At 43.7% G+C, this 121,896-nt stretch overlaps 3 protein-coding genes across 7 annotated transcripts in view; all 3 read right to left on the bottom strand.

Annotated features, from left to right (window-relative positions):
• ctxn3 (cortexin 3) overlaps positions 1–12,350 on the bottom strand; it is a 14,763-nt gene extending 2,413 nt beyond the window's left edge. Inside the window, exons 1-2 of one of the 2 annotated variants that reach the window (XM_079600447.1) lie at positions 12,306–12,350; positions 4,224–4,356 (exon numbers count right to left, since the gene is read on the bottom strand). In XM_079600447.1, the coding sequence (XP_079456573.1) occupies positions 4,224–4,254 (31 nt within the window). In that variant the 5' untranslated portion in view covers positions 4,255–4,356; positions 12,306–12,350. Of the gene's footprint in view, positions 1–4,223; positions 4,357–9,399; positions 9,457–12,305 lie in introns of those variants that run through there. The other variant, XM_079600448.1, reaches the window with a different exon arrangement.
• A 10,350-nt stretch (positions 12,351–22,700) lies between these two features.
• On the bottom strand, positions 22,701–40,430 carry prrc1 (proline-rich coiled-coil 1; the record flags this gene model as incomplete). 3 transcript variants are annotated; one of them, XM_079600439.1, is made up of 10 exons in its annotated part: positions 22,701–24,511; positions 25,478–25,580; positions 26,192–26,295; positions 26,386–26,549; positions 29,253–29,355; positions 29,436–29,578; positions 32,952–33,389; positions 38,376–38,478; positions 40,096–40,207; positions 40,343–40,430. In XM_079600439.1, 8 exons carry the CDS (start codon positions 38,464–38,466, stop codon positions 24,302–24,304), a joined length of 1,356 nt encoding a protein of 451 aa, XP_079456565.1. In that variant the 3' UTR covers positions 22,701–24,301. The 3 variants fall into 3 exon arrangements, with proteins under 3 accessions (XP_079456565.1, XP_079456566.1, XP_079456564.1); XM_079600440.1 differs by lacking the exon at positions 40,343–40,430 and having other exon boundaries at positions 40,096–40,220; XM_079600438.1 differs by lacking the exons at positions 40,096–40,207; positions 40,343–40,430 and having other exon boundaries at positions 23,297–24,511; positions 38,376–38,493.
• An 11,536-nt stretch (positions 40,431–51,966) lies between these two features.
• On the bottom strand, positions 51,967–120,327 carry megf10 (multiple EGF-like-domains 10). Of its 2 annotated transcripts, XM_079599472.1 has the most exons (25): positions 120,194–120,327; positions 103,620–103,738; positions 101,434–101,535; positions 101,175–101,275; positions 97,317–97,409; positions 85,693–85,939; positions 85,415–85,535; positions 84,406–84,542; positions 80,698–80,910; positions 75,996–76,170; positions 75,805–75,925; positions 69,562–69,725; positions 69,201–69,303; positions 66,240–66,386; positions 66,023–66,157; positions 65,760–65,888; positions 63,052–63,180; positions 62,848–62,976; positions 62,630–62,758; positions 61,550–61,777; positions 60,053–60,162; positions 59,091–59,205; positions 58,760–58,804; positions 58,227–58,433; positions 51,967–54,808 (listed from the first exon to the last, which is right to left on the bottom strand). In XM_079599472.1, exons 2-25 carry the CDS (start codon positions 103,724–103,726, stop codon positions 54,642–54,644), a joined length of 3,354 nt encoding a protein of 1,117 aa, XP_079455598.1. In that variant the 5' UTR covers positions 103,727–103,738; positions 120,194–120,327; the 3' UTR covers positions 51,967–54,641. The 2 variants fall into 2 exon arrangements, with proteins under 2 accessions (XP_079455598.1, XP_079455599.1); XM_079599473.1 differs by lacking the exons at positions 69,201–69,303; positions 69,562–69,725.
• Between the last annotated feature and the right edge of the window lie 1,569 nt (positions 120,328–121,896).

Consider the following 121,896-nt stretch of genomic DNA (forward strand, 5'->3'; position numbering starts at 1 on the left):
AAAAAGCCAATCGTTTATGCATGTCAAAATCCTTGGGTTGAGTGAGAGCCCAAAAGGAAGAAGTGTAAATTTCTCATTATTCAGCGCATCAAGAATTAATTCTATAGTTATGTGCGTTTGAATATATGTGCGCATGTTTGTAATTCTCTACAAACCAAGCCTTAATAAACTACTTGTCTGGCCTTCATTTTTATACAGAATTTTATCGCGAAACCGAAATGATCCCGACAACACTTTATCTGTAGAGTGGTAAAGGGATCCTCCATAGGGAGAGGCTAGTTGGCACTTCAGCACTGCGTTGTCATCGGGTCCAGGCGAAGGTCCTTCGTCAGACCTGAATACGGCCTGGATCCGGCAGGCTGCGGGAAAACCTCGGGATAAACAAAGACTCTAAAATTAGCGTAGATGCCATTCTTCTTATGATGTAACGAGTACATAAGGATATATGGGAAGTGTTCCCAGTTCCGGCTGACCTAATCTATGCAGCCTAACACTGAGTTATAGAAGTCTATAATGTGTTATGTGAATGCTAGGCCGAAGAGATGTGTCTTTAATCTAGATTTGAACTGACAGAGTGTGTCTGCTTCCCGGACAATGTTAGGAAGACTGTTCCAGAGTTTTGGAGCTAAATAGGAAAAGGATCTACCGCCAGCAGTCGATTTTGATATTCTAGGTATTATTAACTGGCCGGAATTTTGAGATCGCAGTAGACGTGAAGGACTATAATGCGTTAAGAGCTCGCTCAAGTACTGCGGAGCTAAACCATTTAGTGCTTTGTAAGTAATCAGCAATATTTTAAAATTTATACGATGTTTAATAGGCAGCCAATGCAGTGTTGACAGAACGGGGCTAATATGGTCATACTTCCTGGTTCTGGTAAGAACTCGAGCTGCTGCGTTTTGAACTAGCTGTAGTTTGTTTATTAAGCATGCAGGGCAACCACCCAGTAGAGCATTACAATAATCTAAGGTCATGAACGCATTAACTAATTGCTCCGCATTTGTCATTGAAAGCATATGGCGTAATTTATATATATATATTTTAAGATGGAAAAATGCAGTTTTACAGACACTAGACACATGACTTTCAAATGAAAGATTGGTATCAAAGAGCACACCCAGGTTCCTAACCGACGACGAAGACTTAACAGAGCAGCCATCAAGTGTTAGACAGTACTCTAGATTATTACGTGTGGAAGTTTTTTGTCCAATAATTAGAATCTCAGTATTTTCAGAATTTAGTAGTAGGAAATTACTCGTCATCCAATTTTTTATATCAACTATGCATTCCGTTAATTTTGTGAATTGGTAGGTTTCGTTAGGTTTTGAAGAAATATACAGCTGAGTATCGTCGGCATAACAGTGAAAGCTAATTCCATGTTTCCTAATGATATCTCCTAATGGTAGCATGTACAGAGTGAACAGCAGCGGTCCTAGTACTGAGCCTTGTGGTACGCCATACTGAACTTGTGATTGATAAGACATCTCTTCATTTACTGCTACAAACTGATAACGGTCAGATAAGTATGATTTAAACCATGCTAGTGCAATTCCACTAATGCCAACATAATGTTCGAGTCTATTTAAAAGGATGTTGTGGTCAATGGTGTCAAATGCAGCACTAAGATCAAGTAATACTAATAGAGAGACACAACCACGATCGGATGATAAGAGCAAATAATTTGTGACTCTAACGAGAGCTGTCTCGGTACTATGGTACGGTCTAAATCCGGACTGAAAATCCTCGCAGATATCATTTCTTTCAAGAAAGGAACACAGTTGTGAGGATACTGCTTTTTCTAATAAATTTGGCAGAAAAGGCAGATTCGAGATCGGCCTGTAATTGACTAATTTTGTAGGATCAAGTTGTGTTTTTTTTTAACAAGCGGTTTAATCATAGCTAGCTTAAAGGTTTTTGGTACGTATCCTAGAGACAAAGACGAATTAATTATATTAAGAAGAGGATCTATGACATCTGGAAGCATCTCTTTCAGCAGCTTAGTCGGTATAGGGTCTAACATGCACGTTGTCGATTTAGATGAATTAACGAGTTTAGAAAATTCTAAACGAATCGAATTTTTCCTTCAAAAGAATTATATTTTAAAGTAGACTTCTTCATTCTCCATTCCTCCGTGTGTGAAGAGAGAATGCCGTTGAAATGCGGGGTTTTTATCACAAACTGCAGTCTGTAGCCCTGCATTATTGAATGTGTCACCCACTCGGGAGCCGAAACAGTTGGCACAAACTGACTCGCGCCCAGGATGCGCCTCTTCTCACTGTCAGGGAGACCCGACAGGTTAAGCCTGGTGAACTGAGGCAGAAAAGCGATCCATTTTGTTGGGCAAGACCGGCTTCGGGGGAGCGAGCAGCCCGCCCTGGGCAGGGTAAATGTGCTTGGCAATGAAGGGCTCGATCGCGGGGGATCACCCATGATGAGAGCTGCCATGTCCTTTACCTCAAGGCCCGCAAGACCGTGTTTGAGATCGAGCGGATCGCTCCAGTTGTGCCTCATGTGCTTCGCGCACACAGGCAGGACGGGGAAGAGTTGTTTCCTCGGGCCAGGAGGGGGTCCAAGCAGTTTCCCGTCGACAATATCCCTTTCCTGGTCCGTGGGGCCAGTCACATCATTGTTGAAGCGAGCGGCCACTCGCTCACACACGTCCAGGAGAATGGACTGGGGTAAGGCCGCGGGGGCGTTAGCCTGGGGAGCGCCCGAGGGTGAGATGGCCTGCTCGTCCTCTGAGACCCCCAGAAGGCCTGCATCGTCATCGTCGCCGAAACCAGCCGGATCATCGACGAATGGGAGTTTGCCCACGAAGATGTCCTCTTCGGGGAAGGCAGGATTGGGCTGGTCAGTTGAGGGACGTGGGAGGCCCCCGGTAGAGCATCTTCATCACCGTGTCACCCATCCGAGTCAGAAAGGCCAAGCTCGACGCACTGTGTCACGGCAACTTTACGACGGCGCCACAGGAGTTTCTTAGAGGCAGCTCACAGCAAAATAACTATCCACCTCTATACTCAAATACTACACATGAACTATCCAGGCTTGCTGTCATTAAAATGCCTCCTTTTTGAAGTTTTTTATATTTATCCTGATAGATGCTCTCCCCCACCTTCTAGGATCGGGAACTGAACCTGTCAGTCATATGGTAAATATCCTATTTTACTTTAAATAGCGCAGGTCAGGACATGGATTGGTGTTGTCTGTAGAGTAACGACCTTGAGTGTACTCCTGCCCTGATGGTGGCAGTCGGTGGGAGTTTGGAGTTTGCTGATTTCTAATGTTCTAAATGTTCACAAAATTAATAGTCTACATTAATATAACATTTAGTACAAGAGAAATATGTCATACTTAATGGATATTAATTTAATGGATTAAAGTTGCCTTGGAAGGGGCAAATGAATGCAGATCTTACTGCGGTAAGAGAGAGAGAGAGAGAGAGAGAGAGAGAGAGAGAGAGAGAGAGAGAGAGAGTGAGAGAGAGAGAGAGAGAGAGAGAGAGAGAGAGAGAGAGAGAGAGAGAGAGAAATTCACTTCAGTACAGAGTAACACAGAAGTCACTGCATCTCAGAACCGCAGAGAACATGTTCATCTGTCCAGATTACTGATGTGTGTGTAGAGATATTGAGTTCAACTGCAGTTTACATGAAAACAAGTTTACAAGATAATCTGAAAGTGATCAATATAATGTAATCAACAGAAGAACACACACATTATTGTGAAAGTGTGAAGATTCATAATGATGATGTTCAGACTAATTAAATGTTATGAAATAAGATGACCTGATCAAATATCCATTAATCTAATTCCTCTCATATTTTACATATATTTAGGTGGAGTCCATTGTTCACCTAGGTTTCATTGCAAGGGCAGTCAGGTGACCATATAATGCGAGAGATGAAGTTGAATGTGTGTGAGCCGACACCCTTTTACTGCAGTCAGATGGTGTGAACATGAACTACTGTGGGTTTATACAGCACACAACAGTGTCATCTCTCCACCGACAGCGGGTTCATGAGGAAATATGAGCTTTATTGATCTGCAAGAATCACTGAATTAGCGCCGGATGTCAATGCGGAATCTGTCATGATCGATCAACAAGTGATGTCAAGAGTCCATACAAGCAATAGAATGACATGAAGAAGGGGGAAAATAAGAGGCATATGTTAAATAAATGTGCAGATGACAGCTATGTGAATGATGTTTGATAGTTTGACTCGCACCTTTGTCTCCCAGTGAGAATGTGGGATCCATTTCCACAGTTAGTCAAATCCAGCGGAATTCGCCCATTCTCGCGTCACATCCACACCAGTCCACAGCCGGCGACCAGCGACCGACACCAGAGGGTTCACCTTTCTTAGTTTACAATAATGAGAGAGAGATAATACTGTTTCCACTTTATTGCAGAAGCGTGAACGCGACGCTACTGCGCGCGCATACGGTCGCATCGCGCGCCTCGGCTCTGTGTACGCGCGTGAGTGAAAGTTGACGTATGTTGATCCGAATTGATTCATTTCAATTCAATGAATCGTTTGGATTGAATCGGACTGAACCGAACTCTTAAATCTCTTATTTAGGTTAGGGTAGCAGATAAGTCACCAAATGACCAAACCAACTATTGGCTTAATTTATTAGGCTACACTTATCAGCATCTCTCTATTTATTTTTCAGTTCAATAGAATCGATTTGTTCTAATAAAATTAAGTAATTAGGCTATTCCCAGACAAAATTTTAGCTAAAATCCAATATTAATAAAAGAACAATATAATTGTATAACTGGAATAATTTGCAACAACATCCCTGCCTATACGGCCCAATGGGAGAGACTTTGAAAATGTATATCAGAGAGTGTGTAAAGCATAATGCCATCAGCTGAAGTGTTTAAGGCAAGTCTCATTAACTGTGATTGGCTGTCTTGTCTTGGCCATTGAAAGCTTAATTGGGATTGGTTGTCGACTGTTCTAAGACAGGGGTCACTAACTCTGCTCCTGGGTCGGTTGCTCCAGCCCTTCCTAAGTTACTTAAACTGGAACGTAAAGTCCACACTAGAGGTAACTAGTAGATACTAACTTTGTTACTAACTTTATTCCGTTGCACCATTTGTTCTTAAAAGGAACACTCCACCGTTTTTTGAAATAGGGCTTATTCACCGTCTTTCCTACATTTAGATCGGTGGGCAAATGCATTTTTGTCTCAGTGCATGCATTGTTTTAGTTTGGCAGGATCGCCGCTAGCTTAGCTTAGCATAATGAATGGAATCCTTCATTGCCAGCTAGCATGTCCTGAGAAAAAGTGATTTAAAAAACAACAACAACAAAAATCAAATTACTTCTTGTGGCCTGCGTATTCACAACGAGTACAAATAGCGATGCAGATTAAGACTAGGTGATTTCCTAGGCAGATATTGACGTGGGACTATATTAGGGTGAAGCACAGGCTACTTATTTTTTTTTTTTTTATTATTTATACGTTTATTTGTATAGGGACAGTACAAAAAACATGATCCCAGTCAAAGCTGGAAAATATGTATTGCACATAGAGAGTATAGCGAAAGCTAATTTGCATCTCAGGTCCCTAGAAAGGCTTTTCTAGACAAAACAAAAACTAAAAAATAAATTTAAAATTTGTTACATTACATTACACTTTTACATACAAAAATTATTACATTTAAAAATGCGTGCAGTTCTGGTTTATTTTGAACCACCGCTTTACCTTCAATGTAAAAGACATTATTTCAAATATTGCCTTAAACTCAATTGGCAACAGGTTCCAGAGTTTGGAGCCCTGAACAGAAAAGGCTCTTTGCCCTTGTGTAGTCCTACGAAAAGTAATCCTACAATTCCCACCTGCCGAACTCCTAGTGATTCTACTTGTATCATCCTGTCTCTTTATCAATTTACATAAAACAGATGGTGCCTTATTGTGCAAACATTTAAAAATTAATTTTATATATGACAGATTTTTTAAATTTATAAAACTTAGCATATTAAATTTTTTTTAAACATTGCAGTGATGCCATCGAATTGGCCATTATTTTTATAGCTCGATTTTAGTTCAGTTTTATTTTTATCCCTTAGGAAATTAGTTTTGCACAGGTGCTACAAGTCACAAAAAACACTCACATAACATACACTCACATAACAAACTCTCGTAACAAAAAAAACACACATGATTACAGACTGTTCAACATTAAAATAGCAGTTGGTATGAATGAGTTCTTGAACCTCCTGGTTCTCCCCCCCCATTACTCTATATCTCCGGCCAGATGGAAGAATAACAAACTCTTTATGTAATGGGTGTGATGGACAATTGACTATCGAAAGAGCTTTTTTAACAACTCGTTCTTTAAAAATGTCCTGAGGCAATATCTGTTGAACTCCAATCACTTTAGAAGCAGTCTTAATCAGCTTAGTCATTCTGTTTCTATTGGACAGGCTAATACAATCAAACCATACGATGTCACAATAAGAAATTACGGATTCGATAAAACTCCTATAAAACAGTGTCATTAACACTGAACATACTTTAAAAGAGTTCATTTTTCTTAAGAAAAACATACGCTGCTGAACCTTTTTACAAATGGCATCTGTGTTGGCATTAAAATTTAATTTATTATCAATAATTGTGCCCAGATATCGATATTCGTCCACAAACTCAATATCCCTTCCATTTATGACAGTAGGAGAGACAGGGATGACCGATTTTCCGAAGTCTATAATCATGTCTTTGGTCTTCGATATATTTAAATTTAAGTTACACTTTGTACACCAAGAGACAAAATCCTCCACCACTGGGCCATGAGATGTCTCCTCATTTGCAAGGAGACTCACAATCACAGTATCATCTGCAAACTTTAACATATACCTATTGTCGATTATACAACATTTCAATTTTTTTAATTAAGGAATCACTTGTTTGAGTCCAAACTATAATACAGTATGAAATGCGGGACAAGATCATTGCATGCATAAAAAGATGTGCTGCATCAATTGAAATATATTTTCTAATAAGTCTGAAACTATTTAGATTAATCCTTACCATTTTTGTGAGCTTTTTTTATATGTTTGTCAAACTTAAGTTGAAGTAAAAAGTTAAACTCATCCACCTCCTCTATTTCTTTATTATTTACTCGAATTATTACTTTTTCTTTTTGCTTTCTATTAGAAAAACACATAAAGACAGTTTTCTTAACATTCAGAGTAAGATGATTTTCCTGGAGCCATATAGATATTCTTTCCATTTGTTCATTTAAAACTGCAGCAACCTTGGCAGATGACTTAGCCGATGTATAAATGACTGTGTCATCAGCATAAAGCTGACATTCAACATCTGGACAACAACATGGTAGGTCATTTATAAACAAACTAAAAAGTAAGGGGCCTAGATTGAGCCTTGAGGTAAGCCCATTTTGTTTCTCATAAACAATGATTTTGTATCCTCAATTTTAACACACTGATCTCTTAGATTTAAATAAGAGGTGAACCACTCAATCGAATGTTTACTAAAATTAAATGCACTTAATTTAGATAAAACAATAGTGTGGTTAACTGTATCAAAAGCCCTTTTTAGGTCAATGAATACTGCTCCCATCACATGTCCCTGATCCAAAGAATATCTAGCTTTTTCCAAGAAATAACATATAGCTGTTTCTGTGGAATGCTGGGCACTAAAACCAAACTGATGTTTATGTAGCAAGTTATTACTCTCTAGATAGTTTATTAGTTGTTCAGCTACAGCCTTCTCCAAAACCTTTGACATAACCGGCAATATTGATATTGGTCGATAATTTGAAATCAGGCTTGGATCCCCTGATTTAAAGAGCGGTGTAACTACAGCTTTTTGCCATGTGTTCGGGAAAACACAGTCTCTAATTGATACATTTGTCAAATGAGTTAACGGAGCTATCATCACGGAGCTATATTTTTTAATCAAATTAATATCTAAATTGTACACATCTTTTGCTGTTGAATTCGGTAGACGCTTTACAATTTCAGTTATTCTATTTTCTTCAATCTCCTTAATTAAAATATGAATTTGGTAGCTCATCCTCCACCTTATTATTTAATGATATTGGTTTAAAATGTTCAGCCAATTCATTTACTGAACTTATAAAATATGTATTAAACTCATATGCTAGAGAACCTTTATCATCAATTGCTTTTCCATCTATTTGTAATTCTTTGATTGTTTGCTGCTTTTGAGTTTTATTAGTTAAATTATTTAATTGTTTCCATATGGTTGCACTTTGACCTTTGGCACTCTCTATTATTTGTGTATAATGTGATACTTTTGACTTCCGTAATTCTTGTACTACTTTGTTTCTGAGACCTTTATAAATTAAGTTATCTGTATTTAATTTAGAAGATAATGCCGTTTTTAAAGCTTGGTCTCTTTTTTCCATAAGATTACGAATATCACTGTTTAACCATGGTAATGATACATTTTTCCTTGAGCATTTCAAAGGAATATAATATTTGTTTACCAGATTAGTTACAGTTTCAGTTAAGGAAGTGCAACACAAGTTCCCCTCATTTATCTGTGATATTTTATCCCAATCAGCATTGTTGATCTCTATTTCAAATTGACCTATAGATTTCGGTATCCCAAACTTAATTCTATCTGGTCTTTGGTTTTTGAATTGCTTTAATCGTTATTTAGTTAGTTTCCTTACTGTTAATACCATATTATGATCTGATAAACCTGTCAGTAGATTATAATTTTTTATAATACGCTCTTCCCTATTAGTAAAAATAAGATCTATCAAAGTCTTACTAGTTCTGGTCACTCTTGTTGGCTTTTTTATCAACTGATCATAATTAAATTTGGACATCAATATTTTGAACTTTTGTCTTCCACTTTTATCTGGCCAATTTATATTAAAATCACCATAAAATATTGTTTCAATAGAATTATCAAACATTTTCAATAGTTCCTTCATATCATCATAAAAAGAAAGAGTGTGTGATGGAGGATTATATAAAACAACAATATTAAATTGCATTCGAGGAGAAAGTATGACTTTTAAGGCTAAACATTCAATTTTTGTATTTAGATCAACTCTTAAACATTTAAACGTTTCTCTAATATAGATCAACACCCCACCACCCTTGCCAGATGATCTGTCTTTTCTAAAACAGACATAGCCCGGGACATCTACCATGTTTGTAGGGATACCTTGAAGCCAGGTTTCACTCATACAAATTTAATCTAAATTTGATTCAGTCAAAAGAATATGAACTTGGTCCATCTTTGGCATCAGACTCCGAATGTTTAAGTGTCCACCTAGAATTCCTCTTGGCTTAGATTTAGTTGTTCCATACAATTTTGGCATTATTTACAGTTTGAAAAAAACGGTGATCTTTCTGTTTCAGCGTCGATCTGCATTCATCCGTAACTGACCTCAACTCCTGGTAAGTGTCGTCAAGCAGCTGATCTCTCGTGCAGACTCCTTTCTTCCTTCGTCGAACATACGTACTTGGGCGCAGAGATATCACGCAGCACCTGAAATCCGTCAACATACCGGCGTGACCTGCACCGAGTATCTTCGCTTTTGGATTGTGTTTATTTTGAGAAGTTACAGCAAACATGGTAATTGAAAATCACTTACTCTGTGGACAGCTGTCCATTGGGTCCATTCGGCGTGGGGCGTTTTTTCCAGTTTACTTTATCGCACCGGGAAAAAAGTCGAGGACTGCAGGATGGATCAACGCCGAGAAATCCTTGGTAGCTGTGACAACTGCAGGCACGCTCATCTTGATCTGACACGTTGAGCCTGGTCATCGATGGCAGTAAGTTACCTTACTTGAGTTACCTTGTCCCACTCGCCACAACCTCCTCCTCCTGTCGTTCTATTTCCAAAGCATGCGCTCCTCTTCTGGAAACTCTGGCTCATAGAGGCATGGTTCTGGATCTTTGGATATTTGTGAATACGCAGACCACAAGAAGTAATTGGGTGTTTTTAAAAAAAAATTATTGATCCCTTTTACTCAGGACATGCTAGTTGGCAACAAAGGATTCCATTCATTATGCTAAGCTAAGCTAGCGGCGACCCTGCCAAACTAAAACAATGCATGCACTGAGACAAAAATGCATTTGCCCACCTATCTAAATGTAGGAAAGATGGTGAATAAGCCCTATTTCAAAAAACGGTGGAGTGTTCCTTTAAGGCAAAACGTAGCTAGTCGTAAGCTCTCCGTAAAGTAATGCGCAGTCGCATAATATGACATATACCCTTGATGATCTACTAGCAGCCTTCAAAAACACATAAAATACTATTTATTATGACTGATTTTATCTGACTTGCACATATGGACCAATACAGTTGTGTTGTTTAGGACAGGTGTGTCTTGATGAGCAGCTAACAAAGTAATCTACTCACATAATGTTGTCTCTCTTAACATATTAGCGAGTGTAAATGTCGTCATCATGTGTGTCTAAAGGATTGAAGTCTGTCAGGTAAAGTAAGAGTTTATTGGTCCAGGTCAGCCGGTCTGCTGTTTTAGTGCAACCGCTAGGCTACTCCTGATCGAGGCTTCCCGAAATATTTAGTTATACGTTACGCTTCATCTAAGTCTAATGGTGCAAGTCAAAGATATTTAGTAGTGCGTAAGTTGTAACTTAGTGCTCATGTACGTCACACTAGGCTAAGCTGTGAGTTACACACAGAGCAATCCTGCAGAGTTGGAGTCGCTCTCGCAGGACTCGGTCGGTCTGCACAGCTCCACTTCAAGTTGAACACACCCTAAATCTACAGTGTCCGGCGGTACAGCGTCCATAGCTCTCGGAAAATGAGGAGTTTAAACGTTGTAATTACAAGTTCTTCAAGCACGCGAAGGCTTTTTTACATTTCAGAATAGTTGCGGTAATTACGACATGGCGTGAGCGGACCAACAGCTCCAACCTCATCAAACACTGAACCAGATAAACGAGGTGTTCAGGGTTCCCGGAGAACCACAGGCTGGAGCTGGAGGTCTGGACTGGTGTCTAAAGGAAAGTGGCTAAAGTGTGCAATTAGTTTTTAAGAAATGCAGAGCTAAAGAAGCTCAGGGCACATTCCAGCTCCATTTCACTTCACCCAATCAGATCGTTTTTTAACCCTAGGGACTAATTATGAAATCACTGCTAGAAAAAATAAATGACATTATATTTGACATGTTTTTAAAATTAAAATAATTTTCCAAAATTAGTTTTCAAAATCTGCCCTTCGACCCTTGGTTTCGTCATTTATAACTGACTTTGTGTATTAGGGTTAACTATTTTTGGCAAATTGTCTGAAATATCTTCACTATCTGTAAAGCAGTGAAATGGTCTTAGTGTTTCAAAAAACATCAGAGCGCATTATTAACATTTCATCTTGTGCTACTATATTTCATTTGGAACTTGCATGTAAAATATCAAAAGCTTGACACAAGTTCAGATGCAATATTACTGCCTGGAAAGCATTGTCTCAGTGTTTCAAATTACATTAAAAATATTGTTTCTTTCTTGGAATTCCAAAGCGGTGATTGTAGCACAAGTGAAGATCAACAAGACTCTTCCTTTCAGTGTAGCTTTTTCTCCTTGATCTTCAACTTCTTCCTTTCTTACTACGACCTTATTTTCTGATACACTGCCGTCACTGGCATCACTACTTTCTGGAAAAGTTTTTTCTATATCTGTCTTCTATAAAAACTTACTAACATCAGCCTAAAACACAGGCAAGAAGGCTATTATACTGGCGGCCAGTAATGAACCATATAGTGCAGCTACATAGAAAATATGTGTCCCCTAAAAAGACTGTATATATGCATAACACACACATGTTTTGGTATTTGAGTTATTGATTTGACAAAATGTGCATTAAAAACAAAACAAAACAAAAAAAATCACCAAAAACTTTAGAAAACAAATACATTTTGATGTACAATGATATTTCTTTAAATCGAATTTGTATGTATTTCCTAGTCTAAAAGGAACTCACAATGAAGCCCTGACAGCATGTGACCTGACATGTGCTGATGTCTCCTTCACTTTCTTGTTGACAAAAATGTTAAGCATATGGCTAAATAGATTCATTGGTTGAAGGGAATGTCATATGATAATACTAAACTGTAAATTAATTTGGATGAATATTATTATTGTATTTTAAAAGTAATTTTCTCTGCGTCTTTAATAAATGCTGATTCACCATAAGCCCTATTCGGACAGGACTGGTGTAACATGGAGAGGAGGGGTAAAGTAATCATTACCAGAGCTTCTCGTGAATTTAGTCCTGTCCGAATGTGCATCTCAGTGGTCATTACAGACAATATCAGTAAAGTTTTTACCTTCTGTAAATAGGTCTGGAAAAATGACCCAAGGCCAGACTAATCCTGTGCGAATTGACCCGCTGTAAATATTCCATCATTTCCTGTTTACCGCGATTTTCAAGTATGGAGGCGTTCGAAAAAGCACTCAGTTGCGTACTAGACGCTGCAAGTCTGTGCCAAAACTCAAGAGTTTTCTGCAGACCATTCAGACCAGACAGAAGGCCGAAAGCACGTGTTAGAGCCACAAAACAGCTTTTAGCTTTAGGGAAGTGCCTATTACCAACACAATCCAATCAGAATTTAATTAATAATCCCTGATTGGAGCTAACTGTTATAGGCATATATAGGCTATAGAATGTCCGTTTCTCAATACCAAGTACGCAAACTTCGGACTTGCGTCCTTGGTAGTTCAGACTTGCCAAGTTCGACTTAGGAGAACGAACTTCCGAGGACGAGAGGACGCAAGTCCGGTTATTCTGCAAATGGGACAGCGGCGTTCTTGATCGCGTCACTCAGCGCGCTCTGGCTACTCCGGTTATCTCTTTATGTATATTTTAGGCAACAATAAAACGAAATATGGTATAAAACAACACTCTGCCTTTTTTCATTTAAAAAAATCTTAAACACATTATGGCCACACAAATGTGGTTCAGGCAACGTGTACATTGATTATCTTCACTGCATAACAACACGAAGTAAAACGCAACCTTATATAAAAAATATTATACATATTTTAAAATATATAGCCTAAAATAAAATTACACAACCCTGACTCTTTTTGTTAAATGTCCGTTTTAATGATCTGATATCCAGTATAAAAGTATAAGTAAATAAAAATAAATAAAGCAAACAATTCAGTCAAACATAAGTCAGCTTAAAATAGCCTATAGCTCAAGTTAAATAGCCTAAATATATAAAATTATGAAACTTCACTTTGCCCTCAGCCAAAACGATTTGCCATGGAACAAATTATAGATTAATGAGACCAAAGATCGCCCGTTAGATATACACAAGACGAATTATATCTCATGTTTAACCGCTAGACTAGAGACACCAGAGCCAGCGGCAAACATCAGAAGCACTAGCCGAGGAAAAGCTGTTCCAGTCGGGGTTATTGAGTGCTGAGCGCCCGGTGATCGCCTGGATCTCACAACTCCGAAAACGTCAGATAAATTTTTTAAATAGGCGCTATCTTTATAAATAAACCACAGATTTGAGCTTTAAACAACTACATTCTCGACTGAAACACTCTTAGAATTACATTTCGTGACACGATAACAGTAGTATTTTGATATTACGCGGGTTTTCTCCTCTGCCATTGACGCTTGCTGGTGGGACGAGATGCATTCTGGGATACCTGTCTGTCTCAAGTTTGCACAAGTCACCTCTACATGCATCCTCGGTAAAAGGGCGGATCAAGAACACATCCGGGGATTTGAACTGGACTTGGCTAGATGTGAACTTTTGAATTGGGACAGTACTTGGGCAGCGACTGATGACGTTTCACAAGTCCACAAGAACACAAGTACAGACAAGAACACATATTGAGAAACGGCCAATGTTTGCGGTTGCGCACAATATCAGGAATACACACATGACGACAGGAAGGTGACGGCAGAATTGCAGTGGTAACAAACAAGACTTTGCAACGAATGAGAGGAAACACAGGGCTTATAAAGGCAGAGCTAAACAAGGCAATCACCCACAGCTGACTATAATCACACATAATGAGCCAGGCAGACAGTACTGGGAAATGAAGTTCAAAGGATACATAAGGACTGGAAGGAGTGCTCTCTGGTGGCGATCATGGGCACTCCAGCTGGCGGATGGGACGCCTCCAATACTATCCAACCGCAGAACCATACGTCACAGCAGTCTGAGGACAACAGCTTCATGCTGGAAGTGGGCGGAGCAACGGTCTCAGATCAGAAGTGGGCGGAGCAACGGTCTCAGATCAGAAGTGGGCGGGGCAGCAGTCTGAGGACAACAGCTTCATGCTGGAAGTGGGCGGAGCAACGGTCTCAGATCAGAAGTGGGCGGAGCAACGGTCTCAGATCAGAAGTGGGCGGAGCAACGGTCTCAGATCAGAAGTGGGCGGGGCAGCAGTCTCAGATCAGAAGTGGGTGGGGCAGCAGTCTCAGATCAGAAGTGGGTGGGGCAGCAGTCTCAGATCAGAAGTGGGTGGGGCACCGGTCTCAGATCAGAAGTGGGTGGGGCAGCTGTCTCAGATCAGAAGTGGGCGGGGCAGCGGTCTCAGATCAGAAGTGGGCGGGGCAGCGGGCTCAGATCAGAAGTGGGCGGGGCAGCGTTCTCAGATCAGAAGTGGGTGGGGCAGCGGTCTCAGATCAGAAGTGGGTGGGGCAGCGGTCTCAGATCAGAAGTGGGCGGGGCAGCGGTCTCAGATCAGAAGTGGGCGGAGCGGCAGTCTCAGATCAGAAGTGGGCGGAGCGGCAGTCTCAGATCAGAAGTGGGCGGAGCAGCGGCCTCAGATCAGAAGGGGGCGGAGCAGCGGCCTCAGATCAGAAGGGAGCAGAGCAGCTGCCTCAGATCAGAAGGGGGCGGAGCAGCGGCCTCAGATCAGAAGTGGGCGGGGCAGCGGTCTCAGATCAGAAGTGGGTGGAGCAGTGGTCTCAGATCAGAAGGGGGTGGAGCAGTGGCCTCAGATCAGAAGTGGGCGGAGCAGCGGTCTCAGATCAGAAGTGGGCGGAGCAGCGGTCTCAGATCAGAAGTGGGCGGAGCAGCGGTCTCAGATCAGAAGTGGGCGGGGCAGCGGTCTCAGATCAGAAGTGGGCGGGGCAGCAGCCTCAGATCAGAAGTGGACGGGGCAGCAGCCTCAGATCAGAAGTGGGTGGAGCATCCTTGTCATGAGCTGTGATTGGACCATCCTTCGGACAGACGTGGTGTAATTGGTGCTTCCATAGTCTAACACGCCTGGACATTTCCCATAGTGAGAAGCCAAGCGATGTTTGAAGGAGAACCAGAGCGCCAGAGGACACTTGTTTGGTTATTGAACATATCAACTAATTTAGAGGTTTTAATAAGAGCAAACTAAAGACAGATCTCAGGATTTATTTGTGTTCATTATGTAGAACTGTGTGCAAACATGGAGCAGGATGCAAGAGGCAGGTCCAAACCATCCGTGTTGTTTGTGTGGTTAACAGAGGCTGGCAGATCACATGACCCAACCCTCAACTGTCCATTTGATTATACCAAATATAGAAATCGAATATATATATACCCAGAGAGGAACATAGTGTTGGCCCAGATACGGCCCACATCTGGATCGTGTGTCATCCATGTGTACCAGATGTGGGCCGACACTATGTTGCTCTCTGGGTAAGAACATTTGGCAAGAAAACTGGTATGTTTTCAGCACAGTAAATAGCCTTACTCTGTACTAGTGGCCGACCAATATCATTTTAACAGCAATGCATGGAAGGGTAGACAACCTTAAATTTACAAATGTAATAAACTCCATCCATCCATCCATCTTCTTCCGCTTATCCGGGGCCGGGTCGCGGGGGCAGCAGTCTAAGCAGAGACACCCAGACTTCCCTCTCCCTAGACACTTCCTCCAGCTCTTCCAGGGGGACACCGAGGCGTTCCCAGGCCAGCCGGGAGACATAGTCTCTCCAGCGTGTCCTAGGTCTTCCTCGGGGTCTCCTCCCGGTGGGACGTGCCCGGAACACCTTCCCAGCAAGGCGTTTAGGAGGCATCCGGAACAGATGCCCGAGCCACCTCAGCTGACCCCTCTCGATGTGGAGGAGCAGCGGCTCTACTCTGAGCTCCTCCCGAGTGACCGAGCTCCTCACCCTATCTCTAAGGGATCGCCCAGCCACTCTGCGGAGAAAGCTCATTTCGGCCGCCTGTATCCGGGATCTTGTTCTTTCGGTCATGACCCAAAGCTCATGACCATAGGTGAGAGTAGGAACGTAGATTGACCGGTAAATCGAGAGCTTCGCCTTGCGGCTCAGCTCTTTCTTCACCACGACAGACCGGTACAACGACCGCATTACTGCAGCAGCTGCACCGATCCGTCTGTCAATCTCCCGTTCCATCCTTCCCTCACTCGTGAACAAGACCCCAAGATACTTAAACTCCTCCACTTGAGGCAGGAACTCTCCACCAACCTGAAGTGAGCAAGCCACCCTTTTCCGACTGAGGACCATGGCCTCGGATTTGGAGGTGCTGATTCTCATCCCAGCCGCTTCACACTCGGCTGCAAACCATCCCAGTGCATGCTGAAGGTCCTGGTCTGTAGGGGCCAACACGACAACATCATCCGCAAAGAGCAGAGACGAAATCGTGTGGTCCCCGAACCTGACACCCTCCGGCCCCTGGCTGCGCCTAGAAATTCTGTCCATAAATATTATGAACAGAACCGGCGACAAAGGGCAGCCCTGCCGAAGTCCAACATGCACCGGGAACAAGTCTGACTTACTGCCGGCAATGCGAACCAAGCTCCTGCTCCGGTCGTATAGGGACCGGACAGCCCTTAGCAAAGGACCCCGGACCCCATACTCCCGGAGCACCCTCCACAGGCCGCCTCGAGGGACACAGTCGAATGCCTTCTCCAAATCCACAAAACACATGTGGATTGGTTGGGCAAACTCCCATGAACCCTCCAGCACCCTGTAGAGGGTATAGAGCTGGTCCAGTGTTCCACGGCCGGGACGAAAACCGCACTGTTCCTCCTGAATCCGAGGTTCTACTATCGGCCGTAATCTCCTCTCCAGTACCCTAGCATAGACTTTCCCGGGGAGGCTGAGAAGTGTGATCCCCCTGTAGTTGGAACACACTCTCCGGTCCCCCTTCTTAAAAAGAGGGACCACCACCCCAGTCTGCCATCCCAGAGGTACTGTCCCCGACCGCCACGCGATGCTGCAGAGGCGTGTCAGCCAAGACAGCCCCGCAACATCCAGAGACTTGAGGTACTCAGGGCGGATCTCATCCACCCCCGGTGCCTTGCCACCGAGGAGTTTCTTGACTACCTCGGTGACTTCAGCTTGGGAGATGGACGAGTCAACCTCCGAGCCCTCAGCCTCTGCTTCCTCAATGGAAGACGTGACGGCGGGATTGAGGAGATCCTCGAAGTATTCCTTCCACCGTCCGACGACATCCCCAGTTGAGGTCAACAGCTGCCCACCTCCACTGTAAACAGCGTTGGTGGGGCACTGCTTCTCTCTCCTGAGTCGCCGGACGGTTTGCCAGAATCTCTTCGAGGCCAGCCGATAGTCATTTTCCATGGCCTCTCCGAACTCCTCCCAGGCCCGAGTTTTTGCCTCCACAACCACCCGGGCTGCAGTTCGCTTGGCCTGCCGGTACCCGTCAGCTGCCTCAGGAGTCCCACAAGCCAACCAGGCCCGATAGGACTCCTTCTTCAGCTTGACGGCATCCCTTACTTCCGGTGTCCACCACCGGGTTCGGGGATTGCCGCCTCGACAGGCACCGGAGACCTTACGGCCACAGCTCCGAGTGGCCGCTTCGACAATGGAGGTGGAGAACATGGTCCACTCGGACTCAATATCTCCAGCCTCCCTCGGGATCCGGTCGAAGCTCCGCCGGAGGTGGGAGTTGAAGATCTCTCTGACAGGAGACTCGGCCAAACGTTCCCAGCAGACCCTTACAGTACGCTTGGGTCTGCCGAGTCTGTCCAGCTTCCTCTTCCGCCATCGGATCCAACTCACCACCAGGTGGTGATCAGTTGACAGCTCCGCCCCTCTCTTTACCCGAGTGTCCAAGACATACGGCCGCAGGTCAGATGAAACAACCACAAAGTCGATCATCGACCTACGGCCTAGGGTGTCCTGGTGCCACGTGTACTGATGGACACCCTTATGCTTGAACATGGTGTTCGTTATGGACAAACTGTAACTAGCACAGAAGTCCAATAACTGAACACCGCTCGGGTTCAGATCAGGGGGGCCGTTCCTCCCAATCACGCCCCTCCAGGTTACACTGTCGTTGCCCACGTGAGCATTGAAGTCCCCCAGTAGAATGACGGAGTCTCCAGTCGGAGCACTTTCTAGCACCCCTCCCAGAGACTCCAAGAAGGCCGGGTACTCTGCACTGCCGTTTGGCCCGTAGGCACACACAACAGTGAGAGACCTATCCCCGACCCGTAGGCGCAGGGAAACGACCCTCTCGTTCACCGGGGTAAACTCCAACACATGGGGGCTGAGCTGGGGGGCTATAAGCAAACCCACACCAGCCCGCCGCCTCTCACCATGGGCAACTCCAGAGTGGTGAAGAGTCCATCCTCTATCAAGGAGTGTGGTTCCAGAGCCTAAGCCGTGCGTAGAGGTGATACCAACTATCTCTAGTTGGAACCTCTCAACCTCACGCACAATCTCAGGCTCCTTCCCCGCCAGCGAGGTGACATTCCACGTCCCTAGAGCTAGTTTCCGTGTCCAGGGATCGGGTTGTCGAAGCCCCCGCCTTCGACTGCCGCCCGATCCTCTCAGCACCGGCCCCTTATGGCCCCTCCTGCAGGTGGTGAGCCCACGGGAAGGCGGCCCCACGTCGCTCCTTCGGGCTGAGCCCGGCCGGACCCCGTGGGGGGAGGCCCGGCCACCAGGCGCTCGCATACGAGCCCCAACCCCGGGCCTGGCTCCAGGGTGGGGCCCCGGCTGCGCCATACCGGGCGACGTCACGGTCCTCGATTTGTTGCTCATCATAAGGGTGCGTGTGAATAATAATAATAAACTGAACAGTGTAATTAGCTGAACTGCATAGAGCACCAAACGGTGTCGCGCACGGCATACATGTGCTCAGAGTTGAATGAATAACGTGCATGAAAGCCTTCTGTCTTCAAGCTTCTGACCCCAACCCAAACTTTAGTCCTATTTATATTACAAAACACCTCAAATTACGTAAGTGATTAATGATGACTCCGTTTGCATCTCACAGTAAACAGATCTATGATGTGCAGAAGAGTTTGTCTGGAAAGCATCTCCAGATTCGGTCCAAGAGCACAGAAATGCATTCCTTGTTTATTTATAAAGCCCATTTAAAAACAACTCAAGGTTAAATAAAGTGCTGGACAGACAGAACAATATAATCAATAAGGACAAATAGATTAATGTACATATTGAGAAATAGCATACAGACTTACAGACCTACATACCTTAGACCTACAGACTTACAGACCTTACAGACCTACAGACCTTACAGACCTTAGACCTACAGACCTTACAGACCTACAGACCTTACAGACCTTAGACCTACCGACCTTACAGACCTTAGACCTACAAACCTTACAGACCTACAGACCTTACAGACCTACAGACTTTACAGACCTACAGACTTACAGACCTTACAGACCTACAGACCTTACAGACCTACAGACCTTACAGACCTACAGACCTTACAGACCTTAGACCTACAAACCTTACAGACCTACAGACCTTACAGACCTACAGACCTTACAGACCTACAGACTTTACAGACCTACAGACTTACAGACCTTACAGACCTACAGACCTTACAGACCTACAGACCTTACAGACTCACAGACCTAAAGACCTTACAGACTTACCGACCTAAAGACCTTACAGACCTACAGACCTTACAGACCTACAGACCTACATACCTTACAGACCTACAGAGCTTACAGACTTACAGACCTTACAGACCTACAAACCTTACAGACCTTACAGACTTACAGACCTACAGACCTTACAGACTTACCGACCTAAAGACCTTACAGACCTACAGACCTACAGACCTTACAGACCTACAGACCTTACAGACCTACAGACCTTACAGACCTACAAACCTTACAGACTTACAGACCTTACAGACTTACCGACCTAAAGACCTTACAGACCTTAGACCTACAGACCTTACAGACCTTAGACCTACAGACCTTACAGACCTTACAGACCTACAGACCTTACAGACCTACAGACTTTACAGACCTTACAGACCTTACAGACCTACAGACCTTACAGACTTACAGACCTTACAGACTTACAGACCTAAAGACCTTACAGACTTACCGACCTAAAGACCTTACAGACCTACAGACCTTACAGACCTTACAGACTTACAGACCTACATACCTTACAGACCTTACATACCTTACAGACTTACAGACCTTACAGACCTACAAACCTTACAGACTTACAGACCTACAGACCTTACAGACTTACCGACCTAAAGACCTTACAGACCTACAGACTTACAGACCTACAGACCTTACAGACCTACAGACCTTACAGACCTACAGACCTTACAGACCTACAGACTTACAGACCTACAGACCTTACAGACCTACAGACCTTACAGACTTAGACTTACCGACCTAAAGACCTTACAGACTTACAGACCTACATACCTACATACCTTACAGACTTGCAGACTTACAGACCTACAGACCTTAGACCCACAGACTTTACAGACTTACAGACCTACAGACCTTACAGACCTACAGACATTACAGACCTACAAGACCTACAGACCTTACAGACTTACAGACCTACAGACTTACAGACTTACCGACCTAAAGACCTTACAGACCTTACAGACTTACAGACCTACATACCTTACAGACTTACAGACTTACAGACCTACTGACTTACAGACTTACAGACCTACTGACTTACAGACCTTACAGACTTGCAGACCTTACAGACCTTACAGACTTACAGACCTACATACCTTACAGACTTGCAGACCTTACAGACTTACAGACCTACATACCTTACAGACTTACAGACCTACAGGCTTACAGACCTACAGGCTTACAGACAAACAGACCTTACAGACCTACAGACAAACAGACCTTACAGACCTACAGACGAGAGCAATCCAAGATCCCGGACCTCCATCCATCCATCTTCTTCCGCTTATCCGGGGCCGGGTCGCGGGGGCAGCAGTCTCAGCAGAGATGCCCAGACTTCCCTCCAGCTCTTCCGGGGGGACACCGAGGCGTTCCCAGGCCAGCCGGGAGACATAGTCCCTCCAGCGTGTACTAGGTCTTCCCCGGGGTCTCCTGGTGGGACGCGCCCGGAACACCTTCCCAGGTGGCACCGGAGAGCCGATGCCCGAGCCACCTCAGCTGTGGAGGAGCAGCGGCTCTACTCTGAGCTCCTCCCGAGTGACCGAGCTCCTCACCCTTTCTCTAAGGGATCGCCCAGCCACCCTGCAGAGAAAGCTCATTTCGGCCGCCTGTATCCGGGATCTTGTCCTTTCGGTCATGACCCAAAGCTCATGACCATAGGTGAGAGTAGGAACGTAGATTGACCGGTAAATCGAGAGCTTTGCCTTGCAGCTCAGCTCTTTCTTCACCACGACAGACTGGTACATCGACCGCATTACTGCAGCAGCTGCACCGATCCGTCTGTCAATCTCCCGTTCCATCCTTCCCTCACTCGTGAACAAGACCCCAAGATACTTAAACTCCTCCACTTGAGGCAGGAACTCTCCACCAACCTGAAGTGGGTAAGCCCTTCTCCGACTGAGAACCTAATCCCGGACCTAAGCCATCTCAAAGGCCCATTTAGTGATTTAATAACAAAAAATACCATTTTAAAATCTATTCTCAATCAGCAGCCAGTGTAAGGAAGTTAAAAATGGGGGGGATATGTTTACATTTATGTCAGCATTCTAGACCATTTGAAAACGCTCTATAGATGAGTGAATTACAGTAATCTAGGCGAGATGAAATCAAGGTATGAATTACTGTTTCAAAGTTCATCAAAGAGAGGAAAGATTTCACTTTTGCAAGGCAACGTAAATGGAAAAAACATGATTTAACCACAGCACTTATTTGTTTATCAAACTTAAGTCTGGAATCAAATCAAAACGCTTATTTTTTTCGTACATGGAGTGTGGAGTTATGGAGTAACATAAGTTAGGTTGCCGAGGTCCAGGTTACAGGCCTCATACGAATCACTTGGTCCTCCTACAGTACCATTTCTGTTTATTCTCATTCAAGGCCTAAACGTCATTGTGTTAGCCATAGTTCCAGTTCCTCTAAACAAGCTAGCAATGCCCATGTGGAGTGTGTATCATTACGTTTTAATGGAAGGCACAATGGAATTTGATTAATAACTCAAATAGCACCCAATATTAATGAAAAATTAAACCTAAGGACAGCAAAACAAAGGAACTCAGAGTTGGGTTGATGATGGATGTCCGATACACACTCAAAGAGGACTGTAATCGAAGATCACAGAAGATCAGAAATTGGTCTAAAATGACCAGAGACAGTAACATCACGATCAGGTTTCTTCAGTAATGGAGTAACTGAGGCATGTTTAGGCAGTAAGGGCCGTGCCATTGCTCAAACAGAAGATCAGGCCCGAGTGTCAACAACTTCCCGAAGAAAGCGTGGAGGAATAATATGAATATGACTTGAAGTAGACCTAAAATGTTCAATATTAACTTTACAGATGAGAGGAGAAATTTGGTGCAGATATTTATTTATAACGCTTGAGCTGGTGTTTAAAGTGTTGAAGCCGGCATTGCTAAACACACACAGATGTGACACACACTTCTGCATCAGTGTCCTGGCGCCGACTCGTCCACCGCATTATAAGCAGGAGCAAATCCTCTGAGAGAAGAGAGCATGCGTGGCACTGAGGAGAGCTGAGAGTCCGGGACAGCAAATGTGTATATTAAAATCACCCAACAGTAACATTGATCACGCATTGTTACAACATTCCCCAAAATGTTCGTTCAGACAGCAGTATTTAACTGGGGGTCAGAAACAGCCCTGGACTGGCCATTACACTCACAGCTCTGGGTCTCTGGTCGGCTAGATTGCTGACCTCAGATCTGTTTGCTTGTGTCATTTAGTTACCATAACCAGTACGGTTCATATTTCTTTGGGTTATAGTTTCGACTGCATTGATCATCATGACTGATGTATTGTAAATAGCTCATTCACTCACCAGTCAGTGTTGGTAATAATCAAAAACTGAAATACAGGACAGATGCATGTGATTCTGCATATTAACCTGCAATACGATAGATAAGAAGTACACACCTCACATTAACAATTGAGCTTCACAATAAAGCAATTTATATATGCTTAAGATTTGACTTCTGGCACAGAGAAAGCAGAACATGGCTGATGGTATAGGCGGCAAAAACACAACAGAACAACATGAGGCTTTACAAAAGTGTTTACTCGTCTGCTGGTCAAAGGCACGTTTGTAAAATGGCATAAAACAGTTTTTCTGGAGAAATATTACAAAGATTTAAAGGCAGTTCTAGATTCTCCATCACCTCTTTGGGTCCATGTGCTACACGAGAGGTCACTCAGAGGTCATGCTCAGGTCAGTGTGTGTCCCTGTGTCGCTCTGAGCAAACCGTCTCGCTGACTGCACTATCACAGCAGTGTGTCGTGTAACAACATCTATAGTAACTGGTTTATTCATATGTGCAGCAGAGCTAGAGATCGCAGGAAACACCGACACGGACCGAGCTGTGGAAGAAACACACATGCAGACAAACACAATATTGTAACAAAGTTTGAAGATGATGATTAAATCGCTATACAATAAGATCCAAAACCCGTGACATCAAAATGATATATTCACAATGTTATGAATGGTTCAATTTAAAAACCTCCAAGTCAAAGTATTTGATTGCAGATGTAAACACAAGCGTTATGAGTCTGGTCGACAGAATCATCTTTTCCTTGGTGAGATTTAATCATTTTAAAAGCGACGGACCCTCTGTGGGACAACAGATGCATTCTGGTTATGATGACACGTGTTTTCATTTCCATCGCACAGACGGGTCGCCGTGATCTACTCATATCAAACTCAAGAATTATCAAGGGCACTATTGAATCAAGAATTTAGAAGTGAGGCATTAGTTTGTCTGGGCTGTGCTCTTCAGACCTATTGCAGAAGCGCAGCTGATGTTGGGCTCTCTCTCTCTCGGTGTGAGTCAGCTCAGCTGTGATGGACACCGGAGAACACGGGATACCTACAGATGGACAGGTGATCCTGCGCTGTTCCCCGAATCTGTGGTCCGTGTGCCGCGCCGGCGTCTCATGATCACGCTGTCCTGGAGGGCAAACGCAGCTTGTACATGCCGGCCAGAGCCCTGGCGGCGGAGTAGATCATCTGCCGGCGGGACATCCCGGTGAAGGCCTGGTGCCAGTCTGTGCGGCTCACGTTGGGCACGCTCCTCTCCAGAACTTCCCCCACCGTCACTAGCAGACCGGACCAGCGCAGGTTATAGTCAGGAGGAGTCAGGGACTGTGCCTGGAGGAGAACACAGACACACACACACACACACACACACACACACACACACACACACACACCTGAGTGCATGTTCATGTGACAGCACTAAATATACATCACTTAAAGGGATACTTCACTGATTAGCATTAAAGGGTAACTAAACCCTTAAACAACTGTTTTTAGTTAATGATCTGTAAGACTGGGGAGTATTAGTGCTGTTCATTGATTTGAGTAAATGTTTTGACATTTGGGTGTAAAGTGTTTTAATTCTACAATATATGGTGTAAAAGCGTCTGAGTGCTGCCCTCTTCAGGCTGAACGGTAGTACTGCAGAAAATGACAGCTCCGAAGAGACGGCGCTTTAGTTTGAGGTAGTGCTAACAATAATAAAGAAAGATGATGATCATCATCACCTTATCTGTTACCACTGAAATGTATTTGTAATGTATTTCCATATTTAAGCGCTGTATCACACAAGTTGCAACTTACATCTGTCTCATTCTTGTTAGTGAAATGGTCCCACACACTACTCTTCTCTGCACGCTTCCTCCTGTCGTCTGCCCTGGCTCTAACCTCGAGTGTGTCTGTAGTCTTTACTTTTCCAAAACCTTGTGAGCGCGCGAACCCAAACGCTGTGACCTCGCGTCGAATGTTTTTATTGGTTTATTAAGTACAAACGGGCGAGTTATGAAAAATTGAGTGTGAGGGATTTGTTCACTTCACACAAAAATATCTTGGAATGAGACGGCTAACTGTAGTAGCGTTTAGTCCACTGTCTATAATAGCCTAATTTAGAGATCACTTTTTTTTTTTTTTAACCGACTACCAACAACTTTGATTGGTTAACGTTGATACGGTCAACCATCGGTCAAACGGTCCTCGGTTAACATCCCTAGTTCATATATGGCTGAATAAACCGAAGTAAGAGAGAAAACGTGCCCAGCCTCAGCCACCAGTGACTGGCTCTGGACACAGTGGTCTTACCTGCTGTACGTGCTGCAGGGCCACCGGTGTGGCCTGAGTGAACGTCTCTATGTGAATGCCATTCCCAGGATCATCCAGGATCAGACAGCCGATGTCAAACCACCTGACGGAGACACAGACCTCAGTTTCTCTGTCATTCTCAATGTCTTTTGACATGACACATGCGATGGAGGAAGAGAAAGCCAAGCGGTCACATCTTCAGAGCTAAAGCTTTTCCAGATACTGGTCCAATCAACACTCTTCATTAGCAAAGCAAGGCATCACACAGGGCATCACACAGGCAGACCCTGACGAGGCACTCGCTGACTGAACGGTGCTTGCTTTCTCTATAAAAATATATTCCATCCATGTTTGATTCATTGTTTTGTTTTTCATGCTAGACAACCAATGTGAAGTCTTGATTTTCTAATACATAAAAATAAAAACTAATTCATGAACAGCTCTTGTTTTGTCAGTGTAGGCAGAATATGAGGTTCCCCCAAACACAACTCATCATTACTCATCATTATTACAATATCAGGATTAAACAGTGAAATAAACATGTCAGCTTCTGTTCCACCTCTGCGGTGTAAAGATGAACTTATGCTGCGGTTTATAAGATGTTATTGGTAACAGCCTATAGTATTATGCATTTAAAGTATTTGGTGAAATTCAAGTCCTCGACACAAAAGAGAACACAGATGCTGTTGTCTTCACAGGATGAACTGTTCTTACTTGTCTGGGAAGAGTTCAGCTATGAAGTTCTCCACCGAGACCACGGGCTGCTTCTCATGAATGACAGCTGCGCGACGCAGACTGTCAATGCGCTCCTGAGCTCCCTACACACACACACACACACACACACACACACGTCAGTTCAGAGGTCACGGCTGTAACTGGCTGAGGGGAACATGAGCAGGCGTGTGCACCTTGACCCCTGCGGCGTATCCCACCGGCTGCGGGGCGATGTTGGACTGACCCGCCTCTCCCGTCACCATGGCCAAACCAAACACCTCCTGGAAGGCGTCGCGCACCGCTGCCACCTTCACTTCCTTATCTGACGTCACAACGATGTCCACGTCTCCTCCAGACTCTGGACACACACCATTCAACCATGACATAATCACATGAAGAGCTTTTCCTCCATCAAGCCGAGCTTTTCTGAGGAAACCAAGTATCGGCTCCATTAGAGTGCGCTTCGGTGCACGTTTCTCAGCTAAACGTACTGCATTTAACAGTTTTAGTGATGTGACTGACATCTAGAATTACATATGAAACCTACAGGTTCATATTGTTTGAATATGACGTCAGGTGTTGTGATGATTTGTGGGTAAAAGAGGACAAAATAAAATCAATGATCTGAATAGAACTGAAATAGTCAATTATTCAGAAACAAAATAAATCCTACTTGCGCATTAAAGCGGCTGTATGTAGAATTCATAAACCCGTGTTATCAGCACCACCGGTGGCAATCGAGTGAACTGCAGCCGGTGACTAATTGCACTTGTGCACAAGTAACGCACTGATCGTGATTCAAGGCCCGATATACTCACAGAGAAGGTCTTTTCCGCTCTTCACTTATGGTGCGTTCACACCGGACGCGAATAGCGCGTCAGGCGCGAGTGATTTCAATGTTAAGTCAATGCAAAGACGCGTTACATGCGTAAAAAATTCCTGCGGCGCGGTAGAATGGCGCGAATTGAGCGTCTGGCGCGTTAAACACATTACGCGCGAATGATTTATGTAGTGCTTTTTGTGCATTCACGCATTTGACGCGAATTCGCGTCTGCCGCCCGAGTTGAAAAATCTGAACTTCTGCGTCAATTCGCGCCGCGTTAACCAATCAGGAGCCTGTTTGCTGCTGTCACGTGGTGAAGTGACGTGATAAACGGGGGAAGGCCCGCTTTTCAGTTTATAATGTCATTTTAAATGTTTGGCCTCAATAACTTATTATATGTTTGGCCTCAATAAATTATTTTGTAATGACTAAATGCCCGCGTGAAAGAAGGAATGACATTGTTCAGATGTTAACTATGAATGTGACACTGAACACTTGCATTCATAGGCTACATTTCTGAATGAGATGAAGAAAAACTCACATAATTATATGTTATAACGAGTCATTCATGTATTTTAACTTATATGTTTCATATAATAGAACCGAAGCAAAACGTCAGGAGGACTAGCCGAGGTGAGGCGGCTCCAGCGGGTTACATGAGCGCTGAGCGCCCGGTGATCTCACCGCCTGGATCTCACAACTCTGAAACGTCAGATCAAATTTTTTAAATAGGCGCTAGCTTTATAAATAAACACAGATTTGAGCTTTAAACAACTACATTCTCGACTGAACAACTCTTAAAACTACATTTCGTGACACAATAACAGTAGTATTTTTACATTTCCCGCCTAGCACTTGCCTCTCCCAGAAGAAGCGGATTTCGCCTCGGATGCGCGTCAATTTCGCTCCAAACGCTTGCTTTTTACACGTGTCCATTTTTGCTTTGGACGCTCGAATGCATTCAAAATGTTCAAGCGTCAAACTAGACATGGCAGGCGCGAATTTGACGTGCTATTCGTGTCCGGTGTGAACGCACAGTTAGAAGTAAAAAGAAGTTGGAAATACCTTTACAGTAGGGGTGGGATGCTACAGGTACCTCACGATTCAATTCTGTGGCGATATGTGGTCCACGATATGATAATATCACGATTCGCGATATCTACGATATTCAATATATTGGAAGAAATTTCATCACGATATATCACGATATATGTGACTGAAAAGAAAAAGAAGGAAATAAGGACATTTTGTGCATTTATTAATGCCAACATTTCCAACATTGTACAAAGAAATATGCATTTGCATAATAACTCACTGCCTTGACGATATCCATATGGGGCTATACCTCAGTGGTAGCCACCATACAGCGCACACACGCACGCACGCACGCACGCACGCACGCACGCACGCACGCACGCACGCACGCACGCACGCACACATTCTGTCATTTTTCTATCTGAAGCTATTGCCTGCAACATTGAAAGCTCCGGTCTCTGTGTTTAGCGCGAATGCTCACGTGATTGCCGCCGGCTCGGGATAAAATTTATGCAGGACAGTCGTGCCGTGTACCGGCTGCTTTGACGCGATTATCAGTTTAACTGACTCGTAATGTGTGCAATATCTCACGACCTCCCGAGTGTCCGAACTCGCACCGTGTACGCCCGCCTTTACTTTTGTTCTTCACCGGCCGCTGTTTGCGCCACTTTACCCCTATTTACTCGAACAGCGCCCCCCGCAAACAGAATGGTAGATATTGGGTAGTGACAGTGACACAGACAACGGGTAAATTAATCATTTTGTGTTGTAATAAAATATCGATATTGGGCGTTAGTGTATCGATTATTTATTGCGACAGGGAGCACAACAATATATTGCAATATCGATTTTTTTTCCCACCCCTACTTTACAGCGACCTTTACAGTTAACAAACATGCTGACACTGTCCACACTGCTGAGAGCGACATTTAGATGAATATGAAAATATGTGCAGTTTTCCTCAATAACAAAATAAACAACACAAACGACAGCAGAGGGAAAACAGCAGTTTGATGAGTCTCTGATGAGACCATAGGGGAAGGTCTGGTTTTTAAGTTTCATAACAAACAGTTCACACATTGGCAATACAAAAAGGCATTTATACATGAAAATTCTTACATATAGCACCTTTAATGAACTGAAGAACTAAAACTAAGCAATATACAATGTATTGCTGTGCAGTGCTGGACACACAGTACTCACTGATGTAAGGTGCCATCCCAGGGTCCAGTGTGGTTATCATGGACTCCACAGAGTGTTTGGTTTTATCCAGGACAGTCTTGACCATCTGGTTCCCAGCTACACCCTGCGATCAGGACACAACTGCATTAAGGGACCGCAGAGAAACACCAGCACGGCATTATGGCCTCGCTGTGTGCCCAGTACCTTGATGAAGCCCCATAATCCACCCGGTGCGTTGCCGTCCGGAGTCACGCGGGGATCTTCGGTGTCCTCAGGAAACGTGATGGGCGAGCTCACGTCTAACCCCCCAGACACCGGCTGCTGCATCATGGGATTGGTAACAATCCCTACAAAACACAATGACATCAGCACTGTATGATCTGCTTAGAGAATGATATGTATTCCCTGTAATGACTAAACTTAAGTGATTATAGATGTGTCCGAAGTCACCCATGATCCCCTTATATAGTGCACTGTTTTATAGTGCGGGCCGAAACCAGTGGCAATTCTCTAGTGCACTCGTTAAATCCTTAAATGCCCCGTAATAAGCAGTGCCCAAGTATTGTATTGCCCAAGTATACAATACCCAAGTATTGTTAAGGTCTGGCTCAATGAGATATCACGATGCACCAGAGTCCTACTTCAGTGTCTGAATTCGCTCACTCTATCTTGACAGTGTAAAGTGAACAAGGAGAAGGGGATCTTCCTGTGAGCCTCTCAGATGCAGCCTGACCTTCTGTCAATCCCACGGTTTTTACAGCGGTGTGTCAATCATTTGGTCTCATTCACAAATCATTTTGTGGATTATTCATATTCAGTGACTTCTTAAGAAATTCAACCTAATTCAAGCATATTGCGCACATGAATTTGTTCGTAACTCTATTCTATTGTTAATGAATTTCGAGTATTCTAAATGACTGACATCATTAGATCAGTCCATTGCATAGACTTATAAAATCTACATATAAGTGCTTTCTGCACAACCTCTCCTTTGCATCCCTTCATCAAACATATACCTCTCAGAGTTGTGCAACGATTAATCGCATCCAAAATAAAAGTTTGTGTTTAAATATATGTGTGTGAACTGTGTATAATTATTTTGTATAATTACAGGGGTGGCAGTGGCTCAGTGGTTCATGTTCCACTTGACCAAGTGCCGAGGTGTCCATGAGCAAGACACCTAACCCCAGCTGCTCCCGACACACACACACACACACCTAACCCCAGCTGCTCCCGACGAGCTGGATGGCGCCTTGCATGGCTGACATATGAATGGGTGAATGTGAGGCAAAATGTAAAGCGCTTTGGTGGCCATTGGGTCTGTGAAAGCGCTATATAAAAATGCAGTCCAAAAAATGCAGTCCATTTACACATATGCATGTATATATTTAAGAAATATGTGTTATTTGTATATAAAATATTTCTATTTATATATAATATAAATTATATAAAAATATATATGCAGTATATAAATGCAAATATTTCTCAAATATATACATGCATATGTGTGTATTTATATATACAAAATAATTATACACAGTTCACACATACATACCCCTCCTTGAACTCCCACCTTAACGTGGTGGAGCTCAGCCCGAAGGAGCGACGTGGGGCCGCCTTCCCGTGGGCTCACCACCTACAGGAGGGACCGTAAGGGGCCGGTGCTGAGAGGATCGGGCGGCAGTCGAAGGCGGGGGCCTCGACAACCCGATCCCTGGACACGGAAACTAGCTCTAGGGACGTGGAACGTCACCTCGCTGGCGGGGAAGAAGCCTGAGATTGTGCGTGAGGTTGAGAGGTTCCAACTAGAGATAGTCGGGATCACCTCTACGCACGGCTTGGGCTCTGGAACCACCCTCCTCGAGAGAGGATGGACTCTTCACCACTCTGGAGTTGCACATGGTGAGAGCCGGCGGGCTGGTGTGGGTTTGTTAATAGCCCCCCAACTCAGCCGCCATGTGTTGGAGTTTATCCCGGTGAACGAGAGGGTCGTTTCCCTGCGCCTACGGGTCGGGGATAGGTCTCTCACTGTCGTGTGTGCCTACGGGCCAAACGGCAGTGCAGAGTACCCGGCCTTCTTGGAGTCTCTGGGAGGGGTGCTGGAAAGTGCTCCGACTGGACACTCCGTCGTTCTACTGGGGGACTTCAACGCCCACGTGGGCAGCGACAGTGACACCTGGAGGGGCGTGATTGGGAGGAACGGCCCCCTTGATCTGAACCCGAGCGGTGTTCAGTTATTGGACTTCTGTGCTAGATACAGTTTGTCCATAACGAACACCATGTTCAAGAAGGGTTTGTTCCAACTACAGGGGGATAACACTTCTCAGCCTCCCTGGGAAAGTCTATGCCAGGGTACTGGAGAGGAGAATACGGCCGATAGTAGAACCTCGGATTCAGGAGGGACAGTGCGGTTTTTGTCCAGGCCGTGGAACACTGGACCCGCTCTATACCCTCTACAGGGTGCTGGAGGGTTCATGGGAGTTTGCCCAAACTTCCCGGTGCATGTTGGACTCCGGCAGGGCTGCCCTTTGTCGCCGGTTCTGTTCATAATTTTTATGGACAGAATTTCTAGGCGCAGCCAGGGGCCGGAGGGTGTCTGGTTTGGGAACAACCCTATTTCGTCTCTGCTCTTTGCAGATGATGTTGTCGTGTTGGCCCCTTCAGACCAGGAACTTCAGCATGCACTAGGACGGTGTGCAGCCGAGTGTGAAGCGGCTGGGATGAGAATCAGCACCTCCAAATCCGAGGCCACGGCCCTCAGTCGGAAAAAGGTGGCTTGCCTACTTCAGGTTGGTGGAGAGTTACTGCCTCAAGTGGACGAGTTTAAGTATCTTGGGGTCTTGTTCACGAGTGAGGGAAGGATGGAACGGGAGATTGACAGACGGATCGGTTCAGCTTCTGCAGTAATGCGGTCGATGTACCGGTCTGTCGTGGTGAAGAAAGAGCTGAGCTGCAAGGCGAAGTTCCCATCTACGTTCCTACTCTCACCTATAGTCATGAGCTGTGGGTCATGACCGAAAGGACAAGATCCCGGATACAGGCGGCCGAAATGAGCTTTCTCCGCAGGGTGGCTGGGCGATCCCTTAGAGATAGGGTGAGAAGCTCGGTCACTCGGGAGGAGCTCAGAGTAGAGCTGCTGCTCCTCCACATCGAGAGGGGTCAGCTGAGGTGGCTCGGGCATCTGTTCCGGATGCCTCCTGGACGCCTTCCCGGGAAGGAGAGACTATGTCTCCCGGCTGGCCTGGGAACGCCTCGGTTTCCCCCCGGAAGAGCTAGAGGAAATGGCTAGGGAGAGGGAAGTCTGGGCATCTCTACTTAGACTGCTACCCCCGCGACCCGGCCCCGGATAAGCGGAAGAAGATGGATGGATGGAGTTCACACACATATATTATGCAAACACAAACTTTTATTTTGGATGCGATTAATCGCGATTAATCGTTGCACAACTCTACTCTCTCTAAAAACATGCTCTAGCAGATAGCAAGATCTTCGAGCCAGCACATTTATAAGGGCACTCTTATATGTATGCGTTTTTTGTGTACTTGTGGTTCAGCTGTCCTGACATTTTCCAATAAATTTAGAATAAAGTTTGATGAATCAAGATTTCACGCACAAATTCTTGCATACGCACTGATGCCGAACAAGACTCACTGAACGCGTGATCACATGAGCCGCTTAGGCAGGTGTGAATGGGGTCAGGCAGGTTGAGATTGTTGATACCTGGCATGGGGGCGGCGCTGGAGAAACTGGGCATCAGCGGCGTCTGAGGGGTGCGGCCAGCGTGGCCCCGGGTGATGTCATATCCTGCACTCACAGAGAAGCCAGTGGTGGGCGGGCCCATGGGGGGGGCGGAGAGGACGGGGCCCAGCGGTGGGCCGGCAGACGAGGGGGTGAAGTGGGCACCGGGGCTGGCGTACGGGCTGCTCAGACCCAGAGGAGACGACACCGAGCCGAGAGAGAGAGGCGGGGGGGGCAGCGAGGAGGGAACAGGGCTGGTATACCCCCCCGGGGCAAACGCTGAGATGCTGGAGGGAACAGGGCTGGAATAACCCCCCGGGGCAAACGCTGAGATGCTGGAGGGAACAGGGCTGGTATAACCCCCCGGGGCAAACGCTGAGATGCTGGAGGGGCTTGAGATGGTCGGAGGGCCGGAAACACCTGAACACAAGAAGAGACGCTCAAATACATGCATGAACTATCAATAGATGATGAAAAGCAGTATCAGTGCATTATGGGAATATCAAATGACATAATATTACACAATGATACACCTTAGGCAGGGTAGACAGCATTTCTAATTTTTTGGGGATACATGTTCTTGGGTTGTACTGACATTGATCTCCATCTTCCTACCATTGTCCGGGAAGCAGACACTCTCTGTCAGTTCAAATCTAGACTAAAGACACATCTCTTTGGCCTAGCAAACACATAATACATTATAGACTTGTTATGTTAGGCTGCATAGATTAGATCAGCCGGAACCGGGAAAAATTCCCATAAATCCTGATGTACTTGGTACATCATAAGAAGAATGGCGTCTACGCTAATATTAGTCTCTCTTTTTATCAGTTTGTAGCAGTAAATGAAGAGATGTCTTATCGATCACAAGTTCAGTATGGCGTACCACAAGGCTCAGTACTAGGACTGCTGCTGTTCACTCTGTATGCTACCATTAGGAGATATCATTAGGAAACATGGAATTAGCTTTCACTGTTATGCCGACGATACTCAGCTGTATATTTCTTCAAAACCTAACGAAACTTACCAATTCACAAAATTAACGGAATGCATAGCTGATATAAAAAACTGGATGACCAGTAATGCCCTACTACTAAATTCAGAAAAAACAGAGATTCTAATTATTGGACAAAAAAACTTCCACACGTAATAACCTAGAGTACTGTCTAACACTTGATGGCTGCTCTGTGAAGTCTTCGTCGTCGGTTAGGAACCTGGGTGTGCTCTTTGATACCAATCTTTCATTTGAAAGTCATGTGTCTAGTATCTGTAAAACCGCATTTTTCCATCTTAAAAATATATCTAAATTACGCCATATGCTCTCATTGACAAATGCGGAACAATTAGTTCATGCATTCATGACCTCAAGGCTAGAATATTGTAATGCTCTACTGGGTGGTTGCCCTGCACGCTTAACAAACAAACTACAGCTAGTTCAAAACGCAGCAGCTCGAGTTCTTACCAGAACCAGGAAGTATGACCATATAAAGCCTTGTTTATACTCGACGCGTCCGCACGAGCGCGAAGGTGCGCGCGGCAAAAATGACGTCATTGCGGTGTGGGCTGTCGCGCGCGTTGGGTGCGCAAAGGCCCATTTCGCCGCGCGGTGTGCACAGCAGATTTTGTAACAGCGCGCGGCTCCACATCCGAAGATGAACGACTTCGAGCCGAATCTGGCTGAGCACGACCTTCTCATCACACCAGCACCCAGTTTGCGCGTCTAAATGAGTTGCTTACATTTAAAAAATGAGCATACAATAGCATAAAAAGCCTTTTTAATGAACATAAAGGTCCATGTTTAATACAAATGTACACGAAAGTTAATGAAATGTTTAGCGAAATTATAATTTTTTTAAGAGATCGTTAATTTAGTTGTATACATACATGTATTCCCATATAGGCTAGCCTACAAATATTTTGTTCTAATGGCACACGTAATAATCTCAGGGTTTACTGGGTTTTACACGATTCTTTTTGTATTGGTGGTGGTATACTAAAATAAACATTGTCACGTGCTTATCTTTCTTCTTCTCACCGATTCCTGATGTTTTAGAGGGCAATTACTCGAGTCGCCCCCTGTCGTTTCAAAGAATAGTACAACGGCGAGCGCGTCAAGTATAAACGCCTCGACCGTTTGGAGAGGTGCGCGCGCTGTCTGCGGAGACTCGCGCTGCGGAGCCAGGCGAAAGTATAAACAAGGCTTTAGCCCCGTTCTGTCAACACTGCATTGGCTGCCTATTAAACATCGTATAAATTTTTAAATATTGCTGATTACTTACAAAGCACTAAATGGTTTAGCTCCGCAGTTCTTGAGCGAGCTCTTAACGCATTATAGTCCTTCACGTCTACTGCGATCTCACAATTCCGGCCAGTTAATAATACCTAGAATATCAAAATCGACTGCTGGCGGTAGATCCTTTTCCTATTTAGCACCAAAACTCTGGAACAGTCTTCCTACCATTGTCCGGGAAGCAGACACACTCTGTCAGTTCAAATCTAGACTAAAGACACATCTCTTTGGCCTAGCATTCACATAATACATTATAGACTTCTACAACTCAATGTTAGGCTGCATAGATTAGGTCAGCCGGAACTGGGAACACTTCCCTTAAATCCTGATGTACTCGTTACATCATAAGAAGAATGGCATCTACGCAAATTTTAGAGTCTTCGTTTATCCCGAGGTTTTCCCGCAGCCTGCCGGATCCAGGCCGTATCCAGATCTGATGAAGGACCTTCGCCTGGACCCGATGACAACGCAGTGCTGAAGTGCCAACTAGCCTCTCCCTATGGAGGATCCCTTTACCACTCTACAGATAAAGCATTGTCGGGATAACTTCGGTTTCCCGTATCTCCCCGTAGTGATAAAATTCTGTATAAAAAAAATGTAAGTCCAGACAAGTAGTTTAAGGCTTGGTTTGTAGGGAATTGCAAAAATGCGCACATATATTCAAACGCACATAACTATAGAATTAATTCTTGATGCGCACGTGAGCGCCATCAGTGTTTCTCACAGGTTCACGTTTAAAGTCTGTGTAGAGAGAACGGTGTCGTCTTAGCGGCCCCTAATTTAATAACTAATGATCGTTGCGACGGAAGTCAAAACTAACTTTAGCTGGAAAATAACATTATTCAAGAACCGCTATAAAGACAAAACAATCTCTGTTACCTTAAATTATACGTGTATCTCTGTAAAGCAGCTTTGAAACAATCTACATTGTTAAAAGCGCTATATAAATGAAGATGACTTGACACACACACTCCAGATCTGATGAAAGACCAGCGCCTGGACACGACAACACCGACGACACTAGTGTCCACTAGTCTGTGAAGGCCTCCTTCCCTTTACGTCTCTACAGATAAAACGTTGTCGGGATAATTACGGTTCGCGTGGCTATGCGGAAGCGATAAAAAATTATGTATTAATTTCAGTGTGTGTAATTCTGTTAGAGCGGTGTCGTGTTAGCGGCCCCTAAGTTATTAACTTATGATCTTCGCAACGGAAGTGAATCAATCAAAACTAACTTTATCTGGACAATAACTTTATTCTAGAGCTGCTGTAAAGCCTAAACCTGGGGCTCAGGTCAGGAAGCAGACAAACTGGCTAAACCGACCGTCTGCTAGCGGCCTCGAGTCACCAAGGTCAGATAAATCCCATCACAGAGACTCTTTCACCTAGATATCATCATATAGAGTCTGTTCCCTGAGCCGTACTGCACTGACAAGCTGCACATAAAAATAATCACAGCCTTTGCCAAATCACATGCGGTTTCATTTCAATTAGGGCTGCAACAACGAATCGATAAAATCGATAAAAATCGATTATTAAAATAGTTGGCAACGAATTTCATTATCGATTCGTTGTGTCGCGCGACACGGAGATGTAAAAAAAAATTGTGCGTATATTCTGTGCTATTGTTAAGCCCCACAAAAGGGACAAAAACATTATAAAGCATCATAAAGTTGTCGTGCACTATATTATAAGTGTTCTGAAGCCATTATATAGTATAATGCGAGATAGAAATTAATATTTAAGTCATTAAATTCAAGATCACGTACACTTTTCCCTCCGCTGTGGCTGTCAGTCATTCTCCATTCAGCATCAAGCAGCGCGTCGCGTTCGGTTACGAGTCAACACGATGAAAAACTCTCCAAGATGATTTAATGTTACTATAATTATACTTGATCTATGGTTTTGCATTAAACAACTTTATCTTGCTGGACTTTATTGCTGTACCTTAACTACTTTCTACCGGGTGTCTCTCAACACTGCAGTAGAGTCAGAGCACTATAACTGTTCTTCACGCGCACAGTAACTGATATTTAAAACTGTTAAAAGAAAATGCTTAATAAACTATTGCATAGATAGATACTGTATAATACACTACGCATCAATATGTCTTTCCTTTGTGATTTGAACTTTTCAATGCGGACTTTTCAATGCGGACTCGAAGCACTGCGCTGTGACTCATGTTGCTTCAAGCGCGTCATTCTGCGCTCGCGATGCGCATAAGCGCTGTGTGCCGCACTGTATTGGGGCCTTTCATATCATAATACAGCGACGCAATGAACGATTATTAATAGCCTTTCTAGTTCTGTACTATCCATCATGTTGCTGCCTCATTAAACCGCTGTGCTATACATTTAAAACATGTCTCAATTTTATAGTAGGCTATAAAATAATTAATCTTTTTGATTTTTGTTATCTTGTTTTTCATGAATGTATTTTACAACAATACAAAGAGCAATGTGTAACGTTTTACCAGATTTAGTGTTACACTTATTCTCATATTTGTTCCTCACTAAATGTTTTTTCATGGTCAGATTTAATACAATTATTGTGCACTTGTGATTTTTCTAGACTAAATTTTACTGCTTAATTATCCACTATTCTAGTTTATAATAGCATTTTTTGTCATAGATTATGGTCATATTTTTTTTGATTTGTTGTTTTTCTTTGTAATGAAGTTGTCTGTATTAAGTAGATTGTGTTTAACTCACAAAAGAGTGATTATCAGTTCAACACACATAGTTATAGAAATTCTACTTGATTTAAAAAAAAACTGCCCTGGTATCGGATTGGTATCGGTCGATACTCAGAATTTTTGGTATCGGATCGGATCGGTTCTGAAAAAATGGTATCGGTGCATCCCTATCAAGGAGCGACCTGTTTCCACGACCACTTTCTGAAGATTTTTTTGCACTGTAAATTTGCACTGTCAGTTCTGTTTTTGAATAAAGGGTTGGGAATGAATGTTTTTTTTTTTTTTTTTTTTTATCCGATTAATCGATTAATCGAAAAAATAATCGACAGATTAATCGATTATTAAAATAATCGTTAGTTGCAGCCCTAATTTCAATTAACCAATGAGAGCGCAGTGACATCATCATGATCAGTGGGGTTACCGCTGGAGAGTGGCGGGGGGCTGGCAGCCGCTGGCGGGGGGGGTGGAGGGGTGGTCGGCGGGGTGCTCTCTATGCCGCTCTCTTCCATCATCTTCACTCTGTCCTGTACACACCACATGACAAACTGTAAACTTCTACTTATTCAGGACTTAGAGATGACAAGCAGAAAATCATAATAATCATGTGCATTAGATACTAGGGGTGTCACAATATATCGCAATACAAAAATGCAACTATATGTATCGTGGATAGTGACCATCTGTATTGTGTATAGTTCTCCCAAAATAAAAATTAGTGTGTGAGAAAAAGATTCAACTTAGAGTCACTACTAAATTAAACTACTATATATATAATGTTGAAAATAAATTATAATGTATAATAATGCAATGGGGGAATATTTCTGGGTCCTGATAATGCCAAATGTCTGATGTTACCAGTAAAAAGTGGAATACATTATAAATATATTTAGTCAGTGTCAGAGTTCAAGCATATTCGTCTAAATAATTCAATATTTTCATCTTCAGAATCATGAATATTGTTATAAAGTTCAACCTTTTATCATATGTCTTGGAGTATCGCAATAATATCATGAGTTCAGTATCGTGATATGTATCGAATCGTGACACGAGGGCATCGCTACACCGCTATAAGATACATGCTATCATTCAAAACAACCTTCATACCATCATGTGATTAACAGGAATAATCTGGGCGGATTGCACTACAAAAAAAATATTCTTGTTTAGTATTTTTGTCTGGTTTCCCAGAACAAATATCTAAATATTCTGAAATTCAGATACATTTACTTGAGAAGCCTTGTTCTTCAAAAAGAGGAGCATTTGTTTATGCATAAAATAAGAAAAAAACATCTGTCAGTGAGAAAAAAGGGGAAACTTTTCAGATTATTCTTCTGGTCAGATTATTGTTCTGACCCCACTGGCAGATATTTTTTCTTCACATCTTTCATAGCTTATGTGATTTTGCTTCTCAAGTAAATGTATCTTGATTTAAGAGTGTTTCGATATTTTACTGGAAAACATGACAAAAACAAACATTATTTGAAGTATAAGCCACATGACATCATTCACAGAGAATCACATCACAGCTGTAAGTAACAGGTCAGACAGAAGTAGTCAAACACTGTCTTCATCTATGAGGACAGGTCAGACAGAAGTAGTTACACACAGAACTGTCTTCATCTGTGTGTCCTGCTGTCCATAGACATGCTGCTGTCATCCGGATCGGGAGTTTCATCACAAATGACTGAGCATGCGCGGACAACATATTTAAATTTATAGGCTATATTATGAACATTGATGAAATGTTGACATCCATAATATTAATATAATTAATTAAATTATGAAAATAATTTAGAACGTTGTAGAACGCTTAATGTTCTTATGTGCATAAATCTATGTAACTTAATGGTACGATGGCATTGATCCTCAGGAGTATGTAATGTGATGTGATGAGAAACTCACAGCTGATCACTGATCGATTCATAGTAATATATCGATTATTACTGCGAACAGACACATTTTCACTCACACACACACACACACACACACATACGGAGAGCAAACGTTCAAGATGATACGCACTCTCTAATGTCTCTGTGAATGTTGCTTCAGGGTAACAGCATTTTCCAACAGACGGCGCCATTTAAGTGTTTTTCTGCACAACATTCACTGAAGAATGAATTAAAAATTACAATGCTTACCTGACGCGATTAAACGGAGTGTAAGTTTTGAAACAGGAGCAGAAGAAGTGCGAGAACACAACAGTGGGACACGGCCGCGCGCTGATGACGTCGTACAGTGCCACGTCTGAAGCTGCGAGACGTGCGATTCAACAAAACAGTTTAGAATGATGTCACTTTTCATTAAATCATTTGGAAGTTATTTAGACGTTGTATAAATACACAAGACAAATATTAACAAAGAAAATCAAATCCAAAATTAAGTTACTTATGTGTTTTGTGTGTCTTATTGTTCAATTGCGAAGGGTGACTCGTTATAGCGAATCGGCTCTCTTGAATCATTCGTTTCAGGAATCATCTTACTGTCTATGGGATATTGCCATGCACATAAGCAATTCCCTTTCATTTTAATATATCCGATTAATGATTCTAATGGCTACAGTAGCCTACGCTTAATTGTTTGGGTCTCACGCATGTTGTACTGCACATTGCAAATGGGATTAGGTTAGGGTGATTTAAAAACTGTAGCATATTATAGGTAGGCTACTCATGAATAAATGGTGCACAGGTTTACAATTTACATTAGGGTTTACTTTCACAGGTTATTAATGTTTCTAACTCATGAATAAATGTTTCACAGGTTTCCACTTTACATAAGGTTTACTTTCACTGGTTATTAATGTTTCTAACTCATGAATAAATGTTTCACAGGTTTCCACTTTACATAAGGTTTACTTTCACTGGTTAATGTTTCTAAATTGTGAATGGTTCACAGGTTTCCACTTTACATTACGATTAACTTTCACGTGTTATACTGTTCATAAATCATGAACGAATGGTTCACAAATGCCCACTTTACATTACGGTTCACTTTCACAGGTTATTAATGTTTATAAATCATGAATAAATGGTTCTACCAGAAAGACTCGGGAGATAGATTGATGTAACAGCGTATATTTATTAACAGCCCCAGCAAGCATAAATTTATAAAGTTCTTTGGCGTAGGCCCCGTCCTTAGAGAGCAATGCGAGGGTAGCGGAATCTGCATATCCTGCCTGAAGACGAAGGCAGGGGCGCAGCCGACCCCCCTGGAGGTTAAGGAAGGGACCATCCTGGTGGTGGTGGGGAGGATGAAGGGGAAGGTACCATCTTGGTGGTGGTTGGGGAGGATGGAGGTACTTGGCAGCGTCAGCATCTGCGAAATCAGACGAATGTAAGTACCGATCTTTTATACTGTGAGTGTTAGCACATGATTGGTTAGAAGAGAAGTAATACGTGGCACGCTGATTGAGTCTTCCTGGCAGAACCTACGCTAAAGCTGTCATTTCACATTTATCCATTCTACATTAGGTTTCACAGGAATACTGGAATTACATTTTTAATTATAAAAATGTGTCTGTCTCCACCTATAGCTGGTGTGTGGTGAGCGCACTGTCTCCACCTATAGCTGGTGTGTGGTGAGCGCACTGTCTCCACCTATAGCTGATGTGTGGTGAGGATACTGTCTCCACCTATAGCTGGTGTGTGGTGAGAGCACTGTCTCCACCTATAGCTGGTGTGTGATGAGGGCACTGTCTCCACCTATAGCTGATGTGGTGAGAGCACTGTCTCCACCTATAGCTGGTGTGGTGAGAGCACTGTCTCCACCTATAGCTGGTGTGTGGTGAGGACACTGTCTCCACCTATAGCTGGTGTGTGGTGAGAGCACTGTCTCCACCTATAGCTGGTGTGTGGTGAGAGCACTGTCTCCACCTATAGCTGGTGTGTGGTGAGCGCACTGTCTCCACCTATAGCTAGTGTGTGGTGAGAGCACTGTCTCCACCTATAGCTGGTGTGGTGAGAGCACTGTCTCCACCTATAGCTGGTGTGTGGTGAGCGCACTGTCTCCACCTATAGCTGGTGTGTGGTGAGGATACTGTCTCCACCTATAGCTGGTGTGTGGTGAGCGCACTGTCTCCACCTATAGCTGGTGTGTGGTGAGGACACTGTCACCACCTATAGCTGGTGTGTGGTGAGAGCACTGTCTCCACCTATAGCTGGTGTGGTGAGAGCACTGTCTCCACCTATAGCTGGTGTGTGGTGAGGACACTGTCTCCACCTATAGCTGGTGTGTGGTGAGAGCACTGTCTCCACCTATAGCTGGTGTGTGGTGAGGATACTGTCTCAACCTATAGCTGGTGTGTGGTGAGAGCACTGTCTCCACCTATAGCTGGTGTGTGGTGAGCACTGTCTCCACCTATAGCTGGTGTGTGGTGAGAGCACTGTCTCCACCTATAGCTGGTGTGTGGTGAGGACACTGTCTCAACCTATAGCTGGTGTGTGGTGAGAGCACTGTCTCCACCTATAGCTGGTGTGTGGTGAGGACACTGTCTCAACCTATAGCTGGTGTGTGGTGAGAGCACTGTCTCCACCTATAGCTGGTGTGTGATGAGGGCACTGTCTCCACCTATAGCTGGTGTGTGGTGAGAGCACTGTCTCCACCTATAGCTGGTGTGTGGTGAGCGCACTGTTTCCACCTATAGCTGGTGTGTGGTGAGAGCACTGTCTCCACCAATAGCTGGTGTGTGGTGAGCGCACTGTCTCCACCTATAGCTGGTGTGTGGTGAGAGCACTGTCTCCACCTATAGCTGGTGTGTGGTGAGAGCACTGTCTCCACCAATAGCTGGTGTGTGGTGAGAGCACTGTCTCCACCAATAGCTGGTGTGTGGTGAGAGCACTGTCTCCACCTATTGCTGGTGTGTGGTGAGCACTGTGTAACCGATGTTAGGGCAGAGGGTCAATAACCACACTCCGGAGGAGCAGACACCAGAGGACACCAAAAGGCGGACAACAAGAAGTGAATTTTAAAAGGTAAGTATTTTATTGATTTAAAACAATAAAAGCAGTGATGCGAATGTTCGTGGCTGGGACCCGGCGTGGGAAGAGGAACGGGGGGGTGCAGGTAAGTGGTTCTTCGGGGGTTCCTCTTCTCGCTGGGTCGCGGGTGAGACAGTGGCTTTCTTCGTCTCTTCGACTCGTCAGATGTGCTCGTGAGACAGGCAAATGACAGTGCCTAGACTCGGCTGGTGTGTGTGTTCGTAGAACAGTCGATGGGAGGACAGCAACTTCTCCTCTTCTCCGAGGGACAGACAATGACAGCGCTCAGGCTCGGCTTGTGTGTGTGTTCGTAGAACAGCCGATGGAAGGACAGCAGTTTCTCCTCTTCTCCGAGGGACAGACAGTGACAGTGCTCAGGCTCGGCTGGTGTGTGTGTTCGTAGAACAGTCGATGGAAGGACAGCAGTTTCTCCTCTTCTCCGAGGGACAGACAGTGACAGTGCTCAGGCTCGGCTGGTGTGTGTGTTCGTAGAACAGACGATGGAAGGACAGCAGTTTCTCCTCTTCTCCGAGGGACAGACAGTGACAGCGCTCAGGCTCGGCTTGTGTGTGTGTTTGTAGAACAGCCGATGGAAGGACAGCAGTTTCTCCTCTTCTCCGAGGGACAGACAGTGACAGCGCTCAGGCTCGGCTTGTGTGGCCGGATCGCGGTACTTTACCCGCCTGCGCTCTTGTTCCGGGTACAGCAGAACGGCGTCGTTGGAGAGTTCGTGAGACTGGGCTTTCGTTGACGCGAGCGATAGTGCTCGTGAATTGTGGTGCTCAGGGTGTATTGAGCTCCTCGCCACACCATGCACAAAGGGAAACCTGGACACAGCTTTAGACAGATCAATTTGAAGGGATCTTCATATTCAGACGTCAATTTTCATTCATCACAGTTTCAGAGGAAACACAGTCGTTTGATCTCACCACACTTGTGCATAAATCACTCTTATAAATCCTCACACGTGTGCATTTCACTCTTTCAGACACTGCAAACTCACTTCATCTCCACAGTGATTAATCGACCCGTTTCTCTTCTCGCTGTAGGGTGAATGACTCAAGTCAAGTCAAGTCAAGTCACCTTTATTTATATAGCGCTTTTTACAATACAGATTGTATCAAAGCAGCTTCACAGTGATAACATGAAAATAATTTCATCATCATCCACCTTTAAGGCAGATCTATAATATTGTTGAATATTAAATGTCCCCAACTAAGCAAGCCAGAAGGTAAGGCAACAGTGGCAAGGAACCAAAACTCCATCAGTTGACAGAAGGGAGAAAAAAACCTTGGGAGAACCCAGGCTCAGTCGGGGGCCAGTTCTCCTCTGGCCAACGAGCGAACAGTGTATGATTATGATTCAGGAGCATTACAGGTCAGAAGTTCAGAATGAATCAGAGTATTTGTCCAGTTCCTGTTTGTTGAAGTCGGAGTGGAGAGGAGGAGAGACTGGTTGACACTTCAGGTCAGCGTCGTCGTCGTGTCCTGGCGCTGGTCCTTCATCAGATCTGGATACGGCCTGGTTCCGGTGGACAGCGGTAAACCTCGGGATAGACGGAGAGACTAATATTAGCGTAGACGCCATCCTTCTTATGATGTACCAAGTACATCAGGATTTACGGGAAGTGTTCCCGGTCCCGGCTGTTCTAAACTATGCAGCCTAACATTGAATTATAGAAGTCTATAATGTGTTATGTGTATGCTAGGCCGAAGATATGTGTTTTTAGTCTAGATTTGAACTGACAGAGTGTGTCTGCTTCCCGGACAATGTTAGGAAGACTGTTCCAAAGTTTTGGTGCTAAATAGGAAAAGGATCTACCGCCAGCAGTCGATTTTGATATTCTAGGTATTATTAACTGGCCGGAATTTTGAGATCGCAGTAGACGTGAAGGACTATAATGCGTTAAGAGCTCGCTCAAGTACTGCGGAGCTAAACCATTTAGTGCTTTGTAAGTGATCAGCAATATTTTAAAATTTATACGATGTTTAATAGGCAGCCAATGCAGTGTTGACAGAACGGGGCTAATATGGTCATACTTCCTGGTTCTAGTAAGAACTCGAGCTGATGCGTTTTGAACTAGCTGTAGTTTGTTTATTAAGCGTGCAGGGCAACCACCCAGTAGAGCATTACAATAATCTAGCCTTGAGGTCATAAACGCATGAACTAATTGTTCTGCATTATTCATTGAGAGCATATGACGTAATTTAGATATATTTTTAAGATGGAAGAAAGCGGTTTTACAGATACTAGACACATGACTTTCAAATGAAAGATTGGTATCAAAGAGCACACCCAGGTTCCTAACCGACGACGAAGACTTAACAGAGCAGCCATCAAGTGTTAGACAGTACTCTAGGTTATTACGTGTGGCAGTTTTTTGTCCAATAATTAGAATCTCTGTTTTTTCTGAATTTAGTAGTAGGAAATTACTAGTCATCCAATTTTTTATATCAGCTATGCATTCCGTTAATTTTGTGAATTGGTAGGTTTCGTTAGGTTTTGAAGAAATATACAGCTGAGTATCGTCAGCATAACAGTGAAAACTAATTCCATGTTTCCTAATGATATCTCCTAATGGTAGCATATACAGAGTGAACAGCAGCGGTCCTCAAGGAATAGTGTTTTCAGAAGATTGACGTGAGCACATCAGCGATCCTCCCAGCTGTTCCAGTTACTACGTTTCGCTCTATCAACAGGATAACACACACTGCCCGCAACACAGGTTAGTCACGCACTGGTGATGGACAAGCTTCACATGTGGTTTTCTCAAAGGGTAATCAAATGAAGGGTGTACTTAACTTTTCCTCGGTGTGTTATTCCAATCCTGCAATGGTTTCCTCTCTCACTTTGGCCAGTCACTTCTCCTTTTTCTGCTGTATAATCTCCTCACTTACTTCGTGGTGCTGCTGTTCATGGTTGCTTCAGAAAAACTCCCTTAATGAGCACGTCTCGGGGAAACTTCACAATAGAACACGATCAGACATTCAACCTTCAGCTTTCTCTTGTTGCGCCGCTGTCAAGACACACACTGCTGTCGGGAGACACACACTTGCCCAGATACACCACCCTCTCACTGCTCAAACACTTCCCTTTTATGCTCCCTTGTCCTGAGCGCGTGCTTCAATGAAACGCAGCTGATTCACCTCAGCTGCCGCTCGTTATGGCCAGCAATCAAGCACAGCCAGAATTGGGACCAATGAGGGATTTTTTTAAATATCTGGTTCTTTCACCCGGTGACACCCTCCCCCACCGGATCCGTTCTAGTCCCGAGAACGGAGTCCAGACTCCCATTCTCCGTATCTTGCAGGGGGTACTCCTCTGGTCTCCCGTTGGGAGCGTCGAGCTGGGGCAGCGGCCTCTTCTTCCCTTGGCTCAGGAGTGGGGGCTCTTCGAATCATAGGCCAGCCCACCCAAGGTGGTGCAGGGGCCACAGGCGCTGGCGGCGCCTCGGTCTCTTGTCGCGGGTAATTGGGACAAGGACGCAGCAGGTTTCGGTGTAACCTTTCCAGTAACCTTGGTGGTCTGCATCTAGGTTTCCCTGTAGACTCAAGAGCGTCTGATTGAAGCGTTCGCACCCTCCGTTCCCCTGTGGGTGATAAGGCGTGGTGCGGGTTTTCCGGCATCCGTACAGATTGCATAGCTCCTGGATGACACGGGACTCAAAGTTCGGCCCTTGGTCAGAATGGAGCGTCTCGGGACATCCAAAGGGCTGGAAGACGTGTCTCCATAGGGCACCGGCAGTGGTGGCGGCGGTCTGGTCCAAGGTTGGTATGGCCCAGGCGTACTTAGTGAACAAGTCAGTCACTACCAAGATGTTCTGGTAGCGGCCTGTTGGGCGACTTAAGGTCAGGAAGTCCATAGCCACCATATGTAACGGGGCTCTGGGTTGCACCGGAACCATGGGGGCCCTCACTTCTCGCCGGGACTTGAACAGCGTGCAACGGGGGCATCCTTGTACATACCTCCCCACCGACTCTTCCATTCCACTCCAAAAGAAGTGCCGACGCAGTAGTGATACTGTCCGTTCTTGGCCCTGATGTCCTAACTGGTCATGATAGGCCTAGAGCAACGGCTGAATTTGGGCTTCGGGCACCACCACCTGAGATACCATCTCATGGGTCCTTGAGTCCAGAACAGACCTGCAGATCACACCATCTCGCAACTTCAGCCTCTTCCACTGCCCCAGAAGCTTCTTTACCCTCACCGGATGTTCCTGTCGTTCCTCCACCCCAGGGAATTTGTTCCGCTCCAGGTAGGTCCACAGGGTAGCCAGCCCTTCATCCTGCTCTTGCCGTTCCCTCCATCTATGGGGGTCCCATCCCCAACTTGTTGGTATGCCTTCCGCTCGTGCTCCAGGTGCTTCCACCACTCCCACCATCAGCCCTTCTTCTGGTTCTGGCCCTGGAGTTCCCCCTGCCCTAGCTGGTGGTAATCGGGACAGGACATCGGCATTTATGTGCTCTCGGCCTGGTCGATATTGTAGTCGATAGTTGAAGTTGGCGAGCTGGGCCACCCACCGCTGCTCCACCACCCCTAGCTTTGCGGTCTGGAGGTGCACCAGCGGACTGTTGTCGGTTACCACCAGCACTTCGGCTCCCCACAGGTAATCCTTAAACTTCTCACACAAAGCCCACTTCAGGGCCAGCAGCTCAATTTTGAAAGAGCTGTAATTGGCATCGTTCCGTTCAGCAGGGTGGAGGCTCCGGCTGGCGTAGACAATGACCCTTTCTGTCCCATCTTGTCGTTGGGCCAGTACGGCTCCCAACCCGCTATTGCTAGCGTCAGTGTAGAGGATGAAAGGCTGGGTGAAATCGGCGTAAGCCAGAATGGGGGCCAGTCAGTGGAAGGCGATCTCACACTCCTGACTCCAGGTGATGGTGGGGGAACTTCGGCTCCGCGAGGTACCAGTACCGGCCAGTAGCTGATTCAGGGGTTTTGCCATTTTTGAGAAGTCTTTTATGAAGCGTCTGTAGTACCCGACAAATCCCAGAAAGGACCGCACCTGCCTTACGGTCTTCGGGGGGAACCCAGCCCTGTACTGCGGACACCTTCTCCGGATCGACAGCCACTCCTGCAGCGCTCACTCGGTGCCCCAGGAACTGAACTTCTCTTCTGAGGAGCTGGCATTTCCCTGGCTGGAGCTTCAGTCCATACCGTTCCATTGCCCGGAAGACTTGCTCCAAGTGTAACAAGTGGGAATTGAAGTCAGGGGAGTAGACGATCACATTGTCTAAGTAAACCAAGGTGGATTCCATCAGCTGCCCTCCCAGGCATCGCTGCATGAGCCTCTGGAAGGTCGCAGGAGCGTTGCAGAGGCCGAAGGGCATGCAATCCCATTCAAACAGGCCGAAGGGGGTGGTAAAGGCAGTCTTCTCGCGGTCCTGTTCCTCCATCCTCACCTGCCAGTAGCCACTCGCTAAGTCCAGTGCTCTCACCACACACCAGCTATAGGTGGAGACAGTGCTCTCACCACACACCAGCTATAGGTGGAGACAGTGTCCTCACCACACACCAGCTATAGGTGGAGACAGTGCTCTCACCACACCATAGGTGGAGACAGTGCACTCACCACACACCAGCTATAGGTGGAGACAGTGCTCTCACCACACACCAGCTATAGGTACATCTTCGTCCGCCATCCTGGGTCATCTGGCCGCTCAACTCCGAGTGGTAACCCTGCCGACTTACGACAAAAGTTATGTAACCGATGTTAGGGCAGAGGGTCAATAACCACACTCCGGAGGAGCAGACACCAGAGGTCACCAAGAGGCGGACAACAAGAAGTGAATTTTAAAAAGTAAGTATTTTATTGATTTAAGGCGAGACACTACAGGTGAATAGGGTACAATTTTAAAATAATAGATATCACCATGAAACTTCCTCAGTTGATTACTTACACAAGTTCATAAAAAAAATGTATTACAAGTTTTTGAAATTCGTATGTTTAATTATGCAAATCCCTTCCACTTGACCATACCATACAAGTCTCAGATGAACTGGGCTCTCCTTCACTGCATATACCCCGCGACCTCCCACTGCTGGTTTGCCTCTTGGCAGAGTCTCATTCTCTATCAGAGAGTTCATCTCCTCTTTCATCGCATCAGTCCACATTTTTGACTTCCTAGAGTCCATAGCATCTCTAAATGGTTTAGGTACTTCATAAGCCACTCTGTAAAAAACCTACATTTTCACTTTCATCATTATTACACTCAGCTTTACACTGGTACTCAGTAAGGTATTCTGGAGCTTTTCTCTGTCTTGTAGGATTTCTCCTTGTTCACTCTGAGTATCTGTCTGGGTCGGACCGTCCTCAGTACTGGACTCTTTACTCTCCTTGGCTGTCCCTGACCTTGACTGACTACCTCTGGTGATGTATCTCCATAACTCTCAATGCCGTCTCCCATGTCGAAATCTGTTTGAGTCTGGCTATCTGCGCTACCTTTGGTGATGAATTTGACCAGCCTATGTTTTAGGACTTTTCCTGTCTCAGGATAATACACATTATATGCTGGACTATATTTATCATAATACAAAGATCACATCTAGAATCCAGTTTCTTCTTATCCTGCTTATATACGTAGCATTCAGAGCCAAATATCTTCATGTTAGATAGGTTATGTGTTTTTCCTGTGAAACACGGAGAGGTGTCTGCTCTAGCCGCTTACTCTCCAATCGCATGCATCGTGACATCTCAGATAAGGTTCTCCGACCTCTTTCGGCAGTCCCGTTCTGATGACGTGAGTAGGTCTCGAGCCTTATCCCGTTACTCCTAATTAGGGACTGGGATTCCTGCCTGGTAAATTCTGTACCGTTATCAGATCTTATACACTTTATCTTTCCATATGGAGCTACGTCTGCTATGAATTTTTCTGTAGCTTTTGTCGTGTCACTCTTTGCTTTGATAAAGTATGAAAAAAACATCCCACTGTAATCATCAGTAAATGCTCTCTCATACCTGTATCCATCTTCATCTGCTGGGTCTATAGGTCTGTGTGCACTAGCTCTAGTACGGTTGTAGCTCTAGCGTCTGCCTGTCTGTTTCTACTTTGTGTAAATTTGCCCTGTGTGCATTTTTCACAGTTTTGATTGGACGCAAAACGGATAATGGAAAATGGATAACTATATTGTATGGCGGAATACCATAGCAAGTGCTTGGGAGCACTTCGACTTGGCGGAATAATATCTTCTGGGAGAGGGAGCGGGGGCCGGTGAGAGGATTTTTCACGAGTTAAGATATTACTGCGCCAAGTCGAAGTGCTCCCAAGCACTTGCTATGGTAGACCGCCATACAATATAGTTATCCATTTTCCACGCTTAGAAAAGCACAACGTTTTGTTTTGCGTCACCGTCCTAGGTCGAATTACACTACTCGAGTAACTGTATTTAAATTGGGAAAACGTAGAGGTGTTTGGTAGCTTCTCTGCTTGGCCCCTATTGAATGAACTGTGCTATCAAAGTGTCGCGGCGCGCCAGAGCGATTAAGTGCACGCACTGAGACGAGAGAGGTATGTATCAACTCGTCTTAGTTAAGGGAATAACATAGTTTAATATGAAAAAACGGTAGAGTATCCCTTTAAGAATAAGAAAAGCTTAACTCCAAGTCCTCCAGAGTCGCGGCTTCAGAAGACCACTGAAGACCACTGTTCGCCAGCAGCAGCTATCTTTGTTTCCAAGTAGCAGGGAATTATGTTAAGCCCGCCCCGCCTACTCTATACAGGATGTGATTGGCCTGACCCAATTTAGGTTTTTCCAGCTCGAATGTCAACGGAGAGTTGCTAGACTACCCTAGACTAGATTTAGCTGCTGCCAGGGTGCGTCTAGATTTCTAGGCTATACAAATCATGCACTGCGGTAATAAATTAGGATCGGAATTGTCTTAGTAATTTCCTTTATTCTTAATATTTTCTTTCATTTCTGCTGTTTTAATGTGACTTTTCAGTTGCTTGTTTTCTAATATTGAGAGGTGATCTGCTTATCTGAAATATGCTGTCTGTCACCATTGTTGAGATTCATACACTGGATCTCGATGTCTGCCTACATGAAAGATTTTTCTTTCAGAACAACTTTTAAGAAATCCTTTGGATTATTTTGAAAAAGCTTGATCTTATGCTGTAGAATAACAGTGCTGCTCTAGTCAATAAAGTAATGTTGGGGCGGCAGTGGCTCAGTGGTTCATGTAGGTTGTCTACAAACCGGAAGGTTGGTGGTTGTATCCCCGGTTCCACTTGACCAAGTGTCGAAGTGTCCATGAGCAAGACACCTAACCCCGGCTGCTCCCGACGAGCTGGATGAGCCTTGCATGGCTGACACCGCTGTCGATGTGTGAATGGGTGAATGTGAGGCAATATGTAAAGCACTTTGGTGGCCATATATCGCTATATAAATGCAGTCCATTTAATTCAGAAATGAGGCTCTCTATGAGTTTGGTGAATCAGGTCAAATGATGATTATGTCAAAACACAACAACACCAGATCACCTTTTACTTTGTTCATCTGGCTGTCATAACTAAAGTACAGCAGCCAAACTAAATCTAATGTTAATCATGAGCCCAACTAAAGCCAACACTGATCTCCATAATGGTGACGTTTAGATTTTCTCCTTCAGTGATTCTGCTTGTTATTATCAGGGGTCTTCTCAATGCTCAATCATCACTCAATTAATTAACTTAATTATCTCACTTTAACACTGCCTCAGTGATCATTTAACACTCATAGTTTACCACTTTTACATTCTTGAGTGTGGAGCCAAAGAAACTCCCAGGAGAGTGTATTTAACACTGGAGTTCTGTGTGTGTTCAGTGATTGATGGAAATCAGTTTGTCTGACACATATGTTCACTGTAATTCACTGAAATCAATGATAGAAACAATAACAAATAATTATTAAGAACTATAAGCTCGCTATAAACTATGTCAACTTGACAATTCATCATTTTATTGTATCACATTTGCACAGGATATTTCAGCATTTCAGAACGAACGTGTTTTTATAGAGGATATGTTCTCATATAGAGGATATGCTCTTTGGGAAGGAAATATCACACACTGTGCAGCTTTGTGCATTTATTTAAAAAAAATCAGGAGAAATGCAAAACAAAGATACAGTTTTAAGATACATACAGCACACACTCATACACACTCGGTTGTTTTTGGAATCAGTATTATTAATCATTTCATTGTGTGGCATATTTAGTAAACTGACATAAAAAAATCTATTGAAAACAGTATACTGAGGTCTTCACTGCATGTCCAGGTTTGAACAATATTGGTCAAGTTATAAAGGAATTTAGGAATATGTTACATTTTTATAGCAAATAAATGCAATTCATAGACGAACTGGTACTATGTACAGTTTTATACAGTAAAAGTTCAGGCTCAGAGTGCTTTAAGACTCATATGAATGTTTGTCCTTAACACTCCAAAGATTTATTCATATCAAACTCACCCCATCACATCATCTTTAAGATTTGTCTTTCTTCGCAAAAGTCCAGCTTTAGCTTTACTTTAAAAACTATAAAGTACTAAACACTACAAAGTATTTGTCCTTCATTTCAGTGATCATGATTTATAGAACTAAAATCAAAAGGCGCAAGCTAAAAAAATGATGTTAATATTGAAGCTTGTGACTGTAAACTATATTTAATGGGCAGCTGTCAATATAAATACAACATGCTTTATCAGTGCTTTATCAGGGCACGTCAACCTTTGGTAAACCTGAAATACTTTCGGACAAAAAAACTAAAACATCAACAGAAACATTGAGCCAACAGTCTGGTCTCAATAAACAGTATTAATATACTAAATATCATAATGAAAGAAACAGAAACCTGTCATTGGGAAACATCTTCTATCATAAACATTGAGGATTGTCTTGTATTTCTGTGATATGTTGTTATTAATGAATGGAATGAGTCGTTTATGTCGAGCTGAATATCGGGAATGTATTCTGAAACTCTCGCCGTCTTGTTCTCCACAGGACAGACGAGAACTATTCAAATGTGTAAGAGCTTTTCTAATGATGAATGACAGCAGAGCCAGTGGAGGACGCCGGTTTCTGACCCGGTACTGCCGTCTGTGAGCTTATTATTTGGGGTGATACCCTCGAGGGGTGATGATCCGTCACTGGCGTCTGTGAGCGGTTATTTGCGGTCCGTGTCCTCGAGGGGTGATGATCCGTCACTGGCGTCTGTGAGAGGTTATTTGCTGTCCGTGTCCTCGAGGGGTGATGATCCGTCACTGGCGTCTGTGAGCGGTTATTTGCGGTCCGTGTCCTCGAGGGGTGATGATCCGTCACTGGCGTCTGTGAGCGGTTATTTGCGGTCCGTGTCCTCGAGGAGTGATGATCCGTCACTGGCGTCTGTGAGCGGTTATGAGCGGTTATTTGTGGTCCGTGTCCTCGAGAGGTGATGATCCGTCACTGGAGTCTGTGAGCGGTTATTTGCGGTCCGTGTCCTCGAGGAGTGATGATCCGTCACTGGCGTCTGTGAGCGGTTATGAGCGGTTATTTGTGGTCCGTGTCCTCGAGGGGTGATGATCCGTCACTGGAGTCTGTGAGCGGTTATGAGCGGTTATTTGTGGTCCGTGTCCTCGAAGGGTGATGATCCGTCACTGGCGTCTGTGAGCGGTTATGAGCGGTTATTTGCGGTCCGTGTCCTTGAGGGGTGATGATCGGTCACTGGCGTCTGTGAGCGGTTATGAGCGGTTATTTGTGGTCCGTGTCCTCGAAGGGTGATGATCCGTCACTGGCGTCTGTGAGCGGTTATGAGCGGTTATTTGTGGTCCGTGTCCTCGTGGGGTGATGATCCGTCACTGGCGTCTGTGAGCGGTTATTTGTGGTCCGTGTCCTCGAAGGGTGATGATCCGTCACTGGCGTCTGTGAGCGGTTATGAGCGGTTATTTGTGGTCCGTGTCCTCGAGGGGTGATGATCCGTCACTGGCGTCTGTGAGCGGTTATTTGTGGTCCGTGTCCCCGAGGGGTGATGATCCGTCACTGGCGTCTGTGAGCGGTTATGAGCGGTTATTTGCGGTCCGTGTCCTCGTGGGGTGATGATCCGTCACTGGCGTCTGTGAGCGGTTATTTGTGGTCCGTGTCCTCGAGGGGTGATGATCCGTCACTGGCGTCTGTGAGCGGTTATTTGCGGTCCGTGTCCTCGTGGGGTGATGATCCGTCACTGGAGTCTGTGAGCGGTTATTTGCGGTCCATGTCCTCGTGGGGTGATGATCCGTCACTGGCGTCTGTGGGCGGTTATTTGCGGTCCGTGTCCTCGAGGGGTGATGATCCGTCACTGGCGTCTGTGAGCGGTTATTTGCGGTCCGTGTCCTCGAAGGGTGATGATCCGTCACTGGCGTCTATGTGCGGTTATTTGCGGTCCGTGTCCTCGAGGGGTGATGATCCGTCACTGGCGTCTGTGTGCGGTTATTTGCGGTCCGTGTCCTCGAGGGGTGATGATCCGTCACTGGCGTCTGTGAGCGGTTATGAGCGGTTATTTGTGGTCCGTGTCCTCGAAGGGTGATGATCCGTCACTGGCGTCTGTGAGCGGTTATTTGCGGTCTGTGTCCTCGAGGGGTGATGATCCGTCACTGGCGTCTGTGAGCGGTTATGAGCGGTTATTTGCGGTCCGTGTCCTCGTGGGGTGATGATCCTGTGAGCGATTATTTGCAGTCCGTGTCCTCGAGGGGTTATGATCCGTCACTGGCGTCTGTGAGCGGTTATTTGCGGTCCGTGTCCTCGTGGGGCGACGGGCTGCTGTCTCTCGTGGGCAGGAGGTCATAATGGCACGGGATGTGGCTGTTCTTTGGGAGGTCGTATGGATCTTGACAAAACGGCCCGTTGCAGTTGTTGTTAGAGAGCGTGAGAACACAACTGATGGTCGGCTCTGGAAAGGGAAGAATACAGGTTCAAACTGTTAGCAATAATGAACAGTCACGTGTCTTATGTGCATGGCACATGAGGTTATATATTTTTATATGACTAATTATTTATCAATAACAAGAATCGATTGCTCGTTAGCAGATTGTGTTCACTCAATGGCTGGCTGTTTAAGTGGTGTCCGCAAAATAATATAGAATTCATAGACAATTGGAAGAGTTTTTGGGGCAGAGCTGACCTGTTGAACAGAGATGGTATTCATCCCTCCTGGGATAGTGCTGCTCTTCTTTCTAGTAATTTAGTAAATCTAGTAATTATTGCTTAATTTAGTAATTTATAATACTATTTTCAGAATTACTAAGAAGTCTAGTTTCAAATAATATTATTATGAAGTGTTGGTGCTTAATGTAACAATATCTAGTGTAAACGATAAATCATGTGTGAGATTTGTGCTGACTACTGTATACAGGCCACCAGGGTACCATACAGACTTTATCAAAGAATTTGCTGATTTTCTATCAGAGTTAGTATTGGCTGCAGATAAAGTACTAATTGTTGGTGATTTGAATATAGATGTAGATAACGAAAAAGATGCATTGGGATCGACATTTAAATACATTCTTAACTCTATAGGCTCTATGCACGATCGCTTCCGCATTTTGTCTCTGCCCGCCCACTCACTCTCCGGTGCTGTGTCGGAAGCCGTTTTTGCATTAGGTGGAGATAATGGCAAATTACACTCGCTGTTTAAAAGAACTTCCCGCGGTTAAAGTGAATGATGTTAACAATATTGTGAGGCAGTTAGCTGTCACACCTGAGAGAAAGAAAGAGAATGGCTTTAAATTATATATTTAGAGCTACATCGACACCTTTGAGGATGAGTATTCTCTCATATCATGCAAAATCCGACTAGCGAATCGGTTTCTAAAATCGTTGTCTCCGTTTCTGAGAAAATAAATTTTATTAAAGTTTTGCCGCTACACTCCGCTATAGAATTCTTCGCTATGCAGAAGTAAAGACGCTGGCTGAGATTCTACCAGAAATACTTCAGCAGCGTTCGTGCATAGAGCCTATTGGAGTTACACAACACGTGTCAGGACCGACTCATTGCCGTAATCATACTCTAGATCTAATACTATCACATGGAATAGATGTTGATGCCGTTGAAATACTGCAGCAGAGCGATGACATCTCAGATCATTATCTAGTCTCGTGTAAATTACATTTAGCCAAGGCTGCAAAGCCGACTCCGTGTTATAAATATGTTAGACCGATCACTTCTGCCACTAAAGATTGCTTTATCAATAATCTTCCGAATCAGTTTCATCATCTCAGCATCCCGGATAGCTTAGAAGAACTAGAGGTATTTCGCATTTCATGGAAAGAGAGCACGATTGCATACAGAGAAGCTGCTAGATGTGCTTATTTTTCAACCCTATTAGAAGAAAATAAACAAAACCCAGTCAAAAATGGAAGCAGGGCGGATCCTTCAACGAGCTCGGTGGGACCGCCAACAGACAAACATAATACTGCTCGGCAGCCTGATGATGATGATCAAAAATTATTTGCTCTTATCATCGATCGTGGTTGTATCTCTCTATTAGTGTTATTATTATACCATTGACCACAACATTCTTTTGAAAAGACTCGAAAATTATGTTGGCATTAGTGGAATTGCACTAGCATGGTTTAAATCATACTTATCTGACCGTTATCAGTTTGTAGCAGTAAATGAAGAGATGTCTTATCAATCACAAGTTCAGTATGGCGTACCACAAGGCTCAGTACTAGGACCGCTGCTGTTCACTCTGTATGCTACCATTAGGAGATATCATTAGGAAACATGGAATTAGCTTTCACTGTTATGCCGACGATACTCAGCTGTATATTTCTTCAAAACCTAACGAAACCTACCAATTCACAAAATTAACGGAATGCATAGCTGATATAAAAAACTGGATAACCAGTAATTTCCTACTACTAAATTCAGAAAAAACAGAGATTCGAATTATTGACCAAAAAACTTCCACACGTAATAACCTAGAGTACTGTCTAACACTTGATGGCTGCTCTGTTAAGTCTTCGTCGTCGGTTAGGAACCTGGGTGTGCTCGACGATACCAATCTTTAATTTGAAAGTCACGTGTCTAGTATCTGTAAAACCGCTTTCTTCCATCTTAAAAATATATCTAAATTACGCCATAAGCTCTCATTGACAAATGCAGAACAATTAGTTAATGCGTTCATGACCTCAAGGCTAGATTATTGTAATGCTCTACTGGGTGGTTGCCCTATTGGTCGCTAATATTAGTCTCTCTGTTTATACCGAGGTTTACCGCAGTCCGCCGGATCCAGATCTGATGAAGGACCACACACTCACTCACACACTCACACACTCACACACTCACACACTCACACACTCACACACTCACACACTCACACACACACACACACACACACACACACACACACACACACACACACACACACACACACACACACACACACACTCACACACTCACACACTCCAGATCTGACGAAGGACCAGTGCCTGGACACGACAACAACACAGTCCTGAAGTGTCCACTAGTCTCTCGTCTGTGAAGGCCTCTTCCCTTTACCTCTGTACAGATAAGATATTGTCGGGATGTGGCAATGCGAAAGCGATACAAAATTATGTATTATAATTTTTTCAAGGCTTGTACCTTGGAACCTATTTCATGGTTTGTGTTCTCGAGACACAGGCACTGTTCTGTGCAGATGAGCGGCCGGATCGCATTAAGGGTTTTCTGCTAGAACGGTGTCGTGTTAGCGGACCCTAAGTTAATAACTGATGATTGTTGCGACGGAAGTGAATTCTGCATCAAATTTATAGGCAGGACAAGTAGTTTGTTTAGGCTTGGTTTGTAGAGAATTACAAACATGCGTTTGCACATACTAACTATAGAATTAATTCTTGATGCGCACGTGAGCGTCATCAGTGTTTCTCACAGGTTCAGTTTAAAGTCTGTGTAGAGAGAACGGTGTCGTCTTAGCGGCCCCTAATTTAATAACTAATGATCGTTGCGACGGAAGTGAATCAATCAAAACTAACTTTAGCTGGAAAATAACATTATTCAAGAACCGCTATAAAGACAAAACAATCTCTGTTACCTTAAATTATACGTTTATCTCTGTAAAGCAGCTTTGAAACAATCTACATTGCTAAAAGCGCTATAAAAATGAAGATGACTTGACTTGACTTGACTTGTAGCCCCATTAAGGAAAGACTGTTCTCCCATGAAGCACATCGTATTAAGTACAAATATGAATGGTTGACCAAGACTTTTAAATATTGCTTCATTTCTATTACAGTGATTAGGTCAGCTGTGAATAACACGAACAGTGAGCAGGTCTCTGCTATTGCTGGATTTATTATCCTCTTACCGACTTCGTAGACGTTTTTGCTGGCAGGGCTGGAGGCGTTTATCTCCGCATAGGGTGAGTCTCTGTGAGCGGGAGACTTCATCTCCACATAACCGCACTCTGAGCTCTTGGCCAGCAGCAGAGGAGGGTCTTTGATGGTGGCGTACGGGTTCTCTGAACTATTGAGAGAGCAGGAACTGGCATGATACGGCACACTCTTCACAAGATCTAGAGAGAGAGAGAGAGATCTGTTCACATCGTCATAATGTTTATCATGTACTCCACCCACAGATCAGCATTCTCTCATCATTTACTCACCCTCATGTTGTTCCTAACCTCTATGACTTGTTTTCTGCATATGAACCACAATAGAAGATATTTTGGAGCATGCAATCGGACCCCATTGACTTTCATTGTGGACCAAAAAAGCCTGAGACATTTTTCAAAATATCATATTTTTTGTGCCACAGAAGAAGGAAACGCACACAGGTTTGGAACAACATGAGCAAATGATGGCAGAATTTTCCTCTCTGGCTTGCTAAGCAATCTCGTACCTCGAAGTGATTTTCCCATGTAACGCCTGTCAACTCCATAAGCTCCTAATGAGAGAATCAAGATAAGACAGAAGAAGTCAAAATCATGTGGTCCTCGTGTTGACAAAGCTCACAGCAGTGATGCATGGAGCTAAAGACACTGATGTGGTGTTAGAAGACGGTGAAGTGACACAGTAAAGCTGCCAGTGGCGCTCAGGAAACACACATGGATGAAAACTCATATCAGTTCGAAGACCATGAACGAGTCATTGTAAAGCAGTGAAAATAAAGAGTCCTGTAAGTTCTGTAAAGGCTGCCGAGCAGTATTATGTTTGTCTGTTGGCGGTCCCACCGAGCTCGTTGAAGGATCCGCCCTGCTTCCAGTCGGCCGGGAGAGTCCCTGTGTGATCCAGCAGTTTCCTCGGCTCAGCGTTCTTCAGGTTCACAAACAACTGGTTGTTCTTCGGCTGTCAGGAAAAACAAAAATCAACGATTATAGCAAGAGCTTTCTACAATATTCCACATAACTCCTCAATCCTAGATATCTGCAGCACAGAGCTGGTCAGTTTTGCTCTCAAACCATAGGTTAGCTCAGGAATTTACAATGTTTTTTTTAGCTCAGGCGGTTTTGGATTTAATAAGTAGCCTGGCTCCACCCTCTTATGTACTTTTGCTCAATTTTCATTTTTCTTCAGTACGTCGTCTGGGTTTGCGGTGTATTTCTGGGTTTTCTCCGGCCAATTTTTTACCGGTCCAATCAGCGAACAGAGGGAGTGTCTGAGACCGATGATGTTGAGGTCGTGCGCTAGTTTGAGTCGTCTTACGTCACGACCAAACGTTAGCGATTGGTTACGGCAGATCCAGAGTGGCTCTGGGCAGATCCAATAGTTTTAAACTTCAACAGAGGACCGCCTACAAGAAAGTTAACGCTTGTCAATGGAGCGCGGCCAGACTCTCTGTACAAATGAAATGTACGAGCGTCTGATATCACCAGGCTATAAAATAACTGCCTGTGGTCAATATTCTTTAAACAGATGTTTCCTACATATTTAGTACAAAAATACACACCTAATTTTACTCAAATCAAAAACTGCTTCTAACAAATGAGGCAAGGGAATCCGTAGTGAATTAGCATTCTGGGATGGCCCAAAAAGTGGCCATTTCATGACTGACAATCTCTATTTGACAGCATTATCTTCTGAACAAGTTCCCTACCAGTATAAGCAGCCCAAAATATTATATTAGTCCTTTATTTGAAGAGTTGTTGGAGAATTACAGAGACAGTAGAGTAAGCGACGGGACTCTGAAACACACCTTCCCGTAGGGCGGGTTGTGCGGCGGGCTGCTGCACTGGGTCAGCGTGTGGTAGCTGGGGTTGGAGAAATAGTTGCTGTTGGGAAGAACATCCGTCTGCGGGAGCGACTCTGGGAACAGGAGAAGCACAGACACGGTTAGCACACTAGCACAGATACTAGCACAGACACGTTTAGCACACTAGCACAGACACGGTTAGCACACTAGCACAGACACGGTTAGCACACTAGCACAGACACGGTTAGCACACTAGCACAGACACGGTTAGCACACTAGCACAGACACGGTTAGCACACTAGCACAGACACGGTTAACACACTAGCACAGATACTAGCACACTAGCACAGACACGGTTAGCACACTAGCACAGATACTTCTGCTTTCTGTGTTAACATCAATCATACTGAAGCCTTCCTGAAATATCTTTTCCTTTCCAAATGTGCTTTCGGAATAAAGATAAATATATTTCCCTATAACCTGCAGCAGTCCAGTGCTCATCTTCTCATTAAAAGTGTTTTTCACTTACTCATCACTTATTAATGAATTTGACTGAACATTAATTTGCTTCTGTGTGTTAGTGTTAGTTTGCTACTGTCTTTTAGTCTTATAAAAAAAGTTGAATGAATATATTATGGATTTTATTTCATATGATTACCAGGCACTGCTTCTCAGATCGGCATTGGTTGGATTAAAACTTCACGTTCTTTTGAGTTTGTAAAATTCTGTACACAGTGATCATCAGAAAATCTCTTTTCCCGTCCTAGAAAATATCCCGATTTTAAAACTCATTATAACTGCCGTTTAGTTAAAAATAAGTGCCTTTTGACAGCACTTAAAATATACATAACTGAAAACTAGCGAGCTATATTTGAAACAGAAGTGCGTCACAAAGCTCACTGCAAGTGGGTCATCCTGTCTTAGTTTAGTCCACATACAGTAAATCATAAGAATGATTACCAATGTAATTATGACAGTTATTCATAATATGATGTGACAACTGGTCGATACCGATAATTCTTTATATTTAAAAGCCAATAAACGATATATATATAATATATAAGTTTTTTTTAAATCTTTTTTGAGAGCCTGATTACAAAAACAAAAGTGTCACCATTAAAATCCATGTCCCAATGTCCCAAACACACAATTATAATGTTCTCATGATCATTTTATGTAGTCTATATGACAGACTTGCGCTGCACGTTAACTGCGCTTATATAGTTAAACACTGAAGTTATTTTCCTTTTTTGAAGTGATTCCAATCATATTTCAATCGATTAAAAACAATCATGTTGAACAGTGCGCATCTGAAGAGTCTCAGCTAGGGAAATAATCCATTATTTATCGGCTTTAATATATCTGCCAGATTTTTTTATTGGGCCGATAATGATAACATGAACATGTATCGGTCGATACCGGTATGGCGGCCGATATATATCTTGCATCCCTCGTGAACACTGTAAGACGTGCGGAGCAGATCTTCATCATGACACTGACCTGTGACGGCGTAATCGGTGTTGGCCCTCATGGTGGGTGTGTAGGTGACCGCTGGCATCGTGGAGTCTTCGCCTTTCTGCTTCTTACGGTAAATGATGAAGAGGAGGAGGAGGAAGAGCACCAGGAGTACAAGGACGACGATTCCTGCAATGGCACCGATCTGATACGAGTCCACGGGCACAGCGGCACTCGTCAGACTGTTGGGATTCCCTACAATGATCACGCCAGCTGAGAAAGACAGGACACATCAGTCACACGCGCTCAGATGAAGCTTCATTGAGTGTGTGATCACGTGTGACGGATCCAGACGTCTGCATCTGTGAAACCATCTACACTGCAGCATCTGTGAAACCATCAACACTGCAGCATCTGTGTAACCATCTACACTGCAGCATCTGTGTAACCATCTACACTGCAGCATCTGTGTAACCATCTACACTGCAGCATCTGTGTAACCATCTACACTGCAGCATCTGTGTAACCATCTACACTGCAGCATCTGTGTAACCATCTACACTGCAGCATCTGTGTAACCATCTACACTGCAGCATCTGTGAAACCATCTACACTGCAGCATCTGTGTAACCATCTACACTGCAGCATCTGTGAAACCATCTACACTGCAGCATCTGTGTAACCATCTACACTGCAGCATCTGTGTAACCATCTACACTGCAGCATCTGTGTAACCATCTACACTGCAGCATCTGTGTAACCATCTACACTGCAGCATCTGTGTAACCATCTACACTGCAGCATCTGTGAAACCATCTACACTGCAGCATCTGTGTAACCATCTACACTGCAGCATCTGTGTAACCATCTACACTGCAGCATCTGTGTAACCATCTACACTGCAGCATCTGTGTAACCATCTACACTGCAGCATCTGTGAAACCATCTACACTGAGTGAGAGTGTGTTAGAGAGTGAGTGTGAGTGTGAGAGTGTGAGTGTGAGTGAGAGTGTGTTAGAGAGTGAGTGTGAGTGAGAGTGTGTTAGAGAGTGAGTGTGAGTGAGAGTGTGTTAGAGAGTGAGTGTGAGTGTGAGTGTGAGTGTGAGTGTGAGTGTGTGAGGTTACCCTGGTCACAGCGAGTGCCCTTCCAGCCGGGGTTACAGTAGCAGGTGCCGGTCATGTGATCACAGCTGGAGTTATTGAGGCAGTCACACACCTGCCGGCAGCCGTAGCCATACGTTCCTGCGGGACACTCTGGAGCCAGAGGGAGAGCGCTGGGTCAGATGTAGACTCATGTGTGTGCTTATCAAAGTGTGCTTATCAAAGTGTGTATGAGGACTCACTCTGTTGACAGTGGCGTCCCATGAAGCCGGTGCGGCAGGTGCAGTGGCCGGAGATGTGATCGCAGTCTGCGCCGTTCTCACACTCACACACCAGCACACAGTCCTTCCCGTAGAAGCCCAGCGGACAGCCTGCAGGAGAGGCACATGTGAGCGCACGGGTTCAGTGTCACACACACACACAGAAAGAGAGAGAGGTGAACTCACGCTGTGTGCAGTAGAGCCCTGTCCAGCCCGCTGTACACTTGCACTCGCCGTCGTAAGCGCTGCAGAACGCCCCGTTGTGGCAGTCACAGGTGTGGATGCAGTTAGGACCCCACTGACCCGGAGGACACGCTACGGGCACACACACACACACACACACACACACACACACACACACACACACACACACACACACACACACACACACACACATCACAGTGAACAGCCGTTACTTCTAGTCCTGGAGGACAGGTTTACTCTTCAGTGGTCACACTTTATATTAGGTGTCTTTAGCTACTAACATCTAAATTAAACATCTGATACAATCATTTTATCATTCAATTATTAATTATAATTATAAAACTAGTAATCATTTGATGCACTTATTGTGTACATGTTTTTACATTGTACTACACTACCAGTCAAAAGTTTTGGATTTTTAATGTTTTTAGTCTCTTCTGCTCACAAAGGCTGCATTTATTTGATTAAAAATACAAAACAAACCAGTAATATTGTGAAATATTATTACAGTGTAAATCATCAGTTCTCTATGTGAATATATAGTAAACTGTAATTTATTCCTGTGATCAAAGCTGAATTTTCAGCATCATTACTCCAGTCTTCAGTGTCACATGATCCTTCAGAAATCAGTGTAATATGATGATCTGATGATCAAGAAACATTTATGATTATTATATTTATGTAGAAACCGTAATGCACTAACTAAAAGCTTGAGTTAAGATTAAAAAAATAAAATAAAAATACATTAATACATTTATTTAGCAAGGGCACATTAATCATAAGTGACAGTAAAGATGTTGTTACAAAAGATTTCCATCGTAAATAAATGCATTTAACTTTCTATTTATCAAAGAATCACGATTTTTTTTTATCATGGTTTCCACAAAAATAGTGAAGTTATTAATGAGCATCAGATCATCATATTATAATGATTTCTGAAGGATCATGTGACACTGAAGACTGGAGTAATGATGCTGAAAACTCAGCTTTGCTTACAGCAATAAATATTAAAATACATTAAAATAGAAGACAGCTCTTTTAAGAGATTACTAAATATTACTGTTTTTACTGTATTTTGATCAAATAAATGTCCTTGGTGAGCATTTAAAAATCTGAATGGGTCTAAACCTTAGACCGGTAGTGTATCATCATCAGATGTGTGTTTCATGACTGCTTCTCTGTATGATCAGCAGGGGGCGCAGGAGACCACAGGCCCTCAGTGAGGTCCAAGCACAGAAGAAAACTGTTCCTGAAGCTCCCGAGTGATAAATCAGCCACACTAGTGTCTAGTGTCAGTGAGCATACGGTCTTTATCTGGACGATGCAGGACAGAGGAGAGCTCAGTGTTCAGATACTTCAGCTGAGCAAATTAAAAGGAACTGAATGTAATTGTTCTGTCTAGATGTGTAAAGTTTTCTACATTACAACAAAAACACACACAACTGCTTCAGGGTCATAATCAGATCAGATCAGATCAGTGCTGGAGACCCAACAGCAGCTGCAAATCCCGAATGAAGATGTTTGAAAAGGGAAACAAGCCAGACATCAGGCTTTCCCCAAGCCGGCCGGACCGGGACTCACGCTGACAGCTGCAGGACTGCTGGACATCAGAGGAACACTCTCCTCCTGTCACTGCAGCCCACACCAGGATTCTGACCAGACTTTAGTAGATCAGTGGAGCTGAAGCTGTTGGATCACTACGCTGAACTCTGAACTTCCACGTTTAGTCAGGATGATTTTTGGGAGATTCCCCGAAAACACAGCAAAAACTATCAATGGCGACACCAAGCTGACAGTCGGTCATCGGCCAACATCGGCTGTTGTGGACCGTCTGACTGCTCTCTTTAGCATGTCCCAGGCTGTAAATCCACAGTCCTAGTGTCGCTTTCACATGTTTAAAGATAGATATAGACTACTGCCACCTGCAGGTACAGAGTTATTTTCTCTAGCTGGCCATTGGTTAAGTCTTTACGGTGAGTTCAAGCGCAATGTTTTAGCCCAGACGCACACAACATGAGGCGACAACACAGTCGCTTTCATTGCCACTAGTTCTTCGGTGTCATGGACTTAAATGAGGAGTAGTTTCCTGATAATTTACTCTCCCCACGTCACCCAAGATGTTCATGTCTTTCTTTCTTCAGTGGAAAAGAAAAGAAGGTTTGTGAGGAACACACTCCAGGATGTTCTCCATATAGTGACTTCAATGGTCCAGCGGGTCGAAGGTCCAGATGTGAGTTTCAGCTTCAAAGTCTCCACACGATCCAGCCGAGGAATAAGAGTCTTATCTAGACAAACCAGCGGACATTTGTAACAAAATAAACATTTACATACTTTTACATTAGTGGTAAAAGTATAGAAATTATTATTTTTTAAATAAAATGTCTACTCTTATTCCTCGGCTGGATCGTGTGGAGACTTCGAAGCTGCACTGAAACTCACATCTGGACCTTCGACCCGCTGGACCATTGAAGTCACTATATGGAGTGTGTTCCTCACAAATCTTATTTTCTTTTCCACAGAAGAAAGAAAGACATGAACATCTTGGGTGACGTGGGGAGAGTAAATTGTAAGGAAATGTTAAATCTGAAGTGAACTAATCTTTTAAAGAAGTGATTCTATAGTCTACAATTAGCCTCAATCTGATTTAAGAGTTGATAAGAGCATGTAGTGAGATTGCACAGAATACTGACGCTGTGAGCAGTCACTGCCGATCCAGCCGGGGTAACACTGGCACGAGCCGTCGAAGGGGTTACAGGTGCCGTTATGAGTGCAGGTGCAGCTCCACGCGCAGTTCTTCCCAAACCGGCCACTGGGACACACTGCAGACAGACAGACAGAGAGAGCAGGAGATCAGTACCAAGGCCCAGTGAGAGGACTATAAGGACATGCTGGAAAATGGGAATGGAAAGCAAAAAGAACTGAAAGAATGAATGGCGTGCAGAAGACTTCTTGCCTTCGTTGCAGAGCGCCCCCTTAAAGCCAGGCTGGCAGTCACACTGGCCGGTCACATGGTGACAGGGACCCTTGAAGCGGACGCAGTGCGGACAGGCCTGGCTACAGCGGTGGCCGAAGAAGCCCGGGGAACAGACTGGGACACACAGGAGAACAGAGCGGATGAGAAAACAGTTGCATGGGACAGACACAGGTGGTGTGTGTGACTGAGCACTCACTGCGCTGGCAGGTGGTTCCTCTGAAGCCCGGCGCGCACTCGCACGCGCCCTCGTCCGGGGAGCAGGACGCCCCGTTCTTACAGTTACAGGACAGCGAGCAGTTCGGCCCCCAGCGGCCCTCAGCACACATGCTGTCGCAGTGAATGCCTGTGAGGAACACACACACACGCTGACTGGATGATCCCACAACACACTCACAAAAACACAACATTACTTTTATAATCCTATAATAAACTTCTTTTACAGCTTCGAGGCTGTGATTTTGCACTGAGAACTATGAGATGTTCACGAGTTCACCTGCCCAGTTTGGCTTGTTGTCCTGGTCTCGAGCTCTGAGCTGCAGTAATTAAGGGACCGGACTAGGGGATTGAACAGAAAGAGGTTGCCAAACTCCTGCTTATATACGCTCATGATAATGACTGACAGGTAGTGATGGGAGAATCATAACTTTTTGAAGCTCTGAATCAGTCGAACCAATAGCTTTGTTAAATGATTATGTGAGTTTGACTTAACGCAATCTGTGCCTGACAAAAGCAATGCATTCTGGTCAGAAAGTTTGTCCGGCTCACGAAGTACTGCGAGAGCGAGATGAGACCAGACACCGGGACCAGACGCTGCAGTCTCACGATTGTTCAGATTCACCGAAGACAACGATCACATGCTTTTCTTGTTCCCTTTCGAAAGGGAACTCGCGTTGAGTCCCATCGGGGTCGCTATGGGGGAACGCCTTGTGACCGGTGTCTGAAGTGGAAATCTAAACTCGACAATGAACCTGACATTAGCAGGCAGAAATCGTGGGGCTCGCAGATGAGCTTGAAAAGGCTTTGAATATCTCTCAAGAGCTGCGGGATGATGGCGTGATCTCTCTCAGCATCTAGCCCTCGCCCTAGGCCAAGCTGAGCAGGCTGAGGCTGATGAGGAGGACGAGGTTTCTGAGCGCTCTCAGCCCGCCTGCCCTGTATATGACGGGTTGTTGGACGTTATGCCGCGCGTCGCGAATAGGTTAGATCCAGAGGTGGACAAAGTACACAACTTCCTTTCTTGAGTAAAAGTACAGATACTACTGGTCAAATATTTCTCCGTTACAAGTAAATGTCAATGCATTGTTTTATTATTGTTGCATTGTTGCATGTAATACTTACAGTAACTTATGCCTCTGAATCTCTGCCTGCCTACCCTCATATCAATATCACATGTATTTCTAGAACACAGGTCCAGTAGTGGGATTGGATAAGTCACTCAATAACGTTCACAATGGATTCGGACACCCAAATGGCTGTTCCTAGTTGTTTGGCTTTTAGTATGAATATGTTAGCCTTACTGTTATCTATAAGCTAGTGTGCTCCAAAACAATGACAAAATTCGCATTTAGAAGACCAAACCCAACACTGAAAATGAAAATCAGGTTGATGTCAGAATCCAATGTCAGATTGACACTAATCTCCAACGTTGGACAGACGTTAAAGTTTCCAGAAAAATAATAATACTCAATTAAAGTACAGATACTCCAAAAGTGTACTTAAGTACAGTACTCAAGTAATTGTACTTTGTTACTGTCCACCTCTGGCTAGATCTGCCGTGGAAACCAGAAGGACCTGGCCCTCACTGAGGTGGTAGAGGAGCGGCGCCGCTCTGGAGATTTGGTTCTCCGCTCCACCAAACAGTCTCGATCGTCTATGGTGGCGGTTCATGGTGGCGATGGAGAGACATCTCTGGGTGAACCTGGCTGACATCGGGAGAGGAAGAAAACCTTCCTCATCGATGCGCCGGTTCCACCAGGCCCACGCCTCAAGCCACGAAGCGGGCTGGCTGAGGATCGGAGACGAGACCAGAAAGCGTGCGCCGCCTCCCTCGAGGTGAGTTTAGACAGAGGCGAGGTGACATCAGGGAAGTGTTCCAGAACAACCGCCTTGAGCAGCCTTCTGGGGCTCCAGAGGCTAACTAACATAACCCCCCCGTCCCCGTCCCGTCCCCTGACTGAGGTCAGGCTCTGGTGCGCCTTACAACTGGCCCTAAAGCTGAACCCATGATGTGATTTTGCAGTACATTAATCATCTGCCATACAAGCTTTTATTCATTCAGCTCAGCTGGTGCTCACAAACCAGTTTTTTGTGAAACCAAATGTGGCTACCAATGTGCAGGTTCAGTGTTTGTGGAGTGTCACATGACTTCAGTCTAAAGGCATGTTCACACCAAGGAAGATAACTATAAAGTATTTTAACAATCATTCTAATTTATGAAAATAGAGAAGTCTTCATCACAACAATAGTGATAATGACACAGAGGAACAATATTGTTGGAGTGACTTCTTAACCGATAAAAACATTGACAGCCAATCAGAACCGTCCTGCATTAAAGAGCTCAAACTTTTAAAGCGGCAGACCACCAAACCGCAGGGCATGCTAATAATAAACTGAACGTTGGACTGGATGTTAATATAGTTATGGTTACAGTTATCTTTCCTGTTGTGGACGGCCCTGAGCCCACTGACCGTCACACTGTGTTTAACAAGCTCTGCTGTCAAAGACAAATGATTCAACATGTCGTCCTGTGTGTCTGAAGCTCAGCTCTGTGGGAGAGAGTCGTGACAAAACATGGACAAAAGCTCTTTGAGAGTGTGTGTGTGTTGCTAGGCGATGAGAGGACGCTGGAGATCATTCTAGTGCAGAGGCCTGAGGAAACACTGCTGACAGCATCAGTATGCCGTCGGTGTCGGGTCGACCCAGAGGAATGTGTGGGAGAGGGGGTATCCACCTTCAGTCCTCAGCCTTACAACCAAACACACCAAAACCTTCTGAAGAAACAAATTAAGATGTCCTTCTGAAGAACTTTCTCACAAACTTAAGGTTTTTGTGAACCCGGCCCCAAGGACTTCTGGCCAGAGGTGGGAATGACTTTTAAAAGCAGTAATCTTTTAAAAAGCCTGTAAGTTATCCTGAAAGTGTAGCACACATGCATCACCTGTCCAGCCGGCCAGACAGCGGCAGTGTCCCGTCGAGGGCTGACACCCGTCCGCATGACTGCAGTCACAGCGCTCACGACAGTCCAATCCGTACGTCCCGTCCTGCACACACCATCAGGACATTATATATATACGATGGTGTACATATTATATGTTAATGAGAATGCACTTTAAAAGAACTGTTCACCAGACTGAAGGAATGATACCTTATGGGTGAAGGCCAAAAATATGGAAAATAATTGAGAGGTAATATAAAAACACTGGTTCAGTATTATTATAATGAATGCAGCAGAAGGTGACATAAAGGCCCGTGTAACTGAACATTAAGACAGGGTTTGCTATTCCTCTGTGACCGCAGACCTGACAGTGCTGATCGCAGCGCTCTCCTCTCCAGCCCGGAGTACAGGTGCACCCCCCGTCCAGAGCGTCGCACGCGCCTCCGTTCCTGCAGGCACACGTCAGGTTACAGCCCAGACCCCACGAGCCACTGGGGCAGTTAATGGAGCAGTCCACCCCGTGCCACCCTGAAACAACAGCGCTGACCATCACTACAGCACTAAAACACTGCAGAGCTGAGACACGTGAACGAAACACACACACTACTCACAGTCGGAGCCGAAACATGACAGTGATCTCCATGTGATGGGATTACCTGACAGTAAGGTAAACTAGTGCTTCTCTATGTACACATAGCCCTCGTTTCCAGTTGCTCTTTGTCAGATCTCGTCACTATTTCAGTGCTTGTTCTGTTTAATGTGTTTGTTTCTATAATGAGTTTATTTTGATTATTGTTGCTAGGGCTGCCCTCTAATAGTCGACCAAAGGCTGGTCTATGAGAAGCCTGTAGCCAGTTGGTCAAAGGGAAAAGAGTAGTGCAGTCTGTGAAGGACAGATCGTAACACAGATAATTCATGTAGTACACTGTAACCCACTGTAAAAAAAGGTCAAGTTCTGACAGTATCATACCATTTTCTGTTAAAACCTTAGAAAACAATGCATTCTGGGTAATCTTCACCCATTCAATCTAATGCATGAGATCCAACAATGTTTCTGTAATCAGTTATTCTGAAGGATATTGAAATCATATAGTGCATTACAACATTCTGAACTCCTGATCGACCCAGACATCAACAATCAGCGTATGAAACTCAACAATGGTGACAATCAAGAGTTTCATGTCGCAATGCATGCTGGGTTCCAGGATAGTATAAAACTCACAGCATGCACTGCAGCATGAATACTTTTATTTGGATTGCCACCATTGTTGAGATTTATGTGCTGATTTTTTTATATCTCTGTGTTTCTACAAGACGGCGTAGCTCTGGGTTTTTGTTGTGCATGATGCGTTTAAAAAAATTGTCATTGTAAATCATTGAAGTGAAGCTTGAATATGATAGTATATGATAATTTTCTGCATTCACAAACCATGTGTGTGCACAAGTGTGGTTTGTAAGAACAGTTCAAGCAGAATGAGAAAACATAATGTTAAAAAGTCAAGGGTCAGGAGCCCAACTAAAGCAAACACTGATCTCCATCATGGTCACTTCAAACCAAACATTTTCAATTAAATATCTCAATAACAACTTCTGTAGATGTATGACAGAAATAAAGTCATACTGGTTAATAATAAGTGTAATAATGTGACTGGAAGTCAGTTGTAGTTCTTGTGTTCCTCTATTTTCTGTTCGTGTGTTCCTCTTTTCTTCAGTGATTCTGCTTGTTAACAGCAGGTGTTCATCACTAATCACAACAATCACTTACATAATCACTGAATTATCTCACTGCTAATTATACTGTTACTCTGATGGTGTGCATTTTCCTGTGGGGTTGAAAGGGTTAACAGTGTAAGATAAAAAGACACACCCACTAAATATATTTTAACAGGAATAAACTGTAAGTTAAAAACAGGTATATACTAGGACCAACACTGTTGCCTGTAGTTTACTGTAAAAGTTTGTGTTTTTGTGTCGCCGTTGTGCTGAAGAGTCAGTCCAGCAGAAGATCTACACACACTGATGATACGCTGTGTGTTGCTTTATTTAACAGGTTGCTGGTCCAGTGGAAATCTCTTTATTTAAAATATTTGTTTAGTGGTCTCAAATGAAGTAAGTTCACAGTATTACGTATAAGTTCACAGTATAACGACTACTTTGACCGGGCATCTGGGGCATGACTCCTGGAGATTACTTCCTGAGATCCAAGATGGCGCCAGTGTGTGAGGCATGCCGTCTGCTCAGTGTCTCTATTTTAATTATATATATATTTTCTACATTTATCCATCACTGTTCATCCTCAATACTAGTTTATGACCGTTTTCAACTTCTGGACATCCGATGTCTAGCTGAACAGCTACCAAAAAGTTGGCTGGGAGGTCCTGATTATTACTCAACCAAATGTTTGGGGAATGCCTTCCTCCGCCGTTCTCCTTGCCCTCTACTGAGGAAACGTCGAAATCATCGGAGGCGTGGGAAGAGAGGTGGAGCTGCAGTAAGGTTGAAACTTCAGCTCACGCTCCAGCGGACAGCTGTTGGACGTCTGTTATCGCCGGTGGAACGTGGCTGGCATGTCTCGTGGCGTTCGCCGGAGCGAGTGTACCGAATGATTCATCCTACGTGGTCAGTTTCTGTGTCGCTGTGTCAACCTGAGCAAGTGCACTGGAGGTTATTTGCTGCGTGGTCGAATAGCTGCTGTCGACCTTCCACTGATGTTTCGCCTCGGATGCGACGCAGAAGGGTTAACTTTAACAATCTTCGACAGCTTCAAGTTCATCATCAGCCCAAACGGAGCCCAGAGCAGGTTTTATCTAAGATGGCTTTGATAAATGCCCGATCACTGGTAAATAAGACTTTTATTTTAAATGATTTTGTTGTCTCCAATGACTTGGACATGTTATTAATTACTGAGACTTGGCTAAAACCTGGAGATCTGGCGCCTTTAACGGAACTGTTACCTCAGGACTATTTATTTTTTAAACTCCCCTCGGTCTACGGGTCGGGGTGAAGGATTAGTTTCTGTTTTTAAAAACAAATTTTCTTGTCAGTCATTGTCTACCAATGCATTTGAATTACAGTTATTTAGATTAAACGCTGAAAATGCGGTTGTGGTGGCACTTATATACCGTCCTCCGAAATCTACAATAGAGTTTATTAGTGAGTTTGCTGAATTTTTAAGTGAACTTGTAACATATAACGATAGACTTTTAATTCTTGGTGATTTTAACATTCATATCTGCTGTGGTTTTGATTCTTTGTCAAAGGAATTTGTCAATCTGATAGAATCTTTTGACCTTTGTCAATGGGTTGATGGCCCAACTCATGTTCAGGGCCATACATTAGATTTGATTTTAACACATGGACTATCCGTCTCTGATATAATTATGAGTGAACTAAATTTCTCCGACCATAAGCCAATCATTTTCTCTATACCTCTGGTTCCTGAGTCAATTCCAATGCATAAGCCAGTTCATTGGTTTCGGTCTCTAAATCCAATTGCTATCTCTAATTTCTCTCACATTTATAAAAACATCTGTGATGATGAAATTTTAGATTGTCATCTTCCTAATTTTGATTTGAATGAATATTTTAACTGTTTTAACTCTACTTGTTTCAGTATTCTAGATTATGTTGCTCCATTTAAACCTAGACATTTAAAGAAAAAAATTGAGCCGTGGTTGAATGAGACTGTACTTGGTCTTAGACGGCTATGTGGACAGGTTGAACGAAGATGGAGAAAGCATAGACTTCAAGTTTATTATGTAGCCCTGAGAGATGCTTTATCTAAATTTCAAAATGCAGTTAAGAAGGCAAAATGTCAATATTTTTCACAAATAACTGAAAAATATAGACAAAAGCCAAAATTACTCTTTTCAACTATAAACGCTGCTTTAAATCCACCTACCAAAGCATATCCAGTACCCTCCCATCTAAATGGCGATGACTTTCTGAGATTTTTTTCAAACAAAATTGAAAATCAAAGGCCAGGTACTGATGAATGTCAGAATAGTAATGATTTTGAAAGTACTCCGTTTATGCTGTCTTCACTCTCCACAGGTTTTTATGAATTTGATTGAGGATGTTTCTATTTCCTATCTACAAGAAATAGTCACCCATCTCAGGCCTACAATTTTCTCTTTGGACATTATCCCACCTAAAAGTTTAATAGAACTCTTCGATACTCTAGGACACAGTTTACTTACCATTGTAAATAAATCACTTAGCCTAGGCATCTTTCCAGCTGCTCTCAAAAGTGCCTTAGTATTTCCATCAATTAAGAAACCAAATCTTGATCCTTCTGATCTGAATAATTATAGGCCTATCTCTAATCTGCCTTTTATTTCAAAAATTTTAGAAAAAGCTGTATTAAATCAATTACACTCCTATTTAAGTGTACATTCTATATATGAGAAGTTTTAATCCGGGTTTCGGGCACTCCACAGTACTGAATCTGCACTGCTGAAGGTTTTTAATGACATCTATCTGACAACAGATGTTGGAGATTCCATGATTTTAATGCTATTAGATCTTAGCTCTGCTTTTGATATGGTGGACCATGATATTCTTCTGTCTAGACTCGAGTTTGATGTTGGTCTAAAGGGAACTGTTTTGAATTGGTTTAGTTCATACTTGACTGATCGAAAATTTTCTGTTAGTTTTGGCTCTACTATATCCTCTGTTGCTCATCTTCAATGGGGGGTCCCTCAGGGCTCAATTCTGGCCCCTACACTCTTTTCTCTTTATTTGCTCCCTTTGGGTTCCATATTTAAAAAATATGATGTGTCGTTTCACTGCTATGCAGATGACATTCAGATTTATGTTCCCATTAAACGGGTAGGAAAAAACTCACCTGAGCTCCTGTTGGCTTGTCTAGACGAAATAAAGATGTGGATGACTGCTAATTTCTTTAAATTAAATGATAACAAAACGGAACTTGTACTTTTTGGTCCTCCTAAAAGTAGCCTAAATCATATCCCTGAACCGTATACACTCTCTTTACCTATAAATACTTGTGTGAAAAATCTTGGTGTTTCAATAGATAGTTCTTTGAAACTGGATAAACAAATTAACTCTGTTGTCAGTTCGTGTTTCTTCCATTTACGTATGCTGACTAAAGTTAAGCCGTTTTTATGTCCCCAAGCTTTTGAATGGGTTATACATGCATTTTTGTCATCCCGACTGGACTACTGTAATGCTTTATATTACGGAATAAATTCTACAACTTTAACACGTCTTCAAATAGTCCAGAATGCGGCAGCGAGACTTCTAAAAGGTATTCGAAAATACGAACACATTACTCCAATCTTAGCTTCCCTTCACTGGTTGCCGGTTCGATTCAGGGTTGATTTTAAAATTCTTTTATTTGTTTATAAGTGTCTTAACAATCAAGCTCCCCCCTATTTATCAGAGCTTTTAGAGCAATACACTACTTCCAGGGATCTTAGGTCAGGCACACAGAAACTTTTATCCATACCACGGTACAGGCTAAAACATAGAGGCTATTGTGCCTTTGCCATTGCTGGCTCGACACTATGGAATAATTTGCCCTTTTATATTCGCTCTGCTTCTGATTTGTCAGTTTTTAAGTCACTCCTGAAAACACACTTTTATTCAATTGCTTTTAACAGTGCTTAATGTTGTTTCTAATCTTACTTGTCCCGTCTGTCGTGTGATATTTCATTGCTGTGTAAAGCACATTGGTCAGCTTGTCTGTATAAATAGTGCTGTATAAATAAATTTTGACTTGACTTGACAGTATTACTTTTCTCACATTAGTACATTATAAATGTTGGTTAATAAATTTAAACTGCAGTTGGTCAATTTAAGGCAGTCGGTTTCTGCTCATTAAATTAGTTGACTCGAGTTTTTAATTTAGTGCACGTAAATAAATTCAGTAACATACTGTAGATTACAGTAAAGAACTGTACAATTAACAGTAAATTTAACAGTATTTTACTGTAAAAAACCCTGGTAAGATCTAATAGTGTAATTATTACAGTATGTAGGGCATAATAACCAAACATTTGCCTGTCATTCATCGACCTCAAACATGGCTTATTAAACCTAACGTTAACCAATAGCCGCTCTATCATTAGACACATATCCTAGTGTTGATGTGGAGTGAAGCTCAATTAATACCACGTTTACTGCATGACATGTTTAACATTGCGTTTCTCTCTATAGGTCCTCATCACTGAACTGCAGTCGACAGACTCTACACTGGTCTGTTAATGAAGTATTCAAATGTTCATACAGTCTCTGTGCTGTTTTTTCGACACATTCATAATCATTACTTTTTCCAGAGCTCTCCCGCAAGCTTTGTGTTCACTTGAGTGTTTAATGTATATTGTAAAGGCTCATTATTCTGGTTTAGTATTTCTCTGTAAAGTAGAACAATATTAGCAATTTAATATTTAACTCAAACCATTTTGCTGCTTGAAGATGCGGAATCAAATACACCTGCGTTCCTGAGGCCTCATGGAAACACACCGTGTCAGTGTAGATAAGCAACTTCACACCAAAGACAACTGAACAAGCCTACTGAGTTCTTCAGGATCACTGATCAGGGTTGGAGCTAAACCCTGCAGGACAGTGAGCTGAAGAGGATCACCTGCTTGACAGGAACAGGATCCATCGATGGGAGAGCAGACGGCTGCGTTCTTACAGGAGCAGAGAGAGGAGCAGTTGATGCCGTATGTGCCGGCGGGGCAGACCGAGGAGCAATCTGAGCCCTGTAATCATGACCACACATCAGTGACTGCCTCAGCACACACACACTCAGTCTAAGATAAGATGAAGTACCTTATATCCCGGTGCGCAGACACATTCTCCGCTCACGCTGTGGCAGTCTGCTCCGTTCTGGCAGTGGCAGACCTCCTGACACGCCTCCCCAAAGAAGCCAGGAGCGCACGTCTCGTTACAGTACAACCCCGACCAGCCCGGCCGGCACGAACACTCGCCTGACATGGGGTGACAGCTGAGAGAGACGGCACATCAGTGACCATCACTGGAGTCTGGACCCTACAGGCCACCAAGTGTAGTTTTGGGTCTGTGAACTTATCCTAGTGCAACGATTCCCAAACTGACGTCAAATAATGCACTTTAAAATGTACTAAATAAAAATTAGGTAATTGCACTCAAATTTTACCGAAAGTTATGTGGACACAAAGGGCCCTATCTTGCACCCAGCGCAATTGACTTTGTACACCGACGCATGTATCATTCCTATTCTGCACCCGCGCACAGCGGACTTTTCCCTCCACAGACGCACGTCGGTAAATTAGGGAATGAACTTGTGCTCGGGGGGGGGGGGGGGGCGGTTCAGTGAAAAGAGGAGTGTGTTCCGGCGCAAACGTTCCCTGGTGATATTCTGCAGTTTCAGAAAACAACTCCGCCACTGACCAGGAGAAACCCAGTCTAAAGACAGCGGCGCCGCGCGTTAGTCATATGCTATTTTAAGGGCGCATGCTTGGCCATAATGTAGCGTGTGAACAACACACACACTTTGATTCTCTAATCTAAACAGACGCAGCAGTTTTAATTTTTGCAAATCATACATTATTACAAGGAAAAATATGAACACACGAGGGAAATCATTGCTGTGTCCGTGAAGATGTAAAAAAATAGGCATAAATCTAGATTACACATTTACCCAAATTATTATACGCCTGTTTAACTGAAGCTAATGTGTGTGTTTCTCCATCATCCTCATAGAATGTCACTTCTCTGTGTTTTACGGCCCTGACGAGAGCGTCGGTCTCCTCGGCTGTGAACCGCTCCTGGCGTGCGCTGGCAAACCCGGCGTTATAATAGCAATCCGCCGTGGAACAAGCGCGCCAGCTCTTAAAGGGAATGTGAGAGGACGCTCTGATTGGTTTATTTCACGTTACGCCCAAACCACACCTATGAGTAATGAAGCGACTTCAGACCAACACATTTTAGATTTGCGTCGGGCGCAAAAGTAATTTATCCCGCCGGTATAATAGCAACAGGGCCGGGATCCGCCCACAAAGTTACTTGCGTTTCGCGTTTGATACTTGCGTTTCAGAGCGTTACAATAGGGCCCTATAGCTTAAACAGAACTCAAACTGAATGAGTTATAGAAAATGTCTAATTCCCAGCATGATAATTGGATAATAAGTGTTCTGATTGAGTATTAGTGATGAACACCTGCTGTTAACAAGCAGAATCTCTGAAGGAAAATCGAACACAAGAACTACAACTGACTTCAGCCACAGCCTTACATGAAATCAACTGAAGAGAAAACATGTTTAAATCTGTGAAGATCTCAGCAGAGGAGGATTAAACAACTCCACAAACAGCTTTACCAGCTTCACTTATTACTAACCAGACTGACTTTATTCTTGTCAGACGTCTACACAAGTTCTTATTGAGGATTAACAGAGGTTTAGAAGTTGATGTTTTATTGAGCTTCATTTAAAGTCACCATGATGGTGGTTCTCAATAAGAGCTTCTGTAGACGTCTGACAGAAATAAAGTCAGTCTGGTTAGTTATAAGTGAAGCTGGTAATGCTGTTCTTGAGATCTTGAGAGATTTCATGTTTTATCTTCAGTTGCTGAGAGATTGAGAGATTTCATATTTTATCTTCTGGTGATTTCATAAATATTGGCTGTAGAGACTGTAATAATGAGACTGTAATGAGACTGTAATAATGAGACTGTGATGAGACTGTAATAATGAGACTGTAATAATGAGACTGTAATGAGACTGTAATAATGAGACTGTAATGAGACTGTAATAATGAGACTGTGATGAGACTGTAATAATGAGACTGTAATAATGAGACTGTAATAATGAGACTGTAATGAGACTGTAATAATGAGACTGTAATAATGAGACTGTAATGACGAGACTGTAATAATGAGACTGTAATAATGAGACTGTAATGAGACTGTAATAATGAGACTGTAATGAGACTGTAATAATGAGACTGTAATGACGAGACTGTAATGACGAGACTGTAATAATGAGACTGTAATAATGAGACTGTAATAATGAGACTGTAATAATGAGACTGTAATAATGAGACTGATCATATGCCGTTTTCATATGATCACTCCTCCTCCCTCCTCAGAGAAAACAACTATCACATGTCGCAACATTAGGTCAATAGACCACAGCATGTTTTCTGCCTCTATACAGGCCTCGCCACTGTTTGACCTTGATGAGCTCTCGTCCGCGGATGACTTGGTTGCTATGTATAATGGCACCCTGACCAGCCTGCTTGATAGCTTAGCCCCTGTCAGGACTAGGCTTGTACCAGCAAACCGTACATGCCCCTGGTTCACCCCTGAGCTCAGGCAACTTAAGGCCGCTGGCCGCCGTCTTGAACGGCTATATGAGAAAACTGGCCTTACAATTCATTCCATGCTTTACACCGAACATACTCAGACAAATAGGGATGCCCTCAATGCTGCCCGCTCAAACTATTACTCATCACTCATAACCTCCTCCAAGTCCAACCCTGTTCAGGACCTTGGACAAACTCCTTAAACCCCCTGTCACTGCCTGTCCTAAGACCCCTGAGCAGTGCCATGCCTTCTCACACTTCTTCGATGACAAAATTAGCCAAATTTACCACTGCTTCAACCCCAATGCTATCTCTCTCTTTTCTTCTCCTGGCTTTCTGGGCCCTCAGCTCTCCCATTTCACCGCTATAGCCTCCCTCACTATCACTGACATTATTAATAAGTCTAACTCCTCATCGTGTCAGCTTGACCCTGCCCCACCCCTCTTCTTAAAGCCTGCATCACATCCTTATCTGAACCCATTGCATTGATTGTAAACACCTGCCTCAACTCTGGTGTTGTGCCTGCTACCCTCAAAACTGCTGCAGTCACACCCATTCTCAAAAAAACGGACTGCGACCCAACTTCACTACTAAACTACCGCCCTATCTCCAACCTCCCCTTCCTGGCCAAGGTACTGGAAAGAGTGGTGGCCTCACAACTACACACCTTTCTTAATCACCATGACCTGTATGAGCCTTTTCAATCTGGCTTCTGTTCATGTTACAGTACAGAGACTGCCCTTCTACGCATAGTTAACAACCTCCTCCTGTCTGCTGACTCTGGTTCACTTAACATTCTCATCCTCCTTGACCTTAGTGCTGCTTTCGATACCATCAACCACAATGTTCTAATCATCCGTCTGTCTGCTATTGGTGTTTCTGGCACAGCCCTCAATTGGTTCCAGTCATACCTCTCCAACAGAAAGCAGTTTGTAACACTTGGTCCACATCAGTCTTCCAAGTCCCCTGTTACTCGTGGTGACCCCCAGGGTTCTGTACTTGGGCCCCTCCTCTTTCTAATATACATCCTCCCTATTGGCCAGATTATACGCAGCCACGGTCTTAACTTCCACTGTTATGCAGATGAGATCCAACTCCAAGTTACCACTCCCTCTCCCTCTGACCCACCACCATGCTCCCTCACTGACTGCCTCTGACTTAAAATTATGGATGCAAAACAATTTTCTCAAACTTAATACAGATAAAACCAAAATTCTGATGATTGGCCCTAAAAGCATCCTCTCCAAATCTCCCAGTCTCACTCTCAGCATTGATGGTTCACCAGTCCACCCTACCCCTGTTGTTAAAAACCTTGGCGTTCTGCTTGACTCCACCTTTAGCTTTGATCCTCATATCAAATCACTCACTAAGACTGCCTTCTTTCACCTCCGTAACATTGCTCGCCTCCAACCCTTCCTCTCTGTTAGTGATGCACAGACTTTGGTTAACTCCTTCATTATGTCCCGCCTAGACTACTGCAACTCACTTTTCCTTGGTCTCCCGGCTAAATCACTTCAAAGGCTACAATATATTCAAAACTCGGCAGCAAGGCTCCTCACCCATACCAGACGATCAGCACACATCACCCCCATTCTCCACCAACTCCACTGGCTACCAGTTCCGTCCCGGATCAAATACTAAGGGCCCTACTCACCTTCAAAGCTCTCCACAACCTTGCTCCCCCCTACATCCGCGACCTGCTGACCTCTTACACTCCTTCCCGCTCACTCAGATCCTCTAACCAAAATCTCCTGGCTATCACCCGCTCCAGACTTTCCACCCTGGGTGGCAGGTCCTTCAGTGCCTTGGCCCCCAAACTCTGGAACCGCCTCCCACAACCTCTTCGTGACTGTCCTTCTCTTCCCTTCTTTAAAGCACATCTCAAGACCTTTTTGTTTAATGATCATTTCTCCACACCAAACTCATAGCTTCATACAGATAACTTGTCTTTGTTGTATTGTTTTGGTTGTTGGTTGTTGTGTTTCCTTGCCTTCCTATGTAAAGCGACCTTGGTTTTGAGAAATGCGCTATATAAAATAAATGTATTATTATTATTATTTTATTTGTAATAATGAGACTGTAATGAGACTGTATGACACTTGGCGTGACAGGGTGACAATGTGTGTTATTGGTGTGACAGGGTGTGTGTCTCACATGTGTGTGTTATTGGCGTGACAGGGTGTGTGTCTCACCTGTGTGTGTTATTGGCGTGACAGGGGCACTTCCTGTCACACCTGAGGCCGTAGAGACCGTCGGCACACACTCGCTCCTCACAGCTCTCACCGGTGTATCCCTGCTCACACACACAGGCTCCGCTCACGTGATAGCACTGCGCACCGTTCACACACACACACGTCTGACCGCAGCCCACGCCATACGTGCCGACCGGACACTGGTCCTGACACCTGAAAACACACACACACACAAACACACACACACACACACACACTTCAGTCACAGCACCTCGACGCTGAACACTGACAGACTCATGCAACAACCCTGTTCAAAAGGATTCTTGGGTGAATGTTGAAAAAGTTACAGATCAGTGATAAATATGGCGATCGGATAATGGCCTATACCACAGCACACAGCACACCGCACACAGCGCGCACACACACACACACACACACACACACACAGCACAGACACAGCACACAGCACACACAGCACATATCACTGTCACAGTGTCTTGTTTGTGTATTCCTGGTGTCCATTAGAGGTCCTCTTCCCCACGGTGTCATCCACATTTTGTATAGTCCTTTGTCTGTTACCCATCAATGTTCATTTCACACAGCTGTTCCCTGTCTTCATTGTTCCCAGCTGTTCTTTGTTAGTGTCTGTGTATAAGTACCCTGTCTGTCTCAGTTCATGTCACGGAGTCCTTGTTTAATGTCACTCACACTTCTGAGTTCGTCGGCCTGTTTCATGTGTCTGTTGGATTGCTTTACTGGATTTTGACCCTTGCCTGGACTGTTTTGTGAGTACGGATTACCCCTAATAAACTACTGCAATTGGATCTACCTTTTCCCGTGTGGGTTCGTGACAATCACAGCACAAGAACATTTCTGTTTGTTTCTGGAGGTCATGTATTAATTGCATTTTTATAGCCAATGTGTGAACAGTTTGTAAAGGTTTGAAAAGACTTCTAGAAAAAAGCTAATGAATCAAGAAATGCAAAAGAACATTTGGTAACACTTTATAATAAGTATAGTGTAATAAAGTACAGGTATTTACGAACCATTTGCAAATAGTTATTTAATAAATTATAAACTGTAGTTAATACTTGAATAGACTATGTACAAATAGCGAGATCTTCTTTCATTGTCACCATAATTAACAAAGTTTTATTGTTTAATGAGCTCATTTATAAAGAGTTTATTAATACGTTGTTAAAGGACAATTCCGGTGAAAAATTAACCTAGGGTTAATAACACACAGTTACCGAGTCGACAGTTCTCTGGGATGTGTTTTCATGATAATCGAATGTAAAGAGTTTTATCTCTAAAAACTGATTAGCTTATAACGCTAGTATATGGGGAATAGAGTAAGTCAAAAGAAATCGCTAGTTAATGCCACTAACAAGGCTCAGAATAGCCTCACACTAACACGGGAGCATAATGAGGGTCCCTACATGCAAACTGAAGCCGGCAGTCTATTCATGTATTAACTACAGTTTATAATTTATTAATTAGCATAAACTAATACTTTGCAAATGATTTGTAAGTACTTTATTACACTATACTTATTATAAAGGGGTTACCAAACATGTATATTTATCTATTCTTGTAGAAATGTAACTCACTTGGGGCTACATTCTACGTTCACTTCACAAATGTGAATAGAGAAGTTAAAAACTATATAACTATATAAAAACTATGCAAAGAATGTAAAGCTGTTTTGTGTTGTTTGTGTCTTTATCGTGTGGTCTTTGCTCGTAATTAAGCTTCTATCAGTCCCTGTAGAGCAGAATCTAGTGATGGAGGGATGAGGACACGCTTATCTCAACTATTCTGACAAGGTGAAAACTGCCAGACTATCTTTCTGTTGAGCATCCCACAAATAACCTTCTTCATACAGAGACACACACATACACAAACAAACACACCCTCACACACACACACACAGACACTTACACACACACACTTACACACACATACCCTCACATACATACACACACACACACACACACACACACACACACACACACACACACACACACACACACACACACACACACACACACACACAGACGGGCTCCTCCCTGTGGCTGCTGGGAGATTATTCTGCAGCCGGTAGGGTGTGGTGAAATCAGGGTAAACCGGAGGTAACAGTGACATCTGGTGAAGCCAAAGCTCTTATTAAGTCATAAAAATGCACTTGTGTTTCTATTCCTGCCGTTTAAATACACTCTGCACGCTCACTCGTACTGTAATTACAGCTGCACTGCTGTCGCTGGACGCCGGCGAGACTGATCCTGCATGCGGATGATTAACTGCTGTTCTCACACTGACACTCTCTCCTGGTGTGACAGGTCTCTGATGTTCATCCACTGTGACTGCAATCTGACCATTCAAGCACAATATCACTCTAACTTGTCAATAACTTCAAGCGGTCTTGCACTGCATGAATACATTTACATACCATGATATAAACCATATAGCATAATCTAGAATGATTGACACCTGTCACCGGGATATAAAACCCTACTCTGTGCCTCTACTGACAGGCTCTCACACACACCCCACAGTTTGAGAAAACCCTGATCTATACCACGGGTTTTCAAACTGTTCCTGAAGCCTCTCCAGCAAATAAAGAGAACACCCATAGTGTGCAGTGTTACCCGAGACCCGCTGTGGGAGCTGAACTCTGCAGGACAGTGTGTCCACAGAAGCAGGGTTAAGACCTCAGGTCTATATGATGCATCTCAGAATAACCAGCATTTGAGTCCAATAAAGCATGAGCCAATGAGCTTTGTGTTTTTCTCATCAAACTTATGAAGTCATACGATGGCTTTGCATGAGGAACATTATCACAATTTTGTTTAAGCTGTCCATAACAGGCAGGCGTAATTCTTCTTTCCACCTTAACCTCTAGGCTCCAGGCCAATCCCAATGACTGCACCAGCTTTCCTGACAGCTTCTCCAGCTTCAAATCCCAGCGTCCAGCACACAACAAGACTGGCCGTTTACCCACCAGCAATACAACCTGCAACTGGACAATTCTCTGAGAACTCCTGCATGACTTTGTGCTGTAATTGAAGTGTAGAAACAGTCCAAACCATGGGTCAGTGAACTAGCTTCTCCATGCTTTTGATCATGTGAGAGGTCAATGCTGCTGGTCTACAACCAGACATGATGTTTTCCAGAGCCCTGAGACTGAATCTCATCCGATCGGCACATGCCCTCTTCACTCTGGGACGTGTGCCAGCATCAGATCCTGCAGTTTCACCGCTTTAGTTTCCTCATAACCTGATATGCTGAGTCTACAGCAGTGCCAGCGCTAATCCAGGAGATGTATTCAGTGACAGCATCCTCTGAAGACATGCTTCAGCTGGGCTCTGTTCCTCACACTACGCTATCATGTGACTTCAGAGAGACTGAATATAGCGCAAGAGTCACATAGACCTTAGAGTCAGGAGTGAAGCCGATGCTGTGAGGGACAGAAGAATTGTACTGGTGTTGGACAAAATGGCAATTGTTCAGTAAAACTTTTGAAAGTTGTGTGCAATAGTGGCATGTATGTGTATAGGCTGTAAGTTCATCCCTCGCAACCTCGTTTTCATCCATGTGAAATTCAATAATTTAAGGTCTGTTGGCTCTTTTCAGGAGCTTGTACACTCACAACATGGTGTTGCTCTCCTCTCCAGCGGTAAAGCTTGATGTTGCGGTGCATGTACTGACCTCTCTCCTGTGTATCCCGCGCTACACACACACTGTCCCGTGGACGGAGCGCAGCTTCCTCCGTTATGACACTGACACTCCTGCGAGCAGTTCCTCCCGAAGCGTCCCGCCGGACACGGCTGTCCACACACTGCTCCCTGAAAACGACATCAACACATCACTGACAACACAGTGTGCCGAGACAAACAGCGTGCAACAATTACATTAGACAGGAAGCTTTAAAAAAACATTCTCAAATTACCCTAAAACAAAGAACATCATTTAATCAAACAAATAATATAATAATTCTGTCCAAAGTCCAAACATAATGGGCCATATCATACACACGGTGCAATGCAGCGCCAGGCACAAGTGCTTTTTGTAAGTTTCAGCCCGACGCAGTTATCATTTTCCCGTCCTACGCCTATTTGTGCGTCTATCTGTGGCCCATGGGCTGCTGGTCTTAAAACCTTGTGTGTGTTCAGGCGCATTGTTGGAGCGTTGCTATTCTGAGGAACTGAAATAGACTGAGCCATTGACCAACAGAAACCTGCTCTAAAGTCAATGGTCCAGTATTGTTTTTGTTATTTAAAGAGCGCGTTAGTAATGTGCGCCTAGAGTACACTTTTTCCCGTAGATGATCAGCTTGTGCGATTTAACCTCGCGCACGAGCAGATCCGTTTCCTCGATAGAGAAGCGTTCAGTTTTTCCGCTTACAAATTCCACCATGTAAATAGTGAATCCACCATGGCTTTTAAAGGGAATGGGAGATGAGACTCTGATTGCTTTATTGCAAGTTACGCCCAAAACACACCCATTACTCATTAAGAGAATAGGAACAACCCTTTTAGACCATATGCTGGGTGCGCCGACCGTTGTTAAACTTGCAAAAGTGGATCCGGACGTACACTTGCGCCCTGCGCTTTAGACCATGCACTTACATCCTTAAAATAGGGCCTGATGAATCACAAATATTTATCTTTTATATTTATGTCAGTTAATGTGTGTTTAATGAGTGTTGCAGGCGTACCATCCAGCCGGCCGGGCAGGAACACTCTCCGGTCACATGATGACACACGCCACCGTTCTGACAGGGGCAGCGCTCCTCGCACTGCCGCCCATGCTTCCCTGGAGGGCACAAGTCCTCACAGCTGCACACACACACACACCAAACACATTTACATTCATGCATTCGGCAGACGCTTTTATCCAAGTTCTTGCATTCCCTGGGATTCGAACCCATGAGCTTGGTGTTGCTAGCACCACAATCATCTGTCTGAGCTACAGTACAAACACATGTGAACTCACAATGCTCCAGTGTATCCTGGGCTGCACACACACTCTCCTGTGATGTGGTGGCATGTGGCGTTGTTCTGGCACAGGCACTTCTGCTGGCAGCCGTTGCCGTAGGTGTGGCGCTCACAGAGGTCCTCGCAGCGCCAGCCGCGGTGTCCCGGCGCACAGAGGCAGGCTCCGCTGATGGGGTTACACAGCGCCTCGTTCTGGCACTGACAGCGGTTCCGGCAGTGCGGGCCCCAGTGCTCGCCATCACACGCTGCACACACACACACAGAGCTGCACTTCTGACACAGAAAACACCATGTGGAAAATACAGCATCGGCCAGCAGATATTTGATCAATAATCGATGTGATATGTGCAGTCGCTGAAGGAAAAATCAGCCGCACAGCTGTCTGAGGGAAGCTCAACATCAGTCTTGGGTTGTGTGTGAATGAAATGCTGCATCAGAGCTGCTTTAGTGTCTGTGTGTGAGTTCAGCACACGACACAACATGCAAATCATAAGTGTGACTGTAGTTGTTTCTCTGAGTCAATCATGCAGAATTTGGAGTCATCTATTAGATAAAATCTTAAAGCTAATGCAGTGTATGACGTCACTATACATCACAAAATCATATATTTCACATATAGCACATCCTCTGGATATTTAAACAAGAATGACATAATTTAATTTTAATCAAGAAATTTAGAAGATGTAGAAATACAGTGTTATTGAATTAACTATAAGTTAAATAAATGTTTAACTAACAACTTACTGCCTATAAATGTATTTGTACAATTTACAGGCCCCATGAGGTACATAAGCTGTCAAACATTTCAGCCATCTTTCATCTCACATTTCTATTATCCAAGCTAACAGGGAATATTGTCAGAACGTTCTGCAAGGTTCACTCAAATGATGAACAATCGAATTTCCAGTAACGTTAATAGAAGGTTTGTTCAGAGCTATCTGGTTTTTAATAGTGTTCTCTAAATTTTAGCATAAAAACTTTATTTATTCATTGGTCATGGAATGTTTTTTTTTTATGTTTTCGTTGGACATTTGTCTAATGTTTTTTAAATGTTATGTTTCAGAACATTTAAAAGTAACATTTACATAATGTTAGCAAAACATATTTAAATAGGATGTGGTGTTCTGGCTATTACAGGAAAAGCCGTAGTGTCACGGACACTAGAAATGTCTAATGCATTCCATCTGAACAGATTAAACTAATTCCTTCCAGGGATATAAAATAAACAAATCCCAAACAACTCACACCCTGAATGTGGCCAATCATAAAATCAAGTCTAAATTACATCATTCTGTATGATTATACACCAATTATACATCCATTCTCAACGCAATGCTCCTTTCCCAACGCTTTCCATATCAGCGTGTATTGATGAAATAAATGCTTGGATGACCAGTAATTTTCTCAAACTTAACACAGATAAAACAGATTTACTTCTTATTGGTTCACCTCAAACTACATCCCGTGTCTGTGTTGACAATGTCAATATTGCTGGAGTTCTGGTTCAACCTTCCACCGCTGTCAAAAACCTGGGTATAATCTTTGATTCCTCTCTTTCCTTCCTTCCTCACATCTCCTCGCTCACTAAGTCTGCCTTCTTCCACCTTCGCAATATTGCACGCTTACGTCCTTTTCTTAACATCAGTGATGCCGAGACCCTGGTTCACGCTTTCATCAGTTCACGGCTTGACTACTGCAATTCACTTTTTTATGGCTTACCCAATTCATCATTAAATAAAATTCAATATATCCAGAACTCTGCCGCCAGAGTCCTCACTCACTCAGAAATCTTCCCACATTACTCAGTCTACATTTTTTACGCAGTCTACATTGGTTACCCATTCGCTATCGCATTCAATACAAGATACTCCTTATTACATTTAAAGCACTCCATGGTCTTGCCCCCAACTATATTTCTGATCTCATCCATACATACTCCCCTGTTCAGTGTTGGGTAAGTTACTCTAAAAAAGTAATTAATTACTAGTTACTAATTACCTCTTCAACAGTGTAATTAGATTACTGTACTAATTACTCACTCTAAAAAGTATTTAATTACTTTTAATTACTTTCTAAATCCCATATCAACCTCAACCATCTGAATAATACAAGGATAGACATGAAACGGTTTTAATTCTTCCAAATAAATTCTATAAAATTGCATGAATTATCCTTAAACTGACCAAAAAATGTAAAGGGAGAAGGTTAAATAATAAACATATACTTTTTAACATCAGACAATAAATTGATGTTAAACCCACTATTGTTTTATATAGAATTGTTCTAGTTAATACCAGTCTGATCTCATGACATTTTATACTTATTTTACAAGGTGGCTAATTTGTACGAGTGAGGTCGTAGGATTTAGCCACCTCATAAAATGCATACAAATTGCCGTGAGATCGGATTGATCTATACACAGTATTTAGCTCAATTACATTAGAAGTAACTGTAATTAAATTACAGAAAAATTAAGAGTAATCCCTTACTTTACTTTTTAGAGGAAAAAGTAATTAAAGTACAGTAACTAATTACTTAGTAATTAGTTACACCCAACACTGCCCCTGTTCGCACACTTAGATCTTCGGATCTGTTGATGATCCCACGGCACAAACTAGCATCGTTTGGTGGTAGAGCATTTTGCACCGCTGACCCAACTCTCTTGAGTTCCATTCCACAACACATCCGTAATCTCTCATCACTACATGACTTCAAAACCCACATTAAAACATATCTTTTTGTCACTTGTTTCCCCCGACCCCTGACTCTATGTTCTGATTCTATATGTATCTTCACAGTTTCTATGTCATGTTTTTATGTCATGTTTCTATGTCATGTGTTTTTGTAATTTATTGTAAAGCGACCTTGAGTCTTTAGAAAGGCACTATATAAAATAAACATATTACTATTATTATTATTATTTATTATTATTATTATGATTAGACTGACGGTTTCAGTTCCATCATTAAACACTGAGACACGACAGCCACACCATCATCTGCAGTCCATCATCTGCGACCCTCTCGCTCCGGCCACAGCGTTAGGAAAATATGAGGCAGGAAGTTCATAATCAAACAGCTGTGTATTAATGCTCAGAGAAACAAACACACACTCCACTGCAAATGAACCAACTCATATACACAAGAACGACATGATAATGTAATGAGCTTCCACTGTTCACACAAACTGAACTCACTGACAGACACTTAAGAGACCAATGACCGACCGTTCGTGTGTTCGCCGAGTTAGTTTAAGCATGACACAGCTGTCCACTTCTGGAAATAGGAATGAATAATATGACTCATGCATGATTGGCTTTTGCTAATGTGTCAAAAAGACAAGAACGATGTTATTTTAGAATAAGAGATGCTAGTCATTTGAGAATGACAACAACAACACTGGAGTCTCTTTTTCTAAGATCTTGTTCTTGATGAAAAGTTGCATTAGGCTCATTTGAGCTTGTTTGCACAAACACTGAGTCAGGTGTAGGATGGTATATATTACCAGGGATCCACAAAGTACAGGACTTGTGTACTTCATACATCACTGCTCTGAAAGCAGAAAGCTATGAACTCACTATTACTAAGACTTTTTAAATTGTATGTACACATTACGCTTTGGGTCACATATTAAATATCTGAGGGAAAAACTTAAGAAAAAATTAGGATTTTATTTTAGAAACAAATCATGTTTTTCATTTAATGTGAGAAAGAAACTAGTGTCTGCTACCTTTTTACCAGTTCTAGACTATGGGGATGTAGTATATCAGCATGCTCCCTCTTACCTTCTTGTCTCTCTGGATGCTTTGTACCATGGTGCTTTGAGATTTATAACTGACTGCAGATTTTCGACACACCATTGTGACCTATATAAAATGGTTGGTTGGTCGTCGTTGAGTATTAGAAGAAAAAGCACTGGTACCAATTGATTTACAAAGCTATATTGGGTTATCTACCCCCTTATCTTTGTTGTCTTATTAATCAGAAGTCATCTGGAAATTACTCATTACGTTCTAAATCGACCTACAATTTGTGTGTGCCTTTTGCCAGAACCGAGATGGGTAAAACCTCTTTTAAATATGCCGCAGCATCGGATTGGAATCTTCTCCAGACTGAGATGAAGTTAAAAGATTTAGTATCTTGTGGTCAATTTAAATATTTATTGGATAATCATCAGAGTAAATTGGTTGTGTGTAAATGTTTGTAACCAGATGCATTTTATATATATATATATATTTTAATTTTTATTTATGTAATGAGATTTGTTTGTGTGTTGTAAATTTTGTAAATTGTCTATGTAACTTAGCTGCCTATCTTGGCCAGGACACTCCCGAAAAAGAGATTTTAATCTCAGTGAGTTTTCTTCCTGGTAAAAATAAAGGTTATAATTTATCCACAGGAACCCTTTCCATGAACCCTGTGTTAATATTCTGAGGGTAATCCGAGACATTTGTACTTTTAACATTTACTGTTCAAATCTGACTTTCACATGAAAATATTAGTGTTTTATCTTCTATATGTCAGGCCTGTGATGTCTTCCACACAACCTCATTGAAACCTCCATACTGTTTCTTCAGGCAAAAAACTAGAGTGCTTTAGTGAACCGTGACCCAGTTCAACATCAAGGTTGTCCACATCGACTCTATTCAACATCCTCTCATCCATGAACGTATGGTCGAATGTATTGTACTGACAAACTCACACTGCACACCAGTCAAATGTCCAAGAGACATTCCTTTCATTTGCTCAAATGGAAAACCTTCAATGCATGAACTGAACATGTCACAATATCACCAACCCTTGTGTCAAAGCTTCACTCACAAAGTGTTTCAATCATGTGTCCAGCACTGCTTTAGCGAACTGACGATGAGTAAATGAAATTACACGAAACTGTGTGTCTCTCGCACAGACTCACTTCACAACACAAATCACTGCCGAGATATACTGTAAGGCAGCAGTGAAACACAGCACAACTCCACCAGTGAAACACAGCACAACTCCACCAGTGAGACACAGCACAACTCCACCAGTGAAACACAGCACAACTCCACCAGTGAGACACAGCACAACTCCACCAGTGAAACACAGCACAACTCCACCAGTGAGACACAGCACAACTCCACCAGTGAAACACAGCACAACTCCACCAGTGAGACACAGCACAACTCCACCAGTGAAACACAGCACAACTCCACCAGTGAGACAAAGCACAACTCCACCAGTGAGACACAGCACAACTCCACCAGTGAGACACAGCACAACTCCACCAGTGAAACACAGCACAACTCCACCAGTGAGACACAGCACAACTCCACCAGTGAAACACAGCACAACTCCACCAGTGAGACACAGCACAACTCCACCAATGAGACACAGCACAACTCCACCAGTGAGACACAGCACAACTACACCAGTGAGACACAGCACAACTACACCAGTGAGACAAAGCACAACTCCACCAGTGAAACACAGCACAACTCCACCAGTGAAACACAGCACAACTCCACCAGTGAGACACAGCACAACTCCACCAGTGAAACACAGCACAACTCCACCAGTGAGACACAGCACAACTACACCAGTGAGACACAGCACAACTCCACCAGTGAGACACAGCACAACTACACCAGTGAGACACAGCACAACTCCACCAGTGAAACACAGCACAACTCCACCAGTGAAACACAGCACAACTCCACCAGTGAAACACAGCACAACTCCACCAGTGAAACACAGCACAACTCCACCAGTGAAACACAGCACAACTCCACCAGTGAGGCACAGCACAACTACACCAGTGAGGCACAGCACAACTCCACCAGTGAAACACAGCACAACTCCACCAGTGAAACACAGCACAACTCCACCAGTGAGACACAGCACAACTCCACCAGTGAGACACAGCACAACTCCACCAGTGAGACACAGCACAACTCCACCAGTGAGACACAGCACAACTCCACCAGTGAAACACAGCACAACTCCACCAGTGAAACACAGCACAACTCCACCAGTGAGACACAGCACAACTCCACCAGTGAGACACAGCACAACTCCACCAGTGAGACACAGCACAACTCCACCAGTGAAACACAGCACAACTCCACCAGTGAAACACAGCACAACTCCACCAGTGAGACACAGCACAACTCCACCAGTGAGACACAGCACAACTCCACCAGTGAAACACAGCACAACTCCACCAGTGAGACACAGCACAACTCCACCAGTGAGACACAGCACAACTCCACCAGTGAAACACAGCACAACTCCACCAGTGAAACACAGCACAACTCCACCAGTGAGACACAGCACAACTCCACCAGTGAGACACAGCACAACTACACCAGTGAGACACAGCACAACTCCACCAGTGAGACACAGCACAACTCCACCAGTGAGACACAGCACAACTCCACCAGTGAGACACAGCACAACTCCACCAGTGAAACACAGCACAACTCCACCAGTGAGACACAGCACAACTCCACCAGTGAAACACAGCACAACTCCACCAGTGAGACACAGCACAACTCCACCAGTGAAACACAGCACAACTCCACCAGTGAGACACAGCACAACTCCACCAGTGAAACACAGCACAACTCCACCAGTGAGACACAGCACAACTCCACCAGTGAAACACAGCACAACTCCACCAGTGAGACACAGCACAACTCCACCAGTGAAACACAGCACAACTCCACCAGTGAGGCACAGCACAACTCCACCAGTGAAACACAGCACAACTCCACCAGTGAGACACAGCACAACTCCACCAGTGAAGCACTACTGTCGGCTTCATCAGAGACTGAAACCCAAGCCACCGCAGCAGCTGCTCTGAGCACCAACACATCAGTGCCCTTCTCACAAAGAAACTGGGTCACATTTATTTATATAGCACAATACATCGTTTCAGTATGATCAGTGTGGTCAATACTTCTGCTGAAGAACAACTGCAGAGGTACAGATGTCTTAAAGCAGTAGGGCTTGGGATAGACACACATTTCATCATTCGATGCGATTTCAGTTCACAAGCTTGCGATTCGATTCAACTCCAATCTCGATTCCATTCAGTATCGATTCATATGGATATACAGTATATATGTATTATGATGTAAATAAAAAATTATTTGTAGTATTTTAAAAAAGTACATGTTCATATGAATTGAAAGTTTAGTGACATTTGTGAGCATTTCAATTTACATTAAATAATGATCTTCATTGGTGTTTACTTATCAACAAGCATTTCTGATATTTCTAGCTACTGTATGTGAATATATATTAACTAATGTTCTGTTAAGAATTATATAATGTTTGTTATTGATTTATTCATAAAAGTTATTATAAAGTCGCTTTTTTTTAATCCGATTGAAAGAAATTGAGGCAAATAACATCTATTTGGAGTATGTTGGGTTATTCTGCTGCCCCGACCTACATCTGACATCACATGAGCTCAGCCCTGAGGTCATTTCCTGTGATTCTGGCCAATCACTGCCTTCTCTTTGTTTGGCTCTTTGCTCTTGAAGAAAGGCCTTTTTTCCTTCAGCCTTAATTCAGGACAGTGTTTTGTTGGCGTCTTGTGGCCCGGAAAGGCCAGATACAATGAGTCTTCAGAGGGAATTAAAGTCATCTCACAGCTGACTGCAACCATGCTGCCAAATCCCTCTTCATGTGTCACTGTAATAAAGCCCAGCAGTGGTTAACTGATCCAGGTCCTGAGGGACACTGAGACCCAGACACAACCAGAAGAGTTGAAGCTCAGGACTGCTGATGGTCTGTCTGCACATGACAACATGCCCGGGTCATTCTCCAGAAGAGATGGGTGCGTCGTTCAGGAGTCAGCGCACTGATAAGGGAATCTCAGTCTCAATCAACTCCCTCGTTCAGGAGTCAGCACACTGATCAGGGAGTCTCAGTCTCAATCAACTCCCTCGTTCAGGAGTCAGCGCACTGATCAGGGAGTCTCAGTCTCAATCAACTCCCTCGTTCAGGAGTCAGCGCACTGATCAGGGAGTCTCAGTCTCAATCAGCTCCCTCGTTCAGGAGTCAGCGCACTGATCAGGGAGTCTCAGTCTCAATCAGCTCCCTCGTTCAGGAGTCAGCGCACTGATCAGGGAATCTCAGTCTCAATCAACTCCCTCGTTCAGGAGTCAGCGCACTGATCAGGGAGTCTCAGTCTCAATCAACTCCCTCGTTCAGGAGTCAGCGAACTGATCAGGGAGTCTCAGTCTCAATCAGCTCCCTCGTTCAGGAGTCAGCGCACTGATCAGGGAATCTCAGTCTCAATCAGCTCCCTCGTTCAGGAGTCAGCGCACTGATCAGGGAGTCTCAGTCTCAATCAGCTCCCTCGTTCAGGAGTCAGCGCACTGATCAGGGAATCTCAGTCTCAATCAACTCCCTCGTTCAGGAGTCAGCGCACTGATCAGGGAGTCTCAGTCTCAATCAACTCCCTCGTTCAGGAGTCAGCGCACTGATCAGGGAGTCTCAGTCTCAATCAGCTCCCTCGTTCAGGAGTCAGCGCACTGATCAGGGAGTCTCAGTCTCAATCAACTCCCTCGTTCAGGAGTCAGCGCACTGATCAGGGAGTCTCAGTCTCAATCAGCTCCCTCGTTCAGGAGTCAGCGCACTGATCAGGGAGTCTCAGTCTCAATCAGCTCCCTCGTTCAGGAGTCAGCGCACTGATCAGGGAATCTCAGTCTCAATCAGCTCCCTCGTTCAGGAGTCAGCGCACTGATCAGGGAATCTCAGTCTCAATCAGCTCCCTCGTTCAGGAGTCAGCGTACTGATCAGGGAGTCTCAGTCTCAATCAGCTCCCTCGTTCAGGAGTCAGCGCACTGATCAGGGAGTCTCAGTCTCAATCAGCTCCCTCGTTCAGGAGTCAGCGAACTGATCAGGGAGTCTCAGTCTCAATCAGCTCCCTCGTTCAGGAGTCAGCGCACTGATCAGGGAATCTCAGTCTCAATCAACTCCCTCGTTCAGGAGTCAGCGCACTGATCAGGGAGTCTCAGTCTCAATCAGCTCCCTCGTTCAGGAGTCAGCGAACTGATCAGGGAGTCTCAGTCTCAATCAGCTCCCTCGTTCAGGAGTCAGCGCACTGATCAGGGAATCTCAGTCTCAATCAGCTCCCTCGTTCAGGAGTCAGCGCACTGATCAGGGAGTCTCAGTCTCAATCAGCTCCCTCGTTCAGGAGTCAGCGCACTGATCAGGGAATCTCAGTCTCAATCAACTCCCTCGTTCAGGAGTCAGCGCACTGATCAGGGAGTCTCAGTCTCAATCAACTCCCTCGTTCAGGAGTCAGCGCACTGATCAGGGAGTCTCAGTCTCAATCAGCTCCCTCGTTCAGGAGTCAGCGCACTGATCAGGGAGTCTCAGTCTCAATCAGCTCCCTCGTTCAGGAGTCAGCGCACTGATCAGGGAATCTCAGTCTCAATCAGCTCCCTCGTTCAGGAGTCAGCGCACTGATCAGGGAATCTCAGTCTCAATCAGCTCCCTCGTTCAGGAGTCAGCGTACTGATCAGGGAGTCTCAGTCTCAATCAGCTCCCTCGTTCAGGAGTCAGCGCACTGATCAGGGAGTCTCAGTCTCAATCAGCTCCCTCGTTCAGGAGTCAGCGAACTGATCAGGGAGTCTCAGTCTCAATCAGCTCCCTCGTTCAGGAGTCAGCGCACTGATCAGGGAATCTTAGTCTCAATCAACTCCCTCGTTCAGGAGTCAGCGCACTGATCAGGGAGTCTCAGTCTCAATCAGCTCCCTCGTTCAGGAGTCAGCGAACTGATCAGGGAGTCTCAGTCTCAATCAGCTCCCTCGTTCAGGAGTCAGCGCACTGATCAGGGAATCTCAGTCTCAATCAGCTCCCTCGTTCAGGAGTCAGCGCACTGATCAGGGAATCTCAGTCTCAATCAGCTCCCTCGTTCAGAAGTCAGCGCACTGATCAGGGAATCTCAGTCTCAATCAGCTCCCTCGTTCAGGAGTCAGCGCACTGATCAGGGAATCTCAGTCTCAATCAACTCCCTCGTTCAGGAGTCAGCGCACTGATCAGGGAGTCTCAGTCTCAATCAGCTCCCTCGTTCAGGAGTCAGCGAACTGATCAGGGAGTCTCAGTCTCAATCAGCTCCCTCGTTCAGGAGTCAGCGCACTGATCAGGGAATCTCAGTCTCAATCAGCTCCCTCGTTCAGGAGTCAGCGCACTGATCAGGGAATCTCAGTCTCAATCAGCTCCCTCGTTCAGAAGTCAGCGCACTGATCAGGGAATCTCAGTCTCAATCAGCTCCCTCGTTCAGGAGTCAGCGCACTGATCAGGGAATCTCAGTCTCAATCATCTCCGTCGTTCAGGAGTCAGCGCACTGATCAGGGAATTTCAGTCTCAATCAACTTCCTCGTTCAGGAGTCAGCGCACTGATCAGGGAGTCTCAGTCTCAATCATCTCCGTCGTTCAGGAGTCAGCGCACTGATCAGGGAGTCTCTGAGGAGTTTTCTGCCTGTACTCATTTCTGGTTCTGGAGAGGGTCCGTCGAGGTCAAGAACCTTTCCCTCAAGGTAGCTTTTCTATTAGCCATCACGTCTCTAAAATGAGTAGGAGATCTTCAGGCCCTCTCTATATCTTCCGAGTGCCTGGAGTTTGCTCCTGGGAATATTAAGGCTATCTTGCATCCCATGAGATTTTATAGTCTGGACCTTCCTTCAATACCAGGTGTACGAGACGAGTGCTCTCGTCTTAAGTGTGACTGTTTCAGCCTCACACAAATTGTCGTTACGACACAGTGCGAGGTCCCTCGAAAGGGAACGTCTCGGGTTACGACTGTAACACTGCGTCCCTTTGCCATGCCTCCCCCTGCCTGGGAGCAACTTGCTTCATCACAGAAGCTAACTCTGTTGTGTGCCGGCGTCCCTTTGTAGCTTCCATGTATGCTACGCTGGGGGGCATTCCCCCAAAGGTGTCGTTACAACGCAGTGTATTATTCCCTTCTCACGGAACAAGGGTGACAGTCATAACCCAAAACGTTTTATTTCATATGCAAAGATTTTACTCAGGCACTGAAGGTCAAGAGGGTCAAAAACAGGGTAGAAAATGGCCATTTATTTCTAAATTATGTCTACTTTTGATGTCATAATAATCGCACCAACATTATTATGTCAACCTCAGGGAACATTTGTGACTCATTTAAATAATGCAAAAACTAAGAAAATAATAATAGAGTTAATAGCTATAGAGTTCAAGAGACTAAAAATCTGTGATAAATTAATGTTTCAAATACAAGCGTTAACAAAATCAAAGACAGATAATCTTTCTGAGACACTACATCTGAAAAACTTCAATCACAGAGCTGATATATTTAAAAACTAATTTTTAAAGAGGGGGGGAGAGAGAGAGACGGACAGGCGCAGCTGCAGGACTCACGCCCCTCCCCAGCCTGGCTCACACTGACAGAGGGGGGGGGGGAGAGAGAGAGAGAGAGAGAGAGAGAGACGGACAGGCGCAGCTGCAGGACTCACGCCACTCCCCAGCCCGGCCCACACTGAGAGAGAGAGAGAGAGAGAGAGAGAGAGAGAGAGAGAGAGAGAGAGAGAGAGAGAGAGAGAGAGAGAGAGAGAGAGAGAGAGAGAGAGAGAGAGACACTCACCGCTGGAGCAGTCGGCCCCTCCCCAGCCCGGCTCACACTGACAGGTGTTCGGGGCCACACAGCGGCCATGCACACATTTCTCAGCACAGTGGGCTACAGAGAACACAAGAGAGAGCAGGTCAGATTTCAGTCGTTCTATGAGCAGAGCAGCAAACAAACACGAGGAGAAACCCCAGAAAACCCCATCAGACACTGATGCTCGGACGCCCCGTCCACTGGGAAATCCCACTGCCCCACCATGCTCTTCACCATTTGATATGCTTCAGTGCTGAGTACTTTTGAGGGTATGTTAACATAATTGTTAAAGTTTCCCTGAGATGAACAGTATCTCAATGGTGAGGAGAGACAGCATGTGATTAAAGTCAGAGTTATACAAAAGACTCTTTCAGGCCCAAAAAAGTGTCTTTGAGCTGATGCTCTGCTATCCATCCATCCATCCCCATCCATCCCCATCCATCCCCATCCATCCATCTATCCGTCCATCCGTCTATCTATCTATCTATCTATCTATCTATCTATCTATCTATCTATCTATCTATCTATCTATCTATCTATCTATCTATCTATCTGTCTGTCTGTCTGTCTGTCTGTCTGTCTATCTATCTGTCTGTCTGTATATCTGTCTGTCTGTATATCTGTCTGTCTGTCTATTCATCTATCTATCGATCTATCCGTCCGTGTGTCCTGTCTGTCTGTCTGTCTGTCTGTCTGTCTGTCTGTCTGTCTGTCTGTCTATCTATCTATCTATCTATCTATCTATCTATCTATCTGTCTGTCTATCCATCTATCTATCTATCTGTCTGTCTGTCTATCCATCTATCCGTCTGTCCGTCTATCTGTCTGTCTGTCTGTCTGTCTATCCATCTATCTATCTATCTATCTATCTGTCTGTCTGTCTATCCATCTATCCGTCTGTCCGTCTATCTGTCTGTCTGTCCATCCATCCATCCATCCATCCATCTATCTATCTATCTATCTATCTATCTATCTATCTATCTATCTATCTATCTATCTATCTATCTATCTATCTATCTATCTATCTATCTATCTATCTGTCTATCTATCTATTTATCTGTCTCTGTCCGTCCATCTGTCCGTCCGGTCACCTGTCTGTTTGTGATCATCAGTTGTGGTGTGAGTTTGTGAGTCTACAGTATTGTAAGTGCTTCAGAGTTTCACCAGGTTCAGAGATTAATACTCAGTCATACTCAATAATACTCAGTCATACTCACTCAGTCATACTCAGTCAGTCATACTCAGTCATACTCAGTCAGTCATACTCCAGAAAACCCCATCAGACACTGATGCTCGGACGCCCCGTCCACTGGGAAATCCCACTGCCCCACCATGCTCTTCACCATTTGATATGCTTCAGTGCTGAGTACTTTTGAGGGTATGTTAACATAATTGTTAAAGTTTCCCTGAGATGAACAGTATCTCAATGGTGAGGAGAGACAGCATGTGATTAAAGTCAGAGTTATACAAAAGACTCTTTCAGGCCCAAAAAAGTGTCTTTGAGCTGATGCTCTGCTATCCATCCATCCATCCCCATCCATCCCCATCCATCCATCTATCCGTCCATCCGTCTATCTATCTATCTATCTATCTATCTATCTATCTATCTATCTATCTATCTATCTATCTATCTATCTATCTATCTATCTATCTATCTATCTATCTATCTATCTGTCTGTCTGTCTGTCTGTCTGTCTGTCTGTCTGTCTGTCTGTCTATCTGTCTGTCTGTATATCTGTCTGTCTGTATATCTGTCTGTCTGTCTATTCATCTATCTATCGATCTATCCGTCCGTGTGTCCTGTCTGTCTGTCTGTCTGTCTGTCTGTCTGTCTGTCTGTCTGTCTATCTATCTATCTATCTATCTATCTATCTATCTATCTGTCTGTCTATCCATCTATCTATCTATCTGTCTGTCTGTCTATCCATCTATCCGTCTGTCCGTCTATCTGTCTGTCTGTCTGTCTGTCTATCCATCTATCTATCTATCTATCTATCTGTCTGTCTGTCTATCCATCTATCCGTCTGTCCGTCTATCTGTCTGTCTGTCCATCCATCCATCCATCCATCCATCCATCTATCTATCTATCTATCTATCTATCTATCTATCTATCTATCTATCTATCTATCTATCTATCTATCTATCTATCTATCTATCTATCTATCTATCTATCTATCTATCTGTCTGTCTGTCTATCCATCTATCCGTCTGTCCGTCTATCTGTCTGTCTGTCTGTCTGTCTGTCTGTCTGTCTATCCATCTATCTATCTATCTATCTATCTGTCTGTCTATCCATCTATCTATCTATCTATCTGTCTGTCTGTCTATCCATCTATCCGTCTGTCCGTCTGTCTGACTTGTCTATCCATCTATCTATCTATCTATCTATCTATCTATCTGTCTGTCTGTCTATCCATCTATCCGTCTATCTGTCTGTCTGTCTGTCCATCCATCCATCCATCCATCCATCCATCTATCTATCTATCTATCTATCTATCTATCTATCTATCTATCTATCTATCTATCTATCTATCTATCTATCTATCTATCTATCTATCTATCTATCTATCTGTCTGTCTATCCATCTGTCTGTCTGTCTATCCATCTATCCGTCTGTCCGTCTATCTGTCTGTCTGTCTGTCTATCCATCTATCTATCTATCTATCTATCTGTCTGTCTGTCTATCCATCTATCCGTATGTCCGTCTATCTGTCTGTCTGTCCATCCATCCATCCATCCATCCATCCATCTATCTATCTATCTATCTATCTATCTATCTATCTATCTGTCTGTCTATCTATCTATTTATCTGTCTCTGTCCGTCCATCTGTCCGTCCGGTCACCTGTCTGTTTGTGATCATCAGTTGTGGTGTGAGTTTGTGAGTCTACAGTATTGTAAGTGCTTCAGAGTTTCACCAGGTTCAGAGATTAATACTCAGTCATACTCAATAATACTCGGTCATACTCACTCAGTCATACTCAGTCAGTCATACTCAGTCATACTCAGTCATACTCAGTAATACTCACTCAGTCATACTCAGTTATACTCAGTCATACTAAGTCATACTCAGTCATACTCAGTCATATTTAGTCATACTCAGTCAAACTCAGTCATACTCAGTCATATTTAGTCATACTCAGTCAAACTCAGTCATACTCAGTCATATTTAGTCATACTCAGTCAAACTCAGTCATACTCAGTCATATTTAGTCATACTCAGTCAAACTCAGTCATACTCAGTCATATTTAGTCATACTCAGTCAAACTCAGTCATATTTAGTCAAACTCAGTCATACTCAGTCAAACTCAGTCAGTCATATTTAGTCATACTCAGTCATACTCAGTCATACTCAGTCAAACTCAGTCAGTCATACTCAGTCATACTCAGTCATATTTAGTCATACTAATTTTTACTCAGTCATACTCAGTCATTCTCAGTCAAACTCAGTCAGTCATACTCAGTCATACTCAGTCATACTCAGTCATATTTAGTCATACTAATTTTTACTCAGTCATACTCCGTTATACTCAGTCATACTCCGTTATACTCAGTCATACTCCGTTATACTCAGTCATACTCAGTCATACTCAGTCATACTAAGTCATACTCAGTCATACTCAGTCATACTAAGTCATACTCAGTCATACTCAGTCATACTCAGTCATACTAAGTCATACTCATTCATACTCATTCATACTCATTCATACTCAGTCATACTCAGTCATACTCAGTCATACTCACTCACTCATACTCACTCAGTCATACTCACTCACTCATACTCACTCACTCATACTCACTCAGTCATACTCATTCATACTCAGTCATACTCAGTGATACTCACGAACACATAAGTCTTTGCTCTCGTAGAAGCCGGGGCAGCACTGGGACCTGCGGCGATGCATGGTCTTCTCCCCGCGCCGGTAGGCCGTCCTGTAGCTCACCCTAAAGCACAGAGGAAAAACCACAGTTACTCGTGCAAAGAATGCATTTATCTACAGGCCATTCAATGTTATATTACTGAAATTCATGAAAAAATATATGAAAGGGCTTTACAAAACTGTTATAAACGCTGAAATCAGAGTGTTGTAAAGCACACACACCTGTGCTGAGTGCATTTGAACCAGTTGAGGATGTCCGAACAGCCGGTGTAGTAAACCTGATCAAACGGGTGAGCGTACGACTCCTGCACGGTCACTGAGTAACTGAAGAACACACACACACACACATGAAGGCCACATCTCTGATATATGTGTGTGGTCCCATTACTCCAGCACTAATGGCTAATGAGAACAGCAGTTATTTGTGTATGAAAATGAAGTTGCTGACAAACTCCAGACAGAGTGTCACATTTCCATCGTGTGTGGGCTACTACTGCTACTACACAAGCAGAAAACAAATCAATAAAGCAACGGTTTACTTTAAAGCAGCACTCTAGTTCTCCAGACACCTGTGTGTGTGTGTGTGTGTGTGTGTGTGTGTGTGTGTGTGTGTGTGTGTGTGTGTGTGTGTGTGTGTGTGTGTGTGTGTGTGTGTGTGTGTGTGCGTGTGTGCGTGTGTGTGTGTGTGTGTGCGTGCGTGCGTGCATGTGTGTGTGGCGTCTATAAGATCTTCATATCAACCGCCACAAACGCCTCCTCCTCCAGTTAAACAGTTAATAGTGACACAAGCTCTTTTGTTTCTTTTGTAACACTTGTGCCTGTCGGCTGTGTGGAGTAAAAACAGCTTTACTTGTGTATAAAAGAGGAGTATCGGTGTAAACAGCAATAGCTATCTGTAGAACTAAAGTGTTCTTTTTTCAACAAGCAACAATTCAACAAAAAAATATTTTGGTCCTCACAGACAATTTTCCATACTAAAGAAAAACTATACATAATAACCGGTAAAGGTACAACTGTATTGTTGTGAGTGCTAGAGTGTGGTGAATGCACATACTGTAGGTATAAAGTATTTTGCTCTGAGCAGTATTAGTACAGTAAAACACCCCGGATGATGTGAATGTGCTGAGAAGTCTTGCGTTTGGCCGAACGGTCACACATTCTCTAGTTTAGGAAACTCTTGCGCAGCGCACAGCTGTTCCCACACATTACTGAGTGAAAGTAAATCTAGCTGGGAAACAAAACTCCATCTTTGTTCTTTTCAATCTGCCTTAATGGATTTCCGAGCCATTCCTTAATTTGGCCACGGACATCTCCTGCCTGTTAACACAGTGTGTGTGTTTGTGTGTGTGTGTGTGTGTTTGTGTGTGTGTGTGTTTGTGTGTGTGTGTGTTTGTGTGTGTGTGGGGGGGGGGGTGTAAGAGAGTGAGCGTGAGAGAGAGTTTGTGTGTGTGGGGGGGGGGGGGTGTAAGAGTGTGTGAGTGAGAGTGTAAGAGCGAGAGAGAGTGTGTGTGGGGGGGGGTGTAAGAGTGTGTGTGAGTGAGAGTGTAAGAGCGAGAGAGAGTGTGCGTGTGGGGGTGTTAGAGAGTGTGTGTGTTTGTGTGTGTGTGTGTGTTTGTGTGTGTTTGTGTGTGTGTGGGGGGGGGTGTAAGAGAGTGAGCGTGAGAGAGAGTTTGTGTGTGGGGGGGGGGGTGTAAGAGTGTGTGAGTGAGAGTGTAATAGCGAGAGAGAGTGTGTGTGGGGGGGGGGGGTGTAAGAGTGTGTGTGAGTGAGAGTGTAAGAGCGAGAGAGAGTGTGCGTGTGGGGGTGTTAGAGAGTGTGTGTGTGGGGGGGGGGGGGGTGTAAGAGTGTGTGTGAGTGAGAGTGTAAGAGCGAGAGAGAGTGTGTGTGGGGGGGGTGTCAGAGTGTGTGTGTGTTTGTGTGTGTGGGGGGGTGTAAGAGTGTGTGTGTGAGTGAGAGTGTAAGAGCGAGAGAGAGTGTGTGTGGGGGGGTGTCAGAGTGTGTGTGTGTGTGTGTGTGTGGGGGGGTGTAAGAGTGTGTGTGAGTGAGAGTGTAAGAGTGAGAGAGAGTGTGTGGGGGGTGTAAGAGTGTGTGTGTGTGTGTGTGTGTGTGTGGGGGGGGTGTAAGAGTGTGTGTGAGTGAGAGTGTAAGAGCGAGAGAGAGTGTGTGTGTGGGGGGGTGTCAGAGTGTGTGTGTGTGTGGGGGGGGGGGTGTCAGAGTGTGTGTGTGTGTTTGTGTGTGGGGGGTGTAAGAGTGTGTGTGTGAGTGAGAGTGTAAGAGTGAGAGAGAGTGTGTGTGTGGGGGGGGGGGTGTAAGAGAGTGTGTGTGAGTGCGTGAGTGAGAGTGAGAGAGTGTGTGTGTGGGGGGGTGGTGTAAGAGTGTGTGTGTGTGTGTGTGTGTGTGTGTGTCACCTCTCCCAGTGACTGCAGACATTCGGGTCGTCCGGGTTGAATGATGATGTCAGAGCAATCAAACAGCATGAGACAGCCAATAGAAGAGGACTACAGGATGACATCATTACTGGAAACACCTTCATACAAACACAAAACACACCGGATATAGTTTGCATTCACTCATCACATATACACATCACAAGAGCTTCATTTTCAATTGTAATAATAATATTAATGACCTGTACCACTGAAATAGTGTATAGTCCAGTATTTGTCCAAATGTTACAGCAAGTTTAACTGAAAATGACTTTGGTTCACAACCTCACGGAGCAAATGGAGCCGATGACCCGATGATGTGGGTCCCGCGTGTGGGACATCAAGTCCAGATATACTGCCTGTGATCGTGGTATATTCACTTTTCTTTTCCTCATTTATAGTGACTTTTTTCAAATACTAAAAATACTAAAGCTACTGTTGTGTATTTACGAAATGCAAACTGACCTTTCTGTGCTTCCATATACCGTCCTATGTTACGTGATAGTTCTGCGTAAACACCGTAGAGTTTGAGGGCCAGATGTACGTACATTCGCGTACGCAGTGGTAATAGTGCCATGACGCAGAAAGCGCTTGATGTGAAACCGCATTGTGTTATGTACCAAACCTGCAGTTCTTCAGGTACTCAGCGCCTGTCCCCCCCCACTATACCGTACATTACACGTATTTAAACGGCCAATTGAATGGGCCTCCTCCTCTCTTTCCATCATGCTATGACTATTTGAAATGATCCTGATGTCAATAATTGTAATGTGAGGAGTTTAACAACTGCTGGAGTGTGAACGCTGAGTCGGAGATTCGGTCATCTTTGATTTCTTCCAGTAACTGTAATATTGCGGAGCTGCTAAATCTGTAACGCTTAATGATTTAGTTTTCACTCAACTGAAAAAGTGTGATTCTTGTGGCAAAAATCTTTTCAGCTCGTCTACTTAGCCTGTCTTCGTCTTGCTCGGATTACTGCTGCCAATTCACCAGGAGGCATAAGGAAACCCGCTTCCTAAGTTACACTGGCTTTTATGAGGCGGATAATTTTTTTGCGCAAAATAGAGGCTCGCTTTCATCGGCTTTTCTGTACACAACGCGGAATACATAATTAGGCGCAGTTTACGCTTCCCTCCCATCTCTTTATGTGAAACTCCGACTTTCCCCTAGGATCATCCCATGAATGCATGGCACGAAAAGCGCATTTTGCCATTTTCAGTTCCCGCAACAGGCAGTCTGTGCTTTCATCTCGGTGCGTCCCGTTCGTACCTCGCCGTGGTTTTATGCGCACTTTGCGAAACAAATACGCCTGAAGTGGGCGCAAAAGCATTAGTACATCTGGCCCAGACTGTATCATTCATTGAAATGAAACGGCAAGCACTGTTTTACGCTTACTCCTGCCTCTCGTGTATTTATCTAGAAAATATAAGAAATATTTAACAGCTACACTTCTTGTCGCGCTGATGTGCTCCATCACTATGACTTATGAGATTTTTGCCAAGTCTTAAGGGTAAATTTGGTGGAGTGTCGAACTGCTCCGGTGTTATGACCCGTACACAGTCCTGTGTGAGCAGCGCAGGAGTGTCGAACTGCTCCGGTGTTATGACCCGTACACAGTCCTGTGTGAGCAGAGCAGGAGTGTCGAACTGCTCCAGTGTTATGACCCGTACACAGTCCTGTGTGAGCAGTGCATGAGTGTCGAACTGCTCCGGTGTTATGACCCGGACACAGTCCTGTGTGAGCAGTGCAGGAGTGTCGAACTGCTCCGGTGTTATGACCCGGACACAGCCCTGTGTGAGCAGTGCAGGAGTGTCGAACTGCTCCAGTGTTATGACCCGGACACAGCCCTGTGTGAGCAGTGCAGGAGTGTCGAACTGCTCCGGTGTTATGACCCGGGCACAGCCCTGTGTGAGCAGTGCAGGAGTGTCGAACTGCTCCGGTGTTATGACCCGGACACAGCCCTGTGTGAGCAGTGCAGAAGTGTCGAACTGCTCTGGTGTTATGACCCGGACACAGCCCTGTGTGAGCAGTGCAGGAGTGTCGAACTGCTCCGGTGTTATGACCCGGACACAGTCCTGTGTGAGCAGTGCAGGAGTGTCGAACTGCTCCGGTGTTATGACCCGGACACAGCCCTGTGTGAGCAGTGCAGGAGTGTCGAACTGCTCTGGTGTTATGACCCGGACACAGCCCTGTGTGAGCAGTGCAGAAGTGTCGAACTGCTCTGGTGTTATGACCCGGACACAGCCCTGTGTGAGCAGTGCAGGAGTGTCGAACTGCTCCGGTGTTATGACCCGGACACAGTCCTGTGTGAGCAGTGCAGGAGTGTCGAACTGCTCCGGTGTTATGACCCGGACACAGCCCTGTGTGAGCAGTGCAGGAGTGTCGAACTGCTCCAGTGTTATGACCCGTACACAGTCCTGTGTGAGCAGCGCAGAAGTGTCGAACTGCTCCGGTGTTATGACCCGGACACAGCCCTGTGTGAGCAGTGCAGGAGTGTCGAACTGCTCCGGTGTTATGACCCGGACACAGTCCTGTGTGAGCAGTGCAGGAGTGTCGAACTGCTCCGGTGTTATGACCCGGACACAGCCCTGTGTGAGCAGCGCAGGAGTGTCGAACTGCTCCGGTGTTATGACCCGGACACAGTCCTGTGTGAGCAGTGCAGGAGTGTCGAACTGCTCCAGTGTTATGACCCGGACACAGCCCTGTGTGAGCAGCGCAGGAGTGTCGAACTGCTCCGGTGTTATGACCCGGACACAGTCCTGTGTGAGCAGTGCAGGAGTGTCGAACTGCTCCGGTGTTATGACCCGGACACAGCCCTGTGTGAGCAGTGCAGGAGTGTCGAACTGCTCCGGTGTTATGACCCGGACACAGTCCTGTGTGAGCAGTGCAGGAGTGTCGAACTGCTCCGGTGTTATGACCCGGACACAGCCCTGTGTGAGCAGTGCAGGAGTGTCGAACTGCTCCGGTGTTATGACCCGGACACAGTCCTGTGTGAGCAGTGCAGGAGTGTCGAACTGCTCCGGTGTTATGACCCGTACACAGTCCTGTGTGAGCAGTGCAGGAGTGTCGAACTGCTCCGGTGTTATGACCCGGACACAGTCCTGTGTGAGCAGTGCAGGAGTGTCGAACTGCTCCGGTGTTATGACCCGGACACAGCCCTGTGTGAGCAGTGCAGGAGTGTCGAACTGCTCCGGTGTTATGACCCGGACACAGTCCTGTGTGAGCAGTGCAGGAGTGTCGAACTGCTCCGGTGTTATGACCCGGACACAGTCCTGTGTGAGCAGTGCAGGAGTGTCGAACTGCTCCGGTGTTATGACCCGGACACAGTCCTGTGTGAGCAGTGCAGGAGTGTCGAACTGCTCCAGTGTTATGACCCGGACACAGCCCTGTGTGAGCAGCGCAGGAGTGTCGAACTGCTCCAGTGTTATGACCCGGACACAGCCCTGTGTGAGCAGTGCAGGAGTGTCGAACTGCTCCAGTGTTATGACCCGTACACAGTCCTGTGTGAGCAGTGCAGGAGTGTCGAACTGCTCCGGTGTTAAGACCCGGACCTGTGTGAGCAGAGCAGGAGTGTCGAACTGCTCCTGGAGAAGTTTAACCCTACACACCGTCATTATCTTAAACTCTGTAGGACTTCCAGAGACCTTGGACCCTGGACTTTCAATATGCATGAAAAGCGTTACTTTTCATGCATATTATAATTAAATTATGCACTTAAGAAACTGGATGTACAGTATAGTCTCCCAATGCCATGCAGATACTCTGCATCGCACAGGGTTCAGGGTGTGTGAGAGTGCAGGACAGGGAGTGTTAGCGGTCACATGACCACGAGACACCATCATGTCCTGACAGAGACCGGTCTCAGACCTGAAAGATGCTTGTGCTGTTGTTCACAAAAAAAGTGCACAAAAAAAGACATTTAAAAGTGGAAAATGAATGAGACCTTAAAACATTAAAAACTCATACAGACTAGGTCACTCTGTCTCTAAACTCAAATATCTACACATCTGCAGACTGATCAGACTCTCTAATGCTGACTAGAGTAGAGATGGAAACCTGGAGGATTTGGCACGGTTATCTCGGGGTCTGTACACTGTAACGGGAGAATCCACCAGAACCACTTCATGCCAGACTGACAGATCAGGAATGACCAGTCAAACGTTTACAAGAATTAAGTTGTTTTAAATTTTAAATCTATTCCAAATACAGTAAAATCAGTGATATTGTGACATATCATTATGGTTTAAAACAGCTGTTTTCTATGGAACCTTGTTTGAATTAATATCTCGGAATTCCGACTTTATGTCTCAAAATTGCATGATATGTCACAATTGCGTGTTATAAAAAGTCAAAATTGTGAGAACAAAATTTGCAATTACCTTTTTTTTCTGTGGCAGAAACAAGCTTACATAGTTTTCTGTGAACAGTTAAATGTAATTTCTGTGATCAAAACTGGATTTTCAGCATCATTACAGTCTTCAGTGTCACCAGTTGAAGAAGATGAAGATGAAGATGAAGGAGAGTTCAAAAAGGTTTCTATAAACAAAATGGTTCTTTAGTGAAAACAAACTCCGGTATTCCAAAACAATAACAAGAAAGAAACAGCGTGTGTAACAGACAGACAGACAGACAGACAGACAGACACACAGACACACAGACAGACAGACAGAGACAGAGACACACACACACACACACACACACACACACACACACACACACACACACACACACACACACACACACACACACACACACACACACACACACACACACACACACACACACACACACACACACACACACACACACACACACACACACACACACACACACACACACACACACACACACACACAGTGAAGGTGAGGAGGAACTTAAATACACAGTGAGAATGAGATGAAGAACAGGTGTGATGAATAATGAGTGTCCATGGCAACTGACGAGTGGCGGGAAAATCAAACAAAGGAACACATGTGATGAAAACAAACTGAAAGTCCATGAAAGTGAAACTAAAGATGAATAAGTCCAGATAACTGTGACACAAATGATCCTTCAGAAATCAATCAATGCTGATTTGCTGCTCAAGAAACATTTCTGCTTATTATCAATGTTGAAAACAGTTGAGCTGATTCATAATTCTGTGGAAACTGTGATGCACTATTCTAAGGTTTGGGGCAAGCTAGATTTTAGTTTTTTTAAAGAAGAAGAAGAAAGAAACTCATATTCGGCAAGGATGCATTAAATTGATAAAAAGTGACGTAAAGAGTAAAGACATTTATAATGTTATAAATTATTTCTATTTCAAAAGAATTAAATAAATTGCTTTTCATTTAACTTTTTATTGAGAAACAATTCCATAACGGTTTCTGCAATATAAACTACAAATATTAAACTAGTCATGTTTTCAACATTAATACAGTTTTTTACAATCACTTTGCTACTATTTTCAGAACCTTGATGTAATTTTTCAAAACTCTAGACACAAAACTCAAAACGGTTACACAGGCTGTCTAATGTTCAAAACATTGCATTGTGCATTCACATCTTTAAAGAAATCTTGCACTTGCACAATCATTGGTTCAAAAAACAAATTTACTGTGAAATACCATTGAAACATAACTATAGATCCCCCACACACAAGCAACCGATAGTTTCACTGTGTCATTGTTCGTACAATCATTAAATATTGTAGAACAAAATAGGTGATACAGGTTTCATTATGGCACTACATGTACAGTAAATACTCTGCCTCCACTATTTGGCCTGGTCACAATTCTGCAGGGAACATTAGAGTAAGAAGACACTTGGTCACATCACCCATTCTGTGAGACACATTGGTATGCAGTCATTTGACAATTGAGAATAATGTTTAGTGCATGTTGATAACTTAACGGTTCTCATTGCGGAACGTTCTGATTATTGAGGCCACGGTTAACCTTCTGAGGTTTGGTTGTATCATTGTAGCCGTCTCAGTCATTGTCATACCATGATTTATGACATGGTCCACAACTACTGCCCGAATTTCATTGGACACTCTATGCTGTTGCTGCCGCTGTCTTGGTCCGTGGCCTTGTCCTCTACCACGTTCCCCCACACCTCTCAAACGAGGCCCACAACCACATCTCAGAAGCGGTGCCTGTCCCCTGCCATTCCTTTGACCAACACGTCTTCCTCGTCTTCCTCCCACCACCGCTTGACCTGGATCACCTGCTGGCTCCATGTTACGCATCACTATGCTCTTGCAATTGAATCCCAATCAACTCTTTACAGTATATACTCATTCCACAATGTGCACTCAATCATCAGTAACAAGTTGGCAGAATTGGACAAGCAATAACAAGGGCATCTATACAGTGCAGTCCTGTCAATACTGTAAATAGTCTGAAAAGGTGGTACAGTATTTGGGACCATAGACACAGTGTCTGATGAAGCATTATGATACAATATTAGGCTACATCAATGGATATTGTAGTCTAATTGGTTCATGCTCCACACTAATTGGTGACAATGAATCTCCGCACTTTAAAACAAGCTGTCACACATATTATCTGTGTGTGTGTGTGTGTGTGTGTGTGTGTGTGTGTGTGTGTGTGTGTGTGTGTGTGTGTGTGTGTGTGTGTGTAATGGGGGAGCAGGGCTCACTGGTGTGTGTTTGCAGGAGGTTAATGAGAGTACCAGCGCTGGCAAACATCAGTTCCACGGAGCTAATGCACCACAGCTGCACTCACAAAGCTCTGGACAACTGTGGCAGTGCTCGACAAGAGTGAGCTGTGGCCCGAGACAGACTGCAGGCGCCGGCGGGGGGGGTTCCTACATCCACGACCTGCCCATCACTCAGACACACAGCACTAAACTATTCTGTTTAATCAGGACTGCTTGAGTCAGAAGTAGTGCTGAACAACCACACACCACTTCGATTTGAAGTCATATCTGTAGCTTCTTTTTTTGTTCACACTAAAAATTAAATAAAAATTAAAAGTGCTCTTCAATCACCTGGATGATAACTAAATTAATTAACTGAATAGGCCCTTAATTAACTGAACAAAATGTGTGATGTTGGACACTTCATGCTCTCAGCGGTCACAGCTTTTCTTGAGTAGCATGAGAGACAATCTGATCCGGATGACAAAATACACTAGACGCTGGAGTACAAAGTGCATTGTGCTTTATTTGGGACACAACTATTGGTTTTCTCCAGTAGGTTTTCAAATGTATCCTCTGCATAAAAAAAGGAAACCAATATAACAATCTGTTTTGATGGATAAGCCAATAATAAGGAATGGGTGCAAAACTGAGAACTGAGAAAGAACACCAGATCTGGTGCAAACTTTAATTTAGATCTAAATAAAGTCAAGTCTCTGTGTGCAGAGGAGACTATAGCCTTGTGTCGTCCAGCACGACTGCATCTGCTCAGGCACATGTTCATCATCACAGCCTGGCTATCAGACATCATTCACAAACTCAGTGGAATCGCTTTAATTAACAATTATATGAAAATGTGAAACTATATGAAATGTCCTTTGAATATAACTGGCAGCTCTAGACACACCCTAGTGTAACTGTTAGAGTATTATAGTCAAGAGCTTCAATAGTTAAATTAAAAGTAACTAGTGAAGTATGCATACTGTATAAACAAACATTAATAAACATAAAAGCAGCTATGATATTAAGTCAAGTCAAGTAATCTTCATTTATATAGCGCTTTTAACAATGTAGATTGTTTCAAAGCTGCTTTACAGAGATAAACGTATAATTTAAGGTAACAGATTGTTTTGTCTTTATAGCGGTTCTTGAATAAAGATATTTTCCAGCTAAAGTTAGTTTTGATTGATTCACTTCCGTCGCAACGATCATTAGTTATTAAATTAGGGGCCGCTAAGACGACACCGTTCTCTCTACGCAGACTTTAGACTGAACCTGTGAGAAACACTGATGCTCACGTGGGCATCAAGAATTAATTCTATAGTTATGTGCGTTTGAATATATGTGCGCAGGTTTGTAATTCTCTACAAACCAAGGCTTAAACTACTTGTCCTGCCTATAAATTTGATACAGAATTTTTTTTTATCACTACGGGGTAGATACGCGAATTTTCAACAAATATTACACGTTTCTTTCTAAATATTTCTGTCCAGACTTCCATGAATACACAGTATTTCACAGCTATACATTGTTTAATAGTTTAACTTGCATAATTATTTGTCTCATATATGGTCTAATTGTCTAAGTGCTGTTGTTCCCAAAATCAGGAGTGTGGATTGCAAATGTGTGTATGTATTACAATATGAAGGGAGTTTTCTCCAGTGATGTGAATCTCCATCAGTCACAGACTCAAATATGTTCGCATTGATTTTTTAATCAATCTTATGTCATATAAACAGTCTAAAAAGTTATCATAAAAGCGCATTTGTGCACATTTTTGAAGCAGAGTACACAACCAATTCACAAAACTTAAACTTTACCACACTTATTCAGTCAGTTTGGTATGCATGATGTGTGGATTACATGGTAAATTCGAAATGATGTGTCTTTGTGAAAGATAAAAGACATATAGTTAAAATTCAAAACTGTGGATGAAAACTGAGATGATCATAACCTGCCTGCTGAAAACATGACCCATAATCCCATGAACACCAGCAGGAGATCAGGTCAGAGAGATCAACAGATATAAGACACTGATTAAATATTAGAAGATTTTATTGCTGTAAATTTTGATGTAATTTTTATTTTTATTTATTTTTATTTTATATATTGTTTAGTGTTATGAATGCTTTGGCAATGTAAAGACTTCTTTCACCACGCCAATAAAGCTATTTGAATCTTGAATCTACACCAGGAGATCAGGTCAGAGAGATCTACAGTAGGAGATCAGGTCAGAGAGATCTACAGCAGGAGATCAGGTCAGAGAGATCTACAGCAGGAGATCAGGTCAGAGAGATCTACAGCAGGAGATCAGGTCAGAGAGATCTACAGCAGGATATCAGGTCAGAGAGATCTACAGCAGGAGATCAGGTCAGAGAGATCTTCAGCAGGAGATCAGGTCAGAGAGATCTACAGCAGGAGATCAGGTCAGAGAGATCTACAGCAGGAGATCAGGTCAGAGAGATCTTCAGCAGGAGATCAGGTCAGAGAGATCTACAGCAGGAGATCAGGTCAGAGAGATCTACAGCAGGATATCAGGTCAGAGAGATCTACAGCAGGAGATCAGGTCAGAGAGATCTACAGCAGGAGATCAGGTCAGAGAGATCTACAGCAGGAGATCAGGTCAGAGAGATCTACAGCAGGAGATCAGGTCAGAGAGATCTACAGCAGGAGATCAGGTCAGAGAGATCTACAGCAGGAGATCAGGTCAGTGAGATCTACAGCAGGAGATCAGGTCAGTGAGATCTACAGCAGGAGATCAGGTCAGAGAGATCTTCAGCAGGTCTTCTCTGACCTCTCTGATCAGGTCAGAGAGGTCAGTGGGAGCATCAAGAGAGCAGGAGGATCATGAAGGACATCTACTGTCTCTAGCTGACGGGAACAGGTGTAGAGAGCCGCGTCTGCTTCATTCATCTGGAGCTGCCCACTCAACAACTAATCCCGTATTTAACTGAAGCATTTTAATGTGCACAGGTGTGAGGTGAGCAGATGTTCAGTGTGTGTGTGTGTGTGTGTGTGTATGTGTGTGTGTGTGTGTGTGTGTGTGTGTGTGTGTGTGTGTGTGTGTGTGTGTGTGTGTGTGTGTGTGTGTGTGTGTGTTGTGTCTACTAGACTCATACATGTCTACTGCCACTTAAAGAGCCTTAACATAAAAGAAACTTAACATTACACTTTTCATCTGTGAAGGGGAACAGGACGAAACTGATTGTGAAATCTGGTGGAAAGGAGTGTGATATATTATCTGAAATGTTTATTTGAAATGTTAATGCTGACACATCTATGTATGAAGCTTTGTAACTGGTTTATGGATGAAGACTTAGCCAATGCCATAACATCACTCGAAATGATGAACGACTCTCTTGAGAAGAAGTACTTGAAGTACTTTGTCTTTGATCCATGTCCTTGTGGTGGATTTTTACAGTTTTTTCCAACTGCTTACACACGTTTTCAAAACTCTACACACAATTCCCAAAACTGCACACACAAAATGCAAATTGCCTCACATCTCCTTCAAAATGTAACACTGCATTCAAAATGCCATAAACACACGTCAGAATGAAGCATTTGCATGAAATGGCAAACACTTCTTTCATAATAGTACATTTTTGGATATATCATGCAAACACTGTTGTTCTAAAAATCTAAAGCTCTTTGGTCTTTCATAGGCTTATATCTACATTACAATGTAATGTTCTACAGTGACAGTAATCTGCTGAGAGGGGTAACAAGTACACTGTAAACCTTATGAATTATCTACACTGGAAACACCAATGCAATGTAGAAACAGAAAAGATTTAACATTACTGTTGTTTACAGTAGCATACAACAAAACCATAAACATATGTAAACCAGAAAAAATTCTAGAATACAGTAAAGAACACAATAGTTGTGTGTGTGGGGTCCTGGGGGGTCCCAGGAATCCATTGTTCAAAACAGGTAATCTGACCTGTGACCTACTGTATTCATAGGCCTACTGTATACTACAGTAAAGCAGTGATTGTGTGATCAGCAATTACTGTAGTGTTTGCACATGTGAGGAGTGTGTGTGTGGCCTGGTGAATAAGTGTAGCATTTTGATTGGTTGTGTTTGGAAAAGGAAAGCAAGTCACTTCCCATTAGATTTTTGTGTTTTAGGTCGAGAATTGTGTGTAGTGTTTTGAAAAAGTGTTTTATGCAATTGAAAACTGAGTCATAGGCTGATAAATAGCTCATGGTTTTGGAGATTTGGTGTGTAGTTTTGCATTTTGAGTGAGAGGTTTCAAAAATCGTGTGACATGAAAAGATTTTGTGTGTAAACAGTTGGTAAAAACTGTAACAGATAAAATAGTAAACTGTACATCAAATATGTCATTGTAATAATGTTAAAATACAGCAGTGACTGCAGACGGCTGAGCAGACTGGCCAGATTATATCATGAGACTATCATGTGTCTGTCATGACGCGTTTAACAAACAATTCAACAGCAGAAGGTCTGTGCGATTAATCAAATTTTAGTTTGGGTTTTGATTTTGGCTTCAAACTCTTATTAAACGTGGTAATCAAGGTAAAATGATCATTGTGCCACATGCCGTTCCTCTCCTTTAAAGCGGTGTGCTTTCACCAATCCGTAAAAGCCGAAACATAACGTCCAAATCAGTCAAATCATGTAGCATGCTAAATGCAGTCTGCAGGACACATTAAACTGTGAACGAGACTGAAAGTTTCTGTGCGCTGTGAGACGGAGCAGAACAGGGGCACGCGGAGACCTGGACACATAAACGGTCAAATATACACAGAAATATGTCAAAGTGTCCGTCCTGGCATCTTACATCTTAAGTGTGTCATTATATTAGATCTATGCATTCGGTCTTAAAGCCTAATGCAAATACTGCTGCTGTCAGTCATTAATATAACTAAACAAGGACAAAACCTCTCAACGCTGAATAACTTTAGTAGTTTTATGGAGAATCAATGTATATTTAATTCATAGAGTGAAGACTATGCGTTGCTTTAATAATAATTTGTTACAGGTATAAACATGTCTTTAAAGTTTAACAACTTATTGTTTAATCCAATACTGTACTTTAAATTGTCCACAGGCTTGTTCCAGTCTGGATATTCTCAATAGTACATCTCAAAATGAAGATAGCGTTTCCGATCATGGATTGCAACTGTTTTGTGATATGAAGTTTTGGAAAGATCACCAAACCCTGTTTAGACATGATTAAACTGACCCGTGCATTCAACGTTTCTAGCCAATCAGAATCGAGTTTTCAGACAAATGATGGTATGATTGACTTGGATGAAAACATGTCACTGGACCAAATGAACCGTATCACTTAAAGATTTTTCATGTACAAGATTAGTGAAGTCAAGTGTAAGAATTACACAAAAGCTCAACTGAGGCATAAAGCAGACTGAGGTCACCTGTCACTGACATCACAGCCTCTTTCTCAAACTAGCCAATAAACACACACATGTGTCCCTGTCAATCAACACACGTCTCAGTGCAACTGCAAACACTTGTTCCTTTCAGCAGGGAACAAACACACTTATGTTCATTCGTTTTCTTAGTAACAACCAGACTGATTCAATGGCACTGAACAGACACAACGAGCACAACGGTCTAGATCTTTCTATAGTCTAGAGTTAGACTCAAACGCAGTTCATGTCTCAGTGTGACGTGTTCAAGCGTTACTGTGCGTCTCCAGACTGAGGACCGTTCACTGTTTCACAGCATGTGTGAGGATGAAGCGATCCACGTGAAACTTTCTCAGCAACTTATTTTTGTCTCTCAGAAACATTGGTCTATGTAAAACCCTGTAATTATGATAGGAATAATGCTGTTTTTATTGCAAACAGATGGAGCATTGGACCGCTTGCCTTAACAAACAGACGCGTAATATGATAATCACACAGTCAGAATTACAGCACAGTAACATACTTTATACAGACACTTAAAGGTAGGGTAGGCAATTTCAGAGAGGCTAACACTAGCGAGTTAGCTTTCAAACATCAGATCCCACCCTCCCTTCAGAGCGTCTGCAAAGCCACGCCTCCTCAACTAGGGCTGCATGATATTGGAAAAAAATTACATTGCGATATTTTTTCCCTAACGATATATATTGCGATATTGAGAGCCATAACTCCAGGCTAAAGACAATAATTACCATTCCATGATATTAATAATTTCACTAATAAGCAAGCTTCATTACAAGTGACTAAAAAGGTCACTTAATATTTTATTCCAAAATTAGAACATTTCTGTAAACACAAAAGCAGAACACATTTTTAAATAAAACAGCAGCTTTACACCAACAATGTAAAGCTGCTGTTGATTGGTTTACAACAATATAACTTAAAATAAATATATTTTTTATAAAACAACTTAAGCATTTTGGTTCACAATCTTTTAAGTCGACTTTTCTTAGCCAAAGTGCCAAAGTAAAACAGTGTTGGTCATCATAATCATATGAAATAAACAAAATGATATAAAACTTTAATATATTTTGTATTAAATCTTCTAAACAGATTAGAGAACATGTTTCTGTAAACAGAAAAGCCGAACACATTTAAACAGCAGCTTTACCGCCTCTGTCAGCGCCGCCGCTCCACGCGCATCAAGAGCTGAGGGGGCACCAAAAAAATAGCCTAATGAAAAATCAATAATTCTAATGCCGATATTATTATATATACAGACATCAAGTCTCCCGGAAGTTCCGGGAGTCTCCCGCATATTGATAGCGGCTCACTGATGCCCGCGAATTAGTTAAAATCTCCGGAATCTAGAGCGAGCGCCAAAGCCACGGCTCCTCCAATACACACACAGCCAGAGCAGAGTCTGCAAAGCCCCGCCTCCTCCAACACACACACAGCCAGAGCAGAGTCTGCAAAGCCCCGCCTCCTCCAACACACACACAGCCAGAGCAGAGTCTGCAAAGCCACGCCTCCTCCAACACACACACAGGCAGAGCAGAGTCTGCAAACCACGCCTCCTCCAACACACACAGCCAGAGCAGAGTCTGCTAAGCCCCGCCTCCTCCAACACACACACAGCCAGAGCAGAGTCTGCAAAGCCCCGCCTCCTCCAACACACACAGGCAGAGCAGAGTCTGCTAAGCCCCGCCTCCTCCAACACACACAGCCAGAGCAGAGTCTGCTAAGCCACGCCTCCTCCAACACACACACAGCCAGAGCAGAGTCTGCTAAGCCCCGCCTCCTCCAACACACACACAGCCAGAGCAGAGTCTGCAAAGCCCCGCCTCCTCCAACACACACACAGGCAGAGCAGAGTCTACTAAGTCCCGCCTCCTCCAACACACACAGCCAGAGCAGAGTCTGCAAAGCCACGCCTCCTCCAACACATTTGGAGAAAAAATATTACTGAAAATTTCAGAAATTATTTCAGAAAAATTAATGTAATTCACATTTGCAGCCCAGGCGAATGCAGTGAATATCAAACCTAAATTAACTTTACAGCGCTCCAGGAGCAGTTGCTTTCCACTACAAATGCAAAGTCGAACCAACTTTAAACCACTTTAATGTCGTGTGTTGTGCCAATTCTGGCGCTGCGCTGTGAGAAGTGCACACTTCGTTCAAGCGATCAGCACGAGCTCAGCTCCTCAGTTCACAGGGAATGAATGCAGTGAACTCTATCTGTTCGTGTGCTGAGTTTAGCGTGCATTTGGGAATGCAGTTACGCATTATTTTTACATTTGCATAGTTGATGATTATACAGCATTTCATTAGATTTGTAAACTAGTTTTACTTGTAAAATGCTTGTAATTAAAAAATATATATATTATACCTTATTGCTTAATAACAATTAACAGTCACAAAAAATATACCTAAAAATGCAATTTCTTTCACTTAAACTATATAAATAACCAGGATAAAAATAAAACATGAATTAAACTTTGATTGATTACATTAAGAATAGCAAGAACAGCTTTAGATCAGGCATACTACTGGGGTCCTAAGCTGAGACTCATCACTACAGTGGGCAAAAACTCAGCACTCAGCACACCGCCAAAATAAAAGCCAGGTCCCCCCACCACAGATTCACTGACTATCTTCTTTCAGACGAACACAATCAGTTATATTAAAAAATGTCCTGGCTCTTCCAAGCTTTATAATGGCAGTGAACGGCTGTTTGTTTTTGAAGTCCATAAAAGTGCATCTGTACATCATAATAGTGCATCTATCCATCATAAAAGTGCATCTATCCATCATAAAAGTGCATCTATCCATGATAAAAGTGCATCTATCCATCATAAAAGTGCATCTATCCATGATAAAAGTGCATCTATCCATCATAAAAGTGCATCTATCCATCATAAAAATGCATCTATCCATCATAAAAGTGCATCTGTCCATCATCAAAGTGCATCTATCCATCATAAAAGTGCATCTGTACATCATAAAAGTGCATCTATCATCATAAAAGTGCATCTGTCCATCATAAAAGTGCATCTGTCCATCATAAAAGTGCATCTATCCATCATAAAAGTGCATCTATCCATGATAAAAGTGCATCTATCCATCATAAAAGTGCATTTGTCCATCATAAAAGTGCATCTATCCATCATAAAAGTGCATATATCCATCATAAAGTGCTCCACAGGCTCTGAGGCGGTTAATAAAGGCCTTCTGAAGCGAAGCGATGCGTTTTTGTTGGAAAAATTTATATAAAACTTGGTAAGACTTTATTTTACAGTGTCCTTGTTACATATTTTACATGTACTTACCACAGTAATAACAGTAAATTATGCATAATTACATGCAACTAACCCTCAACCAAACCCTTATCCTACCTTAACCCTATAGTAAGTAATGTAGTTAATTAATATTACTCAGTACTTAAATATATAATTACACTGTAAGAATGACACCTTAAAATAAAGTGTAACCTAAAACTTGATCAAGTAAACTAGCTTCCGGCAGACGTCAGTGATTACTCTAGTGTCGTGAGTCGGACGCCTCTCATGGTCAACACACTCTTATCGAAACCTCCGACATTTCTCTTTAATCCTCTGCGCTTCCGCGTTCATCATTACGTCATGCCAAGGGTCAAGGGTCACTCTTACACCGTAAATACATGCAGAAGCGAGTTATTTTACTTTATAGTTTTAAAGGCCTTGATTATCCCCAGCAGAGCCGTGTGGAGCACTTTATCATGGATAGATGCACTTTTATGGGCATCAAAATCTCATCCTCCATTCACTGCCATTATAAAGCTGGGAAGAGCCAGGATGTTTTTAAATATAACTCCGATTGTATTCGTATGAAAGAAGAAAGTCATAGACACCTAGGATGACTTGAGGGCGAGTAAATCATGGGCTAATTTTTATTTTTGGGTGAACTATCCCTTTAAGTGTGTTTAAATGAGAAGATGTGAAGAGGCTCATCATGAGTCACATGAGCATGAACAGAGGGACACACACACTCAGCAGGACACACACACACACACACACTCAGCAGGACACACACACACACACACACACTCAGCAGGACACACACACACACACACACACACACACACTCAGCAGGGCACACACTTTCTCTCTCTCAGGGCTACACAAGACTTTCAGCAGCATCACTGATGTGATACACAGTTAGTGTAAATCTGAGATAAACACATCAACCAAACAAGACATATTAAAACACAAGCGTGTTATTATCTTATTATAAATATTTAAGACGTGTGTGATCAACACTTTAAAGATCATTACTGACACTTGTCAATGTGAAAAATGTCAATATCCCTATTATTCATATTCATATTTAAATCAGACCTATTTGATCTTAAAGTATGCGATTTAATTAGCCTACAATAAACCAGTTTTAGTCCGCACAACAGAATAGTAATATTTAATCTACGTTGTTCAGTCGTAATGCAGATATATTGTAAAGTGATTCGCAAAAGTAAAACTCACCACTTTTAGATGAAAGTTTGCGTCCGGTCCAAACGCATGGGATCCGCTTAAATGAACTTGTCTTTCGTTGAAATATTCTCACAGAAGCGCGCAAAGACTCGAGTGATGAAGTCCTCTCCTTCAACTCCGCAAGAGACGCGACGCGACGCGAGACAACGCAGCGTCGTCGTGACGTCACAGGGGAACAGCCAATAGGAGCTGCTGCTCTGAGTGAATGAAAGTCACACGCGCATGTTGAGCTGCAGTGATTCCCAAACACCGACCTCCTCTCATCAAACACCGGAATAACACGTGTGCTGTGGTGTACATGTGTAACACTGATCTTTAGTCTATCTCTGAGACCAGAAACTATTTCAGCTGCTACTGATCAAATATGAAGATTAGCTGATATTACCTGCACTGTTCTCAGGACGGTTATATCTGTGTTTGATGAGATGAAGTGGCGCCATCTTGAGCTCAAAACAAACACCCACAGAAATCATTCAACTTTACATATATTATCTTTCCAATTCCACCATATTTTAACGAAATAGTACCAGTCCTTGATGTTGCAAACTTGTATGTGTTATTATGTTAATTTATAAATCATAAACACTGTTTAGTGTTTTGTAGCACAAATTTACCACATTCACTGTGCTTCCTGATTCTTAATCTAGATCTTTTTTCTTTTTAAAGAAAGAACATACATTTATTTACATAAAAGAGTAGCCTATAGGCCTAACCATACATGTCAGAGTAAACAAAAGGGGGGCAAACAAAGAAAGCATTTTACAGAAAAATACTTTTGGATATTGTTTCTAAATATATTTTAATATCAATTAAAAAAATTGAATTACCATTTGACTTCATGAAGTAATGGGCACGTATAATAATTAAACCAAATATCTGAAAAAAAATTATCACCATTAAATGAAAAATATTTTATAATCTTCTATATCTACAGAAATATGTCCCGTTAAAGAGCTTTCTTTTTAAGAAAACTATCTATAACGGATCTATCCGTCCGTCTGTCTGTCTGTCTGTCTGTCTGTCTGTCTGTCTGTCTGTCTGTCTGTCTATCTATCTATCTATCTATCTATCTATCTATCTATCTATCTATTTGTCTGTCTGTCTGTCTGTCTGTCTGTATGTCTGTCTGTCTGTCTGTCTGTCTGTCTGTCTGTCTGTCTGTCTGTCTGTCTGTCTGTCTGTCTGTCTGTCTGTCTGTCTGTCTGTCTGTCTGTCTGTCCACTACACCTCTGGCGTTCCTCTGCTGGCCCACACATCTCATCCACATCTCATTCACATCTCATCCACATCTCATACACATCTCATACACATCTCATACACATCTCATACACATCTCATACACATCTCATTCACATCTCATACACATCTCATACACATCTCATACACATCTCATACACATCTCATACACATCTCATACACATCTCATACACATCTCATTCACATCTCATCCACATCTCATCCACATCTCATTCACATCTCATCCACATCCCATCCACATCTCATTCACATCTCATCCACATCTCATACACATCTCATCCACATCTCATACACATCTCATTCACATCTCATCCACATCTCATACACATCTCATACACATCTCATACACATCTCATTCACATCTCATCCACATCTCATCCACATCTCATCCACATCTCATACACATCTCATACACATCTCATACACATCTCATTCAC

Source organism: Phoxinus phoxinus, assembly GCF_949152265.1.
Source record: "Phoxinus phoxinus genome assembly, chromosome: 23".
Lineage (NCBI taxonomy): Eukaryota > Metazoa > Chordata > Actinopteri > Cypriniformes > Leuciscidae > Phoxinus > Phoxinus phoxinus.

Coding starts and splice junctions, on each gene's coding strand:
- megf10 (XM_079599472.1), bottom strand. CDS start 103,726: ATGATGTCATCCTGTAGTCCTCTTCTATTGGCTGTCTCATGCTGTTTG. Junction 69,726..75,804: donor ATCCTGTTCCTGTCAAGCAG/GTGATCCTCTTC, acceptor CTGTTGTTTCAG/GGTGGCACGGGGTGGACTGC. Junction 69,304..69,561: donor GCTGCGATCAGCACTGTCAG/GTCTGCGGTCAC, acceptor TGGTGTGTGCAG/GACGGGACGTACGGATTGGA.